The 130,333-nt window shown below is 37.5% G+C and overlaps 2 protein-coding genes and 1 pseudogene across 2 annotated transcripts; 1 reads left to right on the top strand and 2 right to left on the bottom strand.

The window, feature by feature from the left end:
- The first annotated feature begins 17,087 nt into the window (after positions 1 to 17,087).
- Positions 17,088 to 23,444, top strand: LOC128529044 (deoxycytidylate deaminase-like). Its single transcript, XM_053502348.1, has 7 exons — positions 17,088 to 17,125; positions 18,100 to 18,182; positions 20,205 to 20,286; positions 21,506 to 21,635; positions 21,900 to 22,016; positions 22,248 to 22,344; positions 23,128 to 23,444. Exons 2-7 carry the CDS (start codon positions 18,124 to 18,126, stop codon positions 23,183 to 23,185), a joined length of 543 nt encoding a protein of 180 aa, XP_053358323.1. The 5' UTR covers positions 17,088 to 17,125; positions 18,100 to 18,123; the 3' UTR covers positions 23,186 to 23,444.
- Positions 23,445 to 33,729: 10,285 nt separating this feature from the next.
- Positions 33,730 to 68,387, bottom strand: LOC128528815 (probable E3 ubiquitin-protein ligase HERC4; annotated as a pseudogene).
- Positions 68,388 to 69,230: 843 nt separating this feature from the next.
- On the bottom strand, positions 69,231 to 85,541 carry LOC128529039 (probable E3 ubiquitin-protein ligase HERC4). The gene is made up of 23 exons (XM_053502340.1): positions 85,253 to 85,541; positions 83,993 to 84,146; positions 82,763 to 82,845; positions 82,315 to 82,542; positions 80,952 to 81,043; positions 80,581 to 80,708; positions 79,260 to 79,408; positions 78,367 to 78,422; positions 77,977 to 78,077; positions 77,819 to 77,878; positions 77,447 to 77,540; positions 77,008 to 77,188; positions 75,784 to 75,935; positions 75,250 to 75,381; positions 75,046 to 75,144; positions 74,680 to 74,856; positions 73,343 to 73,483; positions 73,082 to 73,248; positions 72,878 to 72,944; positions 72,716 to 72,786; positions 72,290 to 72,473; positions 72,092 to 72,194; positions 69,231 to 70,506 (listed from the first exon to the last, which is right to left on the bottom strand). The coding sequence occupies exons 1-23, from the start codon at positions 85,479 to 85,481 to the stop codon at positions 70,274 to 70,276; spliced, it is 3,081 nt and encodes a 1,026-aa protein (XP_053358315.1). The 5' UTR covers positions 85,482 to 85,541; the 3' UTR covers positions 69,231 to 70,273.
- Between the last annotated feature and the right edge of the window lie 44,792 nt (positions 85,542 to 130,333).

The raw sequence follows: 130,333 nt of genomic DNA, 5'->3' as shown, positions 1-130,333 counted from the left end.
GCCGAGGGCGACGGTGGAAAGGAAAAACTCCCTGAGATGGTAAAAGGAACCAGGAGGATTGACCACAGGTTTTAATTGTGGTTAAGGTCTGGGCAGAAATGCAACAAACACAAATATATAGTCTATTCGCTTAATTTAGCCTCTAAAAATGCCTCTAAGTACAAATTTTCTTGAGTTTGGTGAGCTGTACTAAAAGTAGTTTTTGTGTGTTTTGAAACCAGTTGTCACATCTGAGCCACCTCAGTCCTGGGGAGTAAGATCTGGCTCACCTGTCTACTGAGCCGTCGCGTTGTCTCCCCCTAGTGTGTCTGCGTGTGTAACATTCCTAGATTACTTGCACCTGTGTGTGTCCCTATTTATTCCAGTCGAACCCGTAGCCCCTCGTCTGTTCACTGTTGCACCATGTCTTGTTTTTCCCCTGTGCCTAATCTTTGTGTGTCTTTTGTGTTGACCCAGGACTGAGGGAGTCTGCAGGCGGAAGATCCTTTTTTCTCTCACGGAAAGTTCAAGTTCAAGGCTGACCGAGAGGCAGCGCTGAGTTCCTCGCAAGGCTGTAAATCCAGTTTGTTTGGTGTGACCTAAGTACTCTGCTTTTTTCCCGCCTGCAGACCCGGCCTGGGGAAGCTTTTCCCCATTTGGTTTTCGTTGTGTTAAGTTTTGTTGTGTTCTGTGTTTTTTTTTGTGTTGGGACTCATTAAAGACTACCTTTGTTATTTCTAACCCTGCATTTGCGTTCGCTTCCTCCATAAGCATGACACCAGTAAAAATTACAGCGCCTCTGCAAACACAACTGTCCAGAAATAAATCTGAATATATCTTGTAATTTTATGAATTACACTCGCAAAAAGTGTCCAATCAACCATGAAGTATGATTTAATTGCTACTATTACAATTTGGTTTAAGAAATTTACGGAAGTGACATAACTGCAGTGTAATGACACACAAAATGTCATGACTGTGTAGGGAGGAGGCGAACGCAGATGCAGGGTTATAACAAAAAACAAGGTTTAATGGTTAAAGTAAAATGTCCAATAACAAAATAAATACAAAAAGGAAAAAACAGGGATGGGGTTACTTCCCCAGACTGGGTCTGCAGGCGGCTTAAAAGAGCTAGCTAGGCCACAACAAACGAACTGGTTACTCAGCCTCTGTGTCGGACGCTGCGCTGACTCGCGGCCAGACTTGAACTTGAGAGAAAAAACAAAGAGCTTCCGCCTGCAGACTCCCCTCAGTCCTGGGTAGAAACATGGGTGCACAACGGAGACCAGACGAAGTGCTACGGGTTCGGCTGGAATAAATAGGGACACACATGGGGTAGACACAGGAGAATGTAACCTAGTAATAAACAGGGTTAATGGTGAACACTACACACGCAGACACACTAGCCAGATCTTACTCCCCAGGACTGAGGTGGCTCAGATGTGACACAAAAAACAAACAAACAAACCAAAAAAAAAACAACAAACATTTTTGTGGTCATTGGATTAAACTAAAACATTTTAATTTGTATTTGTTTTATGTTCTGTATAAAACAATTTGTTAAACATGCATGTATAAACACAATTAATAACGGAAGCATTAATATTTTATTTCTGTTTGAGCGGTACATGAACAGTTCTTAAATTCGTGGTTCTCACATGTTTATGAGCTCTGTCGCTTCCTGTCAATAGGCGCTTGCAAGAGATTACCACAAACAGCTTATAACTGACACACAAAAACTGATCTTGAAACACAACCGCCCCCTTCAGGCAATGTACGTATGTGCCTGAGAAATTCTGCAGTTCGTAAGATTCCTTTCCTTTAGATGCGCAATCTTAATATCCACATCTGTATAAATAAAGCCCACAATAAAAACAAAACACAATAAAAAAAAAACATGCAAGATAATTTTTGGATTGCACCTACTTGTAAGGCAATGTTCATGAAATTACAATGTGTATCATTTCTACCTAAAAATTATAAATGCGGGCCAGTATTTACGTGGCACACACACAATGCCATTTACTGCAATGCACTTTGGGAAAGATGGTTGTGTGCATACAGAATGATGGGTATTATATTTGTGTAAGCTTGAGTCTGACAGCTGAGTGCAAAATTATCCTACTCTTTAGGATTTTCTTATCAAGAAATTCAGATTATCATTAGTTTTATAAAATGATCTAATATCCAAGATAGTGCATGACACAAGGTATGACACATTTTCAGCAAATAAAAAGATTTCTCAGATATTCTTTAATAAAAAATTGGATATTCATGGGTTACTAGCCTCCCAAATAGTGTCCCCAGAAGAATAATAAAAGAACATCTTTCATTTCTGGCCTAAACTCCAAACAATAAATTTGGAGGAAAGCAGTAACACTCATCACCTGTCCGGTTTCACCTCTATGCTGAAGCACATCTTTAGGGAAATGTTTACAGTAGTGCTGTGGAAAAATAAAAAAGACCAACAGATGAAAGAGAAAACCTGAGAAAGCACAATACAAGAACATATATAGTCTGCAAAAACCCACTTGTACAAATCTTTGCATCTAAACTTCGAATCATAAATCATAATCAGTAAATTAAATCTGTGTTTATATGTATACACAAAAACAATAAGCCACAAAAATCTCTGTTAATAATGATGGTTAACATGAACCATAATGAATATTTATGAATATAAATTCTTGAGTTACTCACATGTCAACACTGAAGTAAGTTCTAAACACATTTTCACAAACTCGACAGCTTGCTAAGCATGAACATCATGCATTGCTTCTGGCAATACAACCTTTATGAATAAAATACTGTCAATAAAATAAAACAAAAGAAAAAAGCTTAAATTACTGTTCAGTTTGTTGGTGCACATGTTGATAATCGCAGCGTTAAAGACAAAGGACTTCCTTGTGCGTCCTCTTCAGAATAAAAACTTTATAAATAAGGAATGAAGTTTGCACAAAGTTAACATATAATTGACTAAAAAATATCTTTTAAATTGTTGCTTCTAAGTCCTTGTTCACGCGGGCAATAGAATCGAGCGTTTTTCTTGCGTTTGTTTGGCGAGTGTTTTCTACACATAGGAGTCAATGAGAGTGTTCACATGGGCTTTGGTGAAGTGCATTTGTCCGGCTGCGCGTTTAAAAAAACAGCATTAAAAAAAAATATGCATGCAGCTTTTTCTTGTCGTTCAAAACCCAATGAGCGCAAGGAAACCACTTCTAGTGCGTTTTCTCTGCGTTTATTTTATGCTTCGGAGGACCTGATATATCTCATGATCCTACATGCTATACATAGGGAAATGCGAAAAAGGGCAACATAAAAATAATTAATTGTTGAAAAAATTATGCGGGAATTTTTGCATTTCTTTATAAACCACAAAAAAACTTCCTTTAATACGACGTTGTGCAGTCAGAGGGAAAACCCGGTAGCGGCGGGCTTTCATATCCAGTTCCCGACACTGCCCCTACAGGTTAACACACAAACTATAATTTGGGCTGCAGGCTGATGTTAGACAGAGAGAAACGAACGCTGATGTAGAAGTCAATGAAGTGCCACTACAAAATGCAGCATAAACATCTAGGACGTTCAGAGCACGTTCATTTATCCAAGAACTTAACACTTGTGAGAACAGGGCCTAAAAGTTATATTTAAAATAATAACACAAAACAAATTCTTTCAAAAGAACTGTAATGAGATTTGATCAGCCTTACACTTAATCAGTTTTCAAAATATACTGAAATGTACCGTTATTTAAAACATTAGCAAATAGAACTAGACCACAATGCATTGCAAAATGCAGAAGATAACTGTATTAAATAAATGCCTAAGAATACTGTTAAAAAGTGCTAAATATTCCCTAGAATTAATTGTTTTCTACAGCACATCACTGCTTTAATGGAAAACAGTACATTACTGTCAGATTGTGGCTGTTTTTAAACAGCAATTTTTTACAATGTACATAGAGTGTGGTAAACTGATATTATCAATATTTTGGAGAAAATGTTAAGAATTATGCTCTTGTCTGCTGTCCTACATCATCTGTTATAGCCAGGAAGTTTCATCATTCTCATCATTAAAAAATAAGATAGGAAAATAAATTTGGTAACATCAACTTACTCCATAATGTGTTGGAATGCCCCTCAAAAAAATCAGAACGTTTAAATATTTCGGGTCAATTTGTCACTTTTTACTTTTTGTAGTGTAGTCACAGTCCTAAAGTGTCTCGTTTTGAATAACTGTGGACTGGTTAATTTCTAAAGTCTTTATAATCACTTTTTTGAAACTTTATGTAAATCAACAATCTTTGATCGTAGATCCTCTAAAAGCTGTTTTTGGTGAGAAATGGCTCACATAACTTTGAAAAGTTTGAGTGGTTTTTAATTAGTCAAAGTAGCTCTAGTCCACCCCTCCTGGTCTGCCCATATCTGACTTCAATTAGCTTTTTTGAGGTAATTAACTTAAGGATGCAAATCCTTTTTCCACTAGCACTATCAGATTTTTTTATGGTTGTTTTCAATAAAGATAAAAGATCCGATTTTGTGTTATCATTTCAGGCATGTTATATTTGTCAATACTCTTGACTTGATTAGGATCAGTTCACATTTTATGACAAATTAATGCAGAAAACCATGAAAGTCCAAACGGTTTACATACTTTCTTGCAACTGTATCTGACTTTGAAGTGCCTATGTCTCCCTCTGGAGGAGCTGATGTACTGTAGGTGGTGAGGAAGAAGGCGGTCTGAGTCTCTGCTTACACTGCTGCCAATGTGACGTGAACCTACTGTAGATAATTGAAAGAAAAAGGATGAACAGTTGTATCCTTTAGACTCGATTTAATTACAATATAAATGCATTTAAGTTGACATAAGTTGTATTAAATTATTCATTTAGTAGGTTAAAAAATATGCATTGTCCATTGTAACTGTAGTTGATTTTGATTAAAAAGTAGACTTCAGTATGTAACCTTTGAGGTGTTTACTTGCACCGCTAAGTGTAATGTTGCATATTTCATAATTATTTTTTCATTAAATAATAAATGTATTTAATGTGTTTTTTCATGCTCGACTCAATTTCCCAGAACTAACTTTTTATACCATCTCTAATGAGCTACCGCGGCTCAGGTGAGCTTCATCATCACCTAACCGAGGTGCCTTCTGGGAAACTACATGAACAAAAATAATCATGGCCACAGTGCCCTCTAGGGGCAGTCCCTTACATTTACACTGTTAGTTGTTCTATTTATTTGTTGTTTAGATCTCGTTTCCACAGTCCTAAGACTACAGAGTAGGCTAATTGCCATGTGTGTGTGTGTGTGTGTGTGTGTGTGTGTGTGTTAGTAGTGTTCCAGGCTTCCTGCAACCCTGTACAGGATAAGCACTATAGGGAATAATTGAGTGAGAGTTAACATTACAGTAGCCTAGTCACCTAATGTTGACTTTGTTTGATAAAATGAGTAATATCAAAATTATTTTAAATTTATCTTTGGTGAGTAAAAAATTGTTAATTCTCACAGGAGTCAATCGACTGTTGTGGAGATTTTTTCCTGGCGAAGCGTGGGGTGTCCAGTGTCTGATAACCCAAAAAACACAATTACCAACTGTTGTGTAAAAAGACATTTCTGTTTTTGAAAAGCAATTGTTGGTTAAAATAGCGCCGGCCAGGGCGACCTGTTCAGTGATTCATGGAAAATAAAAAAGTTGTGCGTACAAAAAAATGCACATCAATGCATATTTACATGTTTTATTTGCTCAAGGAGTTTCACAGCACCTTAGAATTGTATTATTTAGTCACAGGAGTGCTCTGTTCTTTGTTTGTAAACTGACACTTAACTTTTCATATCATTTTACCGGTTTCTTATGCAACCATCTCAGTGACACTTATTGATGTAGAGAATAAGGATAAGGCCAGAGTCACCTTCCCTTCTGACACATGCTTCTGTCATGTGTGCAGACAGTCAAGTTCTTCCAGTCCAGCCATAACATTTCATGTTGTGAACATTCTGTTCAATTTTTTTTTCTAATTTGGTGGTATTTGTTTGGAGAACATCACCATATGGTTGTAATGGTCAGGGTGTGCACAAACCTTTGGCTATGATGCATACTTCATTCATCATATAAGGAAATACATAAAGATATGTTACAACAAAATACCCTTAAAAGCATTTTAAATGGTCATTCATCAAAATCTATTTATTAAATAATAAATGTATTAAATGTGTTTTTTCATAAGTGCTAAAATCTTTCCAGAATAGTACACTTGGGCATCAGGTTCTCTTAGGTTTACTGAAGCATGCATTACTAAACTATAGATATCACACTTCACAAATATTTTTAAAAACACTTGTTATAATATTGACACAGATTTGATGTAATAATGTACCTACTATGCAATCTGAACAGTATTCTAAAAATACTGAAATTTGTTGAAATACAGGGCATTTTGTTAAATACATGAATTAAAAAATAGCACCTAAACCTATAAAGGTGACATTTTGTAGAGGAATAACAAATGAAAAGCTGAATTAAATGTCACTTAACCTGAGTTACTAAACAATGTAACTGCACTTGTGCCAACATCAAAGAAAGTAAGTTAAAGCCTTAATAAAACAAATAGGTTAAAAAAACACATATATAAGGCATATAAGTCAGTCTTTCCAGACTGTTGCTTTGTAATATTTACCCTGTTTGTCGTTTTATTTCTCTGTTGATTAAATCTTGTTTTTGCACTTTCTTCCAAGAATTGTCCTTACATTATTTAATGGAGCTGGAATAGTATTTAAAATTAATAAATAAATAAATAAAATATATATACAGTGGAACCTTAAATTATAAACATAATTCATTTCAGAAGTGAGCTCATATTTTTTTTAAACACTCTTAAATCAAAGCAAACTTCCTATAAGAAATAATAGAAACTCAAATTATTCGTTCCACAGCCCAAAAAATAAATACATAAACATAATGACTACAAAATATACAGTAAAAATAAAACAAATTAACCTCTGTGTGTGTGTGTGTGTGTGTGTGTGTGTGTGTGTGTGTGTGTGCGTGTTAGTAGTGTTCCAGGCTTTCTGCAACCCTGTACAGGATAAGCACTATAGGGAATAATTGAGTGAGAGTTAACATTACAGTAGCCTAGTCACCTAATGTTGACTTTGTTTGATAAAATGAGTAATATCAAAATTATTTTAAATTTATCTTTGGTGAGTAAAAAATTGTTAATTCTCACAAAAGTCAATCGACTGTTGTGGAGATTTTTTCCTGGCGAAGCGTGGGGTGTCCAGTGTCTGATAACCCAAAAAACACAATTACTAACTGTTGTGTAAAAAGACATTTCTGTTTTTGAAAAGCAATTGTTTGTTAAAATAGCGCCGGCCAGGGCGACCTGTTCAGTGATTCATGGAAAATAAAAATGTAGTGCGTACAAAAAAATGCACATCAATGCATATTTACATGTTTTATTTGCTCAAGGAGTTTCACAGCACCTTAGAATTGTATTATTTAGTCACAGGAGTGCTCTGTTCTTTGTTTGTAAACTGACACTTAACTTTTCATATCATTTTACCGGTTTCTTATGCAACCATCTCAGTGACACTTATTGATGTAGAGAATAAGGATAAGGCCAGAGTCACCTTCCCTTCTGACACATGCTTCTGTCATGTGTGCAGACAGTCAAATTCTTCCAGACCAGTCGTAACATTCCATGTTGTGAACATTCTGTTCAATTTTTTTTTCTAATTTGGTGGTACTTGTTTGGAGAACATCACCATATGGTTGTAATGGTCAGGGTGTGCACAAACCTTTGGCTATGATGCGTACTGCATTCATCATATAAGATATGTTACAACAAAATACCCTTAAAAGCATTTTAAATGGTAATTCATCAAAATCTATTCATTAAATAATAAATATATTTAAATGTGTTTTTTCATAAGTGCTAAAATCTTTCCAGAATAGTACACTTGGGCATCAGGTTCTCTTAGGTTTAGTGAAGCGTGCATTACTGAACAAGAGATATGACACTTCACATATATTTTTAAAAACACCTGTTGAAATATTGACACATATTTGATGTACTAATGTACCTACTATGCAATCTGAACAGTATTCTAAAAATACTGAAATTAGTTGAAATACAGGGCATTTTATTAAATACATGAATTAAAAAATAGCACCTAAACCTATAAAGGTGACATTTTGTAGAGGAATAACAAATGAAAAGCTGAATTGAATGTTACTTAACCTGAGGTACTGAACAATGTAACTGCACTTGTGCCAACATTAAAGAAGGTAAGTAAAAGCCTTAATAAAACAAATAGGTTGAAAAAAAAAACACATATTGTAGCGTTTTTCACTGCTATGAAGGAACTTGGAGAGACGGGTGAGCTTCCTTGCTGCCCAATGCAAATGGCTGGAAGTATTTTATTAAACACGGCACGAAAGTCACACAAGCAGCACATTCGACGTATCACAAATAATCAACAAGACACACTTCTAACCCACACCTTAGAATTGTATTATTTAGTCACAGGAGTGCTCTGTTCTTTGTTTGTAAACTGACACTTAACTTTTTATATCATTTTACCGGTTTCTTATGCAACCATCTCAGTGACACTTATTGATATAGAGAATAAGGATAAGGCCAGAGTCACCTTCCCTTCTGACACATGCTTCTGTCGTGTGTGCAGACAGTCAAGTTCTTCCAGACCAGCCGTAACATTCCATGTTGTGAACATTCTGTTCAATTTTTTTTTCTAATTTGATGGTACTTGTTTGGAGAACATCACCATATGGTTGTAATGGTCAGGGTGTGCACAAACCTTTGGCTATGATGCATACTTCATTCATCATATAAGGAAATACATAAAGATATGTTACAACAAAATACCCTTAAAAGCATTTTAAATGGTCATTCATCAAAATCTATTTATTAAATAATAAATGTATTAAATGTGTTTTTTCATAAGTGCTAAAATCTTTCCAGAATAGTACACTTGGGCATCAGGTTCTCTTAGGTTTAGTGAAGCGTGCATTACTGAACAAGAGATATGACACTTCACATATATTTTTGAAAACACTTGTTGAAATATTGACACAAATTTGATGTACTAATGTACCTACTATGCAATCTGAACAGTATTCTAAAAATACTGAAATTAGTTAAAATACAGGGCATTTTATTGAACACATGAATAAAAAAATAGCACCTAAACCTATAAAGGTAACATTTTGTAGAGGAATAACAAATGAAAAGCTGAATTGAATGTTACTTAACCTGAGGTACTGAACAATGTAACTGCACTTGTGCCAACATTAAAGAAGGTAAGTAAAAGCCTTAATAAAAAACACGGCACGAAAGTCACACAAGCAGCACATTCGACGTATCACAAATAATCAACAAGACACACTTCTAACCCACACACACACAACCTGGCCGAAGCCACTAACCCAAACACCTTTCCCCAACAGGGTGACAACATAACAACCCCTCCCGCAAACTATTTTAGTTAAACCCACTCTAACTATTTTAGTTATTTTAATGTTCTATTCTGTAGGTCTATTTTCCCAGTTTTTTTATATTTAAATTTTGATGTCTTTATATATATATATATATATATATATATATATATATATATATATATATATATATATATATACTGTATATATATATATATATATATATATATATATTGTAACGTTTTTCACCGCTACGTAGGAACGTGACGAGGCGAGTGAGCTTCCTTGCTGCCCAATGCAAATGGCTGGGAGTATTTGAATCGCTCTTTTACATAAACTTTTTCTTCCGGGGGAATACACCCAAACCTGCCCCCCAGTAGCAAAGTCTCGCCCCCGGCTGTGAGTATCATACAAGCAACGCTGCTTCACACCGGCGTTCGCCAAGTGTCTACGCGCCAGCTCGTGGACACGGAACAGTTTGTCTTTTAAAGAACAAAAGTAATCCATCCCCGGCTTCGCGGGTAAATCCACTTGTGGAGGAGGCCTAAACACAAGGTCCACGGGCGTGCGCAACTCGCGACCGAACATTAACGCAGCTGGCGTCAACTGCGAGGACTCCTGCACCGCTGTGCGATAAGCCCAAAGCACGAGAGGCAAATGTTCGTCCCAATCCTTTTGTCGGTCGCTGGTAAGCACGGCGATTTGGGTGGTGAGCGTTCGATTAAAGCGTTCCACGAGGCCGTCACTTTGCGGATAAAGGGGCGTGGTGCCGAATCGGCTAAACACCTCATCCACCAACACTCGAGCCATGGTGGAAGCGCTCTGGTCAGGAACAGCAAACGCCTCCGCCACTTGGTGAAATAATCCATGGCTACCAGCACATACCGGTTCCCGCGAACCTGAAAGTCTTGCAAAGGTGCTCGTAAGCGCTGGGTAGGGCCCTTCTTTGCCGTGCAGACGTCGCATCTGTGAACAAAAAGTTCACTATCAGTGTGACAGCCCGGCCAGTATAAATGGGCGCGCAACCGCTGCAGCGTTTTAGTGACTCCGAAGTGTCCCGCACCCGCATGCCCCGTGAACCATTCCTAACACTCGTGCCCGCAGAGTCCGCGGCACCAGCAGCTGAAAAGATTCGCCAGCACCACATGGCCGTTCCCAGTGGCGGTAGAATAAACCCCCCAGCAACGAGAGTCGATTAAGCTGCGAGTGGAGGGCTTTTTCCTCTTGTCCCAGGTAAGCAACTGCGGCATAATCCGGTCTCTGGCCCGCGTTAACCCAACCCAGTACCCACTGCAGCGCCGGATCCTTCTCCTGCTCGGCAATGAGCTGATCACGGTCCATCTGTGGCACAGGCGGAACGACTACAGGCGATGATTTAGGCGACGCAGTAACTCGGCTGCACGCCGACTCGGACGGCGGATTACCTACGGAGGCTCCGGAGGACTGCGCCGGGAGTATGTTCTGATTCACGGGGGTCGGGGAGTGTTTGATGGTACATCGCTTGCGTCCGTGTCGAGGATAAACGTACGAGACGCGTCCAGATATCCGAGAACGGGCGACGTGACCAGAGCTTCCCGTAACCGAGTAAAAGCACGCGCGTGCACCCTGTCCTAGCGAAACGGCTGATTCTTTTTCGTGAGGCCGTGCAGCGGACTGGCGATTGTGGCAAAAACCTTCACGAACCGGCGATAGTAAGAAGCTAACCCGAGGAAGGTGCGTAGCTGGGACACATTTAGTGGTTCGGGTCAATTCTGTACCGCCGCAATTTTAGCTGGATCGGTGGCAATCCCTCTAGCACTAATTACATGTCCTAGGAAACCGGTCTCTCGCCGCAACAGCTGACACTTTTTGGGGTTGAGCCACAAATTCGCCCGCCGGATAGCTAAAAATACTTCCCGTAGGTTAGCTAGCGCGACCTCAAACTCCCTGCCGTGCACCAGTAAATCGTCCAGGTAGACGACACAACAGTTGCGAGGAATATCGGCTAACACCTTCTCCATCAGCCGTTCGAACATAGCTGGAGCATTACACAGGCCGAACGGCAAGAGCCGGAATTGCCATAGCCCTTGCCCGATCTAGAACGCGGTTTTAGGTCGCGCTTCTGGGGCGAGCTCTACTTGCCAATGCCCGCTTCGCAGATCTAACTAGCTAAACCACGTCGAGCCCGCAACGTGTTCCAGCGCATCATCTATTCGCGGCAACGTATGGGAATCTTTGCGCGTCACCTTGTTCAACCGCCGGTAATCGACACAAAACCGCCACGATTCATCCTTTTTACGCACCAATACAACCGGTGAAGACCACGGTCTATGACCGGTCTATGACGCCCGAGTCGGCCATCTCACGCAGCTTCTGCTCGGCGATAGCTCGTTTAGCTAAGGGAAGGCGTCTCGGATGTAACCAAACAGGAGCTGCGTTACCCGTATCAATCGTGTGCTGCACCAAATTAGTATGTGTGCACTCGCGCTCATCTACCGCGAAAATGTCCGCAACCTCATGTAAAAGGGACTTCACTGTGTCGGTCTGTGTCTGACTGAGCCCTACGCTGCTACGCTGCATAAGCCCGGCCATTATTCTCGTTCGGTCTGCTACCGGATGTTTACGTGGTGCGCCCACTGGAAGTTCCGCCCCCCTGGTGCGCTTTACTAACATGTCCGGCTGCGCTTTGGGCACTAGCAACCTGGCTAACCCGAAGCTACCACGCAACGTTCCGTCATCGAGGTTCAGTACTGCACCCCACCTTTCCAAAATATCCAACCCCAAGATACAATCATCCTCAATGTCGGCCACAAAGAATGGATGAAAAAGAGTGATTGCACCTACTTGTATTCGCACTGTGCGACAGGCCCGTATCTCCAAATAGCTCCCCGACACGGTGCGAATGGTCATGGCTGGGGCCAGCAGCATACAACCGCGATCGCCTTGTCCTAGTACTCCCCAGCGCAGCAGCGAAACTGTAGAGCCGGTGTCCACGAGCGCCGTAGCGAAACGTTGTCCAGGCCACAGTTAGCGTAGACCCCCGCGCGATTTCCTACACGTCCTGACCGGAAGTTGAAATCGGCAGTTGGGGAAACAAAGAAGGCTGTGGGAGGCGGCTTCCCCTCGGCGCCCCCCGAAGCTAGTTTAATGGCTGCTCGGGTACGTTGTCCTCAGACCTGAGAGCATTGCAGCGGTAATCTGGTGGTCCCTGGCCTCTGCGTCGTCGCGGAATCTCGGAAGCGGGGTCGAGGCCTAGCCGCGACGGGTAGCCCTGTCCCCGGCTAGGTTCACCTACCGAGCGGCCCTGAGCCACGGGAGGTCGCTCGGCTCTTTCGCTGTAACGTTCTGCCATGATGGGTTCGGCGCGCTCCGCCTCGCGCAGCGCCTCAGCCAGGGAAGCCGGTGCCGCTAACCGGATGTGCTCGCGAAGCCGCCATGGCCGGACTCCCCGCAGGAACGCACGGCGTGCTAGCTCCTCCTGCTGGACGGGCCCAAACTCCGTGTAGCCTCTGCGCGCGAGAGACCTCAAGTCCATGGCGAACACCCCCAGTGGCTCGGAGGCGCTCCGCACGCAGCCTCCTTACGGTCGCCCATGCCGAACCGGAAGCGGAGCGACTCCCGCAGCTTCGCCCAGTCCTTCCGCTCATCCGCCCGGAGGGCTTCCAATGCCCGCAGCGCGTCACCCTCCAACGAAAGGGCAACCCGGGCGGCTGTTTCCGCCGGGGACCAGCCCGCGAAGTCAGCGGCTAGCTCTACTTGGGCAAGGAACGAAGGGTGGGAATCGACGGCGCCGTTGTAGGCCGGCAGGCGCGGCTGCAAGTCGCTTCGCTGGCAGACAGGGCACGGAGCTGTAGCTTGCTCCGGTGCCGGAGCTGCGTCACTGGAGGAATCCCCTCCGAGGTCCAGTGCTGGAACCTGGAACGCTCCGCTCCGGTCGCTGCTCTTTTCCCGCGCTGGCCCCGTCAGGGAGGGTTATCTTCCTCCTCAGCTGCTCTGCTACTCGGCGGCCTATTTGAATCCTCCGGATTTCCTCCGGGGTGCGCTCTAACCCGCGACTCATCATCCCACTTCTGACACCAATTGTAATGGTTTTCACACAATCCACAAGACACACTTCTAACCCACACACACAACCTGGCCGAAGCCACTAACCCAAACACCTTTCCCCAACAGGGTGACAACATAACAACCCCTCCCGCAAAGCATGACGGTTCCCAATCGAAACCACGCCCACGCCACAATATATATATATATATATATATATATATATATATATATATATATATATATATATATAACAATAAACCGATACAAACAGAAGCTATATAACAGTTCATTCTTTGTACAAATAAAATCATTAGCTAGTGACCTTAATTGGCTAGTCTAAATAATATTTTTTTTACAAGCCCTTGAGCTGTTGTTAGTGCTTGTTTCAGAAAGAGCGCACACGTGCGCCGCTAACATTTTACATTCACTAAAAGATTTTTTTCACAACCACATTTCGGCCATTTACACACATGCATTGTGCTATGTTGTTGGTAAACACTTTTACTTTTTCCCTTCTAATCTCCCCTTTGATCAAAATGCTCCCGATATGAGCCAATTATTGATAATTAAATAATTATTAAATGGTGGTCATAAAAAGCAAAAAGAACAATATTATTTTATTTTTGATGATTAATATCATGTTATTGAATGATTATTTAAAACTGAGGCGCCTCGTGTAGATTCATGCCACGAGTCATTTTATCATACAAAGATTATTACGTTGTGCTCGGACCACTGACTCCAAAATTGACATTTTTTCCGTTTAAAATAAAAATGTTTTTATAAGCCCTTGAGCTGTTGTTTGTACAGTTTTCTTTAATAATAACAGTAACAATAGACAGATAGGAACATAGAGTCTGTCTAAACAAAATTAATTGCAGCCGTTTGCAAAATGTCCCTTTGCGCCACCTGGCGGTCATTTCACAAATTACTTTGAATTGCGACTGATTGATTTTGGCTGTTGCCGTTTGCCGCGACGGAGTGCGTGGCAGTCATAGACATTCCCCTTGAGTAACCACTGTACACATACACACGTTTCACAGTGTTACAGTAAACAGGAGATGCGTGCACCGATGTTGATTATACCAGTAAGAGACGCACACTAAGACTCAGGAGCAGGAGAGATGATTACCCACATTCCGCAGCACAAGAGAGAGAAAAACCGTTGGCTCAATTGTGATCATGTGACAGCGTCAACACAAGGAGCGCATGTGTGCTACATGATACTCGGTACTCGTAAACCAAGACTTTTTGCTTGTCTTGCGTAACACTCGCAAACCATGTTGCTTGCAATCCGAGGTTTCACTGTATATATTAAGATCTTTGAATAGTGTTACACCTAATATGCAATTACATAGATGAAAGTAGTTTTGTCACAGATTACAGATACAGATCTGGTGAATGTTAACGCTGCCTTCTGCTCTGGTTTTGTATGTGTTGTGTGGTGCACCTCCTCTCAGAGCAGCAACTCCTCTGGTGGCCGAAACTTGACTAACACCTCCATAGCCGTATGCAGGTAAGCCAGACAGGTGCAATCCTGTAACATCCATAAGTGTTCACTGATATTTAAGCTGCAACCTTCCCAATATCCATCTGAACAGGGTTGCCTTTGTGGTGTCTCTGCTCACAGGCAGAGCACTAGAGTGGGCTACCGCAGTGTGGCAGTGTGGCAGCACCTCCTGTCAGAGCATGCCACCCTGAGTGCCTCAACGAAGATGAGATAACAAAAATAATCAAAAGTCTTCGTCTTAGGTGAGTAAATAAATTCTTAATTCCCACAGAAGTCAATTAACTCAATTACTTCAAAAAACACAATTATCAACTGTTGTATTAAAAGACATTTTTGTTTTTAAAAGGCAATATTTTTGTTGATATATCGGCTCACCACCCAGGGCGACCTGTTCAGTGTTTTATAAAAGTTCAAAATGTTTACCAGAAAATGCACATCAATGCATATCTACAGTAAGTGTTTTGTATGCTCGGGTAGTTTTCCATCACCTTAGAATTATATTATTTAGTTACAGGTGTGCTCTGTTCTTTGTTTGTGAACTGTGACTCAACTTTTTGCTTCATATCATTTTAATAGATATCATTTTACCTGTTTCTTATACAAGTGAATTAATGACACTAAATGATATAAAGAGTAGGAATGAGGGTAAGGCCGGAGTCAACTTTCCTTCTGACACATGCTTCTGTAGTGTGTGCAGGACACTCAAGTTCTTCCAGTCCAGCCGTAACATTCCATGCCACTGTCATACAGTTTTGCTACCACATGCCAACACTCAAAAAAATAACTCGTTGAATGAACATAATTAAATTATGGAAATAATTTTCACCTGATTTAATGGCTTTCTTTCAGCATTAAGCAATTTTGTTGGCCCAACTTAATGTTCTTAGGTTCAGTCAAATTGATTTTATTAGGTTCATTTAACTTATTTACTACAGCTGTGTCCGACATAATTTAATCCTGTTAACATAAATAAATAGCGTTGGTACAACACATTTTTCAGTTGTAAATTAAGTTGATCTAACTCAAGTAAATTTAAATTTAAGACCTGGTCAACAGAATTCTGTGAAGGAAGGAAGCATAAGACAAACGGGATAAAACAGAGATTTTTATTTTACACCAGCAGCAACTTACAAATGAGGTCTCAATTTGAAAAGATGAGAAACCAGAACCGAACCGCAGATTAAGCACGCGCATATAAGCGTCGGTATTTTAAGTGTGATTAAAAATACAAGAAATAGCTTAAACCAAAATAAAGTGACTAAACATCACTAAACAGCAGGTGACATTTATGTTCAGTGTTTCGTTTCTGTTTAAAAAGATGGGAATTCATTTATGCTTACCTTTTCCACACACCCGTCAATGTTTGATCTGATATTTCTGGTTTTCATTGTGACAAGATCTCTTTGGTTTATCTCAACATGATTGAATCTAATACATGTTAAGTTGTTGAATTTCATGCAAATACAACATCATTTATTCATGTTTATCTTGGAAACATGAAATTATTATGTACAAAACACGTTTTATTTAAGTACATGTAACAAGTAGCCAGGTTCATATTTTTAAATGAAGACATTTTTGTTCAATTCTGTGTTACTAACTGGTGGTACTTGTTTGGAGAATAGCACCATATGGGGTTAATGGCTGTAATGTGTATTTAGTTTATCATATAAAGAAATACTGTGCTATATCACAGAGTAGGCTGTTGACTTCCTTTTCCTGTTTGTATTGTTATTAATTTGACAAAGAAAGTTTCAACAAATATAAAACATTTTTCTGGTCCAGTTTCCAGTGAGGGAATGAAGTGACATGAACAATCAATATTAAGCATGTATGAGAAACTTTAGATTCTTAAAAAAAAAAAAAAACATGCTAATCAATAGTTTTAATTCACTGTAAAATAACTTTACAATACAAATACTGACAGAAAGAGTATGTGTATTTATCATGTATCATTCAGACAAATATCTTAAATTAATTCCAGAGATGATAGTTATGATGATAATTCTAAAACATATTTGTTTCGAAGGCGTGGTTAGATACATTCTTACACCCTAAATCTATCATCAGGTCTCTGCATTTTTTAATGACCATAGGAGTGTTTAAATAACACTTACTTGTTTCACATCTCCAAATCCTCAGAGAAGCCCAGAGGTGAGTGTTACCTTGATACAACAATAAACAGTTCAGTACCTTTTATAATCACCTATAAATTAAAATGCAAGTTATTTAAATTAACATTGCTATTTAAGTTATACAGTAGTGTCAGTATTTGTAAGATATAAAAAAATGTGAAGTTTCTAATATGGTAGAAATAACACACTTTCTGTTATAGCTAAGTAATCCATACCAGAAAAGTTTAATACTGTTACCAGGTTAATCATTTTCTTATATAATTTTATATAGCGATTCAAAATGTTTTATTTCTCTTGTTGGACAGCTATTCAGAAAACAAATACCGATTTTTTAGTGGGTTATTTTTTACATTCTAGAAAAATACTAGATTTTTTTTCTTCAAAATATAAAAAACATATGAAATTAGATAATTAAGTAACAACAACAGTAAAAATCAGTTGTTGTTTCAAGACATGAAGGTCAGTTGTTCTGGAACAGTTCTTGCAAGAACAGTATAGTCAAGTGTGTTTGCAAAACACATCAAGCACTATGATGAAACTGTCTCTCATGACGATCTTCCCAGGAAAGCAAGACGAACCAAATGATCAGGGTATACTGGCTGATTAGTACACTTCTGATGCTGAATGCTAAGTGGTTGGAACAGAGCAGAGGGGAATTGAGGTTGCTGCTGAGGTTCTTACACAAACAACCATTTTTTATATTGTGTCTTACAATAAAACAAACTAATAAAATATATATATTCTTTTGTTACCTTCAATATAATATCATTAATCTTTATTATTTAATTTAATTTAATATAAGGGAATAAGGGCAGCCTCAAGACTGATGGATAGATATCAGCTATGAAAAAGTAGTAGTGGTTGGCTTTTACTTTATGATTTAGTTTTTTTTTATTAAAACATGCTTTCAGATGTTTTAGAAATGAACTTTTGTTCTACATGTGCTTGTCACAGTGTAGTAGAAATTAATTCATATGTTTTTTCGCTCCCCAGAGTAAGGAAAGCCAAAGTTGTTGGATGGCTAGTGGAAGCAAAAAAACTTGCAAAGACATGGAACAACCAGTACCACATATGCAGTAAGCTTGGAATATTTTTGTCCATATCAGTGTCATAGTCTGATTGGTGATAGTTTAAGACTTTTAGGTTTGTTATATCATGTAGCACAATCAGTCAGGATTTAGGCCTCATCATAGCACAGAGACAGCGTTGGTTAAAGTGGTAAATGACCTACTCCTGGCCTCTGATCAGGATTGCTAATAAAAGATTATGTGAAACTTCATGTCTTATGGCTGCTACCATTAGGGGCCACCACAGCGAACCATTTGTCTTCATCTAACTCTGGAGCTAGTATAATGTCTACCATATTTTCTCCTGTCATTTCAACCGCCCGCATGTCCTCCCTCACCACATCCATAAACCTTCTCCTGGGCCTTCCTCTTCTTTTCCTGCCTGGCAGCTCCATCTCTAACATTCTCCTCTCGATATACCCCTCACCCCCCTCTGTACATGTCCAAACAACCTTAATCTGGCCTCTATAACTTTGTCCCCAAACCATCCTCCCTGCACTGTCCCTCTAATATGCTCATTCTTAATCCTGTCCAAAGCAAATCAAAGCATATTCAGCTCTGCCACCTCCAACTCTGCTCAGCTCTCATGTCTCTTTGTCAGCGACAACGTCTCCAAACCGTACAACTTTGCTGGTAACACTACCGTCCTATAAACTTTCCCTTTCATTTTCTCCCAAAAACAACAGGGAATAAAACTGTCCAGGTCAAATTCCACTGAGAGGCAATGGCACCAACCAACCTGGAGCAAATCTGGGAGGAAGAATGAATATTCCAAATATCCAAATATATATATATATATATATATATATATATATATATATATATATATATATATATATATATATACACTACCATTCAAAAGTTTTAGTTTTTAAGTTTTTTTGTTTGTTTAGTGATTTATTTTCTACATTCTACAACAATACTGGGGATTTCAAAACAACAACAAAAACAACAGGTAATTGTTATTTTAAGACACAGAGGTCAGCCTTTCTGTAATAGTTCTTGCAAGAACAGTTTTGTCAAGTGCATTTGCAAAATCCATCAAGCACCATAATGAAACTGGCTCTCATGAAGGCCGTCCCAGGAGGGCGAGACCAAAACCTATCTCTGCCGCAGAGGAGAAGTTCATTAAGAGTTTTCAGCCTAAAAAATCTAACCAATTAACAGCACCCCAGATTAGAGGCGTTATGAAGTCTTTACAGAGCAGAAGTAGCAGAAACATCTCACCATTAACTGTTCAAAGGAGATTAATGCATTTTTTGGACGCCTACAGCATTCCTTTACAATGTAGAAAGAAATAAAAATCAGGAACCATCATGGAGTTAGAAAGTGTTCTAAAACTTTTGAACGGTAGTGTGTATATATATATATATATATATATATATATATATATATATATATATCCTCATAAACAGTTGAACTGGATCTTACAACCGTAAATCATTATTTGCACAACCGTCTTACAACCGTCTTTTAATAATTGTTAATTGTTATTTGCACAAATCGAACACCTAGTATCGTACTGTATATTGTGTAAAAGCACCACCATGCCTCCATCAAACTCCCTACATGCACATTCATTACTACTATACTACTTTGTTTTTGCACTACCTAGTACATATGATGCACACAGGGCTAATTGTCCTACTTTTATCCCTTTATGTACACTATACTCAGGATCTCCCGCCTTATTTAATCATAAGGAAATTGTTGTGTAATTACTGTGTAATTACTTGTACAGTGTTTTAGGTTTGTCTGTACTCTGAGAGCTACAAACAGCCGGAACCTTGTGTGACTCAACATAGTTGGCGAATAAAACCCGATTCTGATTCTGACATATATTCTACTCACAATAAGCTTTTCCTATTTCCTAGTTTCATTTTCAGATCCAGAGCTTTTTACTTTCAGTAACTATAAACAATAGAATAAACAATTTACTGCATAAATACTATAAGCATGTTTGCTATGATGGCAATCAGGTGACATATAACTGTAACATCATCACTCTTTTTTTTTTCAAACCCTCTACAGGGCAGCTGAAACAGACAATGATGTATATTTTATGACTGTTGCCCTTCTCTTTGCCAAGAAGAGCCCTGATCCCAACACAAAGGTATTACATTGTTTAAACTAAGTGCTCCACGTGTAACCCCCTAATTACTGCCTTTCTATAAGGTCAACAAGTACCAATGAGAGTAAAGTGTTTAAAATGATGGCCCACAACTGCTGTCACACTTAAATGATTGAGATCATTAAACCAATGTTAATATTGCACAAAGACAATCAGTGTAAATACAAAATGCAGTTTTAAACAATGATTTCATTTATTAAGGAAAAAGCTGTCCAAACCTGCCTGGCCCTATGTGAGCCACCAAGTTGCCACCGTTGGGCCCTTGAGCAAAGCTCTCAACCCTCAATTTCTCAGAAGTATAATGAGATAAAAAAAATTAAGTTACTCTAGATAAGGGCATCTGCCAAATTCTGTAAATATAAATTTAAAGAATTGCAGGCCTCACTCACCTCAGTTAAAATGGCATCCGTGGGCGAATTCCAAGGCGAAAGCAACTGCTGACTAAAAAGAACACAAAGGCTCGACTCACATTTGCAAAAAAAATAAAATAAAACATCTTGAATATGCCTTTGGGCAAATATTCTGTGAACTGATGAGACAAAAGTTTTTAAAGGTGTGTCTCCTGTTACATCTGGCAAAAAAATAACACAGCATTTTGTTAAAAAGAACATCATACAAACAGTCACACATGGTGGTGGTACTGTAGTGTGATGGTCTGCAGCAGGATGTGTTGCAATTGATGGAACTATGAATTCTGCACTTAACTAAAAACTCTTGAAGGAGAATGTTCAGCCATCAGTTTGTGACATACAATAAAGCTCAAGTGCCCTTGTGTTATGTAGCAGGACAATGATTCAAAACACACCAGCAAGTCCACTTCTGAATGGCTCAAAAAATACAACAAAATGAAATTTTTGCAGTGACCTAGTCTGGACTTAATTCTAATTAACATCCTTAAACAAGGCATTCATGCTTGAAACCCCCCCAATGTGGCTAACAAGCACAGTTGTTGACACAAAGGGTGGCACAACCAGTTCAGAGGGCAATTAGTTTTTTCACATACGGCCAGCTCGGTTTGTTCAGATTTTTTCCCCTTAGAAATGAAATCTTATTTACTTGAGTTATCTTTGTGCAGTACCTTTGCAGAACATGCACAGAATAAAAAGGATTAAAAAGGATTAAATTGTGTTTATATCGCAAAATCATTGTTGTTTAACTTAATGTTGTAGAAATCTATTATGATGATGTATTTTTTGTGTAGGTGGGTGCGTGCATTGTTAACCAGGAGGGGAACATTGTGGGTATCGGCTATAACAAAATGCCCAATCGCTGCAATACCAGCTTTCCCTGGGAACGTAAAGGTGATGAACTGGACACTAAATATCCATACGGTGAGTTTACTGCAGCCTGCTCTAAAATGTAACGTTTCACTGTTAACTGTTGCAGGGCTAATCTGATGTTTTGGCACCTTTGTAGTTTTTAAGTAACTTAAAAGTCCAGTGACAAGATTTTACTCCTGTCCTCTGCTCAGTGTTAGGTAAATAAGTACAATGATGACATCTAAAAAACAACATAATATCCTTAATAGTCTTAGCTTAGCAGACTTTAAAATGTTCAGTTTTTCTTTAATCAAGTACAGTATGTGTTGGTTCCAGTGTGCCATGCAGAGCTGAACGCTGTGATGAATAAAACCTCAGTAGATGTGAAGGGATGCACTATTTACGTCACTCTGTTTCCCTGTAATCAGTGCGCCAAAATCATCATCCAATCGGGTAACAAATAATACACATACCTCTGCAACATGCATTTTACACAGTTTGCAATGTAAATCTGTCTTATAGCAAATTTTCATATTTAATCAAAATATAATTACTATGACTATACCTAACTAACTGAGAGAGAAAGAAAGAAATAAAGAAATATATATATATAGCGAGAGAGAGAGAGAGAGAGAGAGAGAGAGAGTCAGTATACATTTGCATAAATTGGTGTTTTTACTGCAGGTATTACTGGTGTGGTTTATTTGACTAATAAATACAAAGATGAACCGGACACACAAGCAGCAGACAAACTGCTCAAAGCAGCAGGTGTTGAACCCAGGTGGGTCTCTGAGAGATAGTGTGTGTGTGTGTGTGTGTGTGTGTGTGTGTGTGTGTGTGTGTGTGTGTGTGTGTCGATCTACTGATGGAATTGAATTAAATCTTACACTTATGTTTGTTTGTACCTGCATGTCATGTTTATTAAAATAATAAGGTCCATCTGCCTAATATTTGTTGCTTAGTCTGTACAAATAACAGAATTGTGACAGTAGTTACCTTTAAATGCTTAACTATTAGTGGTTAGTGTATCAGCATAAATAAGACAGCCTGAAATGTGTGACACAGCAATGGCGTGTCATGGTAATTAAGCAATAGCACATTCCAGATTGTGCTGAACACAGCTGTTATGTCACATGCTAATAATCAGTACAACAGCACAACCTTGAGTGTGATATTGCTTTTATTTAACAGTTCCACAAAAACTTTACACACAATAAATTTACAGTAGCAAGAAAATGTTTTTAGTAAGCAGCGGCTTCCTTTGTGGTCTCCTTTCACATTCTATGAGAAACTGGCAGGGGTGGTGTTAAATTGTGAAATAATCCTTTTATTTTCGTCTTAATAAAGACATAAGCAGGGACTTGAAGTGGAATAGTTTTATTGAGGCTTCACTTAAATACACAGGCGGGCCATTCAATTCTTGGATGCACTACAAGGACAATGTAACACTATAACAGTCTGAACATTAAATGTGCAAATTTATTATAATTTTGACAATTTTAACTGTTATAAATGTCATCAATTTGCAAGTGGTGATTAGTTCCTTTTTTGTGTATTTTTTTAGGCAATTTCAGTTAAAGGATAAACTCTCAGACTTGCTGCATTCCATCAAACCAGAGTGAACAACACTGAGACTGCACTGCTCACCGATGAAATATTGAATATTACTTATACTCTTAGCATTCCTAAAATAAAAATTATTTAGTAGGTGGTGATGCGTAAATCTGTTTAAATACTGCAATATAAATCAAACATACAGTAGCCCTTTAACTTTAACTAATGTTGCCTTAATCAAACTCTATTGATTAAATTCAAAATAATAATAACTTGATGTTAGTTTGATCTAAATGGGAAATATTAAATAAACAATAATTATCCACACTGTGTGTATGTTATTTTGTTAATTGACTGCTGTATATCTTTAAGGTGTACATAATTATCTTCACAACCCCATTTCCGTTTATATTTTCTTTAAATTCTGCTTTGTAGAGTAAAGATGCAACTTCCACATAGGCTAAGACAATGTCCTGAAAAGCTTGTCAGTGTTAAATCTGAATGGTGCTCTCCATTAGCCAATATTCTGTTGAAAATTATAATAAGGCGAAGTAAAATGAGGTCATTTACAGTGGCTTGCTAAAGTATTCGGCCCGCTTGAACTTTCCACATTTTGTCACATTACAGCCACAAACATGAATCAATTTCATTGGAATTCCACGTGAAAGACCAATACAAAGTGGTGTACACTTCAGAAGTGGAACGAAAATCATACATGATTCCAAACATTTTTTACAAATAAATAACTGCAGAGTGGGGTGTGCGTAATTATTCAGCCCCCTTTGGTCTGAGTGCAGTCAGTTGCCCATAGACATGCCTGATGAGTGCTAATGACTAAATAGAGTGCACCTGTGTGTAATCTAATGTCAGTACAAATACAGCTGCTCTGTGACGGCCTCAGAGGTTGTCTAAGAGAATATTGGGAGCAACAACATCATGAAGTCCAAAGAACAAACCAGACAGGTCAGGGATAAGGTTATTGAGAAATTTAAAGCAGGCTTAGGCTACAAAAAGATTTCCAAAGCCTTGAACATCCCACGGAGCACTGTTCAAGCGATCATTCAGAAATGGAAGGAGTATGGCACAACTGTAAACCTACCAAGACAAGGCCGTCCACCTAAACTCACAGGCCGAACAAGGAGAGTGCTGATCAGAAATGCAGCCAAGAGGCCAATGGTGACTCTGGACGAGCTGCAGAGATCTACAGCTCAGGTGGGGGAATCTGTCCATAGGACAACCATTAGTCGTGCACTGCACAAAGTTGGCCTTTATGGAAGAGTGGCAAGAAGAAATCCATTGGTAACAGAAAACCATAAGAAGTCCCGTTTGCAGTTTGCCACAAGCCATGTGGGAGACACAACAAACATGTGGAAGAAGGTGCTCTGGTCAGATGAGACCAAAATGGAACTTTTTGGCAAAAAATGCAAAACGCTATGTGTGGCGGAAAACTAACACTGCACATCACCCTGAACACACCATCCACAATGTCAAATATGGTGGTGGCAGCATCATGCTCTGGGGTGCTTCTCTTCAGCAGGGACAGGGAAGCTGGTCAGAGTTGATGGGAAGATGGATGGAGCCAAATACAGGGCAATCTTGGAAAAAAACCTCTTGGAGTCTGCAAAAGACTTGAGACTGGGGCGGAGGTTCACCTTCCAGCAGGACAACGACCCTAAACATAAAGCCTGGGCAACAATGGAATGGTTTAAAACAAAACATATCCAAGTGTTAGAATGGCCCAGTCAAAGTCCAGATCTGAATCCAATCGAGAATCTGTGGCAAGATCTGAAAACTGCTGTTCACAAACGCTGTCCATCTAATCTGACTGAGCTGGAGCTGTTTTGCAAAGAAGAATGGGCAAGGATTTCAGTCTCCAGATGTGCAAAGCTGGTAGAGACATAACCTAAAAGACTGGCAGCTGTAATTGCAGCAAAAGGTGCTTCTACAAAGTATTGACTCAGGGGGCTGAATAATTACACACACCCCACTTTTCAGTTATTCATTTGTAATCATGTATGATTTTTGTTCCACTTTTCACGTGTACACCACTTTGTATTGGTCTTTCACGTGGAATTCCAATAAAATTGATTCATGTTTGTGGCTGTGATGTGACAAAATGTGGAAAAGTTCAAGGGGGCCGAATACTTTTGCAAGCCACTGTATAGAAAGCAGGCAACTGAAAGCAGGCAACTTGTTTGAGCAAGGACTTGTGGCTTCATTCAGCTATTAGTGTTGGGATGTCAAGGACTCGCCAGTTCCAGTTAATTTCAGTGAATTAGAGCTTAGTCAGGGCTCTGTACAGGACACTCAACCTTAACACTTCATGTCATGGTCATGCTGAAACAGGTTTGCTACTGCATGCAAAGACAATCTACAAAATTGTGCGTTTCTAACTTAGCGGTATGACATACAGTTTATGGATGTAATGGTCAGGGAAAACGTCTGAGCAACAGTATCACCTGTTGCCTGAAGTAATTTGGTGCACAGACACTGTAGGAGAATCAGATACAGTAGTACCTTAAGGTGAAATTTCGTATTGTAAAATTAATTTTCCCATAGAAAATAATGTAAATGCAGGTAATCTGTTTTAGCCATCCACAGAATATTACCAATATTACTAATTTCCAACACTACAATCATATTTTATTCATAAAACCAATCAAAACATTTAGAAAACACATGTAAATGAAGTGAAATATAAAATAAAAAGGCATTAAACTTCACTTAACCCTAATTTATGATCCCTCTTAAAAACCAAACTGAAAGCGTCTCCCTTTTGTTCCATGTGCTATGTCTTGACTAAATCTTGTACAACAAGCAAAAAAAACAAAAAAAACAATCACAAACAAAAATATTGCCTTTTATATATCTTGGGTTTCCACTGAACAAGTTTTGGACGGCTACCAGGCGTATACACAACCTAGCCGGTGTTATGCGCTAAAACAATTCACACATATAAATGCCCCCTGACTCGACCCCATTAACCCTAAAAAGGATATACAGTAACATTAAATTAAACATCAAAAGTAATGAACTTGTCACTACTCTTTTCTAATACAGCACAGCTAAAACATTACTGGCATTTCTGTTTGCCTCGGTTCGTTAGCTTGTAAGCCAAAAATAGGAAATGCAAGGAAAATGTCTTGGAACATCTCATCCTTAATTATTTCATTATCAGATTATCTTCAACACTTTATGGAGTTCTGCTTCCTCTGCTTTTAGTTTCCTCTAAGTTTTCCTCATTTTAAAAAAGCAAGACAGTTAAAAATACTTTCAGGTTGATTGGGACTGGATGAGGCCCAGTTTAACAGGGTTCCTGGTGTAGTTCTGTACATTGCAATTTGAGATCAGACATTTTCATGCTAAATTACTTTTTCATATTTGACAGCCAGGTTTTCTTTGTTAATTTCAGTTACACTAATTTATCTGTTCCTCTGAACTCAGGGCTGTAGCCTGTTCTCAGTTTGGGCTCTCTAAGGTGGAAATTATAGCTGGTCCAACATAAGCTGATTGATCAAGTCTGGCATTTGATGTAAGAGTGAATGAGCTGACAAAAACATCATGTAATTATTGAAGGCAGTTATTATACAATATTACATAATGATATAAACTGTAGGTTTGCTCACGAACTACAAGTAGTGTACTGTTGCTTGTTTGATTATGAATTATGTACTGTTATCTACCAAAGTAAAATAATTTTTGCTTTTTAATCCTTAATCTGGTGAAGAGCGGCACCGAATAACTGTGTTAGTGGCAGTATTAGTAGTGCATGAAAAACATGTTTGTAGAAACATGAATTCTTGTATTTTTTTTTTTTTTATGTTTAAATAAATTGCTTTTAAATTTAGCTATGTTTATATACACATTTTGGAAAAAATATTACCCTAGACAGGTGAGGAACAATAATTGAAAATTTAGTTGCAACATAAAAATGACAACCATGAAAAAAATATCACAAATATATATTAAAGGAAGTATTGGAAAAGGCTTTAAATGTAAAATTTTAACATGTTTTAATGAGCACCCGCTTTATAGGCCGAGACCAACTCCTGAAAAACAACCCCACACTGGTTCCAACATGACTGCGCGCCAGAGTGTAGCCAGACAACACAGAATTGTGGTGTGTAAAATAACCCTGGTGGTAAGGAAGGTGAAGAAACAGAAGACAAAGTGGTGGAAGCTGAGAAAGGAAGGATGTTGTGTAGTCTTTAGGGAGGAGTTAAGACAGGCTATGGGTGGTCAGGAGGTGCTTTCAGTTGAGTGGACAACTAAAGCCAATGTGATCAGGGAGACAGGTAGGAGGGTACTTGGTGTATCATTAGTTAAGGGAAAAGTGGACAAGGAGACTTGGTGGTGGAATAAGGAAGTCCAGGAGTGTATACAGGGAAAGAGGCTAGCTAAGAAGAAGTGAAACACTGAGAGGACTGAAAAGAGTAGACAGGAGTACAGGGAGATGCAGCGTAAGGTGAAGGTAGAGGTGGCAAATGCCAAACAAAGAGCATATGAGGACTTGTATGCTAGGCTGGACAGTAAGGAGGGAGAGGGGGATCTGTACAGATTGGCGAGGCAGAGAGATAGAGATGGGAAGGATGTGCAGCAGGTTAGAGTGATTAAAGATAGAAATGGAAATGTACTCACAGATGCCAGGAGGGTGATGGGAAGGTGGAAGGAGTACTTTAAAGAGTTGATGAATAAGGAAAACGAAAGAAAACAAAGAGTAGAAGAGGTGACTGTTGTGGAACAGGAAGTAGCAAATATTAGTAAAAGTGAGGTGAGAAGGGCGTTGAAGAGGATGAAGAGTGGAAAGGCTGTTGGTCCTGATGACATACCTGTGGAGATATGGAAGTGCTTAGGAGAGGTGGCAGTAGACTTTCTGACTAGTTTGTTTAACATGATTTTGGAGAGTGAGAGGATTCCAGAAGAATGGAGGAGAAGTGTATTGGTGCCATTTTTTAAGAACAAAGGGGGATGTGCAGAGCTGTGGCAACTAAAGAGGAATAAAGCTGATGAGATATACAATGAAGCTGTGGGAAAGAGTAGTGGAAGCTAGGTTATGAGAGCTGTAAGACAGTGGTGAGATGTGCTGTATGTGTGACCGAAAAGTGCAAGGTGGAGGTGGGTCTGGATCAAGTATTGGCTCTAAGCCCCTTTTTGTTTGCTTTGGTGATGGACAGGATGACAGATGAGGTAAGACAGGAGTCTCAATAGACTATGATGTTTGCAGATAACATTGTGCTTTGTAGCGAGAGCAGAGGAATGAAGGTTAGCCGCAGCAAGACGGAATACATGAGTGTAAATGAGAGGGACCCAAGAGGAATGGTGAGGCTACAGGGAGTACGATAAAAGAGTATCAGCGAGAATGAAAGAAAAGGTGTACAGGACAGTGGTGACACCGGCAATGCTCTATGGCTTAGAGACAGTGGCTCTGAAGAAAAGACAGGAGGCAGAGTTAGATGTAGCAGAGCTGAAGATGTTAAGGTTCTCTTTGGGAGTAACAAGGATGGCTAGGATCAAGAATGAGTTCATCAGAGGGACAACCCATGTTAGATGTTTTGTAGATAAAGTCAGAGAGGCCAGATTGAGGTGGTTTGGACATGTTCAGAGGAGAGACTGTGAATATATCGGTAGATATAAGATGCTGAGGTTGGAACTGCCAGGGAGGAGGTCTAGAGGAAGACCAAAAAGGAGATTTATGGATGCAGTGAAAGAGGACATAAAGTTAGTTGGGGTAAAAGAGGAGGAAGCAGAGGATGAAGTAAGATGGAGGCAGATGATTTGCTGTGGCGACCCCTAATAGGAAACAGCTAAAAGACAAAGGATATATATATATATATATATATATATATATATATATATATATATATATATATATATACAGTATATATATATATATATATATATATATATATATATATATATATATAATAAGATGAAATAATATAAAAATTTGTGTTAATTTTAAAGGACATTTTGCTTAAGTGTTAATTTCCCCTTTACCTGTTAATTTTACCTTTACCTATCTATTTCACTCTGTTTAACTCTAGTCTACATTATTACATTATATTCTACTCTGTTCCAGTCTATTCTACTGTACTGAATTTAACTTACTTCTTCATTCCGCTTTATTACATTACTGTACATAACATTACACTCCACTGTACTCCATATAATTATATCCTATAAGAAGGTGTTCTACTGAGGGCTTGGTCATGATCTGATTCTTAGGGATTTTTAAGTTATTTAAAACTGTTAATGCTAACAATTTGTAGATGTTTACAGTATGTTCAGTAAAATATGAGGTACAAAATAGCTCCCCCAAGAATAGCTTTATTAAACTTTTCAGCCTTGGTGAGCAAAGATGTTTGTCTAATGACAGACAGTGCCTTTAACATAAGAGACTCTACAGTACAAACAAATAAGCCTTTAACATAAAATGTTATAATGCTTTAAATATAGAATCAGCTGAAGAATACCCAGAGATTCACTAACAATCAGGGGGTTAATGACAATCAGATATTGGAAGGTCAGTGCTTTAAGCCGCAGCACCACCGAGCTGCCCCTGTTAAGCCCTTGAGAAAGGCACCCTGCGCTCCGACCCCAGATTCATAACTAGTACAGTATATGCAAAAAAAATAATTTACTTGTGACAAATAATTAAATTGTAGGCCTTGTTTAGATTGCAGACAAAGCCAGTTACTGATCTTAAGGATGGACTAACCACACTGTTATTTAAAAGTGATCAGATTGGATTTAGCTCTGTTCACACTGGCAGCCAATGCGTGCTATGGTAACGACACCAGAGGCTTGCATACAGCAAAATATTTCCTCATATATCTCTCTTTTTTTGTTTATTTCCTCTTTGCCTATCCAGGGACTGTTGTCCTTTATTACCATACTGAAGTTTAACCAGCTGCTCTTTCTAAAAACACAGTTAATTCAAGGGTATGGCTTTTACATACTTAATAATAGCGCCTGAAGTAGAAGAAAGACTATCCGAGGCCACAAAAAGCAAATCAAGTTAACGTTTTTACAAGATTATAATTATTTATTTCCATATCCATTTCTTCCATCATCTCCCTGATCGTTTTTAAACTATTCATCCCGTGTGGATTTGAGCTTAAATGTCAGGTTGCGAGTGATGTAATGGACAGCTTGAAATCTGTTTCGAGTGGGTAGAGCATCCAGATTGAGAAAAATTTCTAGGAATCTGAATTCTGAATCTGATGTCAAACCACCTCTGGATGTGGTTTAATCAGATTTGCCAAAATCAGATTCAATGTGTGTTTTTTTTTACACTGTTCAGACTAGCCTTTCCCAGGAGACTTAGGACACAAGGAGAGGTACACCCTGGACGGAGTGGCAATCCATTGGAGGGCACACGCATACACACACTCACACTCACATTCACACACTACAGGTAATTTGGGAACACCAATTAACCTAATCTACATGTCTTTCAGAGGTGGAAATAACGAATTACACTTACTTGCATTACTGTAATTGAGTAGTTTTTTTGTGTACTTCTACTTTTTAAAGTAGTTTTTGAAATCGGTAATTTTACTTAAGTATGTTTTGTTTGAAGTATTGTACTTCACTACATTTAAAATCATATTCGCTACTGAGTAAAAAAATAAATGAATGAAAATAAAAAATGATAAAAAAAAAATGCAACTTGGCAGGAAAAAAGAATTGCACCCTGGAAACCACTGCACTGATTGCTTTATGGAGAATAAACGTGCTAAATTCACAAGAACGATGGAAACGGACAAAACAGATGCCAGTGATGCAGACACAGCTGAAAGCCAAATGCCATCAAACTTTTATGAAGCAAAACCCTGGCTACTGTAACAGTCACTACTATGCTGTATACCACATTATGTACAGTATGTATGTTGCCCTTTTAAGAGTTGCTGCCCCTCCCCCAATGTGTGCGAAGGAGAGAATGGAGTAGGAGCTCAGGTGTGCTGCTCACCCCCGAAACGCTCTATTGTTTTACCCTTTTCTTTACTTTTACTTTATGTTTTGTATTATAACTTTGTGACACTGAAAGAGGCCGATAAAGGTTTTGTGCTGAACGTTATTCTTGGCTCTGAGCTATTTTCTCCCTCGGCTATCCGGCACGTAGCGTCACACAATATTTAAGCCAGCACTTTGATTTCAAGCACAAGAAAGGCAACAGCTTTATTATGCCAAGATGTTCCTTCAATTAAAAACAACTACTTTGAGATGTATATCCCCTTGTCTTTTTTAAACTACACTAGAATCCCCCATCCCACCCCCGCTGTTAAAAAAAGTAACTCGGTAACTTTTACTCTGAGTAAATTTTTAATGAGCTCCTTTTTACTTTTACTCAAGTAGATTTCTTAATGGTTACTTATATTTCAGTAAAATGTCACTGAAGTAACAGGACCTGTACTTGAGTACAAAAGTTTACTACTCTTTCCACCTCTGATGTCTTTGGACATAGACCCCGAGGCGGGAACCGAACCTTAATATATCACGTATTTCCAGACTAATTTACCCTGACGTGCTCTATTCTATTTCCAAGAAAATAAAATTATATACTATTCACCATATTATGTATTAAAATGATGGAGATAGTTTGTCAGTATTAAACACCTGACCCATTACATGCAGGTAGAGATATTTTACACTGAGTCTGACGGAAATGTGATCTTGGTTAAAAATCACACTGACAGCCATTTTAAATCATCCCTCAGTCTGGCAACATCAATGTGCGAAACCACTAAAGCTCAACATGATTACAGTTGGGGATAACCCCATTTGTGGACTTCTTTTTAGGATTTTATTATCAGTAGGCTCACCAAGAAATTGACTCTAATCTTATATTATTTTGATTAAGGGTTTTTTATCACATGTTTAACACACCTTTACACCTTAATGTTTACATTTATGCCATTTGTCAGATACCCTTATCCAGAGCGACTTACACTTTATCTTATTATACAGTATATTTGGCAGTTGAGGGTTAAGGGCCTTGCTCAAGGGCGTAGCAGTGACCACTTGGTGGTGCTGAGGCTTAAACCTGAAGCCTTCCAATCCATAGTCCAACCGTTTACCCACTGAGCTACCCCTGCTTGGTAACAGCATTTTAAAGGTCCTACACATTATATTTTTCATTAAATTTTAATATGATCTTTAGGGTCCTAATGAAAAGTTTGTATTATACGTTAATTAAAAATTCAAAAGGATTGTGTAAAAAAAACACTACTTTTACCTGGTAAAAACTAGCTCTGTTCTCAGCAACCTGTTTCAGTACATGCTAATTTAAATGCTCATGACCTCTGCTGAGCCCGCCCCCCCCCCCGTTCTGTGGGGCGTGACACGTCGGGTATAGCGACGGAAGTGTAGTCCAGTGCGGGCAATGCTTTGGACTGCATTACCCACAAAGGATTGCCACAACGCAGTGCTTTGTGGGTAATGCAGTCCAAACTGGAAAACTATGGATTATAGAGCCCGAGCCTGTTTTCTTCAGTCGTTTTTGGTTTGATTTAAGTACGGAACCTACGCGGAAGTTTGTAATATCGCCTGACAACGCAGAAATTAAAAGAATGGACATGCATCGACCCGTTTGTCTTTCTCATCACTGCATGTGCATGAATTAACGGGCTGTTGCGCTGCCGCGAGCAACAACAAGAAAAGCGGAGAAACTTACTGAGAGAGATACGGACGCGATGTGTTTACTGATGTGTTTACATGACTTCTTAATCTTCGACAGACATCGTTATAAACCATCTAACGTAACAAAGGTATAGTTTTCCGACTACGTACACAGTTTGCAACTAGACAATCACCTCAATGCATTGTTTATTATAAACGGGCGATTAGGGATTATATAGAGACCGATGTACACAGAGAAGAAGCCATAACCATGTTCTATGAGAGTGTAAGTTAACTTACACTCCGCATTCATCGTGATTATTAGAAAAGGCGATCTGCAAAGAGTCATAGTAAAATAAATTACACTCACTGAGCCTGGTGAAGATCAAGCAGGAACACGAAGCGTTAGTACAGATCCATTTTTTAGGAGCAGCTTCCTAGTAAAACCTGCTTTATATTCACCCGCGTTCATAAAGCAGTCTGGTGAAAAATGATTATCGCAAACATGAACGCATTTAGGTAAATCGGCGGGGACGTTAGCTTTAAAAACTAAATTCAGCCACTGCCTCCTCAGTGGCTCAGATACCTAACCCTAGGTAGGTAGCCTGGGTCACTAACCCTAGGTAGTGAATGACGACTGCTGTGTTCGCTATTACACCCAACAACTGTACACAACACTCGCTTAGGCAACATTTTGCTCCAGCGGTAAAAAAACAATGGCCGACAGCTTCTTCTCACTCGGGGCGGGTCTTTGCTAAAACACCAGTGTCAATCAACTTGTGTAGGAGCGGCCTCTGTCGGTTTGGCGTCACATCGACAGGCTTTTGCGATTGGCCTGATTTCAGAAGGGGGATGTTACTGTAATAAACGAAAAGAAAACCACTGGGCGGCTCTTTATCATCGTAGAGTGGTTGTGTACGCACTCTCCTAACACACGGTTCAGTCCAAACAGCTTAAAATAGTGCATGTAGTGCTGTATGACCCCTTTAATAAATCCCTAGTCTTTCATTCATAATAACAGAACATACTTTATTTTAAGTTTCTTTAGTATTTTAAACACGTTTTACAGTTTCCTATCACCATCAATTATTGTTATAATTAAACAAACAGACCTGAAATAATAGGTTTGCATTTTCTACAGCTATTACGAACAAATGGTACATGCAAAAGCCTAACTATATGTTCTACCCCTAATTTGTAATTCATGCACATATTCTTTGTAATTCACCTGCAACATGGTTACTTTTTGCACACCAAGTTTAGCTTAATGCAGAAAAATTCATGCTAGTTAGACAATTTATTTAATCAAGACTGGTTAGCAACCTAATATAATTTTGATAATATATCTGTACATACAAGTTTAAACAATACATAAACTAAATATTCAAAGATCAGTTTAAATATTTGCTGCATCCTCTATCCAAAAGCCTCGGTTGTGGTTTATTGCTTCAATGAGTTTTGATTCCAGACGCTGCTTGTTCTCATATGTAGGGAGCATGAAATAAGAGTGGCAGGTGAGGGACTCTGGAAAGTGGTCCTGGGTGAAGTTAGTACGATCCAACATGGTCATTTTAACCTGCTTCATCCCGAGGATAGGTACACGATCACAGCCTGTCAGAAACACTGCAAAGAAAAAGACATACAGTAAAATGGTTTTGTGCAGGAATTATAGAAATATCAAAGGATGTAAAGTAACCATTCCCAGGGGTTATGCATTTAATATTCTGTATGCAAAATATAGAATATTGTAATAGCTGTAAATTTTGCGTTCATGCATAACTCAGATTTTATTCTTTATGTTTGATGGATATAATTAAAACTTGCATTGTCTAGTATGTTGTACCATTATTTTGAAGATCCAACTATATAGTACTAGCTGCATTTCTGTATAAAGGAACATACTTTATATTGAATGTCTTACAGAAATTTATTTGAACCCTTGCAAGCATCTTTTTACAATCAGCATAATCACCACAAAGTAGAGCACAAGATGGAATCCCCAAAAGGACGTCTGTCCTTTAACGAATTGATGAATACATAGCCTCCCTGCAAGAGGCTAAGGCTTGACATTAGGGGAAGCGGGAAACGATTCTTCATTGTTATCCCGCTCAAGCATCAGTAATCTATGCATGGCTGGTGCGCCTTGTCTTTTTTAGCTAGAAAGAAAAATCCAGACCCGGCGGATAATGCCGGCGGCCAGGGATTCAGAGATATATTTGTCCATTGCCTCCCTTTCATGTGGCGTGAGTGAATACAGTCATCCAACCAAGTGTGAGTGGGCATTCCGCATGACAAAGAAGGAGGTCCCTTCGTTGTGGTTACCAGAAACCTAAGCCAAATGTTGGGTGATGACAGGCAGATAGGTCCTATTGAGGGCCTGAACAGCTTAGTTCGTTAACCTTTGAAGCAGAGATTAGGTTCTGGTCAGATCCGGAGTCAATTTGTGCAGTGATCATGTGAAGTCTGCCTTGTGCTCCGATGATTGCTGGGAGGAGCGGACATGGGCTAGGAAAACGGTTAATGGCTGGTCCGTCTAGGGTCTATAAGTTCCTGGCTGATCAGGTGGTCCTTAAAATCCTCAAAGAGACCTTTGAAGAAGGCGTAATAAAGCGCTTGGGTGTCTCAGTTTGCGGATGCCGCCAGCATGCAGAACTCAATGGCATAATCATAGGCCTAACGAGAACCTTGCTGAAGCACCAACATATGTCTGGCTGGCTCTCTGCCAAAGTGGGAGTGGTGGAACATCCTTTTCATCTCCTTAGTAAATGGTTTTAAGGATGAGCAGCATGGATCATTGGTGTCCCAAACAGCGTAGCCCCATTCTTAAGTCCGGTCGGTGAGGAGTATGATTACATAAGCCACCCTTGAGCACTCTGTAGGGAAGAAGGATTCTTGGAGCTCCAACAGCAAAGCGTAATGTGACAGGAAGGACCAACAGGTTTCTGATTCGCCATTGTATGGTTGTGGGTTTATAACGTGGGGTTTGCTTTGGGACTGGAGGAGGATTAGCTAGGATTTGCCTGCCTTAACTAATCCAAGTCTGCTGGGTTTGTCATGGGTGATGTATATTGTTAGGGGCGGGGCTTTGAATTTTCAAAATTTAATTAACGCCCAGAGGAGTTTAGCGTGTAGGTGCAGCAGGAGCAGAAGAGAGAAGCTGTGCGAGTCAGTGAGTTACCAGGCAGAGTGAGGAAATCCCCAGTGATGAGAGAGATAGCATGTCGATGACTTGGGGGAATCACCACAAACCCAGAAGTAGAGCGCAAAATGGAATCTTTAAAAGGACGTGTGTCCTTAAACAAAGACAGAATGTGTGTGATTGCAGTGTGTGATGTTTGGATTGCTAATCCAACAGGGAGTGAAACTGCTCTTGTCTGCTGTCTGCGAACGCGGAAGAGCCCACAAGCACAAACACACACGGATTGCAGGAGATAGCAGTGGATGTCCAAAGTAAGAGAGTTCAGAGGGCTAGGCATGATACAAAATCCAGAAAACCGGCAAGGTCAAACGCATAAACAGAACACTGAGAAAAATCGCAAGTAAACAGGATGAGAGGCACATAAGTAAGATACATCACCGAAGAGTAAAGCTTTCTGTGTCCTTTTAACGCTGCCAGTAAATTTTACAGATTGGTAAAAGGTGTGCTCAGGTAATCAGCATTGGGAGTGCGGAAAACCTTGGGTGGAGTTGTGACCTGGATGTACTGAGCTGATTGTGCTAGCTCGTGACATTTACATTCTGTTTATGACATTTGTTTATTCACTTTCACTTGCTAGTTTTTCAAAATAGTTATCCACGTAAGCACCCCAACTACTATTGTTTTTTTTAAATAAACACACCTAAACTACTGTTCTCTGGATAACGAGTATCCAGCTAACCAAGGTTAACTACTAACCTATTGCACTGCTAAGTAGAATGTTGTTTATGTAAAGGTAGCTAATTCTATCACAGAATAACGTTTCACTGGGGGCCAGGGGTAGCTCAGTGCTTAAGGCATTGGACTACGGTTCGGAAGGTCCCAGGTTCAAACCCCACAACCACCAAGTTGCCACTGTTGGGCCCTTGAGCGCGGCCCTTAACCCTCAACTGCTCAGATGTGTAATGAGATGAAAAATGTAAGTCGCTCTGGATAAGAGCGTCTGCCAAATGTAAATTTCACAATCCATAAACACAAATAGAAACACTGCTGTGTCTTTTAAAAAATATATAAAAAGCTACAAGTACAAACAACTTCTTTATATTTGAAACCCAATGAAGATATACATGCACATAAAAGTAAATTATTACTGTAATAAAGTAAACTGTAATAAAATAGAAGAACTGCTTCTATTTTCCAAAACATGTGAACAAATAAATGGACTTACAGAGAAAGGCTTTCTTTTGCTCATGTGTCAGATCCTCAAATACCTCCCAAAAAGCAACGATAGCAGGGTGTCTCTCATGGTACTGCCCAATATACACTGTATTCTAAATTTAACAATAACATTTTTTTTGTTAATCATCATATGATCATCCTTTAAAATCAATAAAATCATTCTGTAAAAATACTCCATAATCAATGTTTTTATAAATTATCATTAAATTAAGTAGAAATAATAGAAAAAAAAATCATATGCGCTCTTTTCTATGAGGCATTAATCGCACAGTTTCAATAATTTATTAATATCTCCTCTATTTTGGAGACATTATCCATTCATTTAAAGTAATATATTTGTATTTAATTAAACCCCTATTATGGAGTATTTTTGCAGCTTAACCAGGACCAAAAAATCTGCTTTAATGTAAGGCTGTATCATTCAAAATTAGGAATTAAAAATAGAATACATTTAAGAATATTTGCCAGAGTTTCACCTGTCTGAAAGTGTCCCAGTCGTACTCCTCTGTGCCCACCATCACTCCTCTGAGCTCCTCTGGCTGGAAGAAATTCACCACGTCTTTATCACACACTTTGTAGAATCCTCTTGTAAACTCATTAAACACTCGTTCCACTGACTTGTTCAGTGCGTAGTCTACATACGCCTCCACAAACTCCTTCCTGTTTAAATAACAAAAAAATGGCAGTCAGTATATAATGTACAATATATTAATATGTTGTAAATAATGCACAAATGAATGTGTTAAATAATGTTCTGATGCAGTTTACTTGTTATCACTTGTCACTGATTTTTCGTTTTTGTGTGAGTTAAGGTCCACATCATCACCATCCCAGTGCACCTGCAGTTTACAGGATATTTAAGCGTTATTTGTAAATGAATAATGATATATTAAGAAAGACTACATTACTAGATGTTTTAGATTATGAAACTTGACAGAAATGCATCATACACAGAAAGGGATGTTCAAGTCATCAACAACATCATCAGGGTATTCATGAAGGATGGATTGTAAACCCCTGAGGAACAAAAAAAAATCCAGTAATTTAAAATTAGTAATACATTTCAAAAAAATAAACTGTCAGACCTTAACTTAAGTCTTTGAATTAAAGGAATTAATAACATGTGATCAACACTCTTACCTTCCATAATCACGTGGCTTATTGTTTTCAGCTGTTTTGTTATATATTTGTTATATAAAGGGTTGAGGATTAATCCAACAAATGTGTGAACTTTATGAACACTCTGTTCTTTGGATGATTTAATTTTTCTTTAAATCATACACCCACGATAATGGTGTATGATTGGGTGTGAGAGTGAGAGTGTGCTTGTGCCTTGTGATGAATTGGCATCCTTTTCAGGGTGTCTCAACCAACCACCCCTATTTTATGTCATGTATAAGCATCTGATATCTGATTAATTATGAGATTAAAAACTATTTGCTGCACAAATATCAATTAGGAGGAGAGTATTAGAATATAATAACTTTCACATAATATCTGTGTCAGGAGTCATAAATCACTTATCATAACTATAATTAGCTTGTAACTATAATACCTTATCACTTATTCTAATAAATTTATTATTATATTGAAGGTTTAGAGTATAAGCTGTCTCCCAAAAAAAGGGATTTAAGGTAAAATTAGTATTTAACAGCAAAGGAATGATTTATTAAATAATTTTGAGCACTATACGCAATACTTTCAGACTTTTTTATAGTATCTCTTGGAGAAGTACTAACTATGGTCAGTTGTAACTATCATGTGTGATATTGCTCCAAATCATCATTAACTCCTTTACAGGACGTCTTCATTAACATATGCATCTACAGTTACCTGCTGTAACATCCACAAAAACAAAAGATAATTGGCATTATAATTAAGGGCCTGAAAAAAGATGTAGGTATCTTACTTTCCGACCACGGGAGAAAATTCAGTCAGATCCTCCAGAGTGGGCTTCACATCGACCAGCTTCTTAAACAAGGCCAGAGGAAAGGGCATATGCACAATGTTGTTGTTACAGAGGGCCAGGCCACAGAGAATCCCGAACAGAAAGTATTGTTTTAAGTCCTGTGTTGGCTAGAGACAAATAAAGCAATATAATGTAAGTATAAAGTATAAAGATTTAGGAACAGATTACTAAGCATGTGAAACATTGTGTTTTAATTTAGGAAGCATGTGCTACATTCTGTACCTTGGCAGGAAACCAGATCATTGTTTGCTTGTCATTGTACTTGAACATCCCTGATTTAGGGTCCAACAGCTCATTAAATATATGGAGGAAAAAATCCTGTTTGTGCACTTCTGTCAGTTTGGAGTCTTCTACAAACTGCACCTGCAATAGACCTGGAAGTTAAATTATGCTGACCAAATGTTTTCTTTTTTTTTTATATATACTGTACTTATATTGTATATTAGATGTTAGATGTTTATGACAAAGTTCTTCTTCTTACCACTAGAGTTTTTTTGAAGTTGTCATGATCAGCATTGTTAAGTTGCCTGAATGTGTCTTCAAGCAGAGCAGTGCGTCTCACTTTTAGCTTGAGGATCGGCGTCGGGACCTCAGATTGGCTCGTTTCCCCTAATAATCCCCCATTCATCGCATCAATGTGGATAAACTGATGAGCCAACTGAAACACGTATGCAATGTATTTAGTTTTTTCCAGGGGTTTTGAAAAATGTGTCATAACATAAACTACCGTGTCAGTCATACTGAAACCAATAAGAGTAACAGGGAATACAAAAATACTCGGACAATGCAAGCTGTGAGGGATCACACCAAGAGATACACAAAACTGTATGTGTGTTTGGGTTGTTTTTTGTTTTTGGAGTTTTTGGAGTTTCCCAGAATGCACCTCGGTCAGGTGATAAGAGCACTCACCTGAACCAAGGTAGCTCAATTAGGCTACGTTTACTCTGCAGGTCTCGATGGCCAATTCTGATTTGTTGCCTAGATCTGATTTTTTAACCGTCTGTTTACACGTGACTCATATCCGATACACGTATTTACACTTGCCATGTCATCTAAAACATCGCGCATACTTAAAGGGAGGTTCTTGTGCTACACACTAGCCAAGATAGACGAAGGTGAAGTATGCTTGACGCTCTGCGATATATGCAAAGTTCGCGAAACGTCACCATGGTTTTAAAACGGAGAAGGAGAAAAAAACAGCATAATTGCAGCCTGCGCATATGCTTCATTCACCAAATACTTTATGAAATAAAATACTTAATTTTATTTAGCCCTAATAAGTATTAAAGAGGGGGCCGGGCTGGGTGCTTTTTCTTTTCCATGTCACCTCTGATGTTACAATTCAACATGCGCTTCCACCGGAGAATAACATTACGTTATTAAACCGCGAAGAAGTCACAGTTTTAATGACGTACAGAACGCAATGACTCAGGAAATCCGATCTGTCCGTTTACACGACAATCACATTAGCACATATCTGATTTATATCTGATTTATTTCCACATATAAAGGAGACCTAAAACCGATCTTGAAATATCGGAATGCATGCGTTTTTATCCTGTTTACACGGATATAGAACATATCAGATATGTGTCACATATGAGCAAAAAAACGGAATTGGGTCACATTTACCTGACAGTGTAAACGTAGCCTTAGTTCCTTTATAAATAGTTCCTTGTTCTTGGAAACTGGGTCGAGCATTAATAATTGTCAGGTGGGCATTTATTTTGTTTTGTATTAGTTTGCGTTTTGTTGTGTAACGTCTGTTTTAAGTTGGCTCTAGTTTTGTTAAGCTTATGTTCATTTTGCATTTTGATTTATGGAGCAGTTTTTGTTATGTGTAATAGTTAAGCAAGTTATGTGTAATAGTTAGTTTGTCTTTTGCTCAGTGTAAGTACTGTACTGTGTGTTTTCCAATGTCTGTGTGCCTCTAACCTATGTTACCTCTTGTATGTCTTGTCACTCGTATGTTTAGCCCCTGGTATGTTTAGCCACTTGTTTTTGTATGTTTAGCCAATTGTATTTGAATCCAAATGAGTGTTTAGCCGCTAGTAGATTTAGCCTACAGTAGGTTTAGCCTCCAGTGGCTTTAACCTCTAGCAGGTTTAGCCTCTAGTAGCCTCTTGTATGTTTAGTCACTAAACACTCATTTCACTCATTTGGACAATAACCTGCTTAGTTCATTATCCACAGACAATAACCTGTTCATATACTAACCCGATAGATACTAACCAAGTTAGCTACTAACCCGCTCAGTCATCAGTCTGTCTCGACCCTAGTTTAGGTTCAGCTCAAAGTTTGTTTTGTTAAGCTCTACAGCCTGTGTTACACTAAAGAATTAGTTGGTTTAAGCTAAAGAGTCTGGGCTAGAGTCCTTTGTTTGTTCTTTGTTTGTTTGACTCCCTACGATCATACCTTTTGCGTCTATGCCTGCCCCTTCAAGCTCACACCAACAACACCACCCCCCCGAAACATGACACAAGCTTTGTTAAGAATGATGCTCTTGCCTGCTTTCCTACTTCATCTGCTATGGCCATGCAGTTCAAAGATCAGGGCATGGTGCACATTATTATTAGCATTATTATTATCTATCTATTTATTAATTTATTTATTTGGTCAAAAGTTATCAGTAAGGAAAAAAATATAATTTTAGCCTTGCAAAAACTTTAGCATCTACGCAAGCCACCAATGACTACATGCAAAATCACATTTAATATACGGTACTTGAAAATAACAGGAATACCTGGATAATTTCAGCATTGTATTTAAAAACGCTGATTTTAGTTGTCAAGTCCAGAAGGAATGGGTAACGGCAGAATATGGCATCTGTCTGATCCTCTTCCTCTCATCATAAAAAAATAAAATAGAAAAATAAATTTGGTTATATTAACTTACTCCCTGCTGTGTTGGAAAAAATCCTGTTTTTTTCCACTCTGAACATTTTATAGTTTTACCATAACTAATCCCATCTTCATGTACTGCCACAGCACAACATCCCATTCGAGTAAATGTGGTGTGGTGCCGATCTCTTCTATGTAGAACTCACTAAGTGGAACCTTTCTTGACTTTTCTGCCCTTTTGTTTACCTTAGAATGGAAAATCATGGATTAACGTTAATCTACATTTGCACCAAATATTTCAACTTAGGTTTATATTAAATGTTTTGTATTTATATAACATATGATCTGTAATAGAAGTTTGAGTCTGAATCTCAATCCCACCAACTCAAATAACAAGTAATAAAAATGTATCCGACCAAACTGATACAAACTTATATCCAATTGAATTATTACATTATTTGTATAACTCCCGGTGTTTAGCTACAATGAACAGTTATTTCATCATTGAGGAAGTCGCACAGTAATGTATGGTAAACCCCACTGTCTAGTCTATTCGAAAATATATAAGAAGTGGATGCAGTTTAAGGCTGATATTTACCGAAAAAAAAAAAAAAAAATCTCTTATGATTTCTTATGATCCTTAACATTTTTGCTACTGGATGTTTCCTACAATCCTCCAGGTAGGTTTTCATTTCTGCTGTTATATAGTAATTCATCATCAGTATTTTCTGTCTGGCATAATTTTAACCGAAATATTTCTAAAACATTTTGGTGCAATATAGGATAGCTAAAACAGACCTATTGCATTGGACAGATGTTTATAAATACTGTGAGTAATTATAATATTTATTTGTGTAAAAACATTTTGTTGTTATATGTATTCAAAAGACAACCGAGTCAAAAACTGAGTCAAAAAGATTCAACTTACTACATCAAAAAAGTTGCGTGAAATGTGGATGACACCTGATCTTATTTAAAATGTCTTACTTAATTTGCTGGCATATTAACATATTAAAACTCACAATGTTAATATTTCATTAGAGCCATTTTATCAATGATATGAAACTGTGACAACAACACCTACTAGTATATTACCTACAAAAAGCTAATATTTTTGACAGGATGCTTTGAAATGTTGCATCTGTTCTGGATAATTAAAGTTTAAATGCCACAGCTAGACACTGACCTGGTAAAGTAGCTTGAGGACTTTCAGCACTGCTTTTACACCAGGGTTATACATTTTCCACAAATTAGACTTCAAGAGAAAGATGAGTGCTTGTTTCCACATGCGGATGTGTTTTGTCATAATGTTGGCATCCATGGAGGACCAGTGTTCCTCTGTAGGTTACAAACAGCATGACCCATTAATATGTTAACTCAGCTATGATCACCCTAAGAGGTAAAATGTACCAATCATGTTCAATGAGTTTTTCTTTATTATCATCCTTATTAATGAGTGTGCTTTTGTCTTTACTGTTTCTAATCAATTGAAACAAACTTTTATGGCTTCAAACAGTGATATAGTTGTATGTGTGGAAGTAAGAGGCAGGATATGGGCTCAAAAGCCCTGGCTATCATGCTGGAATGCATGCAAAGAGAACATGGATTTATACTTGTATTTCTAATAAAGATCTATACAGAAATGTGTGCATTTATAAATAATGGAATTAAAACCTTACTCAGGCTTTTTATGGCAGTCTCACTGAGATCTGTAATGGCGACAGCTAACGGCAGCACCAGTCTAGTGACATTGTGCTGCTCGTGAAGAATGGAGCATGTGGGCAGAAGCAGGAAGATCTCAGTACACCTCATCAGGGGAGCAGCATACAAAAGCAAGTCCACCACATGTGTGATATTCACCTGGGGTAAAAGACAATAATAAAAGTAAATTATGTTGAAGGCACATCAGGAAGGCAAGGTATTTATCAATTTATTTTTGCTAAAATGAAAGATTTTATATATTTCACCTATTGCACACCAGCACAAATCTAACCGGTGTGACTGAATACCTGACTCGATAGACTGGGTAGCGTTTATATATAAAAGCTTCGCCTTAAAAAACTCAACTGTATTCTTTATCCAAGGAATCTTCAGGAGTTGGTCAAATGTCTGGCTAGCAGCATTCACATCAACCTGAATAGTGCCTTGAGTATCTCTACTGATTACAGATCAGGGACGAAACATTATTAAAATATTATGTACAGTTTTTCAGAATTATTATACAAAAATACAGTAGTGGGTGAAAGTCTTGAACCACCCCTCATTTCTTCATATTATATTAAATGTTATTTTATTTAATTAAATTATGTGGATTAAAAAACTGGGAACAAATGCTTCACTGTTACAGGCTGCAAAGTGCCTAAAGGTAGCGTTTTAAAATGGGTTGTTTATGTAACAGCCTCAGCAGCGACCTTATTTCCCCTCTCGTCTGTTTCATTGAGCCTCAGGCAGTACACTAATCACACGTGTGCAGATGGTGATCACCTGTCATCACCTGTCATCACCTGCACACGTTTCTCACTGGTGAAAAACTAGACACTGTGTGGTTTAACAAATAAAAATGCATTCCTCTGGAACTGCTCAGGTACAGGGCAGGACCGAAAATGACAGCCAAAACCTGTCAATAATACAAGACAAGCTCTTTTTAAAGCAAAATATAAAGAAATTGGGTATCTCAAGACTTCTGCACAATACTGTTCAATAAATACATCAACAAAAACCAAAAGAAATAGTCGAATATTATTTTTACTCCTAGTTTAATTGCTGATTTTGACCAAAAGTTTTCTCCAGTCATTTGTGAGATACTTAACAAAGTTACCTGTCCTTAATGAAGCAAGCAACAAGATTTGAACTTGTGGCAAAAGTCAGGGAAACCTCCCTGTGGTAAAAAAAAAAAAATGTATCATGAAAAAAAGAATGCATAGCATAGCATAGCATAATTTATCCAGATATGTTGTACTATCACTCTTAGAATAAAAAATTAAGTCACTTTGTTCTGACCTTTTCATTTCTTTGATGCTTTTTTCACACTCCAACACTGTAACCCATCTCTGTACTTGGGTCTCTTCAAGTTTTCCAATCGGCTCTCCAAGAATATTGTTCTGACCAAAAGAAAACCAAGTAAAAAAAAGAAATTATATATATATTATATATATACTGCTCAAAAAAATTAAGGAACACTTAGTCCCGATTTGACTTGAATCATGCATTGACATATGCGTTCAAGTCAAACTGGGACTAAGTGTTCCCTTTATTTTTTTTGGCAGAAGTATATGAAGTTGTGCACTTTTGTTTTTAGGTGCCATTAATAAGACCTGACTTGCTTATTTAAAAAAAGAATAATTATGTAACCATGCTAATAAGCACATGTCAAGAAGTGCATTTACCTTGGAAGCTGAAAAAAAGAGAAAGTTGGAACTGTAGCCAGATGATATCTTCATTTCTATTAAAAAAATACAGAGATATGTAATAATTAAGACAAATGAAGGTATGTATAGTAGCAAGTTCAAATCAAGTATGACTACAAAAGACAAGATAATGCAAATTATTATTCAGTGGCTTGTTACATTTTATCATTTAAACATTAAATGTGTGTCATGAAGAGGAAATTAAAGAGACTATTAAAGAGAATATTTGTGTGTATTTTATAATTTCTTTTCAAAAAGTTTGCAAAAATCACTATACCCATTCATAAATTACAAGCAATTTGGAAACACAAATCTAACTTAGACATCACATATTTGGACCATGGAAAAAAAAACACCAAGCACAAGAAGAACAAAACTCCTACTGTCTGCACACACAAAACTGGAGGCAGATTGAGACCGATCAAGTATTTTAGAGGATTGTGAACCTGTGTGTATCCCTGCTCCTGTGCTGTTCCAGGTTCCTTCAAGTCTTACAGGCTGCAGGCCGATCTCCGTGGCACCACTCGCCTGGGCTTGGACATTACGGCCAAATGTGAAAAGCGTACCAGATGGCATCAGAACCAGAGTGTGATGGCTGTGATGTAGATTAACAAGCAGAAAATAGTCAAATTTTAAACAATTTCAAATTCAAATTCAAATTTTATTTGTCACATACACAAACATACACAGTACGAAATGTAGTGAAATGCATTATACGACTGCCATTGACCCTAAAAGAGAGTTAAATTTTACAAATAAGAAATAAATATGAATAAAAGAAATACGATAGAAATTAAATTAAAAAATTAAATTAAACTAGGAAAAATAGAACTAAAAATAAAAATAGAAATGTGCTAGGAAAAAAAATAGAACTAGAAATAAAAATAGAAATAGAAATATGATGTACAAAATAGAAATATACTGTGCAAATTGAAATATACTGTACGGTGTGTGCAAATATGCATAGAGCAAAGTGTCTTAGTGCAGAGGTTATTAAAGTGTCTTTGTGCACTGGTCCAGGATGTAAACGTAAAACTGTAAAATGTAGTGTAGTTGTGAAGGTAGGTGTGCAAGGTTATTAAAGTGTCTTGTGCAATGGTCCAGGATGTAACGTACGACATGTAGTGTATATATGAAGGAAGGTGGGCGTGTAATTGTCCATAGTGTTCATGGATGTAAGAAGATTGATAGATTTGACCAATTATGAAAATATTGTGTAGTTCTGCATAGTGGTGTGGTTGTGGTTGAGAGACCTTATCGCCTGCGGGAAGAAGCTCCTCCTCAGTCTCTCTGTGTTGGCCTTCAAGGAGCGGAATCGCTTCCCAGACCGCAACAGAGTAAACAGTCCGTTATTGGGGTGGCTGAGGTCCTTCACGATCTTCCTGGCCTTGGTCAAGCACCGCTTGCTGTAAATCGATTGCAGGTCAGGGAGCTCGATGCGGATGATGCGCTCAGCGGATCGCACCACCCTCTGTAGAGCTCGTCTGTCCTGCATGGTGCTGTTCCCGAACCAGGTCGTGATATTTCCCGTCAGGATGCTCTCGATGGTGCAGGAGTAGAAGTTCCTGAGCACCTTGGAGGGCAGTCTAAAGTCTCTCAAGCGTCTGAGGTGGTAGAGACGCTGTCGGGCCTTTTTTACCACGGTGTTGATGTGACAGGACCATGCCAGGTCCTGCGTGATGTGAACACCGAGGTATCTGAAGCTGTCCACTCTCTCCACTGGGCTCCTGTTGATGACGGGGGTCTGGTAGTTCCTCACCTGCTTTGTACTAAAGTCCACTATCAGCTCCTTTGTCTTACTGACGTTCAGGAGGAGATTGTTTCTCTGGCACCAGTTCTCCAGATTTCCAACCTCCTCCAGGTAGGCCGTCTCATCGTTGTTCGTGATCAGGCCCACCACAACAGTGTCGTCAGCAAACTTGATGATGGTGGTGGAGCTGGTAGTGGCCACGCAGTCGTGGGTGTACAGAGAGTACAGCAGGGGGCTCAGAACACAAACTCATGAAAACTCACAAAACTTTTTGCTAACTCATGACACAATTATAGTTAATAAGTTAACAGTAACACCTACAATGCCAAAACCCAAATGTTTGTGGACACCTGATCATCACAACATATGTGCGTTTTTGTTCAACCCATCCTGGATTTTTTATTTCAGGCCACTTCATTTTCTCCAACGATGGCAAACCATGTCTTCATGGAGCTTGCTTTGCTTTGTGCAGACATTTGAATTTGACTTCATACTTCCAGTCGAAGAACATTTAATGCTACAGCACTCAAAGACAGCTCAGACAATTGTGTGGTTCCAACTTTTTGGCAACAATTTGCTGAAGAACTACACATGAGTGTTACTACCAGGTGTCTACAGCCTTTAAGCTGCATAAGCTACTAGATGAACAGACCACATTAGCATGTCTACTCTTTACTTTTTATACATTGATTAAGCTACATGTTATATGATTTAGTTTCACTCTTCCAGTGCTCTCTGTGATGCTCTGGAAGAATAAAGACATGTAAATTCATTATTCATATAGTTTTATCCTTTCTCTAACCTCATATGATTTAATTGAGAATCTTCTTTTTGTACTTTGTAACACACCCACTATCAGTGCAAGCAGTTTGCACAAACACATCATTCCCTTTTTTGTAAAAACGAAAGCGAATCTGGTCTCTTACCACATCTTGTGCATATCTTATGTGTTTGTTACCTGCCACAGGTTACTTGTTTAGCAGGTCCATCAATGCCTTCAACTTTCTTGGGTAGAAGCTCATTATTGGTGGAGCCGTGCCCAAGTTGACCATGAGCTCCATCTCCAAATGTGTACACGTCTCCAGCCTGAAAATAATACCAAACTTTTAGAAATTGCATTATGAGACAGGGGTAATTCTTCTGTAGCATACTTATAGCACAAATTATAAAATTCTTTAAACACATTCACCTTATATAAGCCAGTATGAACTAATTTGAACAGGTGTGTCTGTGTCCTTGTCTCTTAAAACACACCTTATTGAGGACAGCAGTGTGAGCCTCTCCACAGCTGATGGATGAAACCCTAAGTTTCCTCAAAGCTGGAACCGCGCATACTAAAAATCGGCCTGGAAGATACGATAATATGTTAACCTTTCTTAGACCCACAGGCTTATTTGTGTATTTGACTTTTTTGGTTAAACCATTGTATTAGTGTCGTCCAGCACAATACAGATCTTGCATTGAACCAGAACAAACCTGTCAAGAAATTGTCTTAAAACCTTGGCAGCAATTACTTCTAAAGTTGCCAACTAAATTTGTAAAAGGACATTCCTTACTGTGCCAATTAGAAAAGTCTTCAAGGCAGAAGGCTTTTGTGCTTCGCAGTTTTTGACATGAAAACTAAAGTCAGTTATTTTATTGTAATGATTTTATAGCAGAATAAATTACATTTCATGTTATTGAGCTTCTTCATTGGTGTTTTACAACATTAAATGCAACTCTAAACAAATAGAACAACTGAATTATTCATTATAAGAAAAAGTTTTGACATTTTGGAATTTGGGGATTTTTTTTTCTCCCCCTTTCCTTTTCCCTCTACCTGTCTCTCTGTCAAGCTATACATGTTGCTCTTGAGCTGCCAGTGATCCAGACCTCCTCTGCCCTCTGGACCTGTCTAACTCGTCCTGGAGTCCTGCTTCTGGTAAGAGATCTCGTCGCATGGATTCCCCCATGTGGTCTGCCTGAGATGCGTATGGTGACTGGGGTTGGTTCCACTTTTCCACGAAGACGGTCTTGTCCTCGACTGATGCAGACAGCTGTTCTCTGAGGACCTGTGACTTCAGTTGCTCAAAAGTTCAGAACTGGAATTTCCTACAGTCTACCTGAGCCTCCAGGAACAAATTGGACTCCATTAATTTTAACACATCTCCTGTTATACTGAACTTCCAATCTCACACACTATGATGCAGATCAATCCCTGCTGTCCGTTTTCACCCAGATGAGGATGGGTTCCCTGTTGAGTCTGGTTCCTCTCAAGGTTTCTTCCTATTACCATCTCAGGGAGTTTTTCCTTGCCACTGTCGCCGTCGTCCTCAGCTTGTTCATCAGGGATTATTTAATCATTTTGATTCATACACATTTACATTTCATACAAACTTAAATAATTCTTTTGATTGTGTAAAGCTGCTTTATGACAATGTCAATTGTCAAAAGCACTATACAAAAAAAAAAATGAATTTAATACAGCAAAATGTAAAACATTACCTTTTGCATCTGTCCTATTAAGTCCTAGCTGTCCAACACTGTTAGCCCCACAACAGAACACTTGACCATGGAGAGTGAGTGCCAGGGTGTGTGCTCCACCGGCGGCGATCTGAGTGACTGGAACTCCGACAAGAGATCGTACCAGACAAGGATCAGGCTGCAACTCCACTGATTTCCCCAGTCCCAGCTGCCCATATTTATTCTGTCCCCATGAAAAGACTTCACCTCCTTTAAGACAGATAGAAACTCTCATGAGTATTTTTCAGCAGTATTACAGTATACTTGCCCACATAAGTACTAACTCTAACACTCACCTTTTGTTAGAGCCAAAGAATGGAAATTTCCACAAGCCACCTGTACCACTGGGATCTGGACGAGTAACTCTATCTGAACTGGTCTGGAAAAATAAAATGATAATATGAAACTCCCATAATTTTTGAGAAATAATGCTATAGATAATAAAATACATGCATTGTGCAACACATTTTGTCACTATATCTAAAACTATTAATACATCTCCCCTGATGACATCATATTATTGATTTATATTATAAATTATTATAATAACAGTTTGAAAGGTATGAAATGTGCTGATGTGAAATTTGTTATAGGTGAGATTCTTAAAACACAGTGGTGACTGCTACAGAATTGACCTCTCCAAGATTCTTTCGAGGCAGTCCCAGGATTTGAACTAACTGATTTATATTATCATAAGCGATAAAATAGGCTGTTTTATACTTACACAGGTTTAGGACATTTTGCCACAGGGCTGCTGTGACCCAGCTGCCCTTCTCCACCTGCTCCCCAGGAAAACACCTGACCTGAATCACACAAAGCCAAACTGTGGTCCTGCCCACATGCTACTGCAGCCACAGCTCCCAAGCCATCAATCTTCACTGCAGAGAGGAGGGAGAGATAAAAGGATGAAAATGAAACCGAGAGTGAAGGACAATGTGTGTGTGTGTGTGTGTGTGTGTGTGTGTGTGTGTTGATCTTAGGTTGTCCACCTATTTCTTGGTTTTTGGAAAAAATCCACTTGAAGACACTGAAGAATATGCACAGTAGCAGCACAAGGTGGTATAAAAAAGTTTCGAGACTAGTTTTCAAACAACAATGTTAGAAAATCACTGAAAGACGATGAGAGATCAGAAAGAGCTTCAACGAGCTCAGCAACTTGTGCATGATGATCGTCAGAGAACAAGTCACAAAATTGCTACCGTTGTCGGTGTGTCATATGGAACAGTCCAAGCGACCGTTACATGTGAAGAACCCATTATCTCCATGACTGAAAAAGGCAAGGCAGGTCCGCAGCTCGATCGAGTGTATGCTCATCATCTTTTTCAAGATTCGCGGCATTGTGCACCGAGAACTCTACCCCATACTGTCTGGTTTTAAGGCTTTTATAAATTGTGATCCTTACATAATCTTTTTATATACATTGTGTGCATAAAATAATGTTTATATAGTTATGTACATTATTGAAATGCTTTTAAACATAACAAATTAAATACACTACATAAGACTAAAAGATGGAGTATAAAAAACTAATACATACACTCCATCACTTCTAAAAAGTACTTTTAAAATCTAAAAGGCTTGTCTTCTAAAATTCTAAAGCCTTTCAGTAAGAGTGGACACTTATATATATATATATACTCAGCAAAAAAAAAAAAACGTCCCTTTTTTAGGACTGTGTATTTCAACAATAATGTTGTAAAAATCCAAATAACTATAGTTTCAATATATATATATATATATATATATATATATATATATATACAATATATGTGAGGGTCAAAACACGTAAATAACTTGAACCTTTTGGAATACAAGTGTGTTTGATCTAACACTCAGGGTCCGGTGATAAAGGGTGTGCCAAGTATTCTGCAGAAACAAAACTGAAACTAAACACTGAAACACAAGGAGTATAGAAATGTTAATAATGAACTCACACTGCTGAGTAAAATCATGTTCTCTTTAACAGTAGGAAATGATAAATGTGGAAGCCTGGTGTCAGTTTCCTCTTTCTGTAAACTTGTTACAAAGTGTCTATCTTTCATTATGAAGCTGTTTGATGTATATTTTCTCTCTGTTTCTCTCTCTATGTGTGTGTGTGTATATATACATGTACCTGGCAGGTGTGTGTCTCTGCTCTTGGATCGTCCCAGCTGTCCTTTAGAGTTCCGGCCACAGGACAGTACCTGTCCACCAACTGTCAGGAATAAAGTGTGCTGTTCTCCACAGGAGATCCCAACAAGTTGTTCAGTAGAGTGGACTGAAGTCGGTCTGGTGATGCCATTCCCTTCAGATCCGGGGAGAGCGAGCTGTCCTCTGGATGAATCACCCCAGGAGAAGAACATTATGATGCTGCCTTGTGAAGCTGGTGTGTGACTGCAGCTCTCTCTCTATCATCACCAGTCCACTTTCATTTAGGCCAATGCTCTCAGCCTGTCTGCAGGGGGTGCTGTTGAGGCAACTCATTGCCATGGAGCGAATAACACCAATACTAACTAATGGAAGAGAAATGTTTTATGCAATACTAAGAGCATTAATAAATGTAAGAGATTTTTATAAAGCAACACAATATGATTCAATACAATATACACATGCAGCTGCAAATATACCTGCACATATGTGAAGTTTATAATGCATATAGTTTACACATTTTTGCCATCTAACTTTAATATATTTTTATATACTGTTGTAAGAAAATACTACTGGACAGCTATTAAAAAAAAACTTAAACTACATGTTGTATCATATCATATCATATGAGATATTATATGATATAGTAATTAATATAAATAAAATAAAAAGTATTAAATTAACTTTGATATTTCATTTTAATTTTCATAATGTAATATTTAATCAGAGCCGCACAGTGGCGTAGTGGTTAGCACTGTTGTCTTTCATCTCCAGGGTCCAGGTTCGATTCCCGGCTGGGCTTAATTCCCATTTCTGTTTGCATGAAGTTTACATGTTCTCCACGTGCTTGGTGGGTTTTCTCCCACAGTCCAAAGATATGCAGATTAGGCTAATTGGCGTTCCCAAATTGCCCGTAGTGTGTGTCTGTGTGTGTGCTCTGCAATGGATTGGCACCCTGTCCAGGGTGTACCCTGCCTTGTGCCTTAAGCCTCCTAGGATAGGCTTCAGGTCCCCGTGACCCTGAATACAGGATAAAGCGGTATAGAAGATGAGTGAGTAATATTTAATCAACTTTAATTTACTTCCTGCAGACTTCCTGTAGGGGGCGCTGTGGGGGCAACTTACTGCCATGGAACATATAGTGGGAGAACTAGTAACATTAATAATACATATTATAACTGTTGTAACTATTACTGCTCCCACTGATAGATAGTAATGTAACTTATTGTTGTGTTATAAATTTGTCTTGGTACTTGAATAAAGTAAATATAAGAATAATGTCATTGATCAATCAATCAATCTATCCATCTATCTATCTATCTATCTATCTATCTATCTATCTATATATATATATATATATATATATATATATATATATATATATACACACACTGCCGTTTAAAAGTTTGGGGTCACTTGCAAATTTCTTTGATTTTTTTTTTTTTTTCTACATTCTACAACAATACTGGGGATTTCAAAACTATAAAATAACACATATGGAATTAGATAATTACATAACAACAAAAACAACAGTTAGTTGTTATTTTAAGACACAGAGGTCGGCCTTTCTGTAATAGTTCTTGCAATAACAGTATTGTCAAGTGCATTTGCAAAATCCGTCAAGCACCATAATGAAACTGGCTCTCATGGAGGCCGTCCCAGGAGGACGAGACCAAAACCTACCTCTGTCTCAGACGAGAAGTTCATTTAGAGTTATCAGCCTGAAAAATGACCAATTAACAACCAGCACCTCAGATTAGAGGTGTTATGAAGTCTTTACAGAGCAGAAGTAGCAGAAATATCTCACCATTACCTGTTCAAAGGAGATTAATGCATTTTTGGACGCCTTCAGCATTCCTTTACAATGTAGAAAGAACTAAAAATCAAGAACCATCATGAAGTTAGAAAGTGACCCCAAACTTTTGAACGGTAGTATGTGTGTGTATATATATATATATATATATATATATATATATATATATATATATATATATATATATATATATATAAATAAACATGGACTAAAATTTTTGGCCAAACCTTTCAATTATTAAATTAAGGTTTTTTGAGGTCGCTGTGGAAGAACTTGACTGGCCCGAAAACAGAGCCCTATAACCTCAATCTCATTAAGCACCTTTGGGATGAACTGAATGCGAATCAAGCCTTCTCGTCCAACATTAGTGCCTAAACTTATAAACGTTATACAGAATAAATGAATAGAATAAATAAATATGAATTCCCACAAAAACACTCCATAATCTTGTGGACGGCCCTCCTAAAAGAGTGGAAGCTGATAGAGCTGCAAAAGGGGAACCGACTCTATAATAAACTGTATGTATTTGGATACAATGTCATTAACAAGTTTGGTCAAATTATTATATATTTTTATACCATATACAGTAGTATATATTTAGGTTATTCAGACTAACAAACAAACAAATAAATAAGCAAACGAACTAATTAATTAATTGATTAACCATTTGGGACAAAATACAATTTATTTTAAAATAGTCACAAACATGTACAGTAGAAAACATTGATCTTAAATAAAATCTACAAGTGTCTTGTTCAGCTTGTTATGAAGCAAAACTGCTAGCTTTGCAGAAAATAATGATTCAAAATATAATAAAAGCTACTTAGTCACCGTCTAATTGTATCAGATTACATAAAAAAATACATAAAAACAACATTTCTCTGTAGCAGTTATTAACAATGATGGATTTTACTTTGAATAATGTGGAGGTTTAGTGCTCAGCACTTTCATCTTGCACCTCAAGGGTTGAGGTTTGCATCTTGCCCCTGGTCTGTCTATGTATGTGTGTGTGTGTGTGTGTGTGTGTGTGTGTGTGTGTGTGTGTGTGTGTGTGTGTGTGTCTTTGGCATGTTCTCTAAGTGTTTAGTTGGTTCCCTCTTACAGTCCAAAAGCATGCAGGTAAATTAACCTTGGATACTTTGCATACAGCGTACAAGGTATGCACAGGTACAGTCACATTTTTATATAAAACACATTGAAAATGATAAAAGTATGAACTTTGTAGAGGCACACAGTCAATGATATTCTTCCCAGAAGCCCCTCCTGTGGTGTATGGCCTCAGTGAGCTTTTTTCGAAGTGTTTGTTTTGTTTTGTACACAGGAAGCTCGAGCATGGCAAAGCAGGTATGGGCCTGGGGCAGATGATCCTGTGTGGCGTTATTCAGGGGTTGCACATTCATCCTCACCTGCCCCATACCAAGAACAGGAACTTGATCAAACCCAGTCAGGAACACTGCAGAACAAAAGGTTCTGTTACAATGTACTTTTTAAATGATGATTTCATTTATTAAGAAAACATAAGATGACCCTATGTGAAATAGTAATTGCCCCTAAACCAATTAACTGGTTGTGCCATCCTACAAGCAATGAGTCTCTCACATCACTGTGGATGAATTTTGTCCCACTCTTCTTTGTCCCACAGAACTTTGCAGTTTTAATTCAGCCACATTAGAGGAATTTTGAACATAAACAGCCTTTTTAAAAATCTCAATCGGATTTAAGTCTGAACTGGATTCAAGTCAGTATGTGTGAACGTACTATCTACAGTATCTACTGTAAATACAGTACAATAACTCAATGGACTCACAGAGGAAAGCTTTTTTGTCCCGGTTTGACATTTCTTCAAACACTTCCCAGAATGAGACAATCGTTGGATGGTCTTTATGAAATACGGGTCCATAAATGGCATTCTGTTTAGAACAATATTAATAATAATAACAATAAACACAAAAACTTTATTTTTAATAGCAATCATTTGCAGTAAATTTAACAGAAATTATTTCATCATCAGAATAAATGATTGTTATTTTTTATTTTTAGGAAGTAGGTAAGTTCACCATTTTGAAAGTGTCCCAGTCGTACTTCTCTGAGCCCAACATCACTGCTCTGAGCTCCTCTGGCTGGAAGAAGTTAACCATGTTTCTGTCACACACCTTGTAGAATCCTCTCTTAAACTCATTGAACACCCGATCCACTGATTTGTTCAGCACGTAATCCACATACAGCTCCACAAACAAGTTTCTGTTGAATAAATTAAAAGATGTCTTAAACAAAGTTTGGGGTATATACGTGTGTGTGTGTGTGTGTGTGTGTGTGTGTGTGTGTGTGTGTGTGTGTGTGTGTGTGTGTGTTTTAATGGGATATTGTAAGGATCTGAACAACCCTTCATATAGTTATGTAGCAGGAATGATCTCATCATCAAGACATCATGGATGTAGAAATGAGAGTACTCTAACAGAAGAGGTCACTTTTCACAACATTTTTAACGTATTAATATAACTTACTTGTTTGTGCTTGTTACATCTTTTCCCGGCTTGTCTGGGTCCAGTTCAACCTCCACATTGTCCCACACAATCTAAGCATTTTATAAGGAAAATCATAGTATACAACAAAGCAATAAATGCTGTAGATATTCACAGCAAATCTAAATATAGCAGTATAGATACTTTACAGAAGTATAATAATAAAAAAAACACTTACAGTGAAGGCCATTGCCATGTTATCTGCATCATCATCAGTATAATTCAGCAAGTACTGCAAACTCCTGGTTATAGACATTTATTGGTTATGGGAAACTTATTTTAGCTGTACAGTGAATAAAAAAACTTGAGGATGTGCTTTAATAAAAAAAGGTGATATTCGGATGATATAAGATAATGTGATGTTCCTGTAACAGGATGTATAATAATTACTCTTATACCACAAAAGATTCTGTTCATTATTAACCTTTATTAAGCTATCTACTGTAAACTTGCAAATAGTATAGATCTTTCTGTTGATCTTTCAGACTCAGCAGACATTCGGGGTTGATGGCACAGTGGAGTCTGGTCTGTTCCTCAGCAAGGCTGGTTTGGCAGGTAGTTTAGTTCTTGTATTTCTTGTGCAGCAGTGTGTACAGTACTAAGTAGACATGGTTTAAGAGGTTCTATATAAACTAAAGTGAAATAATATCATTTTTATACAAAAAAAAATGGTGGGAACCATGTAATAAAAAGAATGCATTCATATAAAATTGTCTATTGAGGTAGAGAAAGTAAAAAGTTGCTGTTATTTAGCTGAGAGTTGATCGTCACCTTCTGATCAATCAGAACTGATGGAATCAATCAGAATCAATCAGAACTGATGGAATCAATCAGAATCAATCAGAACTGATGGAATCAATCAGAATCAATCAGAACTGATGGAATCAATCAGAATCAATCAGAACTGATAGGACCTAGAGAGCTAAGAGTGGTTGGGATGGAGGTTTGGGAAACTTACTGTGCTGTGACAGGACTCAGTTCTGCAAAATCCTCCAGAGAGGGTCTGATGTTAAGAAGTTTTTTAAACAGAGCTAAGGGAAAGGGCATGTGCACGACACAGTTGTTGTTAAAGGCCAGACCACACAGGAGTCCAAGAAGGAAGTACCACTCCTCTGGTAAGCTGGGCTGAAAAACATGTCAAAAGTGAAGAACAGAAAAAGCAGTTATTGAATTGTTTGATTATTTGAAAACTGTTTCTACTGTAGTGTCTGTAACATATAAGTGATATTTAACGTTACACATGAATCCTAAGTTGTGTTTTATCACATTTTACCTTGTACTCACTTGTACTCAGTGTTATATGTTTCTGTTCATTCACTTTTACTAATTACACCATCCTGGTCAGGGACATTGTGGATCTCAAGCCACATGAATAGGACACCAGTGCATTGCAGAACATTTCCATAAAGGGAAATTTTATTGTACTCAATTCACCTACATTTCCATAAATGCAACAATTGTGAGAGATGGAAGGAACTGGTAACCCTAATAATGAGTACTAAATTAGATTATACCACTAAACCTCAACCCACAATAGTGTGCAATATTCACAGGTACAAGTCTGCAGCTACAAATGGATTGAATATGGACCTCATTTTCTTTCTCTCATTTAAGTGTCTTACCTCAGAAGGGAACCAGATCAATGTATTGGTGTCATTTTGTATGAACATGTCCAATTCTGGGTCGAGAAGCATGCTGGATGCATTGTGAAAGAAGTCCTTCTTATTGACATCACTATCTTCAAAGTTCTCACAGTACACCACCTGCATGTTAATATACACACCACATAGTATTATAACTGCTTGGAATGTCCATCAAAGTTTTTTTTTTTTTTTTTGTAACTTTATGATAATATATTATTTTGGATAAATAACAGCCATTGTGTAAACATTATGAATTGGGTGCTATATAATTATATCTATAACTTTAAATGAAATAAAATGTTATGGTTCAGTCTTAAATAATTATGTAAATTCAATCAAATTGTATTTATATTGTTTCTTTTAAACAGACATTGCCATAAAAAACAAAGTAAGGGTCCACTGATGTGACTTTAGCCTGGACTCAGAATGGATGTAAATTGTGACTGGTTAGTTCACAAAAACCCCTTCTCGAGGAGCATAGCTTGGTCCACCAACTGGTGTTTTTTTTTTTTTTTTTTTTTTAAATCAAAAGAAGATAGAAGCACCTGCAGCCAGCACTTCAGCTGTTCCTTATTTACGTCCCTCAGCAGTTGGAAACAATCCTCCAGTAGTGCGGTGCGTCTTAACTTCATCCTAAATATTCCCTAAAGTCAGCAGGGGAAAACAATTTAAAAATATTTATACCAATCAAGTAAAGCTGCACAAAAATAAGTATAACCCTAGGTATGCATTTAGGGACATACTGTACCTTAGTATACTGTATACTGGATTTTATGAACTTTAGAAGGTTGTATTTAGCCTCCAGATTGAAGATGCAAGGACTTGAGATAAGAAATTTTAAAGTTTGCTGCAATAACAAATTACAGTGATAAATATTTAAGGAATGTTAAAACCAAGTTGTTGATTTTCATTTAACATCATGTCCTGAAGTGTTTGATTCCCCTTTATAGCCACTATTATAGCAATTGCATTTAATGTTGAATTCCCCAGGAGCAAGAGCAGAACAGTTAGATCATGTTCATGCTACATTAAACCACAGTCACTTTATTACCTGGACACATTTCACTTAACATTTTTACTGCATGACACTATATGCAGCTACATAGAGGTGTGTTTGGGGTCACTGTCTTTTCGGAAAACAAAGGATGGTCCAAGTGTGGAGAAGACACCATCACATCTTCTCCACCATGCTTTACAATGGGTAATGATGGAATATCTTTTTTCTCTTTATTCCACTATGTGTTTCTTGCTATAATATAAATTTGTAGTAGTTGTAGTAGACATGAGTGTGTCAATCTGTCATCAAAGCTAAATGTAGCTATTCTAAAGTATAAAATGCATTTTCGGTTGTTTAACACTTTTGTTGTTTACTACATAATTAAATACATGTTCTTTAATAGATTGGATGTCTTCAGTATTATAGTATAATGTTAAAGCTAGTTACATGTATGTAGCTTATTGTAGTATTGTATATTTGTTTATACTTAAATAAAGTTGATATAATAATAATGTGATTTATCTATCTCCCTATCTATCTATAAATGTATGGCTTACTTACCTTAAGGCACTCTTTATCCCTCAACACCAAAGATATGTTTAAAGTCCAATTAAGTTCAATATGTATGCCATACTGAACAGTATACAACTAGTGTTAAAAAGGGAAAAGAACAATTTAAATGACTTTCAAAAGTTCACAAAAATACACTGTACATAACTGAATGTATTACATGTCTAAATTTGGAGATACCATGTCAACCAGATCACTTGTCTCATTAATGATGAAATCTCCAGGAGTGATTTTTCCATGGCTCTTGCAGGAAGCCTAAAGAATACAAAGGAAAAGTAAATAAATAAAAAATCACAACATGCAACTCAATTCTGCACTTCATTTGATTTCAATTTATTTACCTTGTAGATCATCTGAAGGATTTGCACTGATTTTTTAAGAAATCTAATCATGCCTTTTTCTTGTGTATAGGTGGAGACAAAATCAATGGCCATTTTAGATACTGTTTTTGCAGAAGGAGTACGAAAAAGCTCCACTAAAGTTTTAAGAAAGGTCCCAGGAAGTTCAGACCAGAAGTTTTCTGAAGAAAAAGAAAAAGGTGAATGCATAAGGCATATCCATCTTCTTTTGTCACTATGAACACAGTAGGATCTGTTGGCCATGTTTCCACCTGTTTACATTTATCTTGTAGAGGGTAGCGGGAATATAAAATCAACTATCTATCTATCTAGCTAGCTAGCAAACTATCTAGCTAGATAGCTAGCTAGCAAACTAGCCAGCTCTCATGAAATACATCCATTAAAAATGAAATCGCACAGTATGTAAACAATACTTAATTCAAATTACCAAAACTGAACCAAATTATCTCGGAGCTTACCTAATACCGAAAGCATATAGGGATTTAGATTTAAAATGGCAGAAGCATATAACGATGTAAGCTTTGTCTCATGCCCTTGTTGGTTTAGCGCTTGAATAAGTTAAGGCAGGATAAGGAAAACCCTAAGAGCCTCCACATCAACAGCAGTGAAGCCCAGAGAGGGGAGAAGATATTCCTCTACCACCTTGGCCACCTGCAACAGATACACCAGAATACACTGAAGCCCCAGTCATCCTTTTAGGTTTTTAAGTTTTCAAGTCTAAAAAAAGCAACCCATGTTTTTACAATAAACAAAGCATTGACAAGCAAAAAAAAAGTTCTGGTTTTTATATAACCTTTTTTGTTGATTTACCTCCAGCAACACCTTCTCCTTCTTGGCTAAATGCTCTAAAGCAGCTTTCACTGATTCTAAATCCAAACCAGAGTAGTGTGTGGATGTTCGGTAGTGTCTATCACAACTACATAAAACACACAAAAAGTAAATGTAAAACATATGATGATGTTTTTATTTATCAATTCCCATGCAGATCATGTGATTAAAAATATGTTCAAATTACCTTTTCATTATGAAGCTGCCATTTAAACACGCAGCCGATGAGAAAACTCTCTTTATTTCTCTGTAAAAGGTAATAGACCAGAGAAGACACAACGAAATCACAACGGTATGCAATTTATGATAAATGTAAATGTGTAAATGTTATGCCAGATTGATGTCTATGACTTGGCCCTGTTGTATGACATATTCTACATATCTATGGGAGAAAAGAGTTTGATTAAAATACTCACTTTTTGACTGTCATCCACTGTTCCTCGCACTCAGACACCCAACTATCAATCATTCTCTCCGATAATGTCACTATTTCCCCTCGATTAGACTCATAATTACTTTCTGATTCCTACAGCCCCAATACAAAAGAGAGCTTTAGATAGTTTAAAAGCATTTTTAATTTAATATTAAAATCATGCATGTAATACCTTACCTGGTGAGAACACAAGACAAAGGATTGATTCTTGCGTGCAATGACACGCTCAACTGTATGGATGTTGGTTGCCTCTGTGCATTAATATTAATAAAAATTAATTTAATATTTATGAACTTTGTGCTTGCTTCCAAATAAAAAGTATTTTTTTTTTATCATACAGCGGGTTGGTGATTACCAGATGGCAGCTGTACAGGAAGTGGCACACACTGATTGCTCCTCTGCCCATTTCCCAGTTGTCCTTGTTCTCCACATCCAAATGAGTAGATTGTGTTTGATGATTTAACCAGTGCCAGAGTGTGGTTCCTTAAATACATGGGGGAAAAATAAATAAATTAATTAATTAATAAATAATAATAATAATAATAATAATAATATTAATAATAAATGAATAAATAAATAAATGAATAAAATCTTTATACCTTATAAATTGGGTCTTTTACAAATCATTATAAGCTTTATAACACTTTACAGTATACTGTGTTTAATATAGTAAAAACATTCTACACTGAACATGTTTCATATAAAACTATACTGTACAGTATGTAGCATTTCACATTCCAGATTACAGAAGTAGTTCCATTAACAATTGAATGCATATAAATAAGACAAAATGGCCTATAGAAATAAGCAAATATACCTCCCACAGGTGATTTGGGACACGTTTAAACCCCAGAGCCCAGTAACCACACGAGGCTGAAGTTCATCTCTGAATGAGTTATGTCCAAGCTGCCCGTGACGGCCGGATCCAAACGAGAAAACTGTTCCTCCCTGGAATAACAAAATTATGTACTTAAAATCTATTACAAATACAGCTACCTTAATATCAAATAGAACTTATGCTATTCTCTTAAATTATCAATCTCTTAATCAGTTTCCTGTTATAACACTTATTGTTCAGTAACTACTATAATTGAATCAGTAACTACAATGTTATCAATGCATGAATTTAAATTAAATTACCACTCTGAAGTTGTATCACATCATAAAGACTTTAATTTTTATTTTTATAAAATAGCAATTTTCCTACTATTATAAGTTTTTATTAATCAAAGACTGGCATTTTATAAACTTAGAGTTATTTTATCTTTATCTGCAAAACGTAAGGTTAAATCTTTACCTTTCACTAAAATTAGAAGCACCATGCATAACTGTTAAACTGTAAAAGAATACTGAAAGAAACTACAGTATCAGCAAAGCTTTTAATCAATTGGATTAAATTAAATTATATAAGCAGTTTCCCAAATACGGGTAAAAAAATTGCTAGAACCTATAATACACTATAACAAATGCAGTAATATAGATGTATAATATGCCTTGCGGCCAAAACTTCTTTAGAATAGTAAAAGGTGTTTAGAGAGGTAGTCTTCTGGACCTTTGATGGACCCTGTGGAGTGGAAGAACAAAATTCCATTATGGTAAAGAGTATAAAGTCCAAACATTAATTCTAATGATACCTTTGACAAAGTAGCAGTGTGTTCCTCTCCACATGAAATGGAAACTGTTTTCTTCTGGCTTAAGTTACTCACACAGGTTGGAATGTAAATGTCTGTGAAAGAAGTAAAATTGATATACAGTAAACCGTGTTATAAACAAACTTGGCTAATAAGCCTCATACCAATTTTATAATTTTCTGCTCTTTACGCTCTGTAAAACCTTCATAACAGCTCTAAGCGGAGGTGCTGTTAACTAATGGGGGACAGGGGTAGCTCAGTGGTTAAGGCATTGGATTACGGTTCGGAAGATCCCAGGTTCAAACCCCACAACCACCAAGTTGCCACTGTTGGGCCCTTGAGCGCGGCCCTTAACCCTTATCTGCTCAGATGTGTAATGAGATAAAATGTAAGTCGCTCTGGATAAGAGCATCTCCTAAATGTAAATGTAATGATTATTCAATTTGAGAGTCAAAACAGTTTTATTTGTACACATGCAGTCCTAACAGTATGGGTTCATTTTTGTGCAGGCGTTCTATGAGTCACAATACAACACAGGAAACAAATAGTAGAAGGAAGGTGTCAGACTATAAAAATCTTCTATTACTACAATATACTATGGTATATTGTAAAACATGATCCTCAGATATGGAACTATATAAAATTTTTAAATTGCACATTTGATATTACAGTTTTTATATCGCAATTTGTTCTTTTACAATAAAGGACAGGGTGCCAAGAGAGGAGCTGTGGTAAGACTGTACTGTATATGAGGAAGTCTGGCAAAGAAGTATGTTAGAGTGGTGCAGGACATGTACAGTATGAGAGCTCTGGTAAGATGTGCTGTAGGTGTGAGCTTAAGGTGGAGGTGGGTCTGCATCAAGGATCGGCTCTGAGCCCCTTCTTATTTGCTATGGTGATGGACAGGATGACAGATGAAGTTAGACAGGAGTCTCCATGGACTATGATGTTTGCAAATGGCATTGTGTTTTGTAACGAGAGCAGGAAACAGGTGGAGGAAAATCTAGAGAGGTGGAGGTACACTCTGGAAAGCAGAGGAATAAAAGTTAGCCGTAGCAACATGAGTGTGAATGAGAGGAACCCAATTGGAACAGCGAGGCTACACGGAGCATAGGCAAAGAAGGTGCAGGACTTTATGTAGGGTCTTACTTAGGGTCAACGGGCCAGAGAAACGAAATGTGTGGAAAGGAGGTGAAGTGGTGTGTACAGGCAGGTTGGAACGGATGGAGAAAGGTTTTACGTGTGTTGTGTACTAAAAGACTTTTAGCGAGAATGAAAGGAGAGATATTCAAGACAGTGGTTAGACCAGCGATACTCTACGGCTTGGAGACAGTGGCACTGAAAAAAAAGACAGGTGGAAGACCTGGATGTAGCAGAGATGAAGATGTTGAGGTTCTCCTTGGGGGGTGATAAGGATGGATGAGATCAAGCATTAACCCATGTTACAGTAGATGTTTTGGAGATAAAATCAGAGAGCCCAGACATAGGAAAGATTGTGAGCATAATGGTAGAAGGATGCTGAGGTTGGAACTGCAAGGCAGGATGTCTAAAGGAAGACCAAAGTGGACATTTATGGATGCAGTGAGAGAGGACATGAAGTTAGCTGGTGTGAGAGAACAGAAGGCAGACGATAGGATTAAATTTGCTCTGGCAACCCCTGAAAGAGAACAGCTGAAAGACAAAGAATAAGTTATTTTACAATAAAAAGATGAAGGATAGTTTTTTTTAACCAGATGCATGTACATGTACACTGATTATAGCAGCAGGTTTCTATATGTGAATATGTGAACTTATAATGAGGATGAGGCAGTCATGCTCTTTACTTCTCTTGTTTCTTTTTCCATCAGCTGTTATAAAAATTTATAGCTTTGTGTGTAATTATACAGTCCAGTTTCTGGTGCCTGAGGTTGTGTGTTGTGCATTTTTGCATGAGCAGGGAGAGAGAGAGCGAGAGAGAGAGAGAGAGAGAGAGAGAGAGCGAGAGAGCGAGAGAGAGAGAGAGAGAGAGAGAGAGAGCTGGGTAGTGGGTGTTCCTTGAGAATCTTTGCAATGTTTAGCACTTTTTCTGCTCTGCCTGGTGGGTGAACATCCACATGTGAGGATGCTCTCTATATGTCCTCGATAGGCTTGGCTGAGGGGGCAAGAGACCAACCTTCTTTAACAGTCTAACTAACAAAAACTAGATTTTTGAGGCTATTAAATCAACTTCTTCTGTGCAGCAGAGGTAAGTTTTGGTCTTGCTTTCCTGGGATGGTCTTCATGAGAGCCACTGTCAGTTTTTGTTGTTGTTACTCAATTACCTAATGATATATGTGTTATTTCACAGTTTAAAAAAAATAAATCACAAAACAAAAAAACTCTAAATTAGAAGGTGTATCCATCCTCTAAGAATATAAGGTTTTACATGGAATTAAACTTCAACTCAGTATGAACTGAAAAGAATTGCTGAATTTTCTGAAACCTAATAGTATACCAAAAAAAAACATTTATTTTGTTTACCCTCATTATGTCCCAGTCCCAGCTGCCCAGCGCTGTTCCTGCCCCAGCTAAACACGGCACCAGAGAGAGACAGGGCGAAGCTGTGGTCTCCTCCTGCGCTGATCTGAGCCAGAGGGATCCCACACAAATACTTAAGGTGCTGAGGAGACAAAGAGCTCGGCTCGCCTTTTCCCAAACCCAGTTGACCGCTCGTATTCTGACCCCACGTGAACAGCTGACCATCTAGGAGGATTAGAAAGAAGTAACATCCAAGTCAATAGACACCTAATACCAGTGGAGGAGAAGGAGATGTTACCCAGCAACTAGTATGCAATGATAAAAAGCCCATGCAGATGGCTGCACCATCTCCTGAGGAAGCATGTGTGGCATTACTTATAATTTCTACTGTTGATTTTTGCGTTGCACACATTTTAAATGGTCTCTGATCATAGTTACATATGATTCTTTTTCTAACCACATTTTTTAGTTAATTACTGCATAAGTTAGAAGTAAAAAATTTGCTGCCAGCTGAAACATAGTACTCCTCCTCATTATTTATCCAATCAAAAACGCTTTGCTCCAAAATCATTAATGCTAAGATCCTGGAGAGCAGTTATCATCACAAAAGCTCAAAACAACATCTGCTGATAATTTACTTTTTCAATACTCAAACTAGTTACTTTTATCAGAAGGTAACGCTGTAATGTAACTGATTACTTTTTAATAATGGTGATTTTGTAATGTAATTAGTTAGTTAGTTAATTAGATTTTGTAATGTAAAGTAACGTCCCCCAACACTGGTGAGTAAAAGCAAGACACACAGTAATGAAGTAGACATTGCTAGAAAGTGCTTCAGATAGCACTAAGATTGATCAGATACTACTAGAGAAAAGGATCAAAGAACATGGGTCCAGAGAAAGAGAAATGTGGTGAAAACCATTTATCAGCATCAAGAATAAGAATGCATGGGTGACATTTGCAAAGAAACATACAAAGTTAGGCGCAGCAGCTTCTGAAGGGCTGTCTTTTATATATAAATTTAAATTAAACTTAAAACTGATAAAATTTATTATGGGGAAAGGCTTTGAGGATTTCCTTCAGTGTGTAAGCTTGTGTATACTTTTGGCATTATAACCTCAAATGTTTTTTTCAAAAACCATTTTGATTCATACAAACTTAAATAATTCTTTTGACTGTGTAAAGCTGCTTTGCGGCAATGAAAACTGCTAAAAGCGCTATACAAATAAAATTGAATTGAATTGAATTAAAATGTGGAGAGAGGCATTTTGAATAAAACTTCCGCAAAGTATTAGAACAGTGCCATCTGACTGGCACCAAGTGGAAGTGCTCATAATAACTGGCTGCACCCTTTTTGGTGGCCATTTTTACCTTCACTATGACCCAGGTGGTGAAATAGAAAGACAGCTTCAATTGATTATTTTAGGATGACAGTAACTGCAACATCAGCTAGATACTATGGGGGCTGGAAAGGTCCTTGGCATATGTTTTAAGTGTGTCATGAAGAAATTCTGTTGAAAAGTTCAGCAGAAGTTATTCTTGAGGAGAGCTTTTTAAGAAGAAACAGTTTATATGAAAGTGCGAGTTGCAGGACAGTAGCTTAATGAACTTACACTCTGAATAGAGATTGAAATATAAAGTAAATACCATTTGTCAGTGCCATGAAGTGCTGGTTTCCACATGCAACCTGTATTACAGTCTGACTGCAGAGCTCTTTGATAGGCCTGTGACCAATATTTATATTACAAAAACAGCAACAACAAAAACAAAACATCAACAACAACAACAACAACAATAATAATAATAATAATAATAATAATAATAATAATAATAATAATGGAAACATGCCTGCAAACATTAGATTTGTCTAGAAAGAATATTCTCCCATCTTCATATTCCAGAAGGACAGCATCAATATCACCACAGATGATCAGACCTATTTTCTCTTTTTTCAGGTCCACAGTATCTACAAATACATAATAATAATAATAATAGTTTATTTTTTGACGCCTTTTTATCAGAAAACATGCACCTCTAATACAGTTGTCATGATTCATGACATGTCTGTACCTTTTTTCCCACGCTGTCACTTTCCCCACATGTTCATGTTTTCCCTAGCACGTCATGTGCCCTTTCCCACCCCCCCGTTTCCGCCCCTTTCACGCTAATTGATTTCCTGGTTTAATGTTCCTGTACTGCATTCCTGCACTTGACAATACTGTTCTTGCAAGAACTATTACAGAAAGGCCGACCTCTGTGTGTTCTTGTTGTTACATAATTACCGAATTCCATATGTGTTATTTTATACTTTTGAAATCCCCAGTATTGTTGTAGAATGTAGAAAATAAATCACTAAACAAAAAAAAAGAAATTTGCAAAAAGAAAAAAAAAAAGAAAAAAAAAATATATATGTATATATATACTGTATATATATATATAATACACACACACTGTGTATGTGTGTGTATGTGTGTGTATAACGTATAGCAACTGATTCTGTGTGTGTGTGTGTTGTAGAGTTTGTACATATAAAAGTGAAATGGAATATATATATATATATATATATATATATATATATATATATAGACTCTACAAACCTTAAATCAAGCTTTTGATTTTTTGTTGTTGTTCTTTCATTATAAAGCGGCAAATCATTTCACTTACCACCGACTGCCGCGGTCATGCTTTTGAAATTGCTTGGGACACGCCCACAGAAATGACATCATTCATACATACTCTTTAAACATTTAACCCTTCACATCCCACAGATTAAGCAATAAACGAAGCAATACCGTTTGATCAGTAAAGCACGACTACACGAGTATACCGAGAACTAATCTTATAGATATTCAGCATAACAAATTTATATATATAGATGGATTTACTTTATTCATCCTGTGAGGGAAATTATTGTAAAATAATGATGTGCATGTCTACAGTACCAGATCAGATATCTGAAATATTCCGCAGAAACACTTACTGAGTTTCCCAGACTTGACCTGCTCTCTGGTGTTGAGTCTCAGGACAGAAGCGTTTCCATCCCCGCGGATGAATCCCATGAGACTCTTCCCTGGAGACACATCACTGATCCTGGATTTGGGAGAAAGGTACCCAATGCCGGTGTCCGTGAATCTCACACTGTCGGGTTTCACTAAACCAAACCCGTCCGGTTTTACAGCTTCTCCCCAGTAACACAGCATGCTGCACACACACACACACACACACACACACAGAGACTGATTGTGGTTGGGGGAATAAACCCAGAGCCACCCTGTGTTCTGTCTGTGATAAAACCTCACTGGGACAGGAAAAGGAAAGTAAAACTTAACTGCACGAGCAGTTCTGCAAAAACGAAAGCTACGTAGGAATGAAGAGCTCTAAGGAACTGCTGAAACGACGTTTATTCCATATGTTAAAAACAAATAACGGAATTATTTGTAAAAAAAAAAAAAAAAACATTAAACACAGTGCCAATCAGTGATAGAGGCATCTCATTAACACACACACACACACACACACACACAGGCCTATATATATATATATATATATATATATATATATATATATATATATATATATATATATATACACCTTATCCATTACGTTACTATGAGCAAACCTGTTTTATTATTGTATATGTAATGTATTATTATTATTATTATTATTATTATAACTTGAAACAACAATACACAGTGGCAATCAGTCATATGGGCATCTCATTTACCTTTTGCAAAAAAAATGTGTGTATATATATATATATATATATATATATATATATATATATATATATATACCAACACACACACACACACACTGTGTTTTATAAAATTTCTAGCTATAAATCATAAATCTAGTATTATGTAAATTGACATTGTATTTTATACATAATATATGTTCTACATATATATAGTAGCGTTTTTACAGCTAAAAAGAGCTCGGAGACACAAGTGAGCTTAATTGCTGCCCAATGCAAATGACTGGGAGAATTTTATTTCACCACACAGTCACTGTATAGCATGGGAAACACATTTACTTCAAGAACCACACAATCCAGCCTTAAGCATAGACTAGAGCATGGCTAGCATGAAGTACACACACACTCTTAACACAAACATGGCCGAAGCCACCAACCTAATTAACTTTCCCAACAGGGTAAACACATAGAAAAGCACATTATATATATATATATATATATATATATATATATATATATATATATATATATATATATTATACTTTGCACACTCGCTTTATTTATATTTTATGTACATCTGTTACATGCTCAGAAATGTTTTCTCTTTATGTAGTCTGTGAAGTTATTGAATATATAATGCACTTACTGTGTAAAGTTTCCCGTCTACAACAAATGCACATTATTGCTATTATCATGTATCAAATCACAGTTGATAATAGTTAATGATCTGTTTTTGTGTTATTAGAACATTGTGTTGATCCTAATGTGTGGTCTGTACTTTCTGTCAGCTGACATGAGTATCACACCACTTTAGGATTAAATAATAATAAAATGAACCTTGATCCTTGAATCTTGAACCCTGGGGAAATACTGATAAAACTGTGCAGTTACTAATGTGAATGTATATCTAACAAGGTATTGTGGCTGGGTGCAAATATTACTACTAAGATACATTATAAATGAGAGGAAATAATGATCTGAGATGATTTCAAAAATATTTTCTATTATTATTTTTTATTATTTTTAGCACGCTCCTCTGCAGAAAATGTAAAATACATGTAAACTGTTTCAGTATTTATTGTGTAAGAATATTTGTTTGTTATATATTATCAACATGCAATGGACAGAAAATAAAGGAGAAGCAAGCACTTGAAAACAATGTACTACAATAAGCTTGTTATTTCTATAAACTACTGGAACTAGATTTTTTAAAATAAGTATAATAGCTTAATAATATCTTAATATAATGATATACCTGTATACCAGAAACCTTTTTTTTGATGCCTTAATAAAGCATCTGATTGGCATGAAAAGAATATAGTTTTAATATAAGTTCAGTTTTAATGTGCATTATTGTGTTTAGCTTGTGTGACATTTAAGTATCTGTGTATGTTTGAATTTTAGTTTGGTATTGACCACAGCTATAAATAACTAATCAAAAATGCTAAAAAAAAACAAAAAAAACACTGACAGTGTTTCTTCTCAGACAACCATAAAATTTGTGCTCGTAATTTAAAATCTTATTAAACCAAGGTAGTTTAGCCATCTAATATAATAAGCTGGCTGTCAAACAAAAGTATTATATTTCTGCAGGTTTTGTCTCTTCTATCCAAAAGCCTCGGTTGTGATTTATTGCTTCAATGAGTTTTGCTTCCAGACGCTGCTTGTTCTCATATGGAGGGAGCATGAAATATGAGTGGCAGGTGAGGGACTCTGGCAGATGTTCCTGGGTGAAGTTAGGACGGTCCAACATGGTCATCTTAACCGCCTCCATCCCAAGGATGGGCACACGATCACAGCCTGTTAGAAACACTGAAAAAAAGAGACGACAGAAAACTCTATCTAAGGCCAAATCAAGATCCTCCTGGAAGAAGCACCCATGTTTGTTATCAAAACATCTTAACAAAAATAATTTTGCTTAATGGTGTTTTCATTACATATCTACATATGTATATATACATACCTATACTGTATATTTTAAAGTTATATTTTTTCTTTTATATTATTATTATTATTATTATTATTATTATTATTATTATTATTATGCTTTTTACACCCATTAATTTATTTTTGCAGGTCAAAATTCTCTTTTGTGTTCTTGTTTTTTGTCCTTTTTTTTGGGGGGGGGAGGGGGGACTAATACCAAATATACCATAATAATATTTCAGCAAAACAATGGTGGCAGTAAGATGTTGCTGGACTGTTTTTGTTGCTGGACTGTTTTTTGACAGTATGTATCTCAAATTCAGTTATATACAGTGTTCCTCAGAGCATAATGATTTACATAGATTACATTAAACATCAGATAGGTTATAACATTTTGAACAATTATAACAACAATTTGAAATGATTCGAGCTTTGTGACATGGTGCATTATCCTGCTGGAAGTAGCCATCAGAGGATGGGTACATGGTGGTCATAAAGGGATGGACATGGTCAGAAACAATGCTCAGGTAGCCCGTGGCATTTAAACGATGCCCAATTGGCACTAAGGGAACTAAAGTGTGCCAAGAAAACATCCCCCACACCATTACACCACCACCACCAGCCTGCACAGTGGTAACAAGGCATGATGGATCCATGTTCTCATTCTGTTTACGCCAAATTCTGACTCTTCCATTTAAATGTCTCAACAGAAAGAGACTCATCAGACCAGGCAACATTTTCCCAGTCTTCAACTGTCCAATTTTGGTGAGCTCGTGCAAATTGTCGCCTCTTTTTCCTATTTGTAGTTGAGATGAGTGGTACCCGGTGGGGCATCGATCTTTCTTTCCCATTCTGACATTCAGTTTGGAGTTCATGAAATTGTCTTGACCAGGAATACACCCCTTAATGCATTCAAGCAACTACAATGTGATTGGTTGATTAAATAATTGCATTAATGAGAAATTGAACAGGTGTTCCTTATAATCCTTTAGGTGAGTATATATATATATATATATATATATATATATATATATATATATATATATATATAATTATTTTGTGTAAAGCTGCTTTACGGCAATGTCAATTGTTAAAAGTGCTATACAAATAAAATTTTATTAAAAATAAGACTGTGCATTACAGTATTTTATTTGATAACCTGACCATTGCATTTCAAATAGACTCAAAGGGTATGAAAAGGTATACATAACATTTTTTTTTTTTTTTTACCAGGATAGGCTTTTAAGCACTGAGCATACTAAATCCATGGGGTTGCAAATTGTCTCTGTATGTTTCTAAATTCCTGGAAAATTTGAATTATTGTTCAAATGTTTATTTTAGTCATTTTATGAAAAGTTATTTCTTTTACAGTGTGTAAAGAAATGACTTAATTAACCTACCTGAGTTAAGATCTTTGCCCCAAATTGATTTAGAATATAAAACAATTAAAGGAAAAAGTAAATTGACTTACAGAGAAAGGCTTTCTTTTGCTTATCTGTCAGCTCCTCAAAAACTTCCCAGAAAGCAACGATAGTGGGGTGTTTCACATGGTACTGCCCGGCATAGACTGTATTCTAAATATAACAATACAGTAGTTGTAGAATTTGCTGTACACTCCTAATATGATCCTATTTTCATCTTTCATTTTTAAATAAGTGTCTAAATTCACCTGTCTGAAAGTGTCCCAGTCGTACTCCTCTGTTCCCACCATCACTCCTCTGAGCTCCTCTGGCTGGAAGAAATTCACCACGTCCTCATCACACACTTTGTAGAATCCTCTCTTAAACTCATTAAACACTCGTTCCACTGACTTGTTTAAGGCGTAGTCTATATACGCCTCCACAAACTCCTTCCTGTTGAAGTAAATACATATACAGGAAAGACAGTACACATTTATATTCATATGGAATATAATTTCAAAAACCATTTAACACCATGAAAAAATGATTATACAGTTATCACAAAACTTGAGTAACTAGAATGAAGCTGATGTGTACCATGAGTGAAATTTATTTGAGATAGAATGAAGTTCTGTTATAAATTCTACCGTAATTTCTCCTCTAATTTTCGATCATTTGAATTGGATGCACTTTACTTGTTAGCACTTGTCACACGTTTTTCACGTTCGTGGGGGTCCAGCTCCACATCTTCACCATCCCAGTGCACCTGTGGAATGATGGACACATGCTTGTTCATAAATTATAAACAATACATAAATTGTTTTATGCATTTTATGCAACCTCACTGCATCTCATACACGGAAAGTCATGTCCATGTTCTCAGCATCGTCATCTGTGTAGTCAATTAAAAGGTATTGCAAACTCCTGAGAGACACAATAAAAGAGATTATAATATTTGGTTTACTTACTGTATAATTCAATGGTCACAGATCCTAACTGTGTAATTTTAAGACACTAACATCTACTCTCAAATAAAATCAATAAAGTCAAGTTTTCTTAACCTGCCAACTTGTGGACTGAATTCAGTTAAATCCTCCAGAGTGGGCTTTACACTGATCAGCTTCTTAAACATTGCCATAGGGAAGGGCATGTGGACTATGTTGTCATTGCAGAGGGCCAGGCCACAGAGAATCCCAAACAGAAAGTATCGCTTTGATTCATGCGTTGGCTGAAAGAAAACATCAAAGCAATTAGTTGATAATTCAGCTAATTAACATTACAAAATAGAATACTGTAATTTTTGCAAGAAATATATTTTGTACCTTTGCAGGGAACCAGATCATTGTTTCGTTGTCATTGTACATAAACATCCCTGATTCATGAGCCAAAAGTTCATTAAAGGCATGGAGAAAGAAATCTCTTTTGTTGACTGCAGTCACTTTGGAGTCTTCTACAAACTGCACCTACAAGTTAGTTATAAAGTTGATTGCATATTCCTTAGAAAAGGTTCCCTTGTGAAGTTTAGAGAATAAACACTGAAATTTACATTACACAAGGTAACTATATCAAAATAAGATAACACGATCACAAAAGGCAATCATTGATTATTAAGCAATTACGGTATATAAGATGTTAATCTGAATTAACTGGATTTAGTAGATTTGCTATTGTCCTGCTTACACTTGTTAATGCTTGCTTATTATTGACAATCTTATAATTCTAATTTATACATATTTTCTCACACATTTCATACTCATTTTTCTTTTTTTTTTATTCTGTAAAGATCTTTGTAAAAAGCACTATATAAATAGAATACAGTTGAATTAATGTAACTTAAGTGGAAAAAATTGTAGTCTAAGTAGCTAGCAAATTAATTTCTAGACTAAAAGGTTTTATGCTAGCACAAATTATGTTGCTAGATGAATACAAATTGCTGGGATAACGGTAGTCTTTTGATTCATTCATGAACAATTCTTTTCATTCTTGCTTGTAAAATAATATGATTTGTGTGGGACCTCGCGTAAGTTATAGCTTGAGGTCCCCAAATATACAAAATGGCTTTGGTTGGCAGTCTTGGGACCTGATCTAACAACGTTTTAATCAGGACCCCAAAGCTTAAACTACTGAGTAACGTGAGTAACTACTGAGATGCTAGGTGAAATTCTTCTACGTGGGAATGACTACAGTATGCAAACTTAGGGTTGGTTTCAAATCTACCAGTAAGAATGTTTCTGTTTCTACATAAGAATGATATCCTTGCTAACATTAAACAATTACATGCAGTTTTGCATTCCTTTCCATCCATTCAACCATCTAGGAACCTTCGTAGTATAATTAGGGACTGTAGAGGTCAATGGTGACCATAGAATTTATTTAATTTTTTTTTACTACATCCAGTCAACATTCACAAGCACATATATATATATATATATATATATATATATATATATATATATATATATATATATATATATATATACACACACATTACGGGCGATTTGGGGACACCAATTAGCCTAATTTGCACGTCTTTGGACTGTAACAAAACTGGAGGAAACCCACCATCCACAAGGTGAACATGCAAACTCCATGCACAGACACCGAGGCCTGAATCAAACATTTCTTTCCATAGCTGATGTAAAAGATGTTTTCTTCTCACCACTAATGCTTTTTTGAAGTTGTCATGGTCAGCGTTGTCAAGCTGTCTAAACATGTCCTCAAGTAAGGCAGTGCGTCTCAGTTTCAGCTGAAAGATGGGAGTCGGTACCTCCCCGGTGTATAGCTCATGAAACATCCTCTGGGCTGCCACCTCTTTGTGAATGAGCTGATGAACCATCTGGAACCAGTTAGATCAAAGTAAGTGGGACAAGTTTAGACAAGTACTGTATTATGGGGTTTGTCAGAAAAAAAGAAAGATGATGTACTGTAACAACGTAATGCAATCACTGAATGAATAATAAAGAAAACTTGAAAAGATGAAAATTAAAGATGACACGATATTGATTATTATCAACAACATTTATACCTGCGTTATAGATGCAACATAGAGTAATATCAAGATTTTGCTCTTCAGATCCAGGAGAAATGGGTATCGACAGAGGATAGCAGGAGTAGTTTCCACTTCCTCTCAGGTCATGAAAAAAGAATTGAAAAGAATCAAAATAAAATTTAAGCTAGCTTGTTTATCTTTTACTTGATTTAGTTTTGTTTATAAAAAAAAGTGTTTTACCAGAACTTGTCCCCATTTAATTTGCCTCCACAGTGTCACGTCCCGCTGAAGAAACGGAGGTGAGATGCCTAGCTCCTCTATGTAGAACTCAGTAAGCGCAACCTGCCTCGATCTTTCAGCTCTTCTGTTTCCCTTTTAATTAAACATGTGTATATGTATATGGATTAGTTTTAATCAACTTTCTACTAAATAATTATTTTGGCTTTTATAAAATGCATTTCAGTTTGTCCGTAGTCAAATGCCTTAATTAATAAAGAATACGTAAATCCGTGTTCTATGATCTCTTTGGATTGTCTTTGTATACAAGTTTGTGACCAATCCAAGTCCTCTAATAATTCATACAGAAGTATGGGTGATATTTCTAAAAAAAAAAAAAGAAAAAAAAAAAAGAATGCCCTTCAGTGTCCCTACAGTGCAAAACTAATGCTGAACCCTTATACATTTCTATACCGTGCACCAAACCACAACAAATTACTGGCTTTAAATGTTGCATTGTATAATAAATATGTTTAGAAATATGAACTGGACACTTACCCTGTAAAGTAACTTGAGGACTTCGAGCACCGCGTTCACTCCAGGAATGTAATTTAACCACACATTGGACTTCAGGAGGAAGATGAGTGCTTGTTTCCACATACAGATATGTTTAGTCATAATGCTGGCATCCATGGAGGACCAGTACTCCTCTGTTAGTCACAAAAAGCATAAACCATTACAGTAATATACGTAATCAATTATGATCAATCAGTATACAGTATTACTGTAAAGTGGTAGCGCAGTGAGTTAATTGAGGTGCTGTGTTACTGCTAGGAAGGTTGGTGGTTCAAGCTTAAGCTCCACCAAATTGTTACTGTTGGTCCATTGAGCAAAGAGCTTAACTCTGCCTCAACTTCCTAACAGGCTGGGATATGCGAAGAAAAGAATTTCAAGTGCAGCAATGTATATGTGACAAATGAAGGCTTAACTTAAACATCTCTAATCTCATAATTTTTCAATATTCAGGGTAGAATTTGTCATGTCATGGTTTATTTATTTAAATTCAAATTGTTATGCACAGAACCATATGCAGTATAAAATAAAATGCTCATTATAACTATTTATGATAAAACCAAGAAATAAACCAGGATTTACTATTATACAGGAATAAAAAGAAAATATACAGTTCTGTGCAAACGCCTTAGGCTACACTAAAAAATTCTATACAAAATAAACATTATTTAATGAATGAATTTTAATAACTGGTGTGACAACCTTTTTAAATAAAATATAGGTACAGTGTGTGCAGTTTTATCAGCTAAAGTCATTTGTTTTGTGATTACAATTTTTTTCTACATAATCAAAAATCCTACATAGAATGGTTTCATGGAGAAATGTGTGTGAATCACAAAAAACTTTAACTGGGCTTTGACAGACTGGGTCACATATTTGGAATAAAGTACAGTCTATAAACAAAAGAAAGGTGGTTAGAAGTCACTCTATTAATTATATCTTTATGTTTTATACCTTGGAGGACCCAAAACCAGTCTCAGAAAAATTCTGTCTGTATGTCTGCATTGGAAAATAAACTACAAAGATACAGTACATAAAAAATACACTACAAAATCTGTCTGGACAGATGTAACCATATTCATACAGACAGTGAGACATTTTAATGAAACAGCTGTGCAGCTGTGCACCTCTCAGGCCATCCGGATCTGCCTATTGTTATCCGCACATCCCTGTATTCCTAAAAAACAGATGTTAAAAAACAAATCTTACTCAAGCTTTTCGTAGCAGTCTCAGAGAGGTCTCTGATGGTTACAGCCAACAGCAGCACCAGATCTATCACATTCTGTTGGTCGTGAAGAACAGAGCATGTGGGCAGGAGCAGGAAGATCTCAGGACACCTCATCACTGGTGCAGAGTGAAAAAGTATGGGCACCACTTGTTTGATGCTCATCTGTAAAAAGAAAAAGAGTGATGAGATTGGCACAAAACTGATCAGCAGATTTTTTTTTAAATTATTATTAAATATGGGATCAATATTAAACTAGGACTAAACCTTAACTTATATTGTTATTTTTTGTGGGTTTAAGGGCAAATGTCTATTTAAGAATACCTAATTTATATTGTAACTTTTAGCAGATACTCATTTAGCAGACACTGTAAGTATCTAAGTGAAGTAATATTCAGCATGTGTATAAGATTTGCCTTTGACCTCAACTGAATTCTTGATCCAGGCAATCTTCAGGAGCTGATCGAAGGTCTGGCTAGCAGCATTTAAATCAACCTGAATACCGTGTGAGGAGCTCCTGTTATGGCAGATAATGATTATACTGTAATAATCTCGCTTGCTCACATTTGTATTGCTTATCACAAGCACCGAGTCAAATTAATTCAGTTCAATTCAGTTTTATTCATATAGCACTTTTAACATTGGTCATTGTTGCAAAACAGCTTAACAGAATCCAAACATTAACAAAAACAAAATAGATATCAATTATTGAAAATTATTTTATACTGAATATTTAATAACTAATGTCCACATTTTGACCACAAGTTTCTAATTTGTGCAATATTTAACGGGTACCTGTCTTTAAGGAAGCAGGCGATGAGATTTGAACTTGTAGCAAAGGTCAAGGAAACCTCCCTGTGATGGAAAGTATAATGTATAATACAACATATAGAATAATTTATTGTTGGGCTAATGCTCTTTTAGAATGTAAAGTTAGGCCACTTTATTTTTACCTTTTGATTTCTTTAATGCTTCTGTCACTCTCCAATGTTGTAACCCATCTCTGCACTTGTGCCTCTTCAAGTTTTCCAATTGGATCGCCAAGAAAATTGGTCTGAACAACAAACAAACAAACAAATAGTAATATATGTATATGTGCTTATTTTATACACTATATAACACTATAAAGTAAGCTAAAATACAGCAACTTTTTAAGTTGTGGTGTATCCATATTTTAACTCCAGTTTTTGAGGTTTTCTGGTTTCACTCAGTTTTACAAATTGTTATATCTTTAGAATTATGTAAATATGTATATATATATAATATTCACTGTACACACACACACACACACACTAACAAACAAACAAACACACAAAATATATATGCCGTCTATGTGAGCTTACCTTGGAAGGTGGGAAGAAAATAAAGTTGGAACTCCAGCCAGATGATATCTTCATTTCTGTTTGAATAAACAAATATTTCATAATAAATTAAAATATATTTGGTGAGTAAAAATAATTGAATGTACCACATTTTACAACAGTAATGCATGCATCTATTTTTCATTAGTAAATGTAGCAATAGGGAATCTGTAACAAAAAAACAACAATATCTTTTATTGACTTGTTCATTGACTGCTGTGATGAGTGCATGTAGAATTCCCGACTGATTTTGTGTGTGTGTGTGTGTGTGTGTGTGTGTGTGTGTGTGTGTGTGTGTGTGTGTGTGTTTGTGTGTTAGTGTAGGTTATTGTGTTTTTGTTTGTTTGTTTGTTTGTTTTTTGCCACATGTATTATAGTCAGGTCCTTTAACAGCTAAATCCTTACATTTGCCCATTCTTCTGTTTCCAATGCCACAACTTCAGCTTCACTTGCTGCTTACTATATCCCACCCACTTCCAGGTGTATTGTAACTGCAGCTACTGTGACAAGGACCAAACTGTTATGGCTACTGGGTCACAGCAACTCCAAAACTGCAGCTTTTGTGGAATATACCCAAAGGCATACAAGAAAGAAAAAACAGTGAACTTGTAACAGGCTTTGGTGAGGACCGAAGGCTGGCCTGTGTAGTCCAATCCAATAGGAGAACTACTGTACTGTAGGTCTAATTGCTAAAAAGGTTAATGCTAGTTTCAACAGAAAGGTACTAGAAGATACAGTGCATCACTGTTTTGGTGGGGAAAAGGGGGGGGGGGGTGATAATAATGTTCTGGCTGATCTGTGGATGTTGTACTAATCTTTTTTCTAGGGGACACTGTGTAACTTTAATAAATAATAAATGTACTTGTGGTTTGTACCTGTGTGTGTCCTTGCTTCTGTGCCGTTCCAGTCTCCTTCTAGTTTTACAGGCTGCAGGCTGTTTTTAGTATCACCACTTGCTTTCCCTTGGAAATCACGGCCAAATGTGAAGAGGATACCAGATGGCATCAGAACCAAAGTGTGATGGCTGTTGACGTAGAATATACTGATTAATCAATACTTACTTAATACTTAAATTCTTAATGTCGTTTGAGGTGGACAAGCAAAGAAACAATCTGTAATAACTACTGATGGTCTTATAATCCAATAGCAACTTACAGTATGGTACTCAAGTAATAAATTACTTAAATATTTCTGTTTATGAAAACAGATTATACTATAGCACACTTAAAATCTCCATTCTGGTTGGTCAGATGATTGATTAATGATTAATTTTTATATAACAACAGCTCTGACAGGAGCTGTAATTCAAAACACAGGTTTGTATTAATGCACTCCTTCTCCTATGTTGTTTGTATAATAACCTATTTAAATATTCACACAGTATCCTGTAAGACAAATGCTCCTTTTGAATGGATATAAAATGAGTGTAATCATTAAATATGATAAAGTTTTCTGTAAGACAAACTGCCATATTCATGTCTCTGTGGAGATTCATTCATCCAGGTAGAAGTTTCTTCTAAATAAAGTTTAATTTACAAAACCACTGGACTTACAAATGTACTTAAAAACACAAGACGTTGCAAATGTTACTTCCTGTGCACCAAACCAACTGATGAAGGTGTTTGGATGAACACTAAAACGTCTTGTGTTTAAGTAAGTGGCTTAATATTTAAATTATTTATGCAACGATGCCTCAGTGTCAGTGCAAGAGCTTTGTGTTTTTTATGTTACATGACATTCAACAAATTTAAGTACTGTGATGTAAAAATTTTAATTATGTTTTCTTGTGTGTGATAAGGAAAGAAGTCTTATTTCAGACCTGACCTTGTTAGTGTGTGAGTGTGTGTTCATGCAAGATAAGAGAGTTTTGTGGATTATCTCTCTGGGAAGTCAAAGCAAGTCGGCACAAAGAATGCTTCACCAGATCCGATTCAGACTACTGGAGAAACCTGTTGCAACAGTTTGGTTTAAATAAAACCTTTGTTCTTATTTAGAGAGCACTCTGATGACTTATCATTTTGAATGAATATAATTTCCACCACATTATAAATAGAAAAGGCGTTAACCTGTTAACAATGTTAATGCATTAACGCATGTGATTGATGTAGACATTTTAACGCACGTTTTGACTAAGGTAGCCAAGGCTCTAAGTAGGTAATATTTCAGATCTAACTGTGCATGTGCTTTGTTCATTACCTGCCACACGTTACTTGTTTAGCAGATCCATCAATGCCCGCGAGTTTCTTGGGTAGAAGCTCATTATTGGTGGAGCCGTGCCCAAGTTGACCATGAGTTCCCTCTCCGAATGTGTACACTTCTCCAGCCTGAAAATAATAACAAACCTTTATAAATTGCATAGTGAGGTGTGTAAAATGGAATCTGTATGGATGGGATTTACAGCAAAAGTTTAATAGTTGCATGGAACGAGTGTAGCTGTTCTGTAGCCCAATTTACTACCTGTGGTCCAATTTAAAAGAAATTAAATTAATTAATTCCCACCTAACATGGGCACATACAGTATGGAATGACTTAGCTGTTTGCCTATGACCTTACCTAATTCAACGTACCTTAGTGAGGACAGCGGTGTGAGCCGCTCCACAGCTTATGGAAGAAACTCCCAAGTTCTTCAAAGCTGGAACCGCACATACTGCAAATCGGCCTGTTTGATACAACATTATATTACTCTTCCTTATATATAAAGTACAACATGGTAATTTGGTATCTCACTGGATACACTTCTGTGTTATTGGCCAGACTAAGAGTACAAATTTCCATATAGCCAGCCTAAGAAGATCCTTCATTTTGGACAAAATAATTTCTATTATATATGTATGACAAGTATAGTATCACATAAAATAATATAATCTTCACTTTCAAATTCTCTTAGAGCCTTGGCAAGCTTGCAGAAAGTCAACTAGTTTTTTAACAGTATATTCACTTACTCCCCCATCCTCTTAATCACTTACCTATACCACTACTCACAGGAAACCTGAAGCCTATCCCAGGGAACATGAGGTACGAGGTACACCCTGGACGGGGTGCTAATCCATCTCACGGTACACAAGTACAGACTTTTTCACAATATGGGCAATTTTGGAAATTACCCAATTAACCTAATCTGCATGAACTGTTGGAGGAAACTGGAGTACCCGGAGGAAACACACTACTCACAGACCTGAGGTGGGAAGCGAACCCTTGACCCTGGGGATTTGCAGTTTCTCTGTAACATAACTAAAATTGGTGGCTGAGGCCTTAGGAGTAAGTTAGACATAAGAGGAACATACTGGTATTCCATAACATAAAATGTTAATGTAGACAGTTTAAAAAGCACACCATTGTTCTATAATAAGGAAAAAATGTAATCACTGCCAAATTGCCCATGTGTTATTTTGTTTTTCTATAAATGTGGACACTACGGTTTTTATTTTTTACTTATGGCACCCAACTAGTCAGACACTTTTACCCGTTACCATCTAAAGCTATGGTTCTTAGTCCTGGCCCTTAGAGGATCCCCTGGACATTAAAATGTTTCCCCAGCTCCCATTTTTTTCTTAGCACAGCTGATGAAGCTAGTTATCTTAAATAAAGTGTGATTGATAAAGCGTTGAAAACACTAGAATGTGCAGGGGAGACAGTTCTCCAGGACTAGGAAAAAAGAACCACTGATCTAGGTGATGTTCCATACATTCAACATTATTTATATTTACAGACCATAATGAATAAAAAAAACAAAACAACAACAACAACAAAAAAAAACAAAAACGATAATTCTAAACATAGGAATATGTGTCCTGAGCAATATCATTTTGTTTCTTTTATGATACTTGACTCGTGGGACACTCTGTATTTTCAACCAACTACATGCACCATGAATACTGAAACTTTTTAACAGTTATCATACTTAAAATTTTGTAACATGTAAAACAGTACCTTTTACATCAGTTCTGTTAAGGCCCAGCTGACCAACACTGTTAGCTCCACAGCAAAACACTTGATTTGAAAGAGTGAGTGCCAGGGTGTGAGCTCCACCGGCGGCGATCTGAGTGACGGGAACTCCGACAAGAAATCGTACCAGAGAAGGATCAGGCTGCAACTCCACTGATTTCCCCAGTCCCAGCTGCCCATATTTATTCTGACCCCACGAAAAGACTTCACCTCCTTTAACACAGTTAAGTTTATGTTTCATTAATATGTTTCTGCATACTATTACTACTACTACTACTACTACTACTAATAATAATAATAATAATAATTCTTTTTATTATTATTATTATTATAAGTAGTAGTAGTAGCCATCCCAATGTTAAATGTTTATTTTCTTTGATGTCTTTAATGTTTTTTAGAGAAAAAAAAAACATACAGTATACTGTACACTTACCCTTGCTTAGAGCCAAAGAATGGAAATTTCCACAAGCGACCTGCACCACTGGGATCTGGAAAGGTAACCTTATCTGAACTGGTCTGAAAAGATACAATGAATTTTAGAAGTTTTTATGCAATTTATAAATTGGTATAGGCGTTTATCCTAACCACATTAAATAGCTGGCTTTACTGTAATGTTCAGCAGAAGAGGCATTGACGTAGTTGCCGGCATGTTTTTACAACCTAAATTAAGCTACACACAGCCACATAAAAAAAAAAAAAATAAACATTAAGAACACATTGCATGCAAGGTGTTCCATAAATCCATGACAGAACACCCTACACAGCTTAAGAAAAGTCAATTACAGGTGAACCTAAAACTGACATTAAGGGGGATGCAGAGCTGCCAGTGAGGCAGGAGTGTGGGGCTGGTAGAGTAAGGAGCGGTGTGGGAGCTCATCATACCACAGAGCCACTCCCTCTTCACACGGTTTACCCCCAAACTCTCCTGGAAGAACTGGCGCTGGGCCAGCAATCCACTGGGGCAACATAATCACCAAAATATTATATTAAAGCTCCAGCTGCTTTTGGTTTCTCTTATGCTTTTAATAATTTTGCATATAACTCATAATTTGTTTTATAATCTCTCATGATAATAAATTCATATTTTTTCAACAATCTCCTGACAACACATATTTGTTATGTATGGCCCTCAAGCTCCTTTGAAATCTCTCTACTCACTGTTAAGTTTGTACCTTTTGTCTGTATCTATAACTTTACATAATCAAGTAAATTGATTACAATGTGTTGTGAAAGTAAAAAAGAAAAAGCTTGCAGTTTACAGAAAATATAGCTTACAGTGTTAACTGCCAGCATTAGGTGAAAGAGAAAATTGCCATGTGGTGGATGGTGGGCCAGCTATTAAAGAAGTTTAGTTAAGTCTTTATTTGTCACATATACATTACAGCATAGTAAAATTCTTCTTCGCATATCCGAGCGTAACTGGGGTCAGAGCGCAGGTTCAGCCATGATACAGCGTCCCTGGAGCAGATAGGGTTAAGGGCCTCGCTCAAGGGCCCAACAGTGGCAACCTGGTGAAGCTAGGGATCGAACCGCCGATCTTCGGATCAGTAACTCAATGCCTTAGCCCTCTGAGCACCACTGCCCCATTCTAAGTAGTCTAAAATGAAAGCTGTGGGCATTTGGCCCTGGAGGTAACATTTGGGCAGACCTGTTTTATACTTACACAGGTTTAGGACATTTTGCCACAGGGCTGCTGTGACCCAGCTGCCCTTCTCCACCTGCTCCCCAGGAAAACACCTGACCTGAATCACACAAAGCCAAACTGTGGTCTTGCCCACATGCTACTGCAGCTACAGCTCCCAAGCCATCAATCTTCACTGTAAAGAGAAGGAGATGGAAAAAAAACCCAGAAAGTAAATTGATGAGAAAGACAGTAAGAGAAACTGAGGCATGACAGAAAAAGAGCTAAAAAAAATTCCTCTACCATTAGGGTCTGGTATACACTTAAAAAACATAAATCAGTGTATTTATATTAAGGATGTACACCTAAGTAAAATTTTAAGTTTACTCTTTTGGGAAAATGAAAGAGATATGTTCTATGCATATCTGATTGTTTTGTCACCTGCCAAAGTTTACCTGCTTAGCAGGTCCATTAGTTACTGTACTTCAATGATCTTTGATCATGCTCTGTTGTTTATCTCCAAATATAAAAAAATACTGTATATAAATAAAGTAAATAAAAAGGAACCAATTAAAAAGAAAAATCTACATTTAGAACTGTAATGTAGGCTACAGTGGAGAAAACACATTGTTTTTATTAATGTAGACATAATTTTCACTACATATATTTTACTAAACCTATTCGTATAATATCCATGTTCCTACACACCCACACCCATGTTTACACATAAAAACATGAACATTATATTAATAGGTTTAGTAAAATTTGTGCAGTGAAAATTCTGTCCTTAAGTATGTTAGTAAAAAAGTGTTTGTTTTTTTTTTCAGTGTAGCCTATTCAAATGTGGATGCATAACTTTTAAAATAACTTAATAAACCTACATACCATGATCTTAAGAAATTGTAGTGCCTAATGCGTTTAAAAGCTATAAACAATTATTTATTTTTGGAATAAACATCCCCCTGAGCCGTGTTTTAATCTAACCGGTTCTGTGATGAAAGTCAGAGAGGTGTGCCAGGGGTTCCGCAGAAACGAAACTGAAACTTAGACACTTTAAAAAACAGGAAAGGGAGTAAAAATGTCTAAAGTAATAGGTGAAACAGGATATATAGGGAACTTAACACACTGCTGAGTAAACTAAATCACTCTAACAGTATGAATTAATAAAGCTGGGAGCCTGAAGTCAGTTTCCTCTTTCTATAAACATGTTACAAAAGTGTCTTTAATTATAAAGCTGTTTGATGTATATTTTCTCTCTGTTTCTCTCTCTCTATGTGTGTGTGTGTGTATATATACATGTACCTGGCAGGTGTGTGTCTCTGGTCTTGGATCGTCCCAGCTGTCCTTTAGAGTTCCGGCCACAGGACAGTACCTGTCCACCAACTGTCAGGAATAAAGTGTGCTGTTCTCCACAGGAGATCCCAACAAGTTGTTCAGTAGAGTGGACTGAAGTCGGTGTGGTGATGCCATTCCCTCCAGATCCTGGAATGGCAAGCTGTCCTCTGGATGAATCGCCCCAGGAGAAGAACATTATGATGCTGCTGTGTGTGACTGAAGCTGGTGTGTGACTGCAGCTCTCTCTCTCTGTTATCACGTCAGCTTTTATTCAGGATAATATGCTCAAACTGCCTGCAGGGAGCGCTGTGGAGGCAGATCACTGCCATCAAGCTGATAACAACACCATTACTAATTCTAATAGAGTAGAATTGTTTTATATAATAGTGAGCGTATTGATGGATGCACTAAAAAAAATTTTTTTGTTTAATTTACTTAATTTTTTTTTATGGTAAGTGGTACACAACATGTTTATCTATATATATATATATATATATATATATATATATATATATATAATTTTTTTTGTTTTTGTTTATGATTTATTTTCTACATTCTACAACAATACTGGGGATTTCAAAACTATAAAATAACACATATGGAATTAGGTAATTACATAACAAGTACAAAAACAACAGTTAGTTGTTATTTTAAGACACAGAGGTCAGCCTTTCTGTAAAAGTTCTCGCAAGAACAGTATTGACAAGTGCATTTGCAAAATCCGTCAGGCACCATAATGAAACTGGCTCTCATGAAGGCCGTCCCAGGAGGGCGAGACCAAAACCTACCTCTGCCGCAGACGAGAAGTTTATTTAGAGTTATCAGCCTGAAAAATGACCAATTAACAACCAGCACCTCAGATTAGAGGCGTTATGAAGTCTTTACAGAGCAGAAGTAGCAGAAACATCTCACCATTAACTGTTCAAAGGAGATTAATGCATTTCTTGGACGCCTTCAGCATTCCTTTACAATGTAGAAAGAAATAAAAATCAGGAACCATCATGGAGTTAGAAAGTGTTCTAAAACTTTTGAACGGTAGTGTACAGTATATATGATGCCCATGTTGCACATCTGCAGGTTTTCCAGGATCTCGTCTCCTTTGATATCCTGTATATTCTAACAAATAAGAAAAAAAAAAAAGACATAATTGAAGTGGCTGTTGGAGTTGTGCTGTGATAGCAGGTGGTTTAATGGTTTAAAATAAATGAAAAGGCCTAACATTAGAACCACCTCTTAATATGGTGCACTCCAGTATGACTAGATGATTTTTTTTGTAAAGCTGAATCTGAGAAACACACAAAGAATTCCAATGTACTGTTACTGTAAATCACCTGTGCAAATGGCAATAAACTCTTGTTCTTGAGGGCTGCTGCCCTTTTAAGGTTGGCCTCGAGATTCCAATGATTAAAACAGTCCTAAATACATACAGTATATAGAGTGGAACCTTGGATTACGAGCATAATTTGTTCAGGAAGTGGGCTCGTATTTCAAAACACTCTAAACCAAATCAAAATTTCCCATAAGAAATAATGGAAACCCAAATGATTTATTCCACAGTCAAAAAAAATAAATACATAAAAATAATTAACACAAAAATATAAAGTAAAAAAATAGAAAAATAACCTGCACTTTACCTTTAAATAAAAAAAAAAAATACCCGATAGATAAGGAATGGATCGATAGATCCATTTGTGCGCTCAGGCGCTGTAGTACGTGTGTGTGAATCTAAAGTAAGCTCCCCTCTCCCCCTTCTCGTCTTACACAGTCCCCTTCCTCCACTCTTTTCACACACACACGCACACAACATAAACACTGTTTTATTGGAAAAATAAACAAGAAATCTCTCTAATGACACTTAATTGAGCGGTACACTAATGGAATCACTACTGTAAAGTAAAAATTAAACAAATTAACCTGCACTTTACCTTTGTAAAGAATCGCGACAGAGCGGTGTTTCTGTGTACAGCAAAGAGAAAGAGTGTGTGTGTCTGTGAAGGCGAAAGTGGGAGGTCCATGTGTGTGGCATGGTGTCCAATGACACGCGCACACAAACACAAAGAGCAAAAATAGATCTTTAACCTCTCTAATTAGACTTGCTTTTGCTTTACACACGCGCTGTACACACACGCATACAGACACAAAATACGGATGTTAATTATACTAGTAGGAGACGAGCACTAAGACCCAGCAGGGAAGACAATTACCTACAATTTTGCAGCGCAAGAGAGAGAAAAACCATTGGCTCAGTTATGATCATGTGACGCTTGGCGTCAAAACAAGAAATGCATGCGTGATACATGATACTCGGTACTCGTAAACCAAGACTTGCTCGTTTTCCAAGTAAAAAAAAAAAACTTTGCTCGTCTTGCGAACACTCGCAAACCATGTTACTCGCAGTCTGAGGTTTCACTGTAATTGTAAAAATACTTAGAATTTGTACAGGTACAACATTATATAACAAACAGTAAAAGTCATTTCCTCACTAATGAATGTTAGTTGAGTGTAATTTGACCTATGAAATGTAAAATGGTCTGAATGTGGGGTGAAAGCACTGTTTTACCTTCTGTCTATCCAGTAAAGTATCAGTAAGAACATCACTGAGAACAATGCTGCCTTGTTTATGCTTCATAAGTCAGTCTACACTGCTGAACTACGAATTGTCAAGTGCCTTGTTTGTGGTAGGTACAGTTCTTTCACTTTCCCCACCAGGGAGTTGAATTAGTTAATTGAACTTTTATGATTGCTGCCTCTGTAGAATATCATTAAATGTCTTTAGAAATTTCTCTTGCACATAAAAGCCCAATCCCAACTCTACCCCTCACCCCTACACTTAGCCCTACCCCTCCATTTGGCGCGTTCACGTGAAGGGGTAGGGGTGTCTCATTTCTCTTTTGGTTGGAGGGGTAGGGGTAAAGGGAAGGGCCAAATAGCCCTCCAAATGAAGATTTTTCGGGACCTCACTTCAAACGAAGGGCTAAGCGAAATATGAAATATACGAAATATGCTTAATATGAAAATTTTTACAGCTGCAAAAACTAAATGATTGTTCACTTAGTTGATTGAAAAAAACTGTCAACTCTTTAATTAATTGATTAATGGTTTTAGGGACTTTTAAAAAAAATTACATATCACATATATACCTCTTGCAAGACCTCCAGATATTTGGCTAGATTCCATACAAAAACACCTCCCTTCTTCAAGAAAACAGATGTCAACTGGGGTAAATGACTGTCCAAATATGCCATTGAAGGTTGTCTCAAATGGGATTGTTGCTATGCGCTGGAATTCAGTATTTATCTTCTATACACAGAAGTAAATGACAAAAAACAGAAAACAGTCACTGGTGTAAGGTTATTTTGTAGTTACGGTATCTTAAAGGTCATATTCTAATTTGATTGTCTTCAATAGCACATGGTCATGGTTGTTTATATACCAGCAGCTATATTCATCAAACAATCTCTTATTTACTCCCACTGTCTGTCCAGCAAACAGATTGAAGTCTAGAAGATGTGAGAGTTGAACTTTGCAGTTGGACTTGACTGCACCACTTCTTTTCTTTTGTAGGAGAATGTTTTTTGACATCTTCCCTAGTACATGTGATGCACATTTTTCTGCCTGCTGTCTTTACAAAGTTCAACTTTCACATCTTCTAGACTTTCATCTGTTTTACCTGTAGGGTGTAAAGGATAGTAATTGACTTCAGCCTTTCTAGGTTTCTTTACATTTTTGACTGGAAGACATTCATCACTAGATTTGTTTTTTAGAACATTCACAGTTCCTCCTGGACAGCCATTCTTTGTCCTGTAATTAGGCATTTTATATTTCAGGCTAATCATCCAGCCACAGTACCCAGTAGCAGATGGTTCTTTTAAACTGGGAAATTTTTTAAATAGTGCCTCTGCTACTGCATCTATATGTTTATTTTATACATAAACATATAGATGCAGTAGCAGGGTCACTAATCAAAAAATGATCGAGGCAAAATCTTCTGCCTTGAAGCTTCTAGCAATTATTTGTTTGACGTGACACAGCACGCTTCCTGATGCAGGGCACCACTAAACACTAAAGGAGAAATGCTTATGTCACCCTCATAGCGGAAGGAGATGCAAACGTTTTCTGTGTATTGATTTGATAGAGCGTTTTGTTGCGGGCTGCAAAATGGGAGGGAGCGAGACAAGAGAAGAAGAAACCATCAAGAGAAAACGACAGAAATTGTCTGTAAAGGCTTATGTTATGCCTGACCTGATTTAGAAACTTTTAGTTGTGAAAGTTAGGTTGGACAACTTAATGTTTTTGTATAGATATTTATTTATACATATGTGTGTGTTATGCGCTAAAATGCCCCCATTGCCCCTTCTACAATATCTCTATCAAATATATTAGGACACCTTAATCCAAAAGTCATATTATTATTATCAAATATATTATATTGTTATTTTTATCATCAAATATATTATTACTATTATAATTAACCCTAGGCACTGAAAAAATTAATACATGGAAATAAAGACACATAATACAAATTCTCATATACTGTAATGTTCATTTTGTGGCAAATTTATTTTGCAGGAGTTTGTTATGTAATACAAAAATGTTTACACTAAATAAATATTGTTTATGATGAAAAATTACACGAAACGATTCTTATTATAAAATAAGCAATATAAAAATATATATGTTGTATATCTAAAAAAATATACAATTTATAGTCTTTTATATTGCTAATTTTATAATAATTTTTATAAATTAGAGATTAGAGATTGCGTGTTTATGTGTGTGCGGAGCAGGGGCGGGGGTGCAATCCGAGGCAGGGAGGCATTTTAGCGCATAACAGTGTGCCTTGAAATACCTTTTTTTTAGTTTTTGCATCTAAGAAAAGGCTTTAAAATAAGAATGTATGGCCTTGTAATGCACTTAATTCATATCAGTCAACTTTGAGCTAGTCCTTGTATTGTGAATAATGACAATGTTATTTTTTGATAAAATGATGTATGCATTTAAAAAATCAAAGTAGATTTTTCTAAAAATAATTTTCTAATTAATCTTTGTTTCTCTTATATATTTTACGTTGCTGTTAAATTAACCAAAAGTAAATTTTATCTGATTACTTAATTAATCAATAATATTTTTGGTCGAATACTCAATCACTAAAATATTCGATAGATACAGCCCTCAATTACTAAAATATTCGATAGATACAGCCCTATACTGCAGTGTTCTTTTATCTTTTTCATCCAATATATATTCTATGGGTTCCACAACTTTAAAATTGTCTTTGTAGTACTTTTTGCACTTAAAGGATGTTGCACAGAGGCAGTCTATAGCAACTGATTTATACACAGGATTGCAAAGTTGATGCTTTAAAAAAAACTGATGCAAGTTCTTTGATGACTATTTAGTGTGTCATGTATCCCCTTTTTTGTACAACACAAAGATGCCGTGCTCAACAAATACCAAAGTTCCTTCCAAAATCCATCAACTGCAGCACTTGGCACATGAAAAGTATTTTCAAGCTTTAATAATGCTGCAGAAAGTTTTTGTTTTGTATTTTCTGGCAGATCTTTGCCATATCTAAGTCAAAATCATCAAACAGATCTACATCACAAAATTCCTCACTTTTTGAAAAACTGGGCTCTTCAGTCACAATTACAAAAGTTCTTCGGACTACACCATCCTTAAAATCTGCCAAAGAATGCAAGCTGTGCTTCTGACTTTTGTGTAACATGAAGGTGGTGTATACATTTGATAGATGCACTTAATATGATGGCCATGCCTAAAATGACCATGTTTTAGTTTGTAATGTTTAAGAAGTTCTAATTGCCTGACCAGTTTAGCCCCGAAATTTTTACACTGCCACATAAACTAGACAAAAAACAAAGAAAGTAAAAACTAAAAAAAAAAAAGGGGGGGGGGGGGGGTTAAACATCAGTTCGTTTTTTACTGTCGCATCAAGTGGATGACAGTCTGCAAATGTATCTCAGACCACAGGTGCACATATCCTTAATTAATTAGACATAATTAATACTAAGAACAACATAGGTTAAGTAAATAATTTGCCAACTCCATAAATTAGCTACTTTAAATCTACAATCTAACCCATTACACGTTTTCTGCATAACTGATTAAAGCTACCTGATGGCTTGCAGACATCTTTACAAGCACACCAAACCTTAGATTATAAGATAAGACACTGATACAGCAGAAAAACAGATCCATGAATGCTTAGCTTTTTTGTATGATAGTTTGTCAGTAATCATGGGAAGCCCTTACTTAAGAACGATACCATTTATACCACACAGTTACAAAACATTACTCTTTATTGGCGGTAGATATATGGATGTCACTTAAACAGTGTTTAAACTTAATAATTACTGTACTATTAATAGCATTATTGTATGCACTTACCAAAAACAATATGGGGTCCCCAAGGAGGAGGAGGTTCTGTTTTACACCAAGATCAGATATAGGGAATTTATGCAAAAAAAGAAGACAAATGAATAAATAAATAAATGAAATTGTTTTGCATGAAGAATCTAACAGAAATCCAATTACTTCCTCAACTAAACATGATCAATTAACTAAACATAAATACAGTGGCTTGCAAAAGTATTCGGCCCCCTTGAACTTTTCCACATTTTGTCACATTACAGCCACAAACATTAATCAATTGTATTGGAATTCCACATGAAAGACCAATACAAAGTGGTGTACATATGAGAAGTGGAACGAAAATTATACATGATTCCAAACATTATTTACAAATAAATAACTGAAAAGTGGGGTGTGCGTAATTATTCAGCCCCCTGAGTCAATACTTTGTAGAAGCACCTTTTGCTGCAATTACAGCTGCCAGTCTTTTAGGGTATGTCTCTACCAGCTTTGCACATCTAGAGACTGAAATCCTTGCCCATTCTTCTTTGCAAAACAGCTTCAGCTCAGTCAGATTAGATGGACAGCGTTTGTGAACAGCAGTTTTCAGATCTTGCCACAAATTCTCGACTGGATTCAGATCTGGACATTGACTGGGCCATTCTAACACATCTGCAATCTTTTGCAGACTCCAAGAGGTTTTCTTTTAAGATTGCCCTTTTTAGGGTTTTTAACGTAATAATGACCATAAAGGACTGCCTGCATTCTCCACTATTATATGTAGGGTTTACATAATAAAGACAACGAATGACGGTTGCATTGTCTACCACTAAATGTAGACATTTTAATGTGGACACAATGCCAACGCATCCTTCACCATTAAGATGTAATGTTTAGCTCTGGGTCAGAGTTGTATCGAATCTTTAACGATTCGGGTTAATTTGATTAACTGAAACTAAATTTATAATGTACAGTTTATTGACTACCCGTCCACCGTTTAGCACAATTTAGTGTATCTTACCAGTTCTGCTTATCACGTGGTCAATGACGATAACACAAAATCTAGTATTTAGCAATTATGAGCAAGGTAACAAGATCTGGGCAAATGTTTAGACTTTAAAATACATGACCAAGACAACAGTACTTTATAAAGAAACGAGAATTTATTTGACTAATCTACGATACATGAAACTACACTACTTGAACGCATGCACACACACACACACACACACACACACACATACACACACACATATACATACCTACAAACAGACACACATACTAACAGTTTGGAAGGTGCAAATTAAATGAAGTTATTCTAGTACTGTTTACTGGATCAACGAAAGTCACAAGAGCAGAGTCTTGGGTTTAATCTTAAGGTTCAGTTATGAAACGAGCACCAACTTCTGCAAGGTATGCAGCTTTGTTTGTTTACTTGCGTTACGTTTCGTTCTTATGCGTTGGTTCGCCTCCAGCGAAGGGAATTCCCAGCTTTAGATTGACATTAAACATTACATATTTTACCCACTCACTCCTTTCTTTATCCAATAGAAGGGGTTTGTAAACTCTAATTACACCTTTAAAGTTTTGCAGAATAATCAAACATATACACAGTAATGAAAGACACTGAGTAAATATATGTAAATACGTTTTGCCCTACTGGCACACTGTAACGATGTTTAAAATAGTGTCCATGCCGTATGCCTTTGTTCATTGAAAGGCATGTCTTCCGGAGTTCAAGAGAGTGTCCAGGTGTGATAGGTTCTCCCTCCAGCTCGGGGTGAAGCTGTAAAACTGTCTGCTTTGTTTACTGAAACGCCAATTTACACCCTTGGTTTCGGGGTCTACTTCAAAGCATCTGGCCTTGTGGAGTTTCTTAGTTTTACAGACGTCCCCTTTAAGATAGCGAACCAGGTAAGGTTATCGGGATGGCGCCATGCATGCTGGGAGAGGGTGTCTGAACTGTGATCCCTGGATGGCTCTCTATGTGGGAGCCCTGTTATTCGCTACACCTGTATTTGGCTCCATCCATCTTCCCATCAACTCTGACCAGCTTCCCTGTCCCTGCTGAAGAGAAGCACCCCCAGACCATGATGCTGCCACCACCATATTTGACAGTGGGGATGGTGTGTTCAGAGTGATGTGCAGTGTTAGTTTTCCGCCACACATAGCGTTTTGCATTTTGGCCAAAAAGTTCCATTTTGGTCTCATCTGACCAAAGCACCTTCTTCCACACGTTTGCTGTGTCCCCCACATGGCTTGTGGCAAACTGCAAACGGGACTTCTTATGGTTTTCTGGTAACAATGGCTTTCTTCCTTCCACTCTTCCATAAAGGCCAACTTTGTGCAGTGCACGACGAATAGCCAATAGTTAAGCTGTAGATCTCTGCAGCTCGTCCAGAGTCACCATGGGCCTCTTGGCTGCATTTCTGATCAGCACTCTCCTTGTTCGGCCTGTGAGTTTAGGTGGACGGCCTTGTCTTGGTAGGTTTACAGTTGTGCCATACTCCTTCCATTTCTGAATGATCGCTGTTCAAGGCTTTGGAAATCTTTTTGTAGCCTAAGCCTGCTTTAAATTTCTCAATAACTTTATCCCTTACCTGTCTGGTGTGTTCTTTGGACGTCATGGTGTTGTTGCTCCCAATATTCTCTTGGGCAACCCCTGAGGCCGTCACAGAGCAGCTGTATTTGTACTGACATTAGATGACACACAGGTGCACTCTATTTAGTCATTAGCACTTATCAGGCATGTCTATGGGCAACTGACTGCACTTAGATCAAGGGGGGCTGAATAATTAAAAAAAAATGTTTGGAATCATGTATGATTTTCGTTCCACTTCTCAAGTGTACACCACTTTGTAATGGTTTTTCACGTGGAATTCCAATGAAATTGATTCATGTTTGTGGCTGTAATGTGACAAAATGTGGAAAAGTTCAAGGGGGCCGAATACTTTTGCAAGCCACTGTATAATACATAATAATAATTATTATTATTACATTTTTAATATATTTTATTACATTATTATTATTATTATTATTACATTTCCATGCAACCATGCTAACAAAACAAAAGTTAATCTAAACTCATTCTCTACTTCCTACCACTTTAAAATTTTCCTGGTGTTTTCACAAGACTCACTACGATGAGGCTCTGAATCCACTCCACCTGTCCTCCTCTCTGGCTGTTAGACTCTGGCTCAGTAACTGCTGCTAGATACAGGACTACTTTTGTAGCATTTAATTGCTTCTATGTTTGGGGATTTTAACATATTTGCTCTGTGCCTTTCAGCCCCATTTTATGTGTTTTTTTTTTTTATATTGTTTATTTATGGCGAATCAGAAATGTCTTTAACAAAGATTTAAAAATTGTTTCAAATACACCGTAAAGGGTGGAGCCGCGGGACCCTCATGTGTTTAGAATGAATAGCAACAGGCAGCTAATAACCGTGCACTACATGAAGTGGACATCCTAATTTCTGGTGTGCCCTACCCTGATATGCAACATCTACAAGTGGTCAAAATTAGTTTTTTTCATTAATGTAAAAGATTTTCAAAAAACTATGACTTAGTGTGTTAAGGTTCGGAGGTACAGTATGATTGGAAGGCAAGAGGTTTAAGACCCAGCTCACCCATGTTGCTGCTGTTGGGACCTTAACCCTGGCTTAACTTAAACTTTATTATGCAAATACAAACCCGATTCCAAAAAAGTTGGGACACTGTACAAATTGTGAATAAAAACAGAATGCAATGTATAATATAACAGCATGCATGAATGCAGAATATAACATAGATGACATATCAAATGTTTTAACTAAAAAAAGTTTCATCTTAAGGGAAAAATAAGTTGATTTGAAATTTCATGGCATCAACACATCTCAAAAAAGTTGGGACAAGCCCATGTTTACCACTGTGTGGAATCCCCTCTTCTTTTTACAACAGTCTGCAAAACGTCTGGGGACTGAGGAGACAAGTTGCTCAAGTTTAAGAATAGAAATGTTGTCCCATTCTTTAATACAGGCTTCTAGTCGTTCAACTGTCTCAGGTCTTCTTTGTCGCATCTTCCTCTTTATGATGCACCAAATGTTTTCTATGGGTGAAAGATCTGGACTGCAGGCTGGTCATTTCAGTACCCGGATCCTTCTCCTACACAGCCATGATGTTGTAATTGATGCAGTATGTGGTCTGGCATTGTCATGTTGGAAAATGCAAGGTCTTCCCTGAAAGACATCTGGATTGTTGTTCTAGAACTTCGATTTACCTTTCAGCATTGATGGTGTCTTTCCAGATGTGAACGCTGCCCATGCCACACACACTCATGCAACCCTATACCATCAGAGATGCAGGCTTCTAAACGGAGCGCTGATAGCAACTTGGGTTGTCCTTGTCCTCTTTAGTCCGGATGACATGACGTCCCAGTTTCCCCAAAAGAACTTCAAATTTTGATTCGTCTGACCACAGAACGGTTTTCCACTTTGCCACAGTCTATTTTAAATGAGCCTTGGCCCAGAGAAAATGCCTTTACTTTGGATCATGTTTAGATATGTTTTTTTTTTTTTGTACCTATAGAGTTTTAGCCGGCAACGGGGTATGGCACGGTAGATTGTGTTCAGCGACAATGTTTTCTGGAAGTATTCCTGAGCCCATTTTGTAATTTTTAATACAGTTGCTTTCCTGTATGTGATGCAGTGCTGTCTAAGGGCCTAAAGATTACAGGAATCCAGTATGTTCTTCTGGCCTTGACACTTACCTGAAAAGTTTTTATCATATTTAGTCAATTTTATCCTATTTTTTTTGTTGTCAAGTTTTAGTTGACTAAAAGTCTGGACATTTTAGTCTAGTTTTAGTCAGAGGAAGCTTTAAGTATTTTTTAGTCAATGAAAACATAACATTTTAGCAATACGATTATTAGTCATCGTCTAGCCAAAAAAAAACTTTTTTTAAAGGTTTTTCACAAAATACTTATCATAACATTTTAAAATTGATCTTTTCATCTGATGTTTTAGCTAATTATTTTTAACCATCACAACAACTGCTGCATGTCCATGTTATGTTAAATACAAAACAATATGAGCAGTATGGACTGTGTTTTAAAAATAAAAAATATATATATATATATATATATATAAATGAATGTACGCACTTGGACTGTTGTAGCTCGTATAGGTCACAATCATTTGCTAAATATTAGATTAAAGGGCAAACCTATTAGATTAATTAGATTTGGCAACTGTTTAACTATAAAATAAAAGACATCACAATATAATTATGTTATCATGTGGTAACATGTTTACCACAAAGAGGCTGTAAAACTGGGTGATTATTATGGTATACCTTGATGCATTTCTTTAGGTTTGTGGTGTTTTTCCCAGCAACTGTGTACCCATACAGTTTCCCCTCCACTCCCCTGCAGTGTTACATTACAAATTACAATACAAAATCACTGTCATTATAAAGTAATCAGTTACATTACAGCATTACCTTCTAATAAAAGTAACTGGTTCTTTTCTATTGCAGAAAATGAAAACTCCTTTGTGATTCCTCATGCATGTTGTTTCAGTCAAGACCTTTATAATTATTCTAATATCATCACTCAGCGAAGTTTGGCCCATCTACTAACAGCAGAAATAACAGAAGAGGGGCAGGTTGTCCGGGGCAGGGGCGGGATGGGGCTTGTAGAACGACTTTCACACACACACACACACACACACACACACACCAACGTAATCACTGTTGTCTGTGTCACGGATTACTGTACATAAATTGTCTGATCAACAAATTACTTTTTCGTAATATCACTAAATAACTAAAAATAGCAGTAGCATGCGGTTATACTTCTGGCAAATTTCAATTATTACAAAAAAATACTTTGTGTTTAATTAAAAAAAAGCATTTCTTTTAGCTACTCCCATCCTAAAGTCACTACTATGGAAGTATATTAGTGACAAAATTCCTCAAAGCAAAATAGCAGGTTGAATTACATGAACTGAAAAAAAAAAAAACGTGTTGCAATAAATATGTTTGAATTTTTCTGCTTTGCAATTTGATCTGAATTGAAAAAAATCCTTAGAGCATTTACAATGTTTAAAATTTTTGCCACTGCAATTTATTGTGGTTGTATATTTCAAGTGAAAATGTAATCCAAGCATTTAAAATTCAAAGCAAAAATATTCAAGTTACTAAATTGCAGTTCAAAAATATGTTCAAGTGTTAAAAATACAATCTTCATTATTTTTCAATCTTACAAATTCAAGTCGACAAAATTTAGGTTGCAAAAATTCAGGTAACAAAATTCAAGTCGCTAAAATTCAGGTAATAGAATTCAGTTCTTCACATCCGGGGTATCACAGGAAGAGCAGTGGAGAGCCGATTGCTGCTGTCCGTGCCGCAGTGCACTTTAAAGTGTGCTTCCCGCCTCCTTGTGCAGACTACTTCTCAGAAACTACTTACCGATCGGAACGCAGCCCTCTTAACTTGGTTGGGTTGCCAGTTGCACAATAAAGGGTGTAATGTGTTAAAATAATCTCTCTGCCGTATTCAAAGCAAAGCCGGCGCTTTTTTAATCATACGCGGGAGCGATGGGTTTCCCGCCCCTGAGCTCGGTAATGTTACAGTCTGTGGAAAAATTCAGTACAGCAGCAGAAACACATTTAGGAAGCTTTCAAACAGCATGAGTTCAGCGAGTGACAGCAGAGTAACTGCAGAAGTCTGACTCTGTGCAAATAAACTGATAGGGACAATTCAAGACAAAGAATAAAGACAGATATATACGATAGATAGATAGATAGATACTTTATTGATCCCAAAGGAAATTCCAGATATCCAACAGCAATAGAGACAGTAATAGTAAGACAGGTTATAGACTGCACACTGTATATTGTAGCGTTTTTACGCCGGAAAGAATGCTGGAGAGACGAGTGAGCTTATTTGCTGCCCAATGCAATGGCTGGGAGTACTTTATTAAGCACACAGCAGGTATGGCATGAGCAGCACCTTCACTCAGGAGCCTACATCCAATTCAGCGTCAGCCTGAACAGGAGCACATTTCACACGTCACACACCCACACACACAAACAGGGCCGAAGCCACTAACCAAAACACCTTTCCCCAACATGGTGAATACACCGACATCCCCGCAAGGCATGCTGGTCGTCAGCCGCCGCCCCGCCCACGCCACAATATCTTACAGTCAGTATACAGTCAGTGCACACAGGGTAATGTGAGAACTGACCAGAGTTACAAGTGCAATGATGAACATCGATGAACATCAGTGATGATGGGGTTAATTGCAGTGCAGCCATTGATGTACAATGTTATATGTGACAAAGTCACAGTGCGACAGGTATTTATGAGGCGCCGTATGGGGCTTAAATCAAACTTCACTTATACACACACATATGAAACACTCACACATACAGTACAGTATATACTACTAACTGTTCAAATAACTACATAAAGACTTATGACTTACTTAATATTAAACTGAAACTAAAATGTAATTGCGTTGCATAAAATAATTTATATAATTTATTTATATTATATTTTAATCAGACTGACATTAAACCGTACTATCCACACTTTACGTTTTTCTTAATTACAAAGTTTTTGTGTTTACCTTTATTCATAAGCAATATAAATTTAACAAAGTGTAAACAGCATGTATGTTGTTGCTGCTGCTGAGGAAATTAATCACATCTGGTTACTGAATGTGACTGTAACATCACCGAGCTCAGGGGCGGGAAACCCATCGCTCGCGCGTGTGAATGAAAGAGCGCTGGCTTTGCTTTGAATATAATATTTACAACATAGAGATCATTTTAACACATTACACCCTTTATTGTGCAACTGGCAACCCGGCCTGTTAGTTAAGAGGGCTGCGTTCCGATCGGTAAGTAGTTTGTGAGAAGCAGACTGCACAGGGAGCAGGAAGCACACTTTAAAGTACACTGCGGCACGGACAGCAGCAATTGGCTCTCCACTGCTCTTCCTGTGATATCCCGGGTGTGAAGACCTGCATTTTAGCGACTTGAATTTTATTACCTGGATTTGTAAGATTGAAAAATAATGAAGATTGTATTTTTAACACGTGAAAATATTTTTGAACTGCAATTTAGTAACTTAAATATTTTTGCATTGAATTTTAAATGCTTGAATTACATTTTCACTTGAAATATACAACCACGATAAATTGCAGTGGCAAAAATTTCAAACATTGTAAATGCTCTGGATTTTTTTCAATTCAGATCAAATTGCAATGCAGAAAAATTCAAACATTTTTATTGCAACACGTTTTTTTCAGTTCATGTAATTCAACCTGCTATTTTGCTTTGAGGAATTTTGTCACTAATATACTTCCATACACTACAGCAGACCCTCCCATCTGCACTTACTTTGCCACAGGTTTTACACCTCAAGCCTAGATCCACAGATCTCCAAATCAATCACCAGCACTCTCTACATTTGGGTAAAATTAAATTGCTTATATAATGTAGCACCCTCAGTCTTTTATATTACTTTTTAAAAATGTTACCAGTGCCCTAAAGAGTTTTAAGACCTTTTACAAATGCTACTGTAAATGTATTTTCTATAAGATAACATGTTTTTGAAACACTCTACATCAGTAACAATTAGGCAGATTTCTTTTTGAGTTTAACAGATTTAATTTCCACAATAAATACAAAAAGTGTTTAAAAGAAGAAAAAAAAACATTTATATAGTTCTATAGTTCTATATAACAGTTGTATAGTTTATTTGTCTTCGACTAAACTTCAGCCAACCCCTAAACACAGACACACAAAACAAAAATATAAACTGTTGTCTGAACAGAGACAGTCATCATTATTATTATTATTATTATTATTATTATTATTAGTCCCAGTAGTAGTATTATTAGTTCAAACCTGGTTTTACACAGAGACTGAAAACAGGGCAAGAGTTCATAAGATTTAGCACTAACACATTATAATCTATAGTTTAAACTATGTACTTAATTTAAAACTACGTAACAAAAACTATTAAATTTACCTTGTGCTGATGTAAAATAAAGTAGAATAGCTAAATGTTAATAAACTACTGTAGCTAATTTTACAAAAACAACAACAAAAAAACCCCAAGTCATTAATATGTTTCTATTGACTACGTACAGGGTGTTCATATAGATAATTGTTAATATAGATTGTTTAAACAACCTGAAAATATAATTTTTTTTATTATTGAAGCAAACACGTCATTTTATATTGATGTGACGAGGCTCTTGTCTAATGCTATCCTTGTGGGACCGGACTGTATTGTAACTTACAATGTAATTTCTTCTTATTGTTTCACTTCATTTATATATGATTCCTTTATACTTAATGTCTTTTTTTTTAAAGGAAGTTGACCAAATAATAATAGCTAACAGTCCTCATATGTGGATTGCAGAAGGATATACAGGCAATGTAGATGGAAAAAAATAATATAATTTATTCATTAAAGAACATGCTGTTTTTTGTTTCTGTTATTTAGTATTTATTTTAGTTTTTAGGTATTGACATTTGGTCCTTAGACCTACTCCAACTCTGGACTTGTTAAAATATAATTTAGGAAAGATTAAATACTACACAGACTCTGTGTCAAATTAATAGACATTAGAAATAAACAAATATGCGCTATTTTAAATTTAAAACTCATAAGATTACTTTTATTCATCCTGCAGGGTCATTTTTATCCTTCTTGTGAAACACTTCTCCATCTGGTGTCTCTCTCCATTTCACAGTGATGTTTCTAGTTCCGTCACCCTCCAGTTTCTGCTGGATCTGAAGTACAGGGCATGACTTTAGTTACTGAACAATGCAGGATAAAGAATCTCTAGTGAGTTTGTGAAAATGCTACATAAGATGTATTATGATTATGATACAGTCTGTTATTTGAAGACTTTGTTGAAGGGTCTGGCTGCAATAACGAAGAGGCAAATGAGAGAGATGAGACCCACCTTCTCCAAGATGGCTGTCATTACTGCAGGATCATTTACATTCTGACTGGACTTAACCTTCACTCTCATGATCTTCTGTTGTGATGGGAATGCTGGAGGAAGACATATACAAATGCATTTTAAAAAATAATAATATGATGGAAAAGTGTTTTTTTGTCACTTGATTCAAAAAGTGAAACTCACATTTTAGATTTATTACACAAGAAATTAAACATTTCAAGCTTTTTTTGTTTAAATTTTGAGGATTAGACTTACATTAAATAAAAAAAAAAATCCAATGTATATAAAATAAAAATGTTTTATTTTACAGCATTAGTCCTCTCCCTGTGAGGTCTTGAATCAAGATTGCTTGACAACCTTTTCTATAACGCCATATGTATTATATTTGATACATATATTTCTAAGGCCTGTACCTCAGTAACAGGAGTACCATTTTCCTCAAAAACCTGTTGTATACAATCCTATACATGTATTCTCCCCCTAGAGGATGATCTATGCACTACAGGTGGCAAAGGCCACTTTTTCCCCCAGAATCCAACATGGCTGCATGCTAGGTGGAAGTTAGAGCAATTTTCAAGTGATAAGATTCCCTAATTTTGGAACAGTTACAGTAAGTGAAATAAAAAAAATATATTATTTTCCAAAATAAGCCTTTACTAAGGTGACTCAGCTCATAATACCTTAATTTTTCATAAAATATTTTATAGAAAAACCTTGGTGAAAAAGTGTGAATCAAATATAATACTATGGGTATATAAATGTATTTCATGGGTCAGTACATCAATTGTTGTTTTAGTGCAGTGCATCAAGTTTGTTTTATATGCACAGTAATTCAAACTGCACTAAATATATTATTTAATTTAAGCTGAATATTTCTTTTAGTACTTATTTTGAGCAGAATTGTATATTTGTCAGTTGTAAATAGTCAATATATAATTTGTAAATATAACAATATATTGTTTGTATGATTTGATTATTTAGATGGCAAAAAAGTACAGTGTAAAAGACGTCCTAAATATGATAAATGATGAAAATTCAAGTGAAATTGAACAGTTTGGGGAGGAAGATGATGATGGTAGTGATGAGGAATGGACTCCTAAGGGAATGGCAGCTACAGAGGGATTACATAGTGATAGTGATGAAGAAGATGAAACTGTAGATGAAACAGACATACCAGTAACATCAAAACAGAGCAAAACAAAGCAGTCAGCAAAAGACAAAGTAAAAAAGCAAGCATACAGATGGAGAAAAGTGCCATTTGAAAGTCCAAATGTTGATTTTGATAGACATATTGATAATGTCTGTATAGAAAGATCAGAATGGACACCATACATTTATTTCAAGCAATTTGTTACTGATGAAATGATTCAGGAAATTGCACAGCAAACTTGTACAGTGTACAGAAACTGGAAAACATCAGTCAACACAACACCCAAAGAAATTGAACAGGTTCTTGGCACGTACATGCACATGGGGTTGGTACAGATGCCCAATGTAAGAGCCTATTGGGAAATGAAGACGAAGTACCCCACAGTGTGTGATGTGATGTCTCGAGAACGATTCCTGAAATTGCTGACACTCATTCATTTTCAAGACAACCTCAGTGTGTCTGATGACCAAAAGAAAGACAAACTTTGGAAAATCAGACCATGGTTAGAAAAACTTCGACAACAGTTTCTTCTCGTTGCTCCTGAAGAATTTCATGCAAATGTGAAACGGTGGGATCGAAAAATCCAAAAAGTACATAATGGTGCCAAGACCTGCTATTGTGGAGACATACAACAAATTTACGGGTGGTGTTGATCTTCTTAACATGTTGTCTGTTCTTTACAAGTTTTCCTTTAGATCCCGAAAATGGTATCTGTACATTTAGTGGCACGCTGTCACTGTGGCAGTCATAAATGCATGAAATCTTTACAAGAGATACCAGAAAGAACTGGAACCTAGGAAGAAACCAATGCCATTAAGAAGATTTCAAGCTTCGGTTGGGACTTCTCTCATAAGCGGAGGATAAGGCAAGATCCGATGTGGCAGACCACTGTCCTCCCAAGAAGCAGAGAAAGCACCCCCACGCAAAAGACGAGCTGCTGCTGTACCCCCTGATGTGAGAAAAGATGGCATTGACCATTTACCAACATGGAAAACAAGACAGAGGTGCAAGCACTGCCCGGGAAGTCACTTCTCACATGTCTACTGTGAAAAATGCAAAGTAAATCTTTGTCTAAACAAAGACAGAAATAGCTTTTTGGCATTTCATGAAACTTAAACAAGTTGCCAAATATACTTTACACACGGTGTAAAGTACTAAACATGTTGTAAAAAGTTGTTAAATGCTGTAAAACATGTTTGTGTGTGTAAGGTTTTTAAGGCACACAAAAATCCTCACAGTGTCCCAATTCTTTTAAGCTAACTCTTAGAAGTTATCTCCTCTGTACCTCTCCATCAGCATCTTCAAAACAAATACTGCATCTATTGTACTCTTTCTATGCATGACACCATATTGCTGCTCACGAATGCTCACCTCTGCCCTTAACCTAGGCACACAAAAATTTCATTCCCCAGAAACGCCTGGTGTTTCTAATGTGATACAAAAAACAACAACACATTCCCAGGTGATATAATTTTTTTTGTTTTTAACTCAAAATGGATTAATAAACTGTTCAATCCTGAAAAAATAGAATTTTCTGACTATTCATTCATATAGCAGGCTTTATTTATTAAGGCTCTGGCATGTTGATTGTGCGCCTTTGCTACCACCTGTTTCCCTTCCAGTAAACCTTTCAAGAATAACCTTCTGTGGCTTACCTCCTGGTGGAGTGTGTCATGATCATTGATCAAATGATTTTCTGTACCCTATATTTACCCTATATAAACAGTAATTTACTTAAACACAAAATTTATGTTCTAATAATTGTATATGCTGGATTGCAAACAAATGGCTTGAAAATTTTACCTTATGTGTAATGAATCTAGAATATACAGTATGACAGATTCATTTTTTTAAATAAATAAATAAATAAATAAAATATCTTAACATGATATTCACATAAAATAAATATTCAAAATTAAGACTACATTTAAAAATTAATGTACAGTAATTAGAATAAATAAGAGATTTTTTTTCAACTCACAGTAACAGTAGAAGGGCATGATGTTTGAGCACGTTGCTCCGCCTACCAGATTGTTTGCAAAATAGCCACAACTTCTATTCTGTATGTAATCATAAGCACTTCCAGGTGCCCACGTAATCATGGACACATTGGTGGTCTGGTCTGACCATTTCCAGGGGTTTCTGGTGAGGCCATTCCAAGCGAAAGCGTAGGTGTTTACTGAACCTACAGCTGAGTGTTCTTGTGAATCTCTTATGCTGGCCAGATCTGTGTAATGCTGTCTACAATAGCTCTGAGCATCAAACCATGTCATCGCCTTAGAGATGAAAATGTATTTGACAGTGCCAGTCTTTGTGTCTGTGAGAATTAAAAAAACACAAGACACAAACATTTTTGTATGAATATTCACTTTAGGTATACAGTATTATTACTCAGGACTTAAAAATAATCAACACTCCCACCCCCACCCCCACTATTATGCAGAGTATACACACATATACATGCACACACTGATACTTATGCTCTGAAAAACCTTTATAATAACTCTAATATGAGGTGCTGTTGTTAATTGGTGATTTCTGAGGCTGGCAAGAAAAAATTGGTCTTGCTTTCCCGGCACGGACTTCATGAGAGCCAGTTCAATCATGGTGCTTGATGGGTTTTGCAAATGCACTTGACAGGCAAGAAATGTCTGTTATAATCTGTTATTCTTAATTAATTACCTATTGCCAGATGTGTTGTAGTTTTACAGTATTATTCTAGAATGCAAAACATAAATCCAAACCTGTGTCCAAACTTTTGACTGAAACTGCCTTCCTCACTCAGTTCAGTTTAGTCCAGCTGTGCTTTGTTGGCATGAATGTTAAAACACATTACATTGTTGCCAAAGCAATTATAGAAGGTTAATTACATTGTAAGTAACATACATCTGTATTTATAAACATATATAAATATATTAAATATATGCATTATATTTAATAGCATTAAACGCTCTCTTTCAGTCACTTTGTCTTTTTTTTTTGTTGTCTTTCTGCTGTTCTCTTTCAGGGGTCAGCTAACTCTCTCACTGCAACCACAAATCTCTTTAGTCTTCCTCAGAAGGTCCTGCACCTTTTTTTTTTTTTTTTAAATCTCTGCTCTCTGTAGCCTTACTGTTCCACTTGGGTCCCTCTCATTCACATACATGTATTCTGTCTTCTGGCATTTAAGAGCATACCTCCACCTCTCTATATTTTCCTCCACCTGCTCCTACAAAGCACAATGTCATGTGTAAACATCATAGTCTATGGAGACTCCTGTTTAACCTCATTTGTCATCTTGTCCATCACCACAGCAAATAAGAAGGGATTTTCGCCACTCCAGATTTCCTCATAGAATACCACAACTCCTCTCTCCTCTCTTGGCCTTTGCCGCCTGTACCTTTACCTTACGATGCATCTCCCTGTACTCTTGGCTATTCTCTTTGGTCCTCACAGTGTCCCAATTCTTTTAAGCTAACTCTTAGAAGTTATCTCCTCTGTACCTCTCCATCAGCATCTTCAAAACAAATACTGCATCTATTGTACTCTTTCTATGCATGACACCATATTGCTGCTCACGAATGCTCACCTCTGCCCTTAACCTAGCTTCCACTACTCTTTCCCAAAGCTTCATAGTATGGCTCATCAGCTTTATTCCTCTATAGTTGCCACAGCTCTGCACATCCCCTTTGTTCTTTAAGATTTGCACCAATACATGAAATTCTTGTAAAAAAAATCTTCTTAAACAGCCTTGTCAGAAACCCTACTGTCAATTCTTCTAAGCTTTCAGATTGCTTTCACCAACCCCACCTAAGAAACAGTTACTCTTCCCAGATGGTGCAGATCAATACAACTTCCTTGCACAAAAGAGAAGCATCTCACACCTTCACTCAAAACGGTGAAGATCAGCACAAAAACAGGTTTACGGCACACTTTTATAAAACCATTTTAATTAAAGCTTGAAGTTTTGACTTTAGTTACATTTAAAATTCAATCTTTTGGCGTACTTTATTATTGAGTTAGTACAAAACAGTTTCAGATTTTTATATATCAGTATTTCACCACAATAATAAAAGTTAGAGAAAAATTTCTGTATGCCAGAAAAGAAAGCAGCACATTATTTGACCATGTTTCTTACTGAAGCAGGTGCATGAGACTAAAGTGTCCACAAAGGATTGTCACACCAAATACTGACTTTTTATGAAATTACTTTTTACAGTTCTTAATAGTTTTCTTCTTTATTAATTTAATTCTTATTAAACTTATTACAGAAATATAAATGAATATTAGAGGTAATATAACAGAAAAAAAAAATTGAAAGAAAGTTTCTTACCATTAAAGCAAATAAAGTTAAACATCGCAGCACAGTTTACATTATCCCATACGTAATTACGTATAGTGCTGCACTGGGCATTTCCACCGCTATTGCTAGGATATGCACCATACCAGGCTGAAAAATTTCCCAATGGCTCATTACCAAAGGACCAGTGCCAGCTGTTAATGTTAGTGTACAGTCCGATCCAAGCACCAGAAGTGATTTTTTGTTCCATTGCTTCATTCTGAATTTCGACCATGTTCTTATTGCCGTCTATGATAGCCAGGTCAATATAATTGGCTCGGCAGTAGGCCTCGGCATCATTCCATGTTTTCCCCTGCCGGATTAGAAAGTACTTGCGAGGAATAGACAGGGTGAGGGGAAGGACTGCTGTGGATGAGGTTTTTAAATGTTTAGTTAAATTTAGGCAGATTTTTTCATGGTTTGTACATGTATACATATGTATTATAATAATGTATATTATAATAATGTATCTTTATCTCCTACTTATAATTTGTCCAATCATATATTAGCAAATTTTCTATCATGTGATTTATTTTCTTTTACCTGTAAAAAGCAAGAGTAGAAACAGACACCCCTTCATCACTGTTGTGTTGCTTGAGAATTTACTGTAATATAAAAGAGATGGAATTAACTTCTACCTTAATAATGATAAAAATGAGTGGGTTATTCCTGGTAATGTGTGTATTTTGTACCTCTTTTTTAATTTAACATAGATTTTTATTATTTATCTTTTTTTCCTTTAATAGTTTCTGTTTAATGTTTTAAACCTAAGTTTAGTTGAGCTCACTTATACATCTTGTAGAATATACTGTACTATAATATTTTATTAAAGTTGACAGGGATGCCCACTCTGGTAAGTACACATGCAACAGATTAAAAAGCTTATGATATAAACTTAAAGCCATTTCAAAGAGATAATATAGTCCTTACTGTTTTTTGTTCACAAAACAATAACCTAAACTGTGTCTTTATATTCCCAATAGCTCATGATTTCACATTTGTGTTTTAGGTAAAAATGCATGCTAGTAGAAGTTTTAGTACTTTTTATAGGTAGACATTTGGGTCTTTTCAATGCAATAATCTGCAACAAAAATGTATTTACTTGTAACAATACGGTATAATTACAGTTTTTCTCGATTGCTAAAACACAAAACCCTATTGTCTGAACCAAATTCTCAGTTTTGAATCAGTCACTCTTTTGGCAAAACCATAAGCACTTTTTACCTGTTTAGACACATCTGGTCAACACATTATCATTGTGATGCACCTGTGTTGCATAATGGTGAGCACAGGTGGCAAAAGTCAAACACAATTAAAGTTCAGGTGTCACCGGTTGAACACAACAACTCAGAATTTATCACACTTGTGACTAATGATGTGAGGGTACATATAAGCCAGAGCACTGGTTTGTGAGGCACCACAATGGATAAAAATCTAAGAAGAGGAGTTCGTGTGAGAGGAGGTTGAGCAGGTCATGGTGCTCGAGGTGGTCAGGAAGGACAAAGAACAGTAATATCAAATGAAATCAGAGCTCCTGTGATTGACCATGTTCTTGTCCATGGTATGACAATGAAGGAGGCCGGACTAAGTGTACAACCAAACATCAGTAGATTTACTGTGTCCACTACAATCCGAAGATGTAGAGAAGAGAACAGGTAGTTACCTTTTTTAACATTATAGTATGTAAATGTTGACAACAATTACATGTGTACAATGACTGTAGTATATACTGTACCACAGTAAACATTTTTCAGTACATCACTGTGCCAGTGTACTGTAGTATTGTAATGAAGGGTTAGTCTGACTGTTTGTAGGCCTATGTCTTTTTGTAAGTGCATGTTCTCTTTTTGTAGAATTGAAAGACTGCCACATGGGGTTGGCAGGACATCTATGTTCTCCCCACACCAAGAGACCTTAATTGTCGACATGGTCCGTGAGAACAACACCATTAAACTGCGTGAAATTTAGCAGAGGATCATTGAGGACCATATGTATTTTGAGGGTATCGACAGTGTTAGTCTCTCTAATGTCGACCGTGTCCTCAAGCACAACAGACTGCGCATGAAACAGCTGTACAGAGTGCCATTTGAACGCAACTCTGATAGAGTCAAAGAGCAAAAATTCCAGTATGTACAGGTTGGTATATATCCAGACACATAAATGTTGGTTACTGTAAGTAGTGATTTACTGTAGTTGGTATACATCACTTACAAAAATATATGTCTATTTCTACAGAGAGTTTTTAAACTGGATGCAATGGAAAAACTCCATAAATGCATCTACATGGATGAAGCTGGGTTTAATCTCACCAAAAGGAGAAGGAGAGGCCGTAGTGTGATTGGGCAACGGGCCATTGTTGGTGTCCCTGGGCAGCGTGGTGGCAATGTCACATTGTGTGCTGCCATCAGCAATCATGGTGTTGTCCAACATCAGGCCAACCTAGGGCCCTACAACACTCACCAGCTCCTCATTTTCCTCTATCACATGCAAGATGCTCTGTTAGGGCAGCAGGATGAGCAGCCCACCCATGTTGTTGTTTGGGACAATGTGAGTTTTCACAGAGACATCCAGGTTAGAGAGTGGTTCAATATGAACCAAGGTTTTACCAATCTTTGCCTTCCATCGTACTTCCCTTTCCTGAACCCCACTGAAGAAAATTTCTCCCCATGGCAGTGAAAGGTATATGAACGCCAACCTTACACCAGGGTAAATCTCCTGCAAGCCATGGAACTGGCCTGTGGTGACATGGGTGTGGAGGCATGTCAAGCCTGGATACGGCATGCCAGGGTTTTTTTCCCCCGTTGCCTGGCCAGTGAAAATGTGGCCTGTGATGTAGATGAAGTCCTGTGACCTGACCCATCACGGAGTAATGATGCTGTGGCGGAGTAGTGCACTTCTTTTCTGTGTACTTCATTTGTATATTTTTTGTCCTTTATTTCTACTAATAAAGTGCTAGTGCTACATGTAAATGCACAGGATTTCGGTTTTTTTGAAAATTCTTTTTTCTATGTACAAGTGTTAAAAATGCCCAAGTATTTTGTTTTGCAACATACATTTAGCCTAAATAAACATTTATTTCTATACCGCTTCATGTCCCGAGCATTGTGTTTTACATTTTTCTATGTAGTGTTTTGTGACTACTTAGTAGAGTTTTTAATTTAGATTGACTTAAGGCATGATTTGACAGCAAAGTTCAGTTTTGATTGAACAAACAGATTGAACTGTTTTGGGGTGAAAGTTTGGTTTTGCAAGAAGAGTCAGAGGTTTTGTGAATATACCTTGAAAATTGGGTTTTGTGTTCACAGTTTAGAGAAAAGCAGAACAGCTTTCCAGGAATGTGTCTTAGCAATCGAGAAAAACTGTAATGACCTGTGTATAACAGGATAGACAAAGTCATAGAGTGGATGAATAAGAGATTATTATTATGGTTAAAAGATGTTTTGAATTGTAATTTATGAAATTTTCTATTTATTGTTGCATAAAATATACACATGAAATAATGTATAAAAGCTTAAATACTGATAAAAAAAAAGTCATAACATGTAATACACAATAGCACAGTATACGAGCCTCATGTACAAACTCTCAACAATAAATTTCACCATGTAAAATGCAGCAATTAAAAACAGCCCACAAAATGAAAGAGCATGAAAACAATTAAGAATAGCGATCTAATCAGATGTTCTTTCTTTATTCCTTACTTTTTTTTCTTTGTAAAATTTGTTTAGGTCTGCTATGGAAATGACTATGGAAATGTAAATGTGTTAGTTTGACACCCAACAACAACAACAACAAAAATAAAATGTATTAAAAATTGGATACTTTTTTTTAACTTAGTTTCCATACACTCTAACTGCCAAAACAAAAGCCGCACACACTAAGGTTTAATTAAAGCTCATTTAGTTTTGTTTATGGTGCAGAATTCTCCTCCCTTTTTATTTCTCTCTAAATAGGTACACTTAAAAATATAAAAGCCAACATTCTCTGTAATGCTTCTCTCTTTCAGTGGTACTAAAACATATTTTTAAAATGCCAGCTTAATATCAATATCCATATATAAGAAAAAAAAATAATTATTTCAGGTGAAGATAAAACAGAGATGAAGTAGTTTGAGATAAGAGGCATGTCTATAAGTTAAGTTACATACTGTATATGTATAAAAATACGTACGTACATGTAAACTCTAGACACTTATACTGCAACAAAAATTATTGGTCAAAACTGATCGAAGGTGGTTGTGAAATGTATGTTTAGTGGCATTTTGGTCTTTAAAGTATAAATAGTTTTAAAAAGGGAGGCTTGTCCCCCCTCTAATTTATGGTAAAAAGCCTTAAGAGGTAAAAATGCTGTTATTAATTAATTCATTAATTCATTCATTATTTCTTTTTCCTTTTTTTTACTATTAACCATGATAAATTTAATCCCTTGCCAGAATATGCAATAAAATATTTTATCATACTAAGTTTTTGTTTCTTTTGACTTGAAGTCACAGTACAGTATATACTTCACAACCTGGTAAAGGTACCAATCTTGATGTTCTACTGCTGTTAAGGTTTAAAGGACTAGGTAGTAACATTCTAGCAGATGTTAGGATCACACTGATACAATGTTACAAAATATCTATATTTTTTCCAAATACAAATAACCCACTTTGTTTGCAATATGTAAGTAATTATCAAAACATATCATCGTGGACAAAATGTTTTCATGCTACAATCAGGGGTGGATCTACAGTACATTGCAGCAACTTGATGCAGTCATTCACAACTTCACAAAGAATATCTCTTACTTCAGCTTGAGTTACCACATCAGCCACAATGTATGTTGAGCAGCGTGTCACTTTTGCAATACTTTAATACATGTTTGTTGCATCATATGTGTTGATATTATTTGTATATATTTTAGACAGACATGCTACCTAACTATCTACTATGGGTAGTTTGTTAGTACTATTGTAACTACCTACAGTCAACATAAGAACTAGAACAAGTTTGTTTGTTTACTGAAGCTCTTCAATTGTGCCCCTCCAGTCTATAAGTTTGAGTAAAAAGTACTATACTCACCAAAACTGTTTTTAACCCTTTATTACCTGAACATCCCAAGAGTTGTCACATAACACAAAAAAAGGAATTGTTTCTTTTAGGGTCTAGAGCATCTGTTTTTTTCAAGAAGACTTTGAGGACATTACCACATTGGCTCTCAGCATGCAGATAAGGGGATTTGAATACTCTTACAATGAGGTAGAAAAGCATCTTTAAAAGGTCAGGACCAGTGATAATCAAGGATATGCCTCACAATTGTATGCACAAAGAAATCTTAATAATACATGAAATTAAAGATAGACATATGGTACATGGATGGACACACACACACACACGCACACACACACCTACACACACACACACACACACACACACACACACTTCAAACATGGTAGATGCATCAAATTATTTATTGGTGTTTGGCAATTTGCCCACCCATGTGCATTTAGTTTTTCTTTATCTTATTACAGTTTATCATTATACAGTTCTGCAAAAGTTAGCGTGAGTACCCTAGGAATATTAGCTTTTCTGTTCAAAGTAGTTCCTGATACCTGGTTTTCACCCCAGCTATGGATGGTTGGTGTAGTAAACATACTTTTGTTAGACATCTGTGGTAAACCCACTTTACATAATTTTCCATTTGAGGACACAGGAGCTTAGGTTGTGCAGTCTGAGAGGACACAGAGCAACAGAACGGAATATATTTAAACGCAGTGCTGAACTGGTGTCTTCTGTAGTACAATCCAGTCTAGGAGCAGCCTGGAAAAATTAAGTGAGGGTGAAAACTGAAATGTATTATTGCTGGTTGAAAATAGCTATCTGAAAAATTAGGGGGAAAAGTTACCTATTCATCAAAAACAAGTGATCACAGAGATGTAATATACACATGTCCATTATTGTTTCTGTGTCAAAGAAACTCCATCCTTTACCCCTTAATATGGCCTTCTAGCTTTGACCTTAGTTGCGATACATTGCTGGTCAGAGACTTTATCCTGTTCATTACCTGACACATTGAATCCAATACAGTTTGCATACCATCCAAACCGATTGACCAATGGTGCCACATAACACAACTGATGTGGGCTGTAGGAAAAGGATTTATCTGAAAATGCAATTTGTTGACTACAGTTCACCTTTTAAATACTAAAATTCCCTCCACACTCACCACCAGGCTGGAGCACCTGAGAAACTCTGTGTCAGTGTGACACAGACTGGCAGACCACACTGGCAGACCACAGGCAGTATGGATGGGCAGACAAAAAAAAATCAGGACTTAGACCTATCAGCCTTCCTCACCCTCAAATCTGAAGCCCCTTAAGTTTGCGTCCTAAGCCCCCTCCTGTACTCACTGCACACATATGACTGTGTAGCCGCTACCAACTTCACTACCATCATCAAGTTTGCTGACGATATCATGGTGGTGGGCCTGATCACTGAGAACAATGAGAAGGCCTAGCTGAAGGAGATTAGAACCATGATGAGCTAGTGCCAGAGGAACAACCTCCTCCTGAACAACAGCAAGACAAAGGAGTTCATAGTGGACTTCAGCACAAACCAGGAGAGAAACTACAGTACCAGGTCCCTGTCATCAACAAGAGCTCAGTAAAGAGAGTGGACAGCTTCTGGTACCTAGGTGTTCACATCATGCACTTGTCATGTCCTGTTACATCAACACTGTGGTGAAGAAGGCCTGGTCGCCTTTTAAACTGGAAAGCCTGCCATCCAAGGTGCTTAGGAACTTTTACTCATGCCCCACAGAGATCATCCTGATGGGATACATCACAACCTATTTTGGGACAGCACCATGCAGGACAGATGAGAGCTCTACAGAGTGTGGTGTGATCAGCTAAAAAAATCAGCAAGGTGCTGGAACAAGGCCAAGAACATAGTAAAAAAAATACTTGAAAAATATATTGTAAAAACCTAAGTGGTTAAACCAATTCCCCAAAGGCAAAGAGGAAGCATAAAAAGCAAAGAGGAAGCATAAAAAGCATGTTTTTTTTTTTTCAAAAAGTAAGTAAAAACATAAAACATTTGAAAAGCTGAAAAGAACAGACTGAATAAACATGACCACAGAGCCAGAGGGTTTCTCGTCAACAGGCAAGGCAGGTAGCTGCTTGGGGTCCCAGGCTAGAGAGTTGACAAACTTATTCATTATTCATAAGATAATGGTCATTGCTGGTTTTGCCTTGGGTCCCAATAAGCTCTAGAATGAAACACTCAGATTTGAGCAAATAAATGTGAACCAATGCTTTTAGTTTTAATTCAAGGATATTGACAAAATTTTGACATTAACCATTCAGCAATTACAATGAATTCTTTACCCACATCCTGTCCTTGAACAAACTAACAATTACAAAAACTGTATGATGATTTCCTTTAATATGTAGATGAAACTCTTCTGCGGTCAATGACAGCTGGAAGTCTGGAACCCATGCACATGACCAAATGCTGAGGTTCCTCCTGCAATATGCTTTGCTGAGCTTTTACTGAAGCAGCTTTAAGTTGCTTTATTAATACTTTAATAATAGGAGATGACTGTAGATTCACCCCCATTTCAGCTTGGCAAGTTCCTCATTATGTGTGTGTACACAAACCCCAGCTCATTTAAGATGATGGATTTGCATGAGAAACACAACATTTTTCTCGTCTCACAGCGGGAACAGGTTGTGATAATAAAAGACGGGAAGTGCAATGGCTCTCAGTGTAATTTTGCATCAATTTTAAAATATTCCTATTGACCTATAAAGCACTACATGTCTCTTACTGTAATGTTCTTGTGGCACAGTACTTAAGTAAACTACTAGTGTTTTATAATCTGCCACTCCTACTTTAATCAAAAGATGCGGGCTGCTTCCCAGCACTACATATTGTTAAAACTACAGCAGAGGGCAGAGCTTTTTTGTACAATGCCCCAAAGTTATGGAATAACCTACCAAATAATGTTCAGGACTCAGACACAGTCTGAGAGTTTGAGTCTAGGCTAAAAACCTATTTATTTAGACAAGCATTTTTGTGAATAGGTAAATAAACAGATCTGTGGGACTCATGGATGTAGAGTTTTATAGTGAACTGGTATGTTTAGATGTTCCCCACTCTCATTGTTTACTTAGGTTTGTTGATGGTGGTGTGGCTGGTTGCTTTACATCCCAGGGAGCCCTGATGTCTGTTTTCTTCTGACTCTCACATTTAGTTATGCTGTCATAGTTAGTTCTACTGGAGTCCCTGAGTGATCAATCCCTGCTGCCTGTTCTCAACAAAGAGGATGGGTTCCCTGTTGAGTCTGGTTTCTCTCGATGTTTCTTCCTATTGCCATCTCAAGGAGTTTTTCCTTGCCACCGTTGCCCTTGGCTTGCTCATTAGGGATAATCTGATCAATTTGATTGATACATTTTCCCCCCACGCATTTCATACTAATTTCTCTATTTAAATAAAATTGAATTGAAAGTAAATTAAAAATTAATTAATTAGATATGTTTGTGTTAATCCAATACAGTTAACCATCCAAATAACATATTTCTACAACAAAGCATGAAGGTGATAATATCCTGTTATGAGGGTGTGTCTTCTTATCTCAGGATAAAAGGAAATGGATGAAGCAATACACCTTCAAATTTTTAAAGAAAGTTTAAAAAAGGGTTTGAGATTCTAGAAGGTAAACCCTAGGGTTTACCTTCTACCATGACCCAAAGCACACAGCAAAACTGACCACACAGAGGTTGAAAAAATTATATTTCTGCAAAGAAGAGGGGAAATATTGCAACGTTTAGATGTGCAAAGCTTTGTGTGCCATGAAGACAGTAATTAGATTCACCTGATTAAGATTTTTTTTTCTGACATGTTAGTATAATATCTTGGATGTTAAAGGTTCCACTGAGTAAATAGTTAATTTTAAAAGCATCTTACTATTATTTACTGTCAGTTTTCAGTAACTACGCTAAACAGATCGAATATTTTTCAAATGGTGTTTCATGTCCCAGCTTTATTTAGCGCCATGGCTACAGAACATACTAGCCAAACTGCTTTTAAACCTTACACAGGAAAAATAAACAAAGTAGTGGCTCAAGAAGAAGCACATTAAAGTCATGGCTACTAGGAGGTTATTTACTACTTAAACAAGTGCTGTCTCTATATGCTGTGATGAGCCCTAAATACTGCCTGATACATTTCATGTATCCTATATGGATATCAACTTAGCTGCTGTGCTACTATCTTTTTTAGGATCTTAGTGATAAAGGAGAGGTTTGATATCGACCTGTAGTTGGACAGCTGACAGGGGTCAAGGTCAAGTGGTTTAACAAGGGTTCTGTTATTCTGCCTCTATGCTTTACAATAAACCTATAATAAATATTGTAGACTCTTCTTTTTTGTGTAGAGAGAGGCAACACAGAAACACAGAGGCGGCGTTACCATTAGGCAAAAGTAGGCATATGCCCGTTCCACTTTTCCCTGGAGAGGGTCCTGTCCTTGGCTAATGCTGACAGCTGTTGACATTTTGGGCCAGGTGGGTTTATCTGGCCTTTGGTCCTCACAGGCGTAGATGAGCCTGAGGTGACCATGATCCTGTAACCAGTTCACTGGTATGCAATTGATAATCAATCAATGTTATTCATTTCACTTTGTAGTGGTGTTAATGTTATGGCTTATATAAGACTCATTAATATTCACTGCTCATTCAACTTTCAAAATAGGAAGCAAATTACTTACATATGAGCCTAACTGGACCTACTGTAAATAAACACTATCGTAAACACACTGGATGTTAATTCATTCACTATACAACTTTATCCTATACAGCAGTGGTTCTCAAACTTTCAAGCCAGCGACCCCTAATTGAAGATCGACAAGATCTCGCGACCCCCACTATCAAAAACAAGCAATAAACATAACAAGCTGTTTGCAGTATTTTGACTACATTTACTATATATCAAAATAATTTTGGCTTACCTTTTAGTGGGAAGGGTGTACTTTCTTTTTTTTTTTGCTTGTTGAGCAATCATGTGTTTTGCCGAGCTTCATACGTTCATGAGCAAGCACTTCTGAACAAATTACACATTGAGGGAAATCTACGTTGTCAACAGTAAAGCAAGTGAATCCATACTTTGTATCTGTATATATATATTTAACCTGTGTATCTGATTCCCTTGAGTCTCCCATCAGCCTTCCAAATAGTAAAAATAATTTTTCTAAATGTTTTCAATATTTTGGAATGCCTGAAGATGTGCGTGACTGCATCCCCAGTTTCCTTTTAGAGTTTAGAGAGATTAAGAGAGATTTTTTATCAGTGGCCATTACAGTGAGGTTAACATTTGACCATCATCCAAGCAAACCGCAAAGTGGAATAAACTAATCAGGAAATAGCATGTTTGTTGTTATCTACCTATAATAGAATCCCTCCAAATCCTTTACTTATTCAGCCACAGGAATAATCCTGTTTTGGGCTACCATGCATCTCTGTTTCCATGGAATGCTAATGTCACAGATTCCAAAGTGGTAGACAAGTGGTTCTGGAAAAGTGAAATTATATGGGAACGAACCCACCAACACAGAGAAAACCACAGTGACTAATTACAGTAGGTAGACAACCAGAATGCCTATTACTGCCACACTCACCGCCGTGGGAAAATAACAGCAGCCAAAATAAATCAGTTGCATTTTAAAGTAATTTGTTAAATGACCGCCAGGTGGCGCAAAGTGACATTTTTCACTCACTGCCGTTTTAAATAGAATTAAGTCATAAAGTTCAAGGTCAAGTAGGCCTTATTGTCACTTCAACCATATACAGTTAGTACACAGTGAAAAGAAACAACGTTCCTCAAGGACCAAAAGTGCTACATACAACATAAAAAAAAAACAACAACATAAATTAAGTAGAGTTAGCTGGCTAGTGGAGACAGATTGACCTGACAAACATAAATTTTAACAACATAAATTTACTACATAAATTAACAAAAACTAACTAGCTTACCCAGACAGGAAGACTATACTTTTTAAAAAGAAAAAATTATAGACAACAGACAACATAAAGTGCACGTGCACATGTACAAACAAGACCAACAAAGTGATGGTGTGACAAACACAACATGACATACTTTGTGGTGTCAAGGTGATGAGCTGAGGCAGTGCAGAACCAGTAAACGTTCCTTAAAGTAGCAGCAAGAATTAGGTTAGTGCAAAAAGTAATCCAGTAATGAATATTGTGCCAAAAAAGAGCATTTACAGGTTGGTGTGTACAGTAGTTTGGTGGTGTAGGTCAGTGTGTTTGCGCTTGTGTTGATTAGTCAGTCCAGTCTCAATGTTTTGAGGTAGTTGAGTTAAGCTGTGTGATAATGTTTGTGTGGGTCTGTGTGTCTGTGTTTGTGTGTGTGTTTATCAGACCAGTCCCTTTTTGTTGAGAAGATGGATGGCTTGTGGAAAAAGCTGTTGCACAGTCTGTATGTGTGTGCCCGAATGCTTCGGTACCATTTTCAAGATAGCAGGAGTGTGAAGTGTGTGTGAGAGGGGTGTGTCCGATCAGCCACAATGCTGGTGGCTTTGCGGATGCAGCTTGTGGTGTAGATGTCTTCCCAATCAGTTGTTGGGGGATGATAGTGTTGAATGTCCAAGGGTGTGAGTGTAGTGGAGATGGCGTCAGCAGTTGAGCGGTTAGGATGGTACGCAAATTGCAGTGGGTCCAGTGAGGGGGACAGCAGGGTCTTGATGTGTCTCATGACGAGCCGCTCGAAGCACTTCATGATGGTGGGTGTGAGTGCAACGGGACGGTAGTCATTGAGACAGGACACAGAAGACTTCTTGGCCACAGGAACGATGGTGGTGGCCTTAAAGCACGTGTGAATAACGGCGCTGCTCAGAGAGATTTTGAAGATGTTGGTAAGAACATCTGCCAGCTGTTCTGCACATTCTTTGAGCACTCTGCCTGGGATGTTGTGTGGAACATCAGCTTTATGTGGGTTGACTCTGAGTTTTCCTCACCTCAGCTGCAGTAAGACACAGCACCTGGTCGTTCGGAGGAGGGGTGGTTTTCCTCGCCGCCACGTCGTTCTGCCTGTTGAACTAAGCATAGAAATTGTTCAGCGCATCTGGGAGGGAGCCGTCACTGTCACAGGCAGGTGATGATGTCCTGTAGTTGGTGATGGCTTGTAAGCCCTGCCACATGCGCCATGTGTCGCCGCTGTCCCTGAAGTGATTGTGGATTCTCTGGCCATGTGCACGCTTCACCTCTCTGATGGCCCGACAAAGTTTGGCTCTTGCTCTTCTAAGGGCCACCTTGTCTCCTGCTTTAAAGGCAGAGTCTTGGGTCCTCAGAAATGCACACACCTCCTCAGTAATCCACGGTTTCTGATTGGGTCGTGAGATGATGCTCTGAGAGGCAGTGACGTCATTGGGGCACTTGTTGATGTAGCTGGTCACTGATGACGTGTACTCCTCCAAGTCAGTAAAGTCACCATAAGTTGCAGCCTCCCTAAACATGTTCCAGTCAGTGCTCTCGAAACAGTCCTGAAGAGCAGAGATGGATCCTGCTGGCCAGGTTGACCCGTTTAGAACTGGTTTTGAATGCCTGACGAGTGGTCTCTATACTGGAATTAGCATAGCAGAGATGTGGTCTGGGTAGCCGAGGTGGGGGCGGGGCTCTGCCCGATATGCGCCGGGGATGTTTGTGTAAACAAGATCCAGCATGTTTTCCCCTCACGTTTCCCCTCTCGATGGAATCTAGGAAGCACTGACTTAAGATTTGCAAATCAAGGGTTGAAATCTCCAGCAACAATAAACAGTCCATCCAGGTGTGTATTTTGCAGTTCACTAATCTTTGCATACAGTTCCCATAGCGCTTCCTTAGCATTAGCGCTAGGTGGAATGTACACTCCGATCATGAAAACAGTGCGGAATTCCTGTGGTAAATAAAAAGGTCTACATCTAACAGTCACAAACTCCACCAGCAATGAGCAATAACTAGAAACTAGCACCGAGTTCTTGCACCATTTCGTGTTGATGTAAACACACAAGCTGCCATCGCGAGTATTACCGCACAGAGCTGCATTTCTGTCTGCGCGAAACGAGGCTAGCCCGTCTAGCTGAATAGCGGCATCCGGTACTTTGTCGCTGAGCCATGTCTCTGTGAAAACAAAGACACAGCAGTCTCTAACCTCACACTGTGTAGCCTGCTGGAGTAGGATATAGTCCAGTTTATTGTCCAGGGAGCAGACGTTGGATAAGATGATGGACGGGAGAGCCAGCCGGCTAGGGTTTGTTTTAGCCTAGCACAGACCATAACACAGTAGCGTACTGTATGTAGTGAGCATAATAACATTAATGGATACATTTGTTACATGGACCACAAAAAAGCAGGTGATTCAGCCCTATCAGCCTAATCAACCAAAAATCCAGCCGAAAGGAAAACATGAAGCAGCCTATGTTGCGCTTGGATTCATGGTGGGGATGGTGGGGGCAGAGGAGAGACCCATGTGTGTTTTGTGTCTTAAACCGCTGGCAGCAGACAGCATGAGACAAAGTAGGAAGACACTTATCGACAACACACCCCAGTCACGTTAATAAGCCACTTCGCCCACCCCCTTAAGTGGGGAATGACAGAAAATGTTTGAGAACCACTGCCCTAAGTGAAAATGGGTAAAATAATTGAGTAGATATAATTGAAATGCAAGGTATAAGAAACTGAAAATTTGACTATCATTTAACAAATAAATGTGCTACATTTACTAAATATTTTAACGGAATTTAATTCATACTGCTCTATTACAGAATTAGACGAATAGGCGTATATTAACTGTATATTAAGTGTATATTACACTTATGTTTTTAAACTATATTTCTCCTTTAATCAAGGGGTATTTTAATCCAGATCAATGTATCTAATGACATCAAATTATAAAAAAGAAACAATACACACATTACCATTTATTTGCCAAATTTGACAAGACATGAAGTCTAAACTTAACCTGGTTTACTTCGCAAATGAAATGTAACAAGATCATAAACAATGAGCTGAATTGATCTTATTTGTAAACAGTCTCACAAACAATACTTATGCCACAAGTATTATACAGTTAATATGTGGAAAGTAGACTTTTGTATTAGAATCTAATAAGTCACATTTTACATCTGACAGATTGCTCACCTTCACACTTCAGTTTCCTTCAAACTGTGGGATCCATACAAATGTGTGTGCAGACCTTCTCAGGTCTTAAACAAGCAATGCCAGTCTAAATGAATACAGGACACTAAATATCCATAAACAACAGTACCATACTTCACTTTATAATGATCGAAATTTCTTTTGATGATGGGACAAATGTGCAAAATGTGCTTACAGTACCATCCAATAAGCTGGCACCAAAAAAAAAAAAGAATTACAGTGAAACCTCAGATTACGAGTAACGCGGTTTACGAGTGTTCCGTAAGACGAGCAAAGATTTTTATAAATTTTGACTTGAAAAACAAGCATTGTCTTGGTTTACGAGTACTAAGTATCATGTATCACTCATGCGCTTCTTGGTTTGACGCCGAGCGTCACGTGATCACAACTGAGCCAACGTTTTTTCTCTCTCTTGCGCTGCGGAATTGTAGGTAATCGTCTTCCCTGCTGGGTCTTAGTGCTTGTCTCTTACTAGTATAATCAACACCCCGTGCATGCGTGTACTGTACTAAAACACTGTGTGTGTGTGAAATATTTATTGTGTTTGTAAGCGTGTTTCTAAGCGTGTTTGTACAGCGCACGAGTGTGTGCGTGCATATAAAGCAAGAGCAAGTCTCATTAGAGGGTAAAGATTAATTTTTTCTCTCTGCATTAGCCTGTCGTTTCTTACTTTTTTGCAGAGTTTCTGTGTAGGGCAGTGTGTGTGTGTGTGTGTGTGTGTGTGTGTGTGTGTGCGTGTGTATGTGTGTGTGCGTGCGAAGCCGAGAGGAGGAAGAGGTGGTAGGGAGGCTGTAAAGGCGAGAGAGAGAGTGTGTGTGTTTGTGTGTGTGTGTGCACGCGTGTAATTTGACACCGTGCCCCACACCAACATACACACACTCTCGCCTTTACAACCCCCTCCCGCCCCTCATATTCTGGGCTTTCCACACACATACACTCTCGCCTTTACAGACCCCCTTATCCTCTCGGCTTCGCAGACCCATACACTCACACTCCCGGCCTTACAGAGAAACACTGCTCTGTCACAATTCTTTTTAAAGGTAAATTGCAAGATAATTAAAAAAATTTTTTCTTTACAGCAGTGATTCCGTTAGTAAGCGCTTACACAAGTGTGACTAGGGATGTTTTGCAGATGTTAAACTAGCCATGTTAGATCAGAACCTAGAATACTTTACTCCCCTTGAAGAGAATGAACTAATTTCACTCATCTCTTCTGCAAATTCATCAACCTGTATACTAGATCCTGTACCGACACATTTTCTTAAACAGATTGTACCAGCAATAACAGAACCCCTGTTGAGAATAATTCATTCTTCACTCAGCATTGGTTATGTTCCAAAATCTTTTAAATTAGCAGTTATCAAACCAATAATTAAAAACCTGACCTCGACCCTTGTCAGCTGTCCAGTTACAGGCCGATATCTAACCTCCCCTTTATCTCTAAGATTCTGGAAAAGATAGTAGCAGAGCAGCTATGCTCAAATCTACATAGAAATGGCATACATGAACTGTATCAGTCAGGATTTAGGCCTCATCACAGTACTGAGACAGCACTCGTTAAAGTAGTAAATTACATCCTATTGGCCTCTGATCAGGGTTGTGTAACTATGCTTGTATTACTCGACCTCAGTGCAGCTTTTGACACCGTTGATCACGCTATTCTTCTTCACAGATTATAAAATGTAGTAGGAATTAAGGGTACAGCCCTCTCCTGGCTCAGATCCTATCTGACCCATCGTTCTGCATGTTCTCTAGTGGAGTTTGGCGTTCCGCGGGGTTCAGTTTTAGGTCCACTGCTTTTTTCCCTTTACATGCTTCCTCTGGGCAACATAATCCGTAAGCATGGGATTAGTTTTCATTGTTATGCTGACGATACACAGTTATATGTCTCAGCAAAACCTGATGAGAAAAAACAGCTTACTAAAATTGAGCAATGTGTGCAGGACATAAGAAATTGGATGCTAATTAACTTCCTTCTGCTAAATCCGGATAAGAAAGAAGTTCTAGTCATAGGACCGCATACAGCTAGGAGTAAAATTTTAGATCACACCGTAACTTTAGATGGCCTTTCTGTTCCATTAAATGCAACATTGAAAGACCTTGGAGTGATTATTGATTCCAGCCTTTCATTTGAAGCTCATGTAGATAATATTACCAGGATAGCATTCTTTCACTTTAGAAATATTGCCAGGATAAGAAATTTATTGTCGCCAAACGATGCAGAAAAACTAGTTCATGCTTTTATCACCTCTAGGTTGGACTATTGTAATGCCTTACTGTCTGGTTGTTCAGCTAGATGCATAAATAAGCTTCAGCTAGTCCAGAATGCAGCAGCGAGAGTCCTCACTAGAACCAGACGATATGAGCACATCACCCCTATCTTATCTTCACTGCATTGGCTCCCTGTGAAATTTCGCATTGATTTTAAAATACTACTCTTGACATATAAAGCATTAAATGGTCTCATGCTGCAGTACCTGAGCGAACTGCTAGTGTCTTACGATCCGCCACGCCTACTTCGATCAAAGGATGCAGGCTGCTTGTCAGTACCGCGTATTATGAAAAATACAGCTGGGGGCAGAGCTTTTTCTTACAAAGCCCCAAAATTATGGAATAGTCTTCCAAATAGTGTTCGGGACTCAGAAACAGTCTCAGTGTTTAAGTCCAGGTTAAAACCTATTTATTTAGCCAAGCATTTTTATAAATAGATTTGCCAAGGAGCAGATCTGGGGGACTTATGAACGTAGAGTATTATGGTGAACTGGTATGTTTGGATGCTGTCTTCCTCACTCTCATTGATCACTCAGGTTTGCTGACAGTGAGGTGATTGTTTGCTTTACATCTCAGGAAGCCCTCATGTTTGTGTTTCCTTCTGGCTCTCCCTTTTAGTTATGATGTCATAGTTAGTCCTGCCGGAGTCTCTGCTTGCACTCTACAGTTAATATACATACACATTATACATTGTGTGACTGTGACCATACCTAACTGCCATCTCTCCTCTTCTTCTCTTTCCCCCCCTCTTTCTCTTTCCTCTCTCTTCCTGTCTCCCCCTTTCACTCTTTCTTTCTCTCTGTCGAGCTACACATGTCGTTCCTGAGCTGCCAGTGATCCAGACTCCCTCTGCCCTCCGGACCTGTCTGACCCATCCTGGTGCCCCGCTTCTGGCTGAAGATCTCGTCACATGGATGCCCCGTGTGTCTCTTTGGGATGCATCTGGTGTCTGGGGATGATTCTCTCTACCTAGAAAATGGTTCTGGCCTTGACTGGTGTTGGCAACTGTTTCTCTGGGGACTTGACAGTTCGATAGTTTAGGACTGGAACTTCTTACAAGTCTACCTGGGTCTTCAATAACTACCTGGACTCCATATTAACATCAATTAACATCAGCTATTATAGCTGAACTGCCTCCCACCCTACACACTGTATAAATGCAGATCATTTACTGCTTTCTGTTTCACCCAAATGAGGATGGGTTACCTGTTGAGTCTGGTTCCTCTCAAGGTTTCTTCCTATTACCATCTCAGGGAGTTTTTCCTTGCCACGGTCCCCCTCGGCTTGCTCACCAGGGACAAACTGACCATCTTGATTCATACAAATTCACATTTCATACAAACTTAAATAATTCTTTTGACTGTGTAAAGCTGCTTAGCGGCAATGAAAATTGCTAAAAGCGATATACAAATAAAATTGAATTGAATTGAATGTTCCTTGCTAATTTTTCCAATAAAACAGTCTCTGTTAATGTGTGTGTGCACGCACATCACACACACACACACACACAGTGTCTGCGTGGGCTAAACATGCAAGTGGATAGACCAACACTAGACACAAAAAGTACTTACAACACCTTGAGACAAACAAGACTTCACGAGACCGAATCAGCTCCACACACACTAGCGCACAAGGGACCTACATATGACCTCAAACCAGAGCCTTGGAACCTGCTCATCGGTTACCTTACAAGACAAACCAAAATACCATATAAAACAAAACAAAATACAAAACAAAATGCCCACATAAATACAGTAAATACAAACAATGCTCGACCCAGTTTACCAGACTAAACAACAATTTATAGAAGATCTAATGAGCTACCTCGGTTCAGGTGAGCACCCGCATCACCTGACTGAGGTGCCTTCTGGGAAACTGAGTCTGCAAACAAAACTACAAACACCAAACATCACCCTCTAGTGGCAAACCCTCCCAGTATCACTTTAAGCGAGGTGCTCCATCATGGTGGAAAAGGCATTGTTTGTTACCAAACTGTTCTGTTCCCAGGGGTCTACCTATGTTTGGGATGATTTGGAGAATTTGCTCTTGGAGGATGTACCATTTTTTATTCATGGCTGTGCTCTTAGGCAAAATTGTAAGTGAGCCCACTCTGTTGACTGAGAAGCAACCCCACACATAAATGGTTTCTGGAAGCTTTACTGTTGGCATGCCAGGACTGATGGTAACTTTCACCTTCATACATAAGGGCAGCAAAGAAGCATAAGACTATAAGACAGACTTATATTCCACAAAAGGTACGAGGATTGGACTGCTGGGGACTAGAGTAAAGTCATTTTCTTTAATGAATCTCCTTTTCAATTGTTTGGGGCATGTCTGGGGCAAAAAAGGTGAGCGCAAAGAAATAGCACAGATACATACTGTATGATCACCATTTTTATGTTTGTTTTTGGTTGTTTCTATAAGAAAAAATAATAGGAGCATTTAGTGAGGTTGTCATTACCATACTTTGGTAGAGGTGAAATGTAGGCATTTTAAAAGTAATGATAATTTTAATTTTACCTAAATAAAATTTATCATTAACCAATGCGAGTAACCAATTGAGTTCTAAGGGGAAATAAAGAAACCTTGCACTTTCATCATTTTGACTACTGCATCCTGACAAAGAGAGAGAAAGTTCTATGATCAGCTCTATCATCGGTTCTATGTACAAAATAAGGTACAAATCCTTTAATCATCAGGTTCATGTATAGATTTAAGGTGCAGGATTGTGAGATAAATAAATAAATAAATAAGTGTGACGACCCATGTGTATGTGTCACCGTTGGATTGGACTGCTCCGCCTCCTAATTGGGTTGATCAAGGACACCTGTGGCTGGGTTCCTTTTTGGCCTTTTTAAAAGGCAGTATTACAACTGGCCAGGAACTTGGGAGCTGCTTGTGGGACTTGATTTTGTTTGGTCTTTGGTTACTTTTGTTTTATTTCATGCATCCAACACTCTTACAGTTCATTACATTTTCATGCATTCACCTAACTCTACACTGCTGATTCTTGACTGTCTCATTCCATATTGTTTTGTTTCTATTATGTTAATATACTTTATGTAGTATTTGCACTTTCTCATGTGTCCCCGTTGTTGTTGCGCCCTTTTTGAGCCATGGGGCGTAACAGTAAGTGTGTGTGTGTGTGTGTGTGTGTGTGTGTGTGTGTGTGTGTGTGTGTGTGTGTGTGTGTGTGACATGGCAACATTGTCATGAAAGTCCTTTAAAATGAAAGGGCTAAATCTTATAGAGCACGACATAAAATCTCTGCTAATGCAGTGTAACAGCTGGATATAGAGGATACAAAGTGTATGACCATGTTATTACTGTACTTTCAGGCAAAAGAAAGCACAATGTAAATTTTCAAGAGCATTGTTTGTTAGTCTAATAAGGAATTTGTTTAAGCAAGGATGTTGTGTTGCAGGCAGCACATATTAGACCAACCCCGAGATGAAGCAAAACCTGATATAACAAACTAAACATGTTTGTATAGTTGGTTTTCAATTTAATCATCAAATCAATCGAAATCAAATGAATGTATCATACTGCAGAAAAAGAAAAGAAGGCTAAAAAGGCTCCTTATTGTCCTTATAAATTATAAAACCTTATCAGAGCTCCATAGCATGAAAAGTGTGATGTTTTTTTTTCTTATTAGCATTGTTTTCTAAACAATACAGTGTAACACATTTACATAGCATTTACATTATATTAGATATGATAAGTAATCTAATTGTGTGTGTGTGTGTGTGTGTGTGTGTGTGTGTGTTTGTGTGTGTCATGGCAGCACTGGAGTGCACACCTGCATGATTTTCTAACAGCAACACCCGTTATAACTGCTAGCATTAATGCAGGGAAGTGTATTTCGTCATGGTTGACTTTTGGCTACTACTTTTGACAATGTGCCTTATAACAACAGTAAAGAGCGTGTTTAAAGACGCGCTCCAGACCGGCAGGATTTACAAACAGAGCTGGATTAGTCACGATCCTGTGCTCAATCACCCAGCGGGTGGAAACTACACAGACGTTTCGACCACTGTGAGAACACTGAGCCAAGATGAGTGAATTTTATTCCAAAAGCAGGAGAGAGCATTTAGAAAGACCTTGAGCACAAAACATCTTGAGGATAAACATAACTTCCTCTTCTCAGGAGAAACGCTGAAAAAATGGATCAGACTCATCCGTATTTTAAATGGAGTATACTTTAAGAACAGTACTTTTACAATCAATCGGCGAAACGGAAGGCAGTTTGGATTACCTTTGTTGAAGTTCACAATCCGTTTACTGAAGAAAATGCCGCGAGTCAGTGAAGCGGAGGCCTTCCTGAGGCACAGACCGTGGATAGCCTCGCCGGCTGGATTAAGGCGGAGTTGTGCTTTTTGCGAGACATCGTTCAGCCAGCACTGGGGGCACCACGGAGTGGAACCCATCAACAAAAGCAGGTGGGCAAAGATAAACTTGCATATTTATGTCAGAATAGACAATCTAGAGCAATCCAAATTATCCTCAACAACAGTACATATCCAAATGTACCAGTCGGCACAAATTATATTCTATCTGTGCAGAACTATTATATTTCTAAATGCGCGCCTGAGAGGCTTGAAGGCGTGTTAAATACACTGCCATGGACTGAATAATTTTTTCCCATACAATCAAGCCAGCTTAACACTTCACTGTTCACTGTCACTGAAGTGGAGAAATTGGTTAATGACCTCCCCAATAATAAAGCAAGTGGACTTGATGGCGTGACTTATGAAACGCTGAAAACTACTAAACAAATGATGTGCCCAATTCTGACCAATATATTTAACATCTGTCTGGAAAATGGTAAAGTTCCAGAATCATGGAAAGGAGCCTTGATACACCGTATCCCCCAAAAAGATAATATTCCTGACGACCTGTCTACTTGGAGAGACATTTCCTTACTACCTACAGTCTATAAGGTGTTTATGAAATGTATGCTGTCACGAATACTCCCTTGGTTAGTAGAGACAGGAATACTCTCACCAAAGCAAAAAGCTTATATTAATACGCAGGGGATGAATGAACATGTCTTCTGTCTTAAAACGGGAATTGATGATTTCAAACACTTATCTACCAAGTTCTTCACTTGTCTTTTTGGATTTTCATGATGCATTCGGCACATTGCCCCATGATGTCATGTTTTATGCATTAGAAGAAATAGGACTATCACACCTGTATGCAGATGTAATTAAAGATGTTTATAATAACTCCTACATCCAAGTCATATGTGAAAGTGCCCTAACCGATCCCATACCACTTAAAATTGGCATCAAAACAGGGTGCCCATCGAGTGCCATCAATTTCATTTTGGCGATTAAGTCCTGGATGAAGTGGTTGTGCCAGTGCGCACCAGCAGGTGTGCGATCCCCAAACCCAGTGCAAGGTTATGCGGATGATGTGAAAATCTCCTCAAAAGATGAAAGTGTAATTTCCAACATGCTCCACCGCACAGATGAGTTCTTAAGGTGGTCAGGTTTAGACATCAAACACACAAAATGTGCTGCATTTTATGAAAGACGTAGTGGAGGAAACAGATGGTATAAAGCAAAGTCTGACAAGCCCCCTAACTTTTCATTAATGCAGAAACGTATCCGGTATTCCACAATGTATATTGTCAGCGATGAACAACAAAATGGTTAAGCTGGTGAGGAAATGGTTTTGTCTTAACAGCCGCACGACTCGGGACATTATCTTTCAGTCGCGTAGAGACGGAGGTCTTGGCACCCCAAATATTGAATGGCTTTACACTATGAACATTCTAAACATGCTTAACAATGACAATACAACTGTTAGAGAATTATCACGTGAATCACTGTTTTTACATCTACAACGTCACAAAATACCTGCTGCTTCCATAAATGAGTCCCAGTTTCTTGGATTTAAACTAAAGCAGAACGGAAAGTTAGACATCAAAGCAGCCAGATTTGGAGTGCGCTCCAACTGGCTAGATTTAAACGACCTCTGCTGCCGTATAGGAATACAGCTGTCCTGGCTGGGACCCGACGGAGAAATAGTTGCTCTTAATGACAGCATAATCACCGATCCACTGGTTTCCACCCTGGCGATCCTCAATAAAGACTGTACCCCTCACCAGTTACAGATACACACGCAAGAGCCTCAATTCTTCATCTTAGACGGTTTCAAAACAGACAGCACTGGACAGGTCTCAGATTATAATGAAAACTTGCATTACTTTAATTTGCTGACCATTCAGTGTCTCATTCTGTTCTGTTTAATCCCTCAATTTCAGATGACATTTTGATATTCTTGATTAAAGCAAGACTACAGTGTCTACCAACAAAGTACAATTTGGCAATATGGTATCCATCAAAGCATGAACCTTACTGTATATTACATCCAACTCAGCAGGAAAATGAAACGGTTGCTCATATACTAAACGGATGCTACAATTATAAAGGACTCTATGTGGCCAGACATGACCGTTTGGTTGATCTGGTTGCAAAGGACTTGCAAAAGGTAATCGGTGGACATGATAGTAAGATTTACAAGCATAGCACTGTACAAATTAACTGGTTTCATCGTAACATATCTAACAGTGAGTACTTTACAAACATTCCAAATACTCCTGACATTGTAATTGTTAATGAGGTTATGAAATCTGTATGTATTGTTGAGGTGGGCTGCTGTTTTGATCTGTATATGAATATTTGCTATTATTTTAAACTATTGAAATATTAGTCACTGGTAGATCTCATCCTCTGACTTGGATATAACTGTAGATTAATAATTCTGGTATTT

The sequence above is a fragment of the Clarias gariepinus genome, chromosome 8, assembly GCF_024256425.1.
Source record: "Clarias gariepinus isolate MV-2021 ecotype Netherlands chromosome 8, CGAR_prim_01v2, whole genome shotgun sequence".
NCBI classification, from domain to species: Eukaryota; Metazoa; Chordata; class Actinopteri; order Siluriformes; family Clariidae; genus Clarias; species Clarias gariepinus.
Note: the sequence above shows the minus strand (reverse complement) of the source record. Positions and strands in the feature narration are given on the sequence as shown.

Bases quoted from the DNA above. Each gene is read 5' to 3' on its own strand.
- LOC128529044 (XM_053502348.1), top strand. From the start codon at position 18,124: ATGGCTAGTGGAAGCAAAAAAACTTGCAAAGACATGGAACAACCAGTA. The intron at 21,636-21,899 runs GTGAGTTTACTG...TGTTGGTTCCAG, and splicing joins GGACACTAAATATCCATACG to TGTGCCATGCAGAGCTGAAC. The intron at 22,017-22,247 runs GTAACAAATAAT...TTTTTACTGCAG, and splicing joins CAAAATCATCATCCAATCGG to GTATTACTGGTGTGGTTTAT.
- LOC128529039 (XM_053502340.1), bottom strand. From the start codon at position 85,481: ATGTTCTTCTCCTGGGGCGATTCATCCAGAGGACAGCTTGCCATTCCA. The intron at 78,078-78,366 runs GTAAGCTCACAT...TTTGTTGTTCAG, and splicing joins TTTTCTTCCCACCTTCCAAG to ACCAATTTTCTTGGCGATCC. The intron at 75,936-77,007 runs GTAAGATTTGTT...TGTGACTAACAG, and splicing joins GACTGCTACGAAAAGCTTGA to AGGAGTACTGGTCCTCCATG.